This window comes from Lepidochelys kempii, chromosome 2, assembly GCF_965140285.1.
Source record: "Lepidochelys kempii isolate rLepKem1 chromosome 2, rLepKem1.hap1, whole genome shotgun sequence".
Classification (NCBI taxonomy): domain Eukaryota; kingdom Metazoa; phylum Chordata; order Testudines; family Cheloniidae; genus Lepidochelys; species Lepidochelys kempii.
In genome coordinates, this window is record NC_136381.1 from 63,940,284 (window position 1) to 64,084,462 (window position 144,179).

General features: G+C 42.7%; 3 protein-coding genes and 2 long non-coding RNA genes across 7 annotated transcripts in view; 3 read left to right on the forward strand and 2 right to left on the reverse strand.

Moving 5' to 3' along the window:
• Nucleotides 1–22,030: 22,030 nt before the first annotated feature.
• Nucleotides 22,031–43,197, reverse strand: LOC140906669 (uncharacterized). Its single transcript, XR_012157198.1, has 4 exons — nucleotides 42,674–43,197; nucleotides 40,923–41,124; nucleotides 27,851–27,995; nucleotides 22,031–22,549 (listed from the first exon to the last, which is right to left on the reverse strand). It is a non-coding gene; the product is annotated as an uncharacterized LOC140906669 (long non-coding RNA).
• Nucleotides 42,570–64,657, forward strand: TTPA (alpha tocopherol transfer protein). 2 transcript variants are annotated; one of them, XM_073331030.2, is made up of 5 exons: nucleotides 42,570–43,040; nucleotides 56,750–56,903; nucleotides 57,934–58,127; nucleotides 59,980–60,090; nucleotides 61,825–61,967. In XM_073331030.2, the coding sequence occupies exons 1-5, from the start codon at nucleotides 42,795–42,797 to the stop codon at nucleotides 61,843–61,845; spliced, it is 726 nt and encodes a 241-aa protein (XP_073187131.1). In that variant the 5' UTR covers nucleotides 42,570–42,794; the 3' UTR covers nucleotides 61,846–61,967. The 2 variants fall into 2 exon arrangements, with proteins under 2 accessions (XP_073187131.1, XP_073187130.1); XM_073331029.2 differs by lacking the exon at nucleotides 61,825–61,967 and adding an exon at nucleotides 62,843–64,657 and having other exon boundaries at nucleotides 42,580–43,040.
• A 9,026-nt stretch (nucleotides 64,658–73,683) lies between these two features.
• On the forward strand, nucleotides 73,684–92,313 carry LOC140906670 (uncharacterized). Of its 2 annotated transcripts, XR_012157199.2 has the most exons (7): nucleotides 73,684–74,049; nucleotides 79,279–79,363; nucleotides 83,446–83,697; nucleotides 84,567–84,673; nucleotides 84,766–84,856; nucleotides 86,405–86,531; nucleotides 91,303–92,313. It is a non-coding gene; the product is annotated as an uncharacterized LOC140906670 (long non-coding RNA). The 2 variants fall into 2 exon arrangements; XR_012157200.2 differs by lacking the exons at nucleotides 79,279–79,363; nucleotides 83,446–83,697.
• Nucleotides 92,314–114,225: 21,912 nt separating this feature from the next.
• On the forward strand, nucleotides 114,226–137,625 carry GGH (gamma-glutamyl hydrolase). The gene is given in 10 exon segments (XM_073331045.2): nucleotides 114,226–114,369; nucleotides 114,371–114,542; nucleotides 116,709–116,823; nucleotides 119,843–119,893; nucleotides 124,683–124,767; nucleotides 130,065–130,203; nucleotides 131,420–131,526; nucleotides 131,616–131,706; nucleotides 133,170–133,307; nucleotides 134,806–137,625. Coding segments are annotated over 10 exon segments (1,164 nt in total). The 3' UTR covers nucleotides 134,928–137,625.
• A 5,919-nt stretch (nucleotides 137,626–143,544) lies between these two features.
• The window catches only part of NKAIN3 (sodium/potassium transporting ATPase interacting 3), a 663,159-nt gene continuing 662,524 nt past the window's right edge, over nucleotides 143,545–144,179 (reverse strand). Inside the window, exon 6 of the mRNA XM_073331057.2 lies at nucleotides 143,545–143,839. Coding sequence (XP_073187158.1) covers nucleotides 143,790–143,839 — 50 coding nt within the window. The 3' untranslated portion in view covers nucleotides 143,545–143,789. The remainder of the gene's footprint in view (nucleotides 143,840–144,179) is intronic.

The window sequence follows — 144,179 nt, forward strand, 5'->3', positions numbered from 1 at the left end:
CTTGTGATTTTTATCATGAGTATTACAATATTTGGTGTTTTTCTTAACATGATTCCAGGAGCTGAGTCTTTTTATTACATGAAAATATCAACTTTTATTTTAAACCCCCCCCACATTATTAGCCCTCATGGTTGTGAACAAAGGCTCTAAAAGAAGGAAACTAAAGACTCAAGAACTAGATGGCGAACAAGAGAATCCAACACCTACTATTTTTTAAGATTTCGTTATCTTTAAGTCATTTAGTGATTTTGAGGGGGCTGACTGGTCATTTTTGCATACTGGTGGTTGCAAATATTGCTACTGTTTGTAGTTAGTCACTGGCTGCGTGTATGTGTTCTTTCTGTGTGCTGTGCCAGCTCTGTGCGGATAGCCAACACAGCAGACATTGATCAAACTACCCACAAAGAGCACAAGACTTGGTTTGTAGCGAAGACACCCGGCCAGGTTTATTGGAGACTAAGCAAAGTCCTCGCTCCCAGGATCACTGTCTACAGTTACACTAGTACATGTATGCCCACAACAATGGACCCGTGAATGGCGGGACTTTCCTTTCCCCCCTTGGCTAGACAGAGACCCCCTCTGTGACCCTTCTTGTATACCCTGATACAAATAAGTTAGGTATTGCCCCTCTGACGTGGTTAGTTAACACCCTTTACCTTGTACATGTTGGTTCAATCAAAATATCTCTATTCATCACCCTGTCATCCTAACCTTATCTTGGAGAGGGGTCACTCTGTCTTTGTATCAGCTTTGGGGAGAGTGTTTGTACAGTACTTGGTATTGGGTGTTCTGGTAAACTCTTTTGGAATGTGTTTGTGTGAGTGTCCTGGGCCTAGTACTTCTCAGGAATGTGTGTGTTTTTGCAATACCATCCCTGTTCTTGCCGGGTTCTGTGAACTTGCAAGCAGGCATATTTTATAACAGGCCTGACTTCTGCTCCCAGCCTGAATTTGCTAACTGTGCATTTTGCTTTGTAGCAACAGGGCCTGACTACTACTTTAGCTCAGGGCTGAGGCCTCATACCCAGCCTCATGTTTCAGGCTCCCTCTTTCAACTATACTGTTATCCAAATGAAGCACGGTTCAGTGGTACTTGTTCAATACAATGCAGCAGTAGGAAGATAAGAGAAAATGGTCGGCGCATTAGATTTTTTTTTTTTAACTTTCACAGAAGCCAAATTAATTGTGACTAACCACGTGCCCAAGGTTGTAATATTTTGATGGGTTAGAGGTTGTGCTGGGAAGGAACTCTGCGCCCCTTCTTCTTATCTATATCACTAAGAATGAGGTAGAGTGAAAATTATCCTTTAGAAGAATGCAAGTTCAGCAGGATCCCAATCTATACTACATGCCTCACAGATTCTTAGGCTCAAATGAACCCTTTTGATGGGAATATTATAAGACTCTGAGGACTCACCAGAATGCTCTATGGCAATTAGTCTGTAATATAATGGGTCAAGCATTAGGTAGCTCTAGAGATTTTTGCAGATATGTATTGTTCATTCTTTGAAGTGCATTAGGCCTATGTGTAAACTTATTTTTCTATACCATTATAATTTTTACAGCAAGAAAATTACTTTACATGGGATGTGAACCATTATATTTTGATTCCAACATCTACCAGTATTATACTATAGACCATAAGATTTGCATTATAGATGTCCATAACATACACACTCAGTGCAAATGTAGTCTTGGGGAATCCACTAGACCATCAAAAAGCTGAGGAAAAGAATAGTTCCCTTCATTTAGTCATGAAATCACTAGGTTGTATCAAAATCTTTCCTTTGGCCTCCAGAAACCTTTTGGATTCTTCTGGTCACTACTGTCAGCCAATTTAATGGCTGATTTAACTTACAGAGTAAAAAGGTGTCTAAGTTAGCCTCAGGAAACATTTTTCCCTTCACAGCTAATAGACAAAGCTACTATACGTACACATACAGTAAACAAACATTACTGTCAGTAGCCAGATGGTTTTAGATAATTTCTTCTTAAAAAGAAATACATTCATAAAAGCAATATATATATACTCAATACAAGGGACGCAACAGTACTTACTGAGTGCATAGAACAGAGTAATTATTAAGGAGATAATAAATAGTACTTTATAAACAACTAAGTTAAATTACATCAGAATATGCTCTAGTGTATCTTCCGCATTTAGATATTTGCCATGCTACATTTGTAACTGGATATCATCTTGCATTCCTATGTTTCTTCCCTCAGTAAACTTAGAAAAAGCAAACGGAAGCCTTTTACACTGTAAACCAGATAGGAAAATAATAAACTCATTAAAATAGGTCATATTTAATAATGTGTTACATCTTTCCATGGGTTTAGCTTTAATGGTCTGGACCTAAATTACACCCTCTAAATCCTTGCATAGAGGAGAAACTAGACATAGGAGTGATAGGATTCCCCTGCAACAGCTCTTTGTGTGGTTTTCAGGTGGGATGGAAGGGGACAGGGTCAAGGGGTGTGACACAGAGTGTAGTCCTCACTGCCAAACTGGTGCCTCCTCCTGGTCGCTCTGAGGATTAGCTTAAGGTAGACACCCCTGTCAGTGGTCTGCACACTGTCACTCCATTTCTGCTTCCACTATGGCCTCTCTCAGCTTCCGGAAGCTCAATGTCCTCTTTGCATCTCAGCCCTTCACATCGTCTGCCAGACGTGTTTCCCGCTTCCAGGGGTGCATATTACAGTCCTGTTGTCTAGCCACTTCCCCAGTTACCTCCATTGCTCCTTCTGAGGGCAGGGCATGGTTAATCCTTTCTGTGCCTGTGTGGGGTAGGCACACATACTGTCAGGTATGGATGCCTCTGGCCCTGCGTCTCCTGCAGCTGGGCTTCTAGGGGCTTGTCTACACTTGCCGGGAGATCGAGGAGCAGCGATCAATGCATCGGCGGTCCATTTAGCGGGTCTAGTGAAGATCCGCTAAATTAACCACAGATCGCTCTCCCGTCAGCACCTGTACTCGATGGGATCGAGAAGAGTAGGGAGAGTCAATGGGAGAGCATCTCCCATCGACCTCTCGTACAGTGGACCCTGCGGTAAGTAGATCTAAGCTACATTGATTTGAGTTACGCTATTGGTGTAATTCAAGTTGCATAGCTTAGATTGAATTTCCCCTATAGTGTGGATATCTTATTTTAGGCGAGTAGTGTACTACATTATTTGCCTACCTATTGTACCTCTTAGTCTCAAAAGCTTCTTTAGTACTGTTTGGCCTGTGACATTTGGTACTCCTGCACAGCAGCTCAGGCTTTCAATTCCTGTTTCAGTAACGTTTTGAGGAATTATAGGTAATTGTAGGCCGGTCTGGTCCCATTTGGGCACTAACTCCTTAGGCTCCTTTGAAAATCCCAGCCTTAGGTGGTAATGTGTTTTCCTGAGAAAAAGCTTAGAGGTGACAGTTCCAGCTCACAGAGAAGCATGACCTGAATTTATTATTTCCTTTGTTACTCATGAACAATGTCAGATGTCAAATTTCATGATCAGCTCAAAGAAAAGCTGTCTGAACTCTCTCTTTCCCTGACCTCTGAATGAAGGATATTCTCATAGTTATACCAATATTGTTACATCAAACTAGACAACAGTCCCATTTAGCTACTTAATCTATAAATTTACTGTGGTGCTTTATTTAAAAAAAAAGGGTTAAAAAATTATTGAGCAGATAAATCTTTCTACCCTTAATAGATGGGGAGTTCCTCATCATGCACAATCAGGCAGGCTAACAATAGCCATAAAACATTTCTTAAGTGTTGCCTTAAATGTAATAGCGTCTCTCTTTCTGCCTTCGTTTGGTTCATATTGACATCTGGACAAAAAAACACTCTTTTTTTTTTATATTTTGTGACAGTTGCCATGGCACAGAACTGACTTGTGGGACATTTTCCCCCCCAAAATAATAACTGATTATTTACAGTGTGCAAGAGACTACCATTTTTTTCCATTGGTACCTCCTTTGTCCATTCTTGCCCTTGAGTCTGACAAGGACAGTCCTTGGTAGAATAATGTTGTTGGCTCAGTTCCCAGCATCTATTTCACCTCATGTTGCATTAAGCTGATTTCTAAACTTGGGAAAGTTTGATCAGTTTTATAACCTTGTAAAACTCGTTAAAAAGCTCTGTCCCTGATGCCTTTCTTTGCTAGGTACTTTAGTTTGTTAGTGGTCAAATTCAGGGGTCATATGTTGTACTAGATGTGCTATATAGAATAACCTATCAGGTAACTGGAAGAACATCAGTTCTAAAGCAAGCTCCAAATTAGCTTATTGTGACTAATACTTGAAAAGTAAAAATAATTTCTCATCCCACACTTTATCCCTATTTATAGACACTTTTCTGTGCGGGTGCTCTGACTTCGGATGGGCATTCTATTAAAGTTCTGAATAAGTCAAACCTTTTTCGTAATTATAGGGCTAGTGTTTAAAACCTTGTTGTTAAAGCTGCATCCCAATTACCTCATAATTCCTTTTAGGGATTTATAACACCTTATTTATAGAAGTATGTAATATCAGTCAAACCTCTATAAAAATTCACTCCAGCCTGAACATCAGATAAATCGCAGGCCAGAAACAATATATATATATATATATATATATATATATATATATATATATATAGTTTTTTTTTTTTTGGTCGTGGTTACTTTTTTGAGAGGGAAAAGGAGATGTTACAAATACTGGTCATTTAAGTGACAAAATAAATAAAAATAGGTCAAGAAAAATGTTTCCTATTTGAGTGTGTCCGTGAAAATATTCATATTATCCACCATTCTCTAGGCCAGGGGTGGTCAACCTCAGCCTGAGAAGGAGCCAGAATTTACCAGTGTACATTGCCAAAGAGCCACAGTAATACGTCAGCAGCCCCCCATCAGCTCCCCGCTCCTCTCACCCACCGGCAGCCCTGCTGATCAGCACCTCCCCTGCCCTCCCCATACCTCCCGATCAGCTGTTTCGTGGAGTGCAGGAAGCTCTGGGGGAGGAAGGGGGGAGGAGCGAGGGCATGGAAGGCTCAGGGAAGGGGGCGGGAAGGAGTCAAGTGTGGGTAGGGCCTGTGGCAGAGCCAGGGGTTGAGCAGTAAGCAAACCCCCCTCCCCCCCCCGGCACATTGGAAAGTTGGCTCCTGTAGCTCCAGCCCCAGAGTCGGTGCCTATACCAGAAGCCACATATTAACTTCTGAAGAGCCGCATGTGGCTCTGGAGCCACAGGTTGACCACCCCTGCTCTAGGCATTTATACTCACTCCACTCATCAGGTACTTAAGCAGACACGTATGTGTGTGTGTGTGTGTGTAAAGATAAAATGTATGTGATGTAGTGTACAAACCCTTCTGGCTCAACAGGGAAACACTCGTAGACCCATTACCACCCACTTTCTCTGCAGTGCACTGTGGCAAATCTTGTATTGGAGAACATGCTGGAAAGTACACATCCTCCTGGCAGCTACTACTCCCAGGGAAGTTGAAGCTTTGCTAATAGATCCTGATCTGGATTCTAACCAGGGTTTCTGAGTCCTTGGGAGCACAATCCTTGCAGAGCAGATGGCAGGTGTTTGTCCCTCTGTAGTTTGACATGGACTGGGAGGTCTCATTGTACACAAGGCCTTTAAGGGACTGTTTCCCCTTTTTGACCCTAGTGGCTAGTCAAAGGTCAGTGCTCTGGTGATGTTCCTGTTAAATTTGTTAGTCTCTAAGGTGCCACAAGTACTCCTTTTCTTTTTGCTGTTAGGAGGAGAAATTGGTGATAGTCAGGTATTTCTTTGATGCAATCTTGTTTGTTTCCAAGGAATGTATGAAGTCCTGTGTCTCTAAAACGGAAGGAATCACATAGCAGGAGACATCTTCTTTTGCTTATAACACCAAGAACTCATTTCAGCCCGCACCTTGATCTAAAAACCTCTCCCCCGGTTTCTTCCAGGGTCAGAAATGATGCGTCCAGCTGCTCCTTCCGGCTATTTGTCTGTCTCTCCCAGTTTTTGTTCTGCCTCCCGCAGGCACACTTAGTCATAATAACCAGTGGAACCCTCCACTGACATCGTGCTAGTTTCTGGGCATATTCTATTACTTGTTATGTTAGGTATGGTCCCTTAAATGTTCTTACAACTCTCTTAAGTGAAGGGTGCATTCACTCATCAGTTTTAACAAGGGTTTCACCCAGCTCATAACAGTGCAATATCACATTAAACAGGCTAGTCTTCTTTCAGAAGAGGGCAGAGAGGAACGCCCTGGTGTCAGTGCACAAAATTAATGGAGTTGTGACCACTGACACAGGGGCTGAATTTGGCCTGCAAAGCACGGAAGATAGAGTAGGAGATTTATCATTTTAATATGGGCTAAATGTATCAAAACTGTCATTAAAATATGTCAACCCATGCACAAAATCTATCCACCCACCCTTTCATCATTATGATGATGGGTAAAAATTAATCACACTGGGTACATAGAATTTTGCAAGGCTGGTTTAGTTTCTCTACGAAACTGTTTCTCTGGACCTGTCCGTGTGGGAGATTGTAGCTTATGACTCAGGATTTTTGATATTTTTATTTGAGTCACTTGACTATAGCACCTAGGAAAGGGGCTTAGCTTTTTAGCCGTAAATCTTATGACCTTTACCTATTTGGTGATACAGATCCAGAGCTTCCCACAAGATGATCATTAAAATAACATTTTCAGCCACTAAATAGAGAGAGACTTTTTGGGTGGGATTTTGGCATTTACATACTTACAAGCGAATATTATGAGCAAATGGACATAAAAATATGATTTTTCCATTTTGATAAGGATAATAGGAGTACAACTTGAATTCTGTTTTAAAGTGATAATGTATTTTAATGCACACACCCAGACACAAATATCTCTTCTATTAAGAATCAAAATAAAGAAGGAAAGCTAGTGATTCAAATTTAGAAGTAACCATACACTTAACAGGCATATCATTTAGTCATTGCTGCTCAACCAAATAAAAATACCTACCTGTTTTGTGTTTGACAGACTATGATTTAGGATTACTACTATGTAATTAGCTACACCTTCCTGGATGCACAGGGTTTGGCTGGATGGGGGAGCAGTTCCCCATACAGTGACCCCTCTCCCCACAGCTGAGGAGCGATGGGGGGCAGGAAGCAAGGGGGTGGGGGTATGGAGCTTCCTTCAGTCAGGGAGGTTTCTGGAGGTGGGTCTGATCTGACTCTGGTCACTCCTTGCAGGGGAAGAGAAGTTGAGCCTGGTGCTAGGTAGGAGCCACCAGCGAGGGCGTCCCCATCCCTGCCCCCTCCCCCCACAATGATTTACCTCTCTGCCAGCTGCTCTGGGCACACAAAACAACATGCAAAACAACGTGCCCGCACTGCTTGGGAGGGGCACATGACCGCTCTTGTGGCTTGTCTTTCCTTCCCCATCAGAAAGTCATTTTTCTTCAGGGAAGCAAAGAAAACTGCAAGGGATATGACTCCTGAGCATGCACAGTGGCACAGAATTCCCCCAGGAGTATTATATGCTTTTCATTAATAAAATCCAGAGATCTCAGTATCTCTTGCTGTCTCTAGTTTTAAAAGAACTTTTTTTGCTAGCTTCCTGCATATAAATGTTTGCATTAATTGAACAATTTTAGATTAATTCAAAACAGCTCATTAAATTTCATATAATTTTTAATGTTTGGGACACTGAGTGGGAAGGGGAACATTTTATTTTGAGGTCCAGTATGAAATATTGCAAATATTTGGTGCATTGAACATCTAAAATAACATTGAACATTTGGTGCATTGAACATCATATTATTTGTCTTTTACTAGTAATTGCAAGGACTGGCTTGATGTGTTGTACAGGACCAATCACACTAGCTGAGGATAGCAAGAAATTAATTATAATACTATTTAGAGATAAGAAACTGGTCACTGTTATGACTGGCTTTGTAAACTGACAAGATTTTTTTATATCAATTCTTTATTTTCTCAAACAGATCCACTAGGTGGTGCTTGAACTAAGCTACTCTACTCTGTGCTTGTTTTGAATTACCAGGCCTAACTCAGAAACTTATAATTAACAGTAAATTGATTTTCGATGCTCAATAATAAATAATAATTAATAATAAAATTAAGCCTTTAAAGATCCATATGTCCTACTACTCCATTTCTGATTTTACTTCAAGGGTGAAATCCTGGTCCCATTAAAGACAATGGAAAAAAAACTCACATTGACTTCAATGGGGCCAGGATTTTACCCTAAGCCCACAAATACACACACAACTATGAAGATGACTCTTTAAATGCATTTCCCACTGCTGGGAAGACTCAAGGAAATGTGCCCCTCCGATCTACAATTTAGGTGTGGAGGAGGAAGAAAGAATATTTGTCCCCTAGCTTCATGCTCCCAGGTCAGAGGCATCAGATGCTATCCTTCTTGAATCAGCAGGGTAGTCTCACTGGCGTTCCCTCAGAAACAGAATGCTGTTCTTTTACAGCAGCAGTGGAAGCTTCAAAACCCCATTCACAAGGTGTGTGATGGTGTAGTCTTCTGCACTCTGTTTTGATGAAGCAAGCACCATTAGAACTTTCACCAGCACCATTTCCTCCCTGAATAGCAGAAATGGGTAGCAGCAGACTTCACACTGCCTTATGCAAAGAGGTTGGCAAAAGCATCTTCACACAAGCATACCCGTCCTGCTTCTCCTCCTCCTTTAGAACTAATGTTGGGGCAGGGTATGCAGGAAAAAATGTGTCCAAGCTGGCAGTGGGGCAGACCACAGACAGAGAGTTATAAAAGTCCGGAGAGCATGCAAATCTAAACTCAGGGTCGTAGACACATGTTCTGACGCCATATAAAATGTGTCATTTAGGATTAAGAGCTTGTGTTGGAGGTCTCTGAAGCACATAAGCTCTTTTCCACACATAAATCTGGAAGCAGAGAAAGGTATGTAAATTCTGAGTTAAGATTATGCATATATGAGAGGTTACTCTGAAGCTGCTAGAATGCCTGGAACATTCAGGTTCCCATTTTTATGTTTACAACATTGCCTTTGAAAAAATTGCCTGAGAATATTGATCTTGACTAAAAAAAAATGTTTATTTAGGGCTTTAGAAAGATAACCACCTATAGAGAAGAAATGAATCATTAACTCAGATGGCATTACTTGAAAAGGGGAGTTAGAGGCTAGAGAGAAAGAGTGGAAAGAGTGGACACATTTGATTATATCTGTAATACTTTTTGGAACAATATTGTATGCAGGATTAGACTATATAAAGGCTTCATCTCAGTCAATATTAAGTGATGGTTCAGTATCTTCCATCCACCTTCTCGCTTTCTCGATCATTTTGAGTCGGACCAAAATGTATACAACTGTTTTCTTTCCATGATATGTATGCAACTGTTTTCTTTCTTCATTTTATGTTGCTGTTGTGACAACATAATAAAAAATTGAACATTAAAGTGTGAGTTCCATGCATTTCACTTTGATAAAATTGAAGTCTGTGTGACCAAAAATCTCAACTGGGTTTGATGGGTTTATTAATTATTTCAAGATCTAGTTTGCTCTTTTCTAGTATCACTTCAGTTTCCTGGAGTACTGCTATAGTGACATCTGTAGCAAAAGCATCTGAGCAGCACCCAGGTAGAATCCTAACCTCTGCAATTTGTATGCCTCTACCTTGGCAGGGGGCATTTATATCCCTCTAACATTGGAAGAAGAGTTTATGGGGGACAGAGTATTTGGGGAGCTGAAGAAAGGAACCTCCAGTCTCAGATTTGTGAGCCATTACAAGGAGAAGGGAGCTGTTGGTTGTACTGGCCCACTAGACACCACTTCTCCAAATCTGCATGGGTAATTCAGAAGGGGCACCCCTGGACCAGGCTATTTCTCCTGCCTGTGCCTCCCAGAATCACACTTATTGTCATCAACTGCAATTTACTTGGACTAGTGAGAATTCTATATAATTCAAGTTTGTGTTAGCCAGGAGACAAAAAGGGGACTAGCAAAATTTATTTGCCTTACATTTAATTTCTGTGGCAGTCCTTTAAAAATTCAGAGATTGATTTCTATAGTTCCCACAGAATCCCAACTGAGTCACATGGAGAAGCTGCATGTATAGTTCACTCACAGAAGTGAACACAAGCATTCATTGGTGTAAGCCAACTTACACTCTTAGTTTGTTGCTAAAATAAAATAACTAATACAGCAGCGAGTAAGTTCCTAGACTATAGAAGGAAACCTTGCTGTCTTACTATTTTCTACTCCTGGGGGGATTCTGCACCAAAAAATGCAAAATTCTACAATATTCTGTGTACTTTATTTGTCAAAATTATGCAATATAATCACACCAGTTTCAAATGTTTTGGTAATTTATTTAAACTACAATACAAAAAAAGTCACAGTAACTATTTAGCATTTCCTAAACACATGAGAGTTAATTTACAAACACTTGATAACTATTACCCTGCATTCCAGTTACAATCCTGGATTTTCATTTAAATTACATTACAGAACACCAAACAGGAAAAAAAACGTAGAATGTCATTTTAAATTAATCAGACTTTCACACATGAAAGGCATACACTTTTGCTAATTATTGTCCTGAACCTGGCTGGGTACTTTGGGAAATGCTTGGTTCTGATTGTACTGACATTTTATTGACTGTTTGGAAAATATTTTATTTGCAAAGTCTTTCAAAGTCTTTTTTATTAAATGGGTAAGTAAAATAAATCCTGAGCTGTAATCTAACCCCACTGTGCCACTTTGGCACATGAAAAAAGTGAGAAAGCACATAGATCTTCCTAGCTGAGGATTCCCTTACTGTCATTTATAATAAGGCTCCTTTACCTCACTCTGGCAATGTAAGGGCCTTAAAACTTTCACAGGTTTTATGCTCCTGGGAGAATTGACTGAGAATGGGAACAGTTAACTAACTCTAGAAACACTAACAATGTTAGCAGGCTGCTACATTTTTGCCTCAGAGAATAAGGTCAATTAACTCAGGCAGGCTGCTACATTTTTGCCTCTAGCCTGCCTCATGCATAATAAAAAGCCCTATCTGTCCATGCCAGCAAGCTGCAGTCACAAGAGATACGCCCAGCACGTATGCCCAGCCCTGCACCCCCAAAGGTGCTGAACCACACAAGGCACGCACGCCCAGCCTTCCTCCCCCATCTCTGTAGCTGCTCCAGGCACCCTGGAACAGACGCGCTGCCTGGGCTGTCAGGGAACAGGCATGTGTCCCCTGGCAGATCTTTTTTTTTTTTGAGTTTTTCTGCCCAGGGACACAGAAAAATGTGACCATATGAATCCTGCACCCCGATAGGGGTGCATAATCCCCCCCAGGAGCAACTTTCTGCGTGTTGAAAAGAAACAAGATTTGGGAGAGGAGGAGAGAGACTAAGTATGTTTCTATTTTCTTCCCGGTTAGTCACAATAAGCAACAAGTTTTCCCATCCCTATGTACAGGAGTTGCTATTTGTTATTAAATGTGCCATATTCGTTCCTGATGCAACTCCACCATGTATCACAGATATTAGGCTACACTGAAACAACTTATTTGAATGGCATTGTAAAAAAGAAGTACAGATACTGAGTAATCTGATGCAGAGTCTAGATAAAGGATAGAACTGAATAAGTATAACTTGAGAGATGGCCAGACCAACACAGCTTCTGTAAGAGAAAAACTGTGCTTTTTTAGATGGCATTTGACAAAGTTAATGAAGTAGAAGATAAAGATGACCCCGTGGGCATAATTTATTCAGTTTTCTGACAAGCTTTGGAAAAGGTTATCAAAGAAAATAAATAACCGTTGGGTTTTTGCATGACGTAAACAGTGAATATGGGATGGAAAATAAAAAGCTGGATTGAATGGCTGCTTTTCCAACAGGAGAGAAGTTAATAATGGACCCACCAAGGGTCTGCATTAAGACCATATTTTTTCTTATTTTAGCAAAAATAATTATGTATGTATTCTAAAAATAAGTGTATATGGGATGGGAAGACATCTGTTAGAAGCCAAAACTATTTCAGGTCTAGTTCCCATTGGGAAACATGGTATTAGTTCACAACCAGATATATTCAATTGAGAAATGCTTAAAGACACTACAATATGAACATGTACAGTATTTTAATTATACTGGACTGTCAGCTAGTGCTAACCTTAGAGGAAGTACAAGAAATCCTTCTGGGTTGGGCCAATTTTATTAATTCAGCTTCTCCCTTCCCTTCCATGAGGCTCCTGCTAGTCTCATTTTGTTTTTTTATTTCCTTGCCATCACATCCAGTTCCAGTGCTCTGGTGGCAAAGAGGATGTGTCAGGGAACAGATTGACATGTGTGACCAGTGTGGGTCGCTCGTGAGCTTCACAATCTAAAAGGAAGTAAAATGTTTATAGAAGTCACAGAGGGAAACATTAGGCCATCTGTACATCTCCTTGAATATTACCATACTATAGGCTGCAAAGATGGGAAACAGAGCTCTGAGAATCAGAAAGTAAGTACTTAAGGCACCTTCATTAATTTTTTTAAGTTGAATTCAATTAAGGAATCTTTAAAAAAAATCAATAACCGACTGTAACAGCTGCGTAATTCACTTTTTATGAAATCAGATGAGTCAGCAGTTAAAAAACCCAACAAGTATAAATCTTGGTGACAAGTTTGTACAACATTCATGGACCCAAATACTATTTCATATTCTAGATCGTGGAACAAAGGTATAAGTAAACAAGGTGTCCCTAAAGGTTGCAAGTCAGGGTGATGCAATCAGGGTTATTTATTAGCTTTGGTTTTGCTGTGTTGAGAGATGAGCAAATATTGCATTAAGTCTCCTGCCAGTGGTATTAACCAGAAATGATTGCCAGGGTGATTGTTTGGCTTCCTCTTGCTTTTACTGAGAAAACATTAAAAAATAATCACTGCTGGAGACCGATGCAGTATAAGAGAGAGCATCAAATGATGCCAGCCAGTAAATGCTTGCTCTGCACTGAAATCACTCTCTGTTCTTTAACATAATGTTGCTATTTACTATAAATGAATTCAAAAGTAGACTAAAAGAAAATTTTAAGCCAAGATTTTCAAAAACAAACAAACAAACCTACAAATGGGTGCCTAGGCTCCTAAGCAAATGGCCTGATTTTCAAAAGTCAATGGCATGGCAGCTGGTGAATACAAGCACTTTTGAAAATCAGACCATTTATTTAGGCATCTAACTGTGGATCCGTTCAAGAGCCTAGCTTAAGGCACCCATTTTAAAAAACTTTGGCCTTAATTTAAAAAATTCCAGAACTATTTCGTCTTCTTGTTCTTAAAAACAACTTAACTGGCAATTTGGAAAGACTGGGTGAAATGCTGGGACCTCTGAAGTCAATGGTGAAATTCCCAGTATCTTCATTGGGGCCAATATTGCACTCTCTATATGCATTCTTCATCCCAGTGGATCAGCACATCATAACATAATCTCTTTGGAATGAAAAGTTAGACCCTCTGCATAAATCACAGTGTAAAAGCATTGCTGACAACACCACTGCCCTTTGTTATTTTAAAGTGCTTTGAAACGACAGGACCTGATTCAGGAATAGGAAAGGCCTTGTAGGTTATTCACTTACTCAGAGGTACTGAGATCCGAAATCCCTTAGGTGCTTTTGAAAAATTTTACACTCAAGTCCTTATGGCAATCTCCATCACTTATAATTTTAAATGCCCTGGGTGGGATTTTTAAAAATGCTTAAGGCTCAGATCCTTAAGGTGTTTAGGCACTAATTTGGGAGTTAGGTGCCTAAACACCTTTGGGGATCTGGGCCTAAGTGACTTAGGAACACAGGTCCCATTGAAAGTGACTTAGGGCTTTTGAAAATCCCACCATCAACCTTTGAGTCTTGGTCTCTCACATGATTTTTTTATTCTTCATATCTCCAATGGGGACTATACCACGTACAAAATTGCTTTCCAGATAGATGAGAAGAGAGAGTAAATGAGGTGCTTACCACATGTTCTGAAAAAAGAAATCATAATTCATCATATAATGCCTTCGCTTTCTGAGTATGCATCAGTACTATACTCATCACTTACGAACTTCGAACAGCTCAACAGGGAACGTTTATAAGCAGGGCTTCTGATGAATACATCTATTTTAAATCATGAGGGATGAGTTTCCTCATATTGCCTCCACATAATCATTTCTTCAGTATTAGCAAGTTCTGTAGCTGTTCTTTGGATCTCTCCTGTTTGCCAATCTGAATGGTGAAAATATTGCAGCAGCTGTACAGAAAGATTTACTTCAGCAACTACGATGTACAAAACTCTCCATGCTAAGTCTGTTCTATGACATGCCACCCAAGATGAGATGCATTGCAACCTGTTCTTAGTTTGCACTGGATAACATTTCTCTGCCTCCAAGATTAGTATATTCATCGTCTTGATCTGGGGTTATCAGTCATCAGCCAGCAGGGCATATATGGTATCAACAGGAAGCAATGGAATTCATATCCATGACCCTAGCTCTAACATAGTATCCCAGAAAGGCAGCTCAGTGTCTTGTGTCCAAGCTGTGTCATGAAGGCAGAAGGCAGTGATGATGTATGCATGTCAACACATTCATTATAAAGCCTATTAGATGCAGATGATCTTTCAGCTAGAAGCAGAGAATCAGGGGACTCAACAGGATTAAAACCAACTGCCAAGTGCTCATCTGAAAAAATTGGTGACTTCATATATAGAAAGTACCAAAAGGAGGCAGCACAGACCAGGTTTTTAATTTAGCATTTTCCATTCCAGAAGCAAAGGTGTGGTAGAGGAACAGCTTGATTAGCTATTAAGAGAATGATTATAGAGCACAGTGAACAGTGCTACACTTAATGACATTGAATGAGACTGTTTTTTCTTGACACCAGGCGCTACTGCCTGGTTCCTATGTACAATGCCCAGATCATTACAAGATAAATATTATGTGATGGAAACTAATTTTTATTTTGCTTTTTCAAAGGTCATGACACTATACGATATCTTTCTATCCCCACCACAGAAGTGTTCAGGTCAGTTATAGCAGTAAATCTGAGAGTGGGAAAACATGCTACATTGTCATTCTTTAAAGTGAAAATTCTTAGGAAAGTGAGCAATTAATGCCACTGGCTTGGTCCAAGCATAATGCAATAGGTGTTGTACAAAATTCCACACATAGCTTTACTGTGGTTGGTGGATCTTGATCATGGCATTTCTGCTGTCCCAATCAGGAACCTCTCTTGAGAGCAGAATGTCCATCAAACCAAACTGTGTTGAACAGAGCTGTAACTAAGCATTTTAAGTGCCTGGGTGAGCAAGTATATTTACACCCCCTAGGGTCATGTGCCCTTGTCCCAGTTTCTGCCTTCCATTCAACACAGAGGTTTCCAAACTGTGGGGTGCACCTCCCACCAACCATAGTAAAGCTATGTGTGGAATTTTGTACAACACTTTTTGCATTATGCTTGGACCAAGCCAGTGGCATTAACTGCTCACTTTCCTAAGAATTTTCACTTTAAAGAATGACAATGTAGCACTATCATTATGTCCTATCACAATGTGCTATCCCTCTCCTTTCTCATTGGTCCTGTGATAGCACATTGTGACAGGGCTTCAACCATCCATCACAACTTGCTAACACTAGCCCAGACAGTGACAAAGGTGAGAGGTAGCAAATTGTGACAGGTGGTTGATCCATACCCATGGTTCACCACACTCTGGCTAGGCTCCTCTGGGTGGAAAAGAGCTCCTGGCTGCATGCATCTCTGGCCTCCAAGTCGTCCTCTGCCTCTGGGTTCCCCACCCCCTCTTCGTCCAAGATTTCCCCCTTCTGGCTCGGTCCACTCTCAGCTGGCACGCAAGCCAACGAAGTATCCACAGGGGCCTTTGTAGTGGAGGTGGGGTTGCCACCGAGTATCGCGTCCAGCTCTTTGTAGAACCAGCAGCTCATGGGCGCAGCACCGGAGCCGTGGTTTGCCTCATGCGCCTTGTGGTAGGTGTTCCACAGCTCCTTCACTTTTACCCTACACTGCAATGTTTCCTGGTCATGGCCCCTTTCTATCATGCATCGTGAAATCTGTCTGTAGGCATCATCATTCCTATGGGTGGAGCACAGCTGGGACTGCACAGCCTCCTCTCTCCAAATGCTGATAAGGTCCAGCAGCTCAGCATTGCTGCCAGTGGGGGATCGCCTGGTGCGTGGAGCAGGCATGGCCACCTGGAAAGATGCGCTGAGACCACTGCACACATCACCGAGTAAACAGGAAGGCGACTTTCAAATTTACAAAGGAATTTATGGGGTGGGGATGACAGTTGGTCACCTGAGGGCAGGGCAGTAGAGTTGAAACTGATGACAGAAAGATGAGAACAGGAATTGTGGGACACCTCCCAGAGGCTAATTGTAGCACTCTAATTGCCATGGCGTCTACACTGGCACTGTGGCACTGTACCCCCAGTGGAGAAAGCTGTACGCCTGTCGTCGGGGTGGTTTTTTTAGAGCACTACAACTGCACAGTTTCTGTGCACTACGTGGCTTGGCAGTGTGCACACCTCAGGAGTTGCAGCGCAGAAAGCTACTTTACTGTGCAGAAACTTGCCAGTGTAGACAAGGCCTAAGTCTACACAAGTGCTCCTGGTGAGTGCACTCATCATCAACACAAGGAGCCAAGTCGGCACATGCCCAAGTGACATTTTAACTGCGGCGACTGTATGCTGACGTAACTTGAGTTAACGTAAGTTTGAGGTGTAGATATGGCCTTAGGTATATGAATTATTTGGGAGAGGTAACAGCAGAAGTATGAAGCTAGGCCAAGATTCACTCAGGGAGTTAAAACCTACTTTTGTGGACTGGGCCCTAAAGGCTCAGGAACAAAAAGGCACATAAAAGAACTCAAAATCATTTATTTCTTTTTTTAAATGTCATGTCTTGGGGGTGTATAACTCATTATTTTTGAATTCTTGTGGTTGTCTTGGGGTTGTAGATGTGTGTTCATTATGGTGTGAAGGCCAAAACTAAAACTGGGTTCAAAAAAGAATTAGATAAGTTCCTGGTCCATCAATAGATGCAACCCCATGCTCTGGGTGTCCGTTTCCCTGGCCTCTGACTGAGAGAAGTTGGGAGTGGACGAGAGGGGATGGATCACTCGATGACTGCCTGTTCTTTTCATTCCTTCTGAAGCACCTGGCACTGGCCACTGTCAGAAGACAAGATACTGGGCTAGATGGAGCATTGGTCTGACTCCATATGGCCGTTCTTATGTTCAGTAAAAATTAAAGCAGAGATTTGTCTTTGAGAAGTATTTAATAGGAGATAGTATACTGCCCTTAATGAATATTTGGCACCCAAGTTCTACACACAAGCAGTGATGTGTGAAAAAGCACTAAGGGCTGGATTGAGAGGCAAAATAACAGTTGAGAAAGGCAGTCCCCATGGGTGGATCAAATGAAAATGAAGCAGACCAGCAAATCAGCCAGCAGACCAGAAAATCAGTCAGACCGGAAAACACAGGATCCAACAGAATAAGCTTGTGCTATAAAAAAAAAGAAATTAAAAATTCCAAATTAAAAATCACAGTAAAAATATAGGAAGTGCTTTACTAGAAACAGATGTCATTGCTAAAACTACTAGCAACTATTTACTTATAAATATTTTTAATGATTATTTGCTATTAAAATATCAATTAAGTAGCACATTGACATCCATCTGGACAACGTTGACAAAGGCAAGTGATGAAGTGCTAAAAGTAATAGGAGTAAAATAACATTTTAAAAAGTAAACAATTTGAAGAGCAAAACTATATTTAAAATGGATTACAAGGAAGGGAGTGCAATTCAGAGAATCAGCAGCAGATAAGATACATTTGTGAACTGCTATGAGACTTTATACAGACATATAAACTGATAAGGGGCTCTAAAACACTAAAAAGGGTGAGACACAGTTTTTGGGGGGTGTATGTAAAATAGTTCACTGAATCAAGTCTCCTGTACCACCTCAGTATGTTATATAAAATAGAGAAGAGCTGCCATATCTAGGCCTTGGGATGCCCTGTGCCTTTGACAACACAGCCCAGGGAATCATGTGCTGTGACCTACACTCCTGTGAGAGGGGAAATAAAAGAGCCCCTCTGCCCCACACCCCATTTTTACAAACATGGCAGGTGACTCATCCCATCGGGTAACTGTTACCCCCTCTACCACTGTCAGGCAGTACCTCACCCCTGGGCAGGGGCATGCACAAGGGGGGGCAAGCAGGGGCACAGCCCCTGTGATAATCGGCAGGGGCACAGAACTCCTCCAGCCCCTTGAGTGAGATCCTCTGGGTTGCAGCTGGGGCACAGAACATGCCCCTCCGAAAGCTGTCAAATTTTTATTCCTGTACACGCCCCTGTTCCTGGGCTTAACTCCGACTCCTACCCCTGCCTGTCCCTAGTTTTGCTCCTCAGCGCCTTTCCTACCCCTACCCCCAGCTGTTTGACCCCCCTGCCAGTCAGTTGCCAACCCCAGGTCAGAAACTGCACATCCCCCGCTCTGATTTGCCCCCCTTTGTACCTCTGTGATTTAACCCTGAACAAGGGTTGCAGCTTCTCCCTGCGCCCCCTCTCTGCGCAGCGCACCCCAGGCACTCAGTGTAGCTGGTTTCCTACCTCCAGCTTAGGAAACAACTATGCAACTTTTCATCCTGTTTCTGCATTACTGCTAAGATGGCCCTCAGAGCCCTGCCCACCTGCCACCACGGTCCTAGTGCCCGTGTAGTTGGGAGAGGTGATGTCATTGTCCCTTATTTTATACTCTCCTCCAGGTGTTGGAAAGATCCTTGCTGTGTCATGGAGGTTGGCAGCCCCATGGTGTATGTGCTCCAGCAACTGTCTTTCATGTGAATTGTAAATCTCCTGTTTACAACTCGCCTGCTGGTGAATGGCCTATGGTGGTTGCTTAACACTTGCCTACTGAAGAGCTAGTCTGTGGGCATTTCCCTGACTCGCAACATTTCAGTAACAATCATATAGCAAAATCTCATAACTTCATAGACAATGGTGATACATACCTTTTGACAGAACAATGATGCTCAACAGATTATAACTTTCCTCACAAGGCATATCTTAATCATATAGCCACGGTGAATATGAGGATTTTGGGGTGCTATTTTGAGGTGCAGTGCATCACAGTGACACCGAAATGATTTGCACTCTAGCTATCTCAAAAGCTGCCTCCCTCTCTGCCTCCCCCTGCCTCCGTGACTATGCTAGAAAGTTTGACAGAGCCTGGTGAAGGGCATTCTCAGTGGCAGGCCTTTGTATCTGCAGTTCAATCCCATTAGGGTTGCCAGACATTCCGATAAAATCCGGACTGTCACTATATTTAGCTGTTTGTCCCACTTCCCAACTGATGTACAGTCAGGATGCCGTTTGTCCTGATTTTTGGTGCGGGGCTAGACCGATCACCCTAGCTGGCAGGCTCCCTACCTGGCTTTGCACTCACGGAAAGCAGCCGGCAGGACTCTGTGGCCCCTCGGTGGAGGGTCGGCCAGGGTGGTCTCTGCATTCTGCACCTGCCAGGAGCGCCAGCTCCGCAACTCCCATTGGCTGGGAACCACAGCCAATGGGAGCTGTGGGGGAGGGGCCTACGGGCACGAGCAGAGCCCCCTGGCCGCCTCAACCCTAAGAGCCAGAGGAACCTGCCGGCCCCAGGTAAGCACTGCTTGGACCTCCAGCAGGTCCCTCTGCCTGCTAGGGTCAGGGGCAGCCAGGGGGCTATGTGCGTTCCTCATGCCCGCAGGTCCCACCCCCACAGCTCCCATTGGCTGTGGTTCCAAGCCAATGGGAGCTGTGAAGCCGGCACTCATGGCGGGCGCAGCATGCGCAGATCCCACAGGCTGCCCCTGATCCTAGGCGCCAGAGGGACCCGACGGCTGCTTCCAGGGAGCTGCCTCAAGTAAGAGCCGCCTGGACCCCACCCCCACACCTCCTCTCCTTGCCCCAGCCCTCAAGTGAGGAGTCTCACAGTGGGCGGCGGGGCTGGCCCGGGGCAATTGGGCATATGTGGCATGGCCAGACGCACATTGGTTCACCTAACCCTGTGCTGTGAGCATGCCCCTTCGTGTTGGGGGTGGGCCCAGGCTGCGCCACATAGCTCACATGCCAACACCTCCCAGACCTGCTATGCCCAATGCCCCGCACAACCCCCCTGTGCCATTATCTGATTAAATATGACCATGTAGATTATTGTTGCTACCACTGTTATATAACTGCAACAAAACTTGTACAAATTATGTCAAGTAAGGTGTCTAAGGAAAGGTTATGATTTGCTGAATATGATTATGCTATTTGTATGGCATGTATCATTTTTGTATTTGAAGTTGTGAGTATTGGCTCTATACCTGTATTTCAAATATGTTTGTAGCAGTAATGCCCCCAAGATATTTAGCCTGCACATCTTGAAGGGACTATTCAAATTAAGTAGGTCATCAAGGAACACTTAACTCACAATGGACCATGGGAGACGCACATCTACACTTAATGGACTTTCCTACTGTGACTAAGCAAAATCATGCATGGACATGTGACTTGCCCATGTGACTCCAAACACCATCTTGCTACCTGTAATTTTTAACTAGCTATGCTGAGAGCTTTGTTTGAAACAATGGATTTCCCTCTGTGACAGCTTGGATCACAGAAATCCCCATGGGGTTGCCAACTGATGTGCCAAGACTACTTCTACTCCTGCTTTCCCTTGCGGTTTGGGACTCCAGCACCCTGTCTTTCTGAGCCAGATATGCCAGTCTGCTCCAACACAGACCCAGGGTCTGAACCACGTGCCCCAAAGCTGCAGACTTAACTGAAAGCAATTTAGGAAGTGTTCCGGTCTTTAACACTCAGATGCCCAACTCCTAGTGGGGTCCAAACCCCAAATAAATCTGTTTTACCCTGTATAAAGTTTATACAGGGTAAACTCATAAATTATGCACCCTCTATAACACTGATAGAGATATACACAGCAGTTTGCACCCTCCCCCCAGTATTAATACATACTCTGGGTTAATTAATAAGTAAAAAGGGATCTTATTAAATACAGAAAGTAGGATTTAAGTGGTTCCAAGTAGTAACAGACAGAATAAAGTGAATTACCAAGCAAAATAAAATAAAACACGCAAGTCTAAGTCTAGTATCGTAATAAAGCTGAACACAGATGAAATCTCACCAGTTCCAGTAAGCTTCCTTTTACAGACTAGTCTCCTTCTAGTCTGGGTCCAGCAATCACTCACACCCACTGTAGTTACTGTCCTTTGTTGCAGTTTCTTTCAGGTATCCTTGGGGATGGAGAGGCTCTCTCTTTGGCCAGCTCAAGACAAAATGGAAGGGTCTCCCACGGGCTTAAATAGATTTTCTCTTGTGGGTGGAGACCCCCTCCTCTCTCCTATGCAAAGTCCAGCTCCAAGATGGAGTTTTGGAGTCACATGGGCAAGTCACACATCCATGCATGACTCAGAACTTACAGGTGGCAGCCATGGTTCACGTGCTTCCTTGAACGTCCTCAGGTAGACTTCTTATGTGGACTGGAGCCTTACAAGAGTCATTGCCCTTTAAGTGTTTCTTGATTGGGTGCCTAATTTGCACATTCCTTTCTCAAGTAACTGACCAAATGCTCTACTAAAGTTACTTAGAAATCAAGCCAGTACACAACCAATATTCATAACTTTGAATACAAAAATGATACATGCATACAAATACGATTAATAGATTCAGATCATAACCTTTACATAGATATGTTACATGGCATATGTAGCATAAAACATATTCCAGTTATGTCATATATATATATTCATGAGCATATTTCCATAAAGCATGTGGGCACCCTCCACATGGCAGAAATTATAAAAGGTGCTGGGAACATCTCCATTTTGCCTCTTTCCTGCTCAAGTCTCTTGCCTGCTCAAACTTCTGGACTATGAACTTAGAATGCTCCCATTAGTGTAATCAAGGGACTGAGGACCTTCCGATGATTTGGAAGCAACCAGATGTTATGCTTATAAGAAGCACATGGGATCTTTTTTAGGGGAAAAGGCAATATGCCGCATTTATTGAAGATACAACAATTAGCATATGCATTCAATTAACCTCCCCCCAACACACACAGTCCACCAGTCGATGTTATAGTTACCAGTCCAGAGTTTGGATTAACCTAGTGGCCAGCTAGCTGATCACTGGTAGGGAGGAGCCGGGTTCCGTCAGTCACAACACGATGTTCTGGGGAAGTCTTGGCAGGATGAACCCAAAGATTCATGGCAAGGCACACTGTTTATATAGTGATTTTTCTTCATTGGGACCAATAAGTTTTGCACCATCATGCTGTAATAAATTGTTGTTTGACAAGTGCTTGTTTTTTTAAATTGTCCTTATTTTTTATTACAGCTATTTTGTCCTCATTGATAGGTGCCTGTCTCATTTTTAGAGTCGTTAATTTGCTCTCCTCTGACATTTCAATAGGGGCGTGTTGCAGCCTCCTGGCGCCCTTGCGTCTGTTTCTGGTTCCTCCCTCGTACGTCTGGCTCAGTGATGACCTTTACACTTATCTCTTAACACATACATTCCTCCTTCACACACAAAACAAAATTAATTTACACAGAACGTTTTGAACAGGAACATCAAATTGCAATGCAAAAGAAAAACAATCATTGCGTTCTTTTACTTATTATAAAATGCTAAATTGGTGACCCTTTAAGGTCTGTCACTGCCGTTGAAATTAGCACAGACACAGATTCTGGTTGATGCATTTTTACCAAATGGCCTATTAGGCCATTCCTTTTTGCCATTCAAAAAGGGTGGCTGGCAGAATATGATCAAATCATACAGCAATACATGCTACATTATTATCTCATTTATTCTTCATTTTAAATTATACAAAATACAAACATAAAATCCTACTACTACACAGAGACTTGACTTAAGCCAGCAGTTTATTCCATCACTGCTACAAGCCTGAACCAAAAACTTTGCAGTTACTGTATGTATTTGATTCCTTTAACCTATTTTAACTCTCACCTTTCTCTCTTTCTTTTTGTAAATAAACCTTTAGACTTTAGATACTAAAGGATTGGCAACAGCGTGGTTATTGGGTAAGATCTGAGTTGTATATTGACCTGGGTCTGTGGCTGATCCTTTGGGATCAGAAGAACCTTTTTTGTTTGATGAAATTGATTTTAAAGAACCACTCATCTTTAAATCTAGTGTTTTTGGGATGACACAAGCACTGGAATACCCAAGGAAACTGCTTTTATGACTTCTTGTTATCCAGTGTGGTGAGACAGAAGTTTACTTTTGTTGCTGGTTTGGTATATCTCATGGGAGAATAACCACAAGTTTTGGGGTGTGTCTGCCCTGTTTTTCAGCAGTTTGTCCTGAATTTGGTATTCTCCGTTGTAACCCACAGGGACACGGTTAAACCCCCTACCAAAAATGAACAGCGTCCTGCACACCACCACCCCTGCCCAGCACCTCCCCACCCACAGCCCCACCACAACTGCTCCCCACAGAACCCCCCACTCCCTAGTTTCCCAACACACACAGATTTTCCCCTCCCCCACTACCCATTGCTCTTCCCCACAGCCCCACCACAACTACACAGTGCCCCATACAGACCCCAACTGCCCAACGCCCTGACACACACAGATCTTCCCCACTGCCCAGTGACCCCCCACAGCCTAGCACCCCAAAATACACAAACCTCCCCCCCTGCCAGCACCCACCCCCGCCCAGACCTCCCAGACACTCACTCCCCCACGCCCTGATTCCTTCCCTGGCCGCAATCACTTGCACTGCTGGGAGGTAAGGTGACTGTCAGCTGGGCTGAGTGAGCAGCGCAGGCAGGAGTGGAACTGGGATCATGCCCCCCTGCCCTGTGGCTTCTGCCAGGGGCTGGAGCCAGGGTCTTGTGCCCCTGTCCCGTGGCTTCTGCCGTGGCCATGAGCCCCTGCCCCGTGGCTTGTGACAGGGGCTGCAGCAGGGGCCATATGCCCCCATCGCAGCTTCCTAGGGCTGGGCACCCCACTCCCCATGGCTCCGGTCAGGATTGTGCACCTGTGGCTGCTCCCCCCCAATGTGTGCTGATATTTTACTCTTGTGATCTTGCTCACCTAAATCCCATCAAATATACAATTTGAGCTCCTACCTGGCCCTAGCCAAGAAAATGTATGATGTCACTTTATGTAGGCTTTTCAGTAATAGAAGGCTCTGGATTCCCCTGAAATGTAATTATATGATGCATTTCAGAAGCAAAGTTCTGTCCTCTGGCTCTATATACTTTCCTCTTAATAATGCATCCCACTGCATCTTTTCTTTGAAATGAATTCCTAAGGGTCCACTCTGTCACTGAAAATCCCTGTTGAAAACTCTCACCCCAACATAGAGACTAAAATTTAGTGCTACTTGGGGACACCATAAATTCTAAAGCTGAACCTAGGGAAATAAAATGTAGAAAAAATAAACCTGTTCTGTGGGAAAGAAATATGGAGCCTCTTCTTGGTGTTGAACCTTGTCGTGTGTTTGCTTAGTACACTGGGAACTTTAATTATACAGTATAAACACTCAGGCATGTTTTACACCTCTCTTTTACTACAAATAAAACATTCATTCACTGAATCATTTAACACAAGTTTTATTTTTCAGGTTATTTCACAGGGTAAAATAACCCTTAAAAATACATTTGTTCAAAAAAAATTGCCTCAGCTCCAAGTGTTGTAAAAGGAATACTTGAAAAGTCACAAATGGTATAAAATAAAAACAAAGAGCTTTAGTGTGTGAACCAGATCTACATACGAGGACTAAGTACTGCATGAAACTCCTAGGAAGTCAATAGGACACCAGTGGGAATAATATGAGTTTGCAGGATCAGCCTCCAAGTATTACACCTATGTTATATTCATTAACAAACTATTGGCCCTATGCTCTTCTTGGCTACAGCTGAGGATCTGGACCACGGTGTTCTGTGTTCCTAGGATAAGGAGGCAAGGAAATGAGCAAGCAAGCTCATGTGTCTCACTGAGAACATCCCACATTGCACATCACTCTCCTTGTCATTAATTGGTATTTACTCTAAGACAGTCTTTAAAGTATCCCCTGACTGATGAAGAAGGATCAGGTTGTGTTTTTCAATAAATCGTTTACAATCTGACTCACTGAATTCTCCCCCACTAATACTGTCTCTACTTGGCTGCTGTGGACGTTCACCATGACTCATTTGAAGCATGAGAATACTACAAATAAAAAATTGAAGTAAACCAGACAAGCCCTTTTCTACAGCACATGTTGCTATACCAATTTTATGGATGTGCAGCTAGAAGAATAGAGGAACCATATTTTCTGATATGGAAACAAAATGCATATGCAGTTACCTTTGGGTGTGCAGTTTTAACATACAGACTTCAGTATCTATGTGACTTTCCCAAGGTCACATCAATGCAGAATCAGAGGTAGACAAATGGGAATTTCATGACTAGGCCTGTGGACCTCACTATCCCCCATACAGCATTGCTCTATGTTTAGAGCTCTCAAACCCCAGTGACTTCAGTGGGAGTTGAAGGTGCTCAGAACTTCACAGCATCAGGCCTCATGTGAACAAAGTTCACTTGATACTATACTCATATACAGTTCTCTGAAAATGTCTGATCTAATCTTCCCAACCCATCATTTGCCATGTAAATATTTTATCTGACATTTAAATTTTATTATTTTTACTGTGGATCATCTGGATCACAAGATGAATCGATCCTATTGCTTAAAATATCATTGATCCCATCACGCACTATGTTTGTTTTCCAAAGCATTGGCAATCAATAGTATTCATTGATCATTGGCTGAAAATACAAACATATGTAAAATTAATTTGAGCTGGGGATGGGGCACTTAAACATGAACCCTATAATCTTTTGCTGGAACCAGTCAGCTGACCAGCAGCAATGTTGATTTGATTGTATAAATAGTGATATCGTTAGGGCAGGTTCTCAAGTTTTTCCACTTCAGGAGCCCCCCGAATTCCCTTTCCTCGTAGCTCGGTTCTAGCTCAGGCCCCCTCCCATGTAACAATATGATAAGAACAAAGTGGCCATGACCCTCAGGTTGAGAAATAAAAACAAGCTGATGATAATGAAAGCACTGCTTTTCCAAACAATAGGCCTATTCCTATTCTCACTGATTTCAGTGGGAATAGGATTAGGTCCTATCATTGCAAAATTATGTCCGAGTGCAGTAATTCAGTGTTTATTTATTCTAATATTGTAATGGGGTAGTCTGTCCCTTAAGGGTAGTGGTGCCTAATGGTCAACCCATCCTGGCATGTGGGATGACTCTTCAAGAGGTTGAAAGGTCTGATTTTATATAGATAAGGACCTGGGAGAGAGGAAGTGGTTCCGGAATGGGTTTGGGAGGAAATTCTGTCATGGTTTCTTTCTGCCAGGAGCCTGGCAGAGAGGGCAGTGAAAGGGTCCCCTCGCATCCAACCAATTAGGGATGAACTGGAAAAAGGGGACTAGCATAAAGGCTGCCTCCTCTCTTAGAGCAGAGTAGACACCAGCAGGGAAAGGCTAACCTGCTAGGCAGCCTGAAGTCTGATAAAGGAAAAGCGGGCCAGCTGAAGGAGAAGTTGGCAAAGCTCTTACTGCTGGCTAAAACACAACTCAGCTCCAGAGAGGAGAGGTGATGGCTCCTTAAGGACAATCATAAAATCTGACAAACAGTATCAGAGAAGAGAGCTGAAGAGACTCCTGTTTAAGGAGACAGTGAGGGGACTAACTAACTACATCCCAATTCCAGACAGGACAGCTGGTGATTGCTGCCTAAGGAAGGACTGAAAGATATAACCCAGAGAAGGAACTGAGAAGGGTTCCAGAAATAGAGCCTCTTTATAGGCACAGGAAAGAAGAGTCTCTGGAAGGAAGGAGCTAGAGACTGCATGTTGGATGAAGCCAGAGTTGAAGAATGTCCCTGGGTGTCGCTGAGTAAACTCAAATTTATGTTTATGGCTCTTGTTAATAAATGAGACCCTTGGAAAAGGGGTGCTCTTTGATTAAAAGGATCTGCCTGGACTTGTTTATAAGTAGGGTGAAGGGAGGCTGGGCTCACCTGGGGTACTAGTTACTAAAAAGGGGGTGCACTGGGGTAACCTGCATGCCCTCACAGATACATATGAAACATACAATGCTTTTGAGGGACATAACTAGGTTGTCTGAAGTTTGCTCTTCCAAAAACACATCACAACATGCATACTTATAGTTGTGTTGGATTTAGACTAGCTGTACCAGTGGCCTATCGAGGTTCAACAGTGGTTGTTCAACACACTAAACGGAAGTTGTTTTTATCTTGCAGAACATAACATGAGGAAATATAATGCAATCTCCTCCATCAAACGTATGCAAATTGGGAGGTGGAGATGGGTACAACAGGGATCTTGCCTTTTATTCTCCTGTAGACTATTTTCCACATAGCAAACAGGAACAAATTAATATGTTGCATTAGTTTACAACCATGTGATCTACTTGTAAAGATGGATAAACAATTAGTGTTTGCTGAAAAGGACAGGAAACATTGCACATTGCAAACCTGGTTAATCCATACTTTGTTAGGGCCTGATTCTCCATTGCCTTCCACTTTCTGTCTTTATTTATAACTGAATGGGATGGGTGTAAAATGCTACCAAATCAGGGGCAAAGCAGTGAAAAACCATGCCTTGAGCCCCACAGAAATTACATGCTGTATCAGCTGTTGACTTTAAAATCAAACACTATTGGAATTTGCAACTGCAAGTCTTGCACCACAGCAGCAGAAGCAATAATACCAAAGGTAAGGGTTACATAATTAAACTCAAAGCAAATGAATGTCCATAAATACACAAATTCACCCACCTGATTCTGCTTGTTTATTTTGCTCTTGGTTTTTCAGTTGCTGTCAGCCCCAGAAAACCTGAGTTAGCATCTTTATTGTTTGCGGGCTTGCACAGTGAAAATCTTGACAAACTGCAAAAGCAGCAGAGAGTTCTGAGCATGGGTCCTGGGGTGTACATTAAAGAGAGCCATATTGAGCACACAGTCATAAACATGAGTTGTATATGCACAGATGCAAAGGATAATGAGAAACTTGCTGAGAGGTTCGTGCTTAGTCTTTCTTACTTTTCATCACTACCCATGTTTTCTGGAAAACATAGCTCTTGAATGAAAACCCTATCATATTAATTAGATAAAAACTAAACAAAGGAACTGACTGCAGGATAGCCACCAAAGGAATTTGTTTTGTCTGAAAGGTACAAATGAGGCGCCAGCTTCTTCCGGACCTCGGCGGCTCAAACCCCAGCCCTGCCCCAAGCCCCGCCCCTTCTCCCAAACCCCCAGCCCCACCCCACCTGTTTTCACACAGTTTCGCTCCCTCCCCTGAGCATGCCCCATCTAAGCGCCTCCTCCTCCCTCCTAGTGCCTGCTGCAAAACTGCTGATTGTGGCAGGCAGGAGGCCCTGTGTGGGGAGGAGGAGGAGTTGACCGGCAGGGCCACCAGGAGGCACGGGGGGTGGAGGGGAGGTGGCTGCACCCACTAATATTTTTCAGCCCTGGAGCACCCACGGAGTTGGCACCTATGGCTGGGCTCATATGAAATTGGAGCCTGATGTCTTTTACAGAACAGATAGCAGCTGTGCAAGTTTCCCCACATTGCCTCACCAGCTTATCTCAGCCCTCAACTGGAAGGACAGCCTCTAGAACTGAGAAATAAGACTAGATGTGGCTGGATTGCTGCACCTTCTTGCAATAAACGGTATGGTCAGGGCATTAGTTTCTCTTCTGATTCAGTCCTTCACTGAGACTGCCAAGTAATGGTTTCTGTAATAGGTTCACCCATCCACTAGGACCTGGACTGAAACCACCAATTCATTTTACATAAAGGCCACAACAACTGATCTAGACTAGATTTTAAATCAGAGACTTAGATTATTTCTTCACTGGGGGTGGGTGGGGAGGGAGGTGTGCTTTTTGCACAGCTGAGCAAATAACGTTTTTTTCCCCAGTTTTGATAGCTGAACCAAAAAAAAAAAAAGAAGTCATTCATTTCACACCAAAACCCAGCTTTTTGATTTTTCTGGCTTAAGCGGAAAAATAAATAAATAACCAACCAAGTTGATTCAAATGGATATTTTAAAAACCAGATTTTGAAACAAAATGGTTTGTTTTAACAATATCAAAATAAAACATTTCAACTTTTTTGAAAAAGTTTTCCGCATTTTTGATTGGGCTGAAACTCTCTGCTAAATTTGATCTGAATTTGCAAATAGTTATGATCCCCCCAGAACTGCATTTTTGGGTGACTTTACTCTTTGTCAAAAAAGACCTTGTCCAGCCTCTCACATAGAGATAATTAATGTGCATTAGCTATCTCACTATAAAATCCTGAGGGAAAAAGGTTCTGTCGTTTTTACCACAATGTAGCTAGATAAGGTCAACACTATGCCCTGCCTGCAGTTGACCTCACTTCACTATATCACATAGTGAAAGATTTTTAAGAGTCTTTTACCAATCTGTTGAGTCATTCATTTTCTCCTCCAGAAAGTATGTTAAGCTTCAAGGCCCAGTGCAATAGTAAAATTTGTTGAAGTTTTAAAGCCAATGGCCTGTGGGTGAAGGAACACAGCAAGGTTAGATGATATGGTCGCATAGGTGCTGGAACTAGGGGTGCTGCCGTATTCCCTGGCTGGAAGTAGTAATAATAACCCAAACATATGGTTTCCACCTTCAGTGCCCCCCTATAAAAATTGTTCCAGCACCACTGTATGGTTGTTAAAAAGTGCCAGTGACCAGTCTACCACTGGTGGAGTGACACAGGAAGTAGAACACTTGGAAATGTGAAGGCAGAGTGGAGAGAGCAGTGGCTGCTGGCCGGGTGCCCAGCTCTGAAGGCAGTGCCCCTTCCAGTAGCAGTGCTGGAGTAAGCCTGGGTGGGGGGCCCCAAGAGAAGCCCTTGGCCCATGTGCCCACCTACTGGGGCATGCCGTCCAGGGCAGGTGGAGAGTCCAGGGCTCCCCACAGCGGCCTAGATTCACCTGTTCCAGCCCGGGCTCCTGGGCCCCAGCTCCCACGGTCGCAGCTTCCCTAGCGTTCTGTCAGCCCCAGAGCTGGGTCCCACACTCAGGCAGCCATTACCAGCTGGGAACAGTCGAAGGGCAGTGTGGAGCTGAGGAGCAGACACAGCCTGAGGCAATAGCAGGAGATGGAGGAGCACTACAGCTGCCTGCATCATGGCACCAGTCACTGCCAGCATAGCAGCCACCCTGCACTGCCTGGCTCCAGCTTCTGGCATCTGACCTGGTCATGGGGCAGTGCCTTGTGGGAGGAGGAGAGGAGGAGGTAAAGCCAGTACTCACCTGAGGAGCAAGGCATGGGGCCACAGAGAGGAGCTGGGCTCTGTGGCAGGATTTTACGCCTAGCCCTCCTCACATCTTGGAAGAGGCTTGCACTGACCCCTGCCCTTTAATGACCAGAGATTACTTGAACTTGAGGTTTAGGTGTCAGCTGAAAGATGGCACCTCCAGCAGCACAACACCCAAACACCATACTGAAGCATTAGTATGGTGCTGATTCAGGGGAAGAATTACACCTATTTACATTTTCTTCCTGCAGCACTCAATATTTCTTGGCAATACCAGAACTAACTCTCAACTCAATCTTGCTTAGCTTATAGGATCTGATGATAGACAATGTATTTTTTTTTCATGAGTAAGGCTGTGATCCTGCAAAGAGCTCTGCATGGGAAGATACTGCACCCTATAGGAACCCCCATGATTTGACAGTAAGTTCTTCACTTCAGTAGAGGCTCTGTGTGGGTGCAGAAGTCTTCTTATACTGAGCTCATTGCTACACTGAAGCTTAACCGTGATAACTCTCTGGAGCAAACCCAGCTGCTTATTGACAAAGGGCTCCAGTAATAATGGAAAAACCTTCAGTGAGATGTACCATTTTACCAGCACTTAGCTTTATACCTTTCGTAGGTAAATTGGTAAAATGTTTTTCCAAGCAATTTATCCATCTTTGGGAACATGCTACATTTGAAGCAGGAGGTTTGAAAGTTCAGCACCTTTTTAGTGCTGTGATCAATAACAAAAACAAGCCAACAACATAAATGTCTTCTTGAAAGATGAACGCCCCCCTCAAAAGCAAGCCATACAAAAAGACTCTCTGCATCACCCCTCCCCTCATAATATTCCCCCTTGCTCTCCTATCTCAACAACTGCATTGATTTGAGTCAAATGTAAGCTGCTGGGCAAAACTCCAGGACCTATGAGTCAAACATTCTTTGCTGGCTCTAGCAGTGAGCCACTGTGGCAGGTTAGGTAAGGCAGTTAGTGTTGATTTTCAGAGACCCTGAACACCTGCCACTCCCACTGACTGCAGCTGAAGTTGTGGGTGCTCAGCACCTTTGAAAATTAAACTCTTAAGCCTGATCCTGTAGACATATGTGTGCTTAACATTCAGCATGTACATAAGTGTCTGAGGCTCAATTAACACCTGCTAACTCTATCTTGGGTTTTATACCATGCCCAGCAGCCAGTACTTCCCATGTAACATGGAGAAGTCCCCATTGGACTTCATGGAGTTTTCTGCTCTTCTCACTTTCTTGATTTAAAGGCTTTCCTTTGGATATACCTCTAATTTTCACCTCTTCTGCTTGCTAACCTGCCCTGTACCTCATTATTCTGGTTTCTATTTGTGATTTGTATTGAAGCAATGCTTAATAGTTCTGATTAGGATGCAACTGCACTAGGTACTGTGCAAACGCAAGAGACTGAAATCCCTTCAATTGACTTCAATAAGTCCAGGATCCCATGAGGCTAGGATCCTTATTTGTTGGTTTCTTATTCAAAGGCCAAAATAATAATAAAAATAATTAATTGGTGTACATTTAATTTTTAGAAATCTCAAACCAAACCCTAGATTGAGCTTTAAAACACTATATAGTCATGCTTTTAAGGATACACTTTTCTGAGATGCAAGCAAGACCCCAGTCTCACATGATGGAATTGTCTCTTAATTTGAAAAAGTAATATATTTGATGATGCGTAAATGACAAAAATACCTTTTGGATCACATCTAAAATGAAACATCTGTGCAACTATTGAACCATTCTGAAGACTCCAGAGAGCATGTCACACCCTGACCTGTAGATTCATTTCTGTGCAAAATGTGTCACACAACCCCAATGTGCCCCACCACTCTCCCCACATTTTGCAAGTGATCTTCAATAAGGAACTGTGGTTTCAACCCACATAAATGACAAGAAACTTTTCAGTCACCCCAAGCGACACATCCCTGCCAAATTTAGACTGTGGTGAAGAGACCTGGATATGCCACTCCCCGATCCAAAGCTTAGTTTCTTCCATCTCCTCCCCACTTATGTTTTGGGAATGGTTCATGAATAAGCAACTGTCATAAATATAAAGGGAAGGGTAAACCCCTTTGAAATCCCTCCTGGCCAGGGGAAAGCTCCTCTCACCTGTAAAGGGTTAAGAAGCTAAAGGTAACCTCGCTGGCACCTGACCAAAATGACCAATGAGGAGACAAGATACTTTCAAAAGCTGGGAGGAGGGAGAGAAACAAAGGGTCTGGGTCTGTCTGTAGTCGTCTTGGCCAGGGACAGAACAGGAATGGAGTCTTAGAACTTGTAGTAAGTAATCTAGCTAGGTATGTGTTAGATTATGATTTCTTTAAATGGCTGAGAAAAGAATTGTGCTGAATAGAATAACTATTTCTGTCTGTGTATCTTTTTTGTAACTTAAGGTTTTGCCTAGAGGGGTTCTCTATGTTTTTGAATCTAATTACCCTGTAAGATATCTACCATCCTGATTTTACAGGGGGGATTTCTTTATTTCTATTTACTTCTATTTTTTATTAAAAGTCTTCTTGTAAAACACTGAATGCTTTTTTCATTGTTCTCAGATCCAAGGGTTTGGGTCTGTGGTCACCTATGCAAATTGGTGAGGCTTTTTATCCAACATTTCCCAGGAAAGGGGGGGTGCAAGTGTTGGGAGGATTGTTCATTGTTCTTAAGATCCAAGGGTCTGGGTCTGTAGTCACCTAGGCAAATTGGTGAGGCTTTTTACCAAACCTTGTCCAGGAAGTGGGGTGCAAGGTTTTGGGAAGTATTTTGGGGGGAAGGACGCGTCCAAACAGCTCTTCCCCAGTAACCAGTATTAGTTTGGTGGTGGTAGCGGCCAGTCCAAGGATAACGGATGTAATATTTTGTACCTTGGGGAAGTTTTGACCTAAGCTGGTAAAGATAAGCTTAGGAGGGTTTTCATGCAGGTCCCCACATCTGTACCCTAGAGTTCAGAGTGGGGGAGGAACCGTGACATGGTGGCACAGTGGTGGGATTAACCTGAAATCATTTTGAGATCCAGTTGAGATTTTTTGAACTAGAAATACAGATTTTAAAAAGGAATTTTTAGGAAGTCCAGAAAGCAGCTTTGAAACTGAAAGCAGCTTGGTTTCTCTCTGCTTTGTGGCCAAGCAGAGACAAAAGGGGATTATCTTGTGAATTGCAGGTTTTCTTTGCCTGGAGGCAGGGTACTTAACTCCTGCAGGGAAATTCACAGTCTTCCAACCCAGAGGTTTTTTTTTTCTTTTCTTCCTAAAAGTAAATAGGGGGTGTGTGCTCTACCCATTTGCCTGGAGACAAAAGTGGCAGGGTTTCTTTTTTTGGATTTTGATTTTTTTTTTGTTTTACAAGGAGCACAGGTTTGAAAAGAAATTTTTTTTTCTTTGGGCTGGGTAAGCAGGTTTCCAAGTAGTTGGAGGTTTTTTGCTTTAATTTGGGCCCAGAGCAGAGACAAGGGAATTGTCTTTTTCTGTAGGCTGACAATCACTATCAGAGAATAGGTATTCTATTCCAGCACAGCAAAATTTTACAGCCAAGTTTTGTTTGTTTATTTCTAAACCTCGGGTGTAAAGTTAGTAAAAAACAGAGAGGTTAGATGGCCAAGTCCTCTGCTCGACTACAGCTGGAATTAGCCAAATTTCAGGCTGAGGAAAAACAAAGGGAACATGAAAGACAGATAGAACTCATGCGGCTGGAGAAGGAGGTACAGGAGGCTGCCCACAAGAGGGAAATGGAGGCAAGGAAGCATGTGGAGGAGATGGAGAGGATAAAGGCCCAGCAGAATATACCAACAAACCCTAGCAATCCTTCTCCAGGTACCACTTCCCATCCCAGAAAGTTCCCCACCTACAAGGCAGGTGATGATACTGAGGCCTTCTTAGAAAACTTCGAAAGGGCCTGCCTTGGGTACAACATCTCTACTGACCAATACATGGTAGAGCTGAGGCCGCAGCTCAGTGGACCCTTAGCTGAGGTGGCAGCTGAAATGCCTAAAGTTCATGAACAAGTATGAACTGTTTAAATCCAAGGCGAGAGTCAGAATGGGGATAACACCCGAGCAGTCTCGTCGGAGGTTCCGAGCCCTAAGGTGGAAACCAGACATGTCATTTACCCGACATGCCTACCACATTGTGAAACATTGGGATGCCTGGATATCAGGAGCAAGTGTTGAATCTCCAGAAAATTTGCCCTTCCTAATGCAAATGGAACAATTCTTAGAGGGTGTTCCTGAGGAAATAGAAAGATACATCCTAGATGGGAAACCCAAAACTGTAATCGAGGCAGGAGAGATTGGAGCCAGATGGGTGGAGGTGGCAGAGAAGAAGAAAACTGGTCGCAGTTGGAGCGGAGACCAGAAGGGACCACCCCAGACCACACCCTATTACCGGGGGCCGCCCAAAGCCCCACCTACCTCCCAAAGAACCCTCCAGACCCCTTATCGTCCCACCACCCCGTTCTCCAGCAACCCACCTCGCCCCGGTGACCCGTCAGCTGGACGATGTTTTAAATGTAACGAGCTGGGGCATGTAAAGGCCAACTGCCCCAAGAACCCCAACAGATTACAGTTCATTGCACTGGAATCACACCAGAGGTCCACAGGCCCAGATACCTCCCAGATACCCTTGGAGCGGAGGGAAACTGTGAGTGTGGGCGGGAAGAAGGTCACCGCGTGGAGGGACACCGGAGCACAAGTGTCAGCTATCCATGCTTCCTTAGTGGACCCCAATTTAATCAACCCAGAGATCCAAGTGACGATTCAACCCTTCAAGTCCAACTCTTTCAATTTGCCTACAGCCAAGTTGCCTGTCCAGTACAAGGGCTGGTCAGGAATGTGGACTTTTGCAGTCTATGATGATTATCCCATCCCCATGCTGTTGGGGGAAGACTTGGCCAATCATGTGAAGCAGGCCAAGAGGGTGGGAATGGTCACCCGCAGCCAGGCTAAACAAGCCATGAGGCCTAGCTCTGTTCCGGAAACTTCTATCAGGGCCCGGTCAGAGGTGATGGACCCGGACCCCAGGCCAATGTCTGCAACAGCAGTAGTGGATCCAGTCCCAGAGACCCAGACGGAACCAGTCCCAGAACCGGAACCAGCCGAACAACCAACACCAGACCCCGTGCCAGCACTGAATCCAGTACTTGCAACCTCAACACCAGAGGGCCCCACCGAACCTGAACTGGCAGCAGCCGATAACCCTACACAAGAGGCTCAGCCGGAGCCTGAATCCCAAAATAGTGCACCAGCGGAGAGCGGTTCACAGTCAACAGAAACAGCTCCATCCCCTATATCGCTTCCAGAGGGACCAAGCCTATGTCCCCAATCCAATGAGGAACTGATGTCTCCAGCATCAAGGGAACAGTTCCAGACCGAACAGGAAGCAGATGAAAGCCTCCAGAGAGCATGGACGGCGGCACGGAGCAACCCACCGCCTCTCAGCTCTTCTAATCGATCCAGGTTTGTGGTAGAAAGAGGACTTTTATACAAGGAAACTCTTTCTGGGGGACACCAGGAAGACTGGCATCCTCAGAGACAGTTGGTAGTTCCAACTAAATACCGGGCCAAGCTCTTGAGCTTAGCCCATGATCACCCTAGTGGCCATGCTGGGGTGAACAGGACCAAAGACCGTTTGGGGGGGTCATTCCACTGGGAGGGAATGGGCAAGGATGTGTCTACCTATGTCCAGTCTTGTGAGGTGTGCCAAAGAGTGGGAAAACCCCAAGACCAGGTCAAAGCTCCTCTCCAGCCACTCCCCATCATTGAAGTTCCATTTCAGCGAGTAGCTGTGGATATTCTGGGTCCTTTTCCGAAAAAGACACCCAGAGGAAAGCAGTACATACTGACTTTCATGGATTTTGCCACCCGATGGCCGGAAGCAGTAGCTCTAAGCAACACCAGGGCTAAAAGTGTGTGCCAGGCACTAGCAGACATTTTTGCCAGGGTAGGTTGGCCCTCCGACATCCTCACAGATGCAGGGACTAATTTCCTGGCAGGAACCATGAAAAACCTTTGGGAAGCTCATGGGGTAAATCACTTGGTTGCCACTCCTCCACCATGCCATTTGTTTGATGATGGTAAGAAGTTTAATGGAACTTTGGGGGCCATGATACGTAAATTCGTAAATGAGCACTCCAATGATTGGGACCTAGTATTGCAGCAGTTGCTCTTTGCCTACAGAGCTGTACCACATCCCAGTTTAGGGTTTTCCCCATTTGAACTTGTATATGGCCGTGAGGTTAAGGGGCCATTGCAGTTGGTGAAGCAGCAATGGGAGGGATTTACACCTTCTCCAGGAACTAACATTCTGGACTTTGTAACCAACCTACAAAACACCCTCCGAACCTCTTTAGCCCTTGCTAGAGAAAACTTACAGGATGCTCAAAAAGAGCAAAAAGCCTGGTATGATAAACATGCCAGAGAGCGTTCCTTCAAAGTAGGAGACCAGGTCATGGTCTTAAAGGCGCTCCAGGCCCATAAAATGGAAGCATCGTGGGAAGGGCCATTCGTGGTCCAGGAGCGCCTGGGAGCTGTTAATTATCTCATAGCATTCCCCACCTCCAACCGAAAGCCTAAGGTGTACCATATTAATTCTCTAAAGCCCTTTTATTCCAGAGAATTAAAGGTTTGTCAGTTTACAGCCCAGGGAGGAGACGACGCTGAGTGGCCTGAAGGTGTCTATTACGAAGGGAAATGTGCTGGTGGTGTGGAAGAGGTGAACCTCTCCATGACCCTTGGGCGTATGCAGCGACAGCAGATCCAGGAGCTGTGCACTAGCTACGCGCCAACGTTCTCAGCCACCCCAGGACTGACTGAACGGGCATACCACTCCATTGACACAGGTAATGCTCACCCAATTAGGGTCCACCCTTACCGGGTGTCTCCGCAAGCTAAAACTGCTATAGAACGGGAGATCCAGGATATGTTACAGATGGGTGTAATCCGCCCCTCTGAAAGTGCATGGGCATCTCCAGTGGTTCTAGTTCCCAAACCAGATGGGGAAATACGTTTTTGCGTGGACTACCGTAAGCTAAATGCTGTAACTCGCCCAGACAACTATCCAATGCCACGCACTGATGAACTATTAGAGAAACTGGGACGGGCCCAGTTCATCTCTACCTTGGACTTAACCAAGGGGTACTGGCAGGTACCGCTAGATGAATCTGCCAAGGAAAGGTCAGCCTTCATCACACATCTCGGGCTGTATGAATTTAATGTACTCCCTTTCGGGCTGCGAAATGCACCCGCCACTTTCCAAAGACTTGTAGATGGTCTCCTAGCAGGATTAGGAGAATATGCAGTCGCCTACCTTGATGATGTGGCCATATTTTCGGATTCCTGGGCAGACCACCTGGAACATCTACAAAAAGTCCTTGAGCGCATAAGGGAGGCAGGACTAACTGTTAAGGCTAAGAAGTGTCAAATAGGCCTAAACAGAGTGACTTACCTTGGACACCAGGTGGGTCAAGGAACTATCAGCCCCCTACAGGCCAAAGTGGATGCTATCCAAAAGTGGCCTGTCCCAAAGTCAAAGAAACAGGTTCAATCCTTCTTAGGCTTGGCCGGTTATTACAGATGATTTGTACCGCACTACAGCCAAATCGCTGCCCCACTGACAGACCTAACCAAAAAGAAACAGCCAAATGCTGTTCAGTGGACCGGAAAGTGTCAGAAGGCCTTTAACAAGCTTAAAGCGACACTCATGTCTGACCCTGTACTAAGGGCCCCAGACTTTGACAAACCGTTCCTAGTAACCACAGATGCATCCGAGCGTGGTGTGGGAGCAGTTTTAATGCAGAAAGGACCTGATCAAGAATTCCACCCTGTAGTGTTTCTCAGCAAAAAACTGTCTGAGAGGGAAAGCAACTGGTCAGTCACTGAAAAAGAATGTTATGCCATTGTCTACGCTCTGGAAAAGCTACGCCCATATGTTTGGGGACGGCGTTTCCACCTGCAAACCGACCATGCTGCACTAAAGTGGCTTCACACCGTCAAAGAAACTAACAAAAAACTCCTTCGGTGGAGTTTAGCTCTCCAAGATTTTGATTTCGACATCCAACACATCTCAGGAGCTTCTAACAAAGTGGCTGATGCACTCTCCCGTGAAAGTTTCCCAGAATCAACTGGTTAAAATCGTCCTTGAGATGTGGAAAATATTGTTAGTCTTTATGTACTTGGTAGTATATTTAGAGATGCATGTGTCTTATTAACTCTGTTTTCCTAGAGCTCCAGGAAGAAATCCCAGCCAGTGTTTCACCCTAGCTGAGATTTGGGGGGGCGTGTCATAAATATAAAGGGAAGGGTAAACCCCTTTGAAATCCCTCCTGGCCAGGGGAAAGCTCCTCTCACCTGTAAAGGGTTAAGAAGCTAAAGGTAACCTCGCTGGCACCTGACCAAAATGACCAATGAGGAGACAAGATACTTTCAAAAGCTGGGAGGAGGGAGAGAAACAAAGGGTCTGTGTCTGTCTGTAGTCGTCTTGGCCAGGGACAGAACAGGAATGGAGTCTTAGAACTTTTAGTAAGTAATCTAGCTAGGTATGTGTTAGATTATGATTTCTTTAAATGGCTGAGAAAAGAATTGTGCTGAATAGAATAACTATTTCTGTCTGTGTATCTTTTTTGTAACTTAAGGTTTTGCCTAGAGGGGTTCTCTATGTTTTTGAATCTAATTACCCTGTAAGATATCTACCATCCTGACTTTACAGGGGGGATTTCTTTATTTCTATTTACTTCTATTTTTTATTAAAAGTCTTCTTGTAAAACACTGAATGCTTTTTTCATTGTTCTCAGATCCAAGGGTTTGGGTCTGTGGTCACCTATGCAAATTGGTGAGGCTTTTTATCCAACATTTCCCAGGAAAGGGGGGGTGCAAGTGTTGGGAGGATTGTTCATTGTTCTTAAGATCCAAGGGTCTGGGTCTGTAGTCACCTAGGCAAATTGGTGAGGCTTTTTACCAAACCTTGTCCAGGAAGTGGGGTGCAAGGTTTTGGGAAGTATTTTGGGGGGAAGGACGCGTCCAAACAGCTCTTCCCCAGTAACCAGTATTAGTTTGGTGGTGGTAGCGGCCAGTCCAAGGATAACGGATGTAATATTTTGTACCTTGGGGAAGTTTTGACCTAAGCTGGTAAAGATAAGCTTAGGAGGTTTTTCATGCAGGTCCCCACATCTGTACCCTAGAGTTCAGAGTGGGGGAGGAACCGTGACAGCAACTAAGGCTGACCTGGTATAAATAACAAAATAAGTCATGTCACCCCATGTGACACATTTATGCAAGCATTAAACCGTTATGAAAAGTCTAGGATGTGCTACTGCCTGACCTAAAGATTTATTTCTGAACAATCATTCACATATGTTACAGCCTCCCACCCTTTCCTTTTTCAAATTGTTCTTAAATAAGCAACGGGGAGTTCAACATACATAAATGACAAAATACACCACTCCTACCTTTCTGGGCTTCCTGCCAAATATCAGACCTGTACTTCCACTTTGCCTGGTCTTTCTGAGTAAAAACACACAAACCCATAGAAAGCAACCAAATCCAACACTTCATTCATTTGTTGCAAATCCAGCTGCAATATTTTCTCAGACATTATTAGATAAATAATTATGAATAAAGAAGATCTACAGAAACTCTCTTCTTTAGACAATTTAAGAACAGGAAAGATGGCTAAGCACATCACATTTGCTCCGTTTTTTTTAACCAATGTGCAAATATTTGTTATGACGAGTTCAATCAACTATTTTCCTTCAGCTTGCTGTAATACCTGTTGTCACAACCTCCCCCTTACGGGGCAGCACACCTTATTCAACACCAGTGTCAGTGGCTACAATTGACAAGTGCAGCCTTTTTACGTCTCTAATTTTCTTCTCAGGACACCTGCCTGTAAATGTCAGGTGCTCTTGGCTGCTTTTCGTTACTGTATTTTGAAGGCCCTTCGGATCTCTTCAAAACCCACCGATTGACTATGCCTCTGACTCCTGGGTTTGACCAAACACTAAACTTTTATCTAACTGAGTAAACATAACACAAGCAAAACAGTAACATCTAGTGACCGTCCTACTTCTTACTCTAGCAGGGACAGCCTAAGATTATAAGAGCCCAGCAGAGTTTCTTCTCCTTCAAATTCAACCTCCCAAATTTCCAAGTGAGGAGTCTGAGTGGAGCTTCTGTCCAGAAGTCCAAGTCTCTGTGGGTATGTCTACATGATATCTGGTTAGCATGCTAAAAATAGGTGTGTAGACATTGCGACTCAGGCTAGAACTTGAGCTCTCAAGCTCGGGTGGGGATGGATTTGACAGCTTGAGCTCCGGCCTAAATTGCAGTGTCTACACAGCTTTTTTTTAGCATACTAACGCAAACCCCACCAGCATAAGACTGTGGACCTAGGCAGGGAAGCTAACTCCCAGATGCAGTGTAAACATACTCTGTGTCTCCATCCACCTAGTGGTATGTGTTCTTTTTGGTCTTCGTCCCATAACGTACCTCACTATATAATTTCACTTAACATTTATCCTATGACACCATCTCACATCCAGCAATTTCAAAATAATGTAGTTCATGCAACATACCCATACATCAGCAGCGTGACTGAGGCCATTTTTCTTTAGGTGATATTTGGAGAACATCTCTTCGGTGGCTGAAATATCTCCATTTGCTTTGCTTTAGAATTCAAAAATGCCATCATAGAAATGTCAGCTCTGAGCTTTCCCAAGCTTGTGGAAACATACGAAATGGTTTCCAATATTGTAGATTATTCCAACAACTTTACATCTGTAATGACAGAATTTTTGCTTTAATAAATACTTACTTTTCTGGCCAAGCTCTTTGACGTCCTCTACTGAACTAATCAATGTTTGAAATATTATTTTTAATATTAATGCTACATTCACATTACATGGAAAAGAGCTACAGAGGGGGCAGGTGAAGGCAAATGCTCCTAAAACCTTTTCTGCATAGGCAATGAATGGTATTTAAAATAATACAATTAATTTTTTTGATAGAACAGCCAAATGCACCTTGGTTTTCCAGCTTACTTGCTGTCATGCACAGAAATCTCTGGTGCAGGTGATAGCAGATAAAATATTCTGGTGCGCAAGGGCCAATAAAAGTGGTGATAAAAGTCTGGCATCTCTGGGGGAACAGTTAAGGTTACAGAGCATGGTCTGTATTGTTAGTTTTGACAGTGGTAGGGAGTGTGAGAGAAGGAATAGATTAGAAGACTTAACTTTTCATTTCCTTGTTTTTTGTAATTTTGCACCTGGCAGGGGTTCTCAAACTGTGGGTCGGGACCCCCAAGTGGGTCATAACCCCAATTTAATGGGGTCTCCAAGGCTGTCATTAGACTGGCTGGGGCCCAGGGCCAAAGCCCAAGCCCAAGCCCCACTGCCCAGGGCCCTTGGTGGTGGGGCTCAGGTTATAGGTCCCCAGCTCAGGGATGAGACCCTTGGGCTTTGGGCCCCCTGCCCAGGGTGGTGGAGCTCGGGCTTTTGATCCCGGGGTGGCAGGGCTCAGGTAGGCTTCGGTCCCTCCTCCTGGGGTCGTGTAGTAATTTTTGTTGTCAGAAGGGAGTCACAGTGCAATGAAGTTTGAGAACCCATAGCATCAGGTGTGTTAACTGTGTAGAAAACTTAACAGCTTGACAACAAAGGGTTGTTTTTTTTTTGGGTATCTTAATATAAATAATATGTATAATTGTAAAATGGAAAAGGTGTGTATAATATTTATACATTCTGATCCCTTCATCTGTCCTTTTTGTAGGCAGTCTACAAACCCAGTTGCTTATTATTCAAGTTGCAAAATGGAAGATGGGTGTAGGGAGACAGGACAGTGCTTTGCAAAGAAAAAAAAGTTTGGGGTCAGAGAGTGGCATGTTCAAGTCTTTCCAGAACAGTCCAACTTTTGCTGGATGTGACGCTTGACTTGAGAGGTCTCTTGTTATTTATGTGCGTTGAAACCACAGTTCCTTATTGAAGGATGATTTGCAAAGCTGGGGCTGGCGGTGGGTTGCAGGGGCGCATGAAGCCCGCACCTTGCACGGAAAGGAAATTTTGGATTGGGGGCATGTCCCGCTTCGCCCTGCCCGGCGCTCCTGCTCGGGGAGCGGGCTCAGGGCGCGGAAGCTCCCGCTCCTCTGCAGGAGCCCCGGAAAGGCGGGACGCGGGGGCGCCCGTGTGTCCGGGCTCCCCCAGTTGGCGGGGACCCCTGGGCATGGGCTCGTTGGCCCAGGGACTGATGCGCCACTGGCGTCCAGATACTAGCCCCCGGCCCCAAGACAACCCTCCTCCTGGCGTCAGCAGGCCCTGCAGGGGTTAAGCTTGACCTGGCGGGGGTGGGGTGAGCGCTCCCGCGTCCCTGACTCGCTCTGCCTCTTTCGCGATGGGAAGCGGCGTGTCCGCCCCGTGCGGCGCGGGGGGCATTTGGCCGCCGCTCGCCTCCGTTGCATGGCGCAGCAGCCGTCGCTGCGGGTCCCTGGCTCTACAGCCCGCATGTCTCAGGTGAAGCCGCCCGCCCCGCCGGGGAACCTTAACGAGCTGCCCGACCAGTCCCCGCTGGTGGGAGCCGCCGTGGCGGAGCTGCGGCGCCTGGCCGCGGCTGACCGCAGCCAGCGCTGGCCGCTCGCTCTCACCGACTCCTTCCTGCTCAGGTTCCTGCGAGCCCGGGACTTCGACCTGCCCCTGGCTTGGAAGGTAAGGAGGGGCTGGGCGCGGGGCCCGAGGCCAGCTGGTCTCCCTGGGGCTGCAGCCGGCCCTTTCCCTCGGACCCCGCAGGGCTGCAGGGGCTCAGCGCTGCGGGCTCGACCGCCGCCCTCGGACGATCCTGCAGGGAGCCGGAAGGTGCATGCCCCGGTTGCTGTGTGAGATCGCTCCCCGGTGTGGGGAGAGGAGTACCAGACGCCCGGGCAATGCCTGCTAGTCTGCAGCGTGAGCCCTTCTGGTCAGAACTGTTGGTCTGTCTGTCAAGTGCCTAATAGCTTGTGTAGGCTCCCTAGAAGTAATGACAATACAGACACTAATCCCTCGCGGGGAAAGGGAGAGACAGCTCATGAAACCACACGCCTGCATTTTATGGGAGAAATTGGGGCCGCTGCGTTCCAGGATAAATAAAGACAACACCCAAACTAAGGTTTAGGCCCTGCTCCTGCCAAGAGGTCTGTGTGGGCTGGATAGACTCACGTGGCCCCAGGGAACCCTGGTGAAGTCAATGGGACTACTCCTAGTGCAGGATCAGGGTCGCGTCTTGGTGGTGTAATAACTGAGTAAAGTAGGAGTAAAGGAAATGGCTGTAGCATTTAGTAGGGATTGGACTGGAGCAGCTGTTTTGGTAGCTATAGCACTTTCTAAGTTCACAAAGCAGGAACTGGATGCACATATCCAGCTTGATGCCAGAGAAGTGCACAGTATGACTATTAGCTTTCTGTAATCTTACTTATGCAGCATTGAGTACAGATTTAAATACCCTAATATCAGAAAGTGAAACACTTAAAGGGATGCCATAAACATCAAAAATCACATTCTTGTCTTATAGATAACACCTGGAGTTACTATAACACAAAGAGATTAGGAAAAACATATTTTCCTCTCTTTCTGACTTTGTTCATTTAGTGCATTTGAATTCATTCAGTATATAGTGAATTTCACCATTTTCCTGGTTGTTTTGTGGTAATTACTTAAAAGGTTTTTTTAAAACTGGTAACAAGTTCAAGTCATCAGTGGCCCTTTAAAGTTTCTCAGGGAAATATTAACTTACCAGCATTGAATATGTGTTGTATTTTAATTGAAATTGATGTGGATGAGTTAATGTTGCCTAGCAAACCGTATATTTATATTTCCCAGCTGTAATATTGCCTTAGGCTATGATTTTTCACTTATTAATATATCAGAGAATCAGTATGGCCAACTCTGCGTGTTCAAAAATCATGAGACAAGCCTGCTAAAATTTTTAATATTTTGCATTCTATTTGTCTTATGGGTTTTGAGCCTTTGAAGCAGTGTTGGGCAGCCCACGGGCTGCACGTGGTCCATCAGGGCAAACCGCTGGCCAGCCAACAGACCATTTGTATACATTTGCATGGCCACCTGCAGCTCCCAGTGGCTGCGGTTTGCTGCTCCTGGCCAATGGGAGCTGTGGGAACTGGTGGCCAGGCCTGCACCTGCCCCGGCCTCGCGCTGCTCCTGGAAGTGGCCAGCATGTCCAGCAGTGGCTCCTGTGGGAGCAGGTGGTTCTGCACGCTGCCCTCACCTATAGGCACCACCCCCACAGCTCCAATTGGCTGCGCTTTCCCATTCCTGACCAATGGGAACTGCGGGGGAGGTGCCTGCAGGTGATGGCAGCGTGTGGCGCTCCCCTGCCCTTCCCCCCACAGGAGCCTCTGCCGGACATGCCAGCTGCTTCCGGGAGTGGTGCGGGGCCAGAGCTGGCAGGGAGCCTGCCTGAGCCTCACTGGACTGCTAGTGGCTGATCTCCCAGTTTGGCTCCAGGAGGGTTGGCAACCCTATTGTGATTGAGTGGTTGATCATAGAGCCTCTGACACTGGATCTCAGTCTCAGAGACTGAGACTGGAGATCGCCTGTCTAATACAAAAATGATAGTCAACACAAAATGGGAGTCATAATTCAGTTCAGACATATCCCACCTTGTCACACTGGGCATGTCTGAAAATTTGGGCCTAACACATTATGGAAATATTACTAAAGGAAGGATGATCAGTTAGACATTGGCAAAATAGTGTATTTTTAAAATAACTGTTTATAATAACTCACTGGAAACTTGGAACAAACATTTTATACCAATTATTCTTCCATACTCAGTGCTCACTGGCTATTGTAGTGTTGCTCAGGAGTGTTAGGCTGCTGCTGTTTTTTAATTAGAGAAAACCCAGCCTTGAAGCATTTAATTTTTGGTGGAAAAACCCATATCAAGGATTAGAGATGTTAAAAATCCAGAGGTGCATCCCATTAAGCCTGACACCAACTATTTCATATGTGGTCCTGCAGAGTTATTACAAAACTTTCTTTTCTTTTTTTCTCAACTCCTTTTTCTATTTACATTGGGTCAGAGGTGCACATGATTCTTCTCCGCTCCTTGTGGACCGTAGGATGGGCTCATCACATGTCTTGTAGTTCCAGTTCTTTTTCTCTTCAGATTTCTCTTGATGGAGTCTTTCCATCATATCCTCAGTCTTCCACATCCTGTGTTGCTATCCTCTTCCTCCTGTGCTTTCCTTGCTGGTCACTCTTTTCCCATTCTTATCACATGTCCATTCCACCTCAAGTGTGTGCTGTCCGGCCTATCTATCACTGAGAGCCCCAAGTTTATTTTCCCCCTAATTTCTTCCATACACCGTGTGATACAGGGTGCTGGGGTACCCCTCACTGGAAATGCCAAGGTCAGGGCAGGCTGCATAAGGGAGAGCAGACACTCCCAAAACTAGTGGTTAACACTAAAGTTAAACTCTTCAACCAGTCACAAACTGTGCTCCTGATTCCCCACACTGGTTATCAAGAAGCAAAAAAAGAAATCACACAGCCGCCTTTATTGCATTCCAGTACTCTGGCTCCCATTCAGCACATAGGTGCAGTAAGGTGAGGTTATTTTAAAACTCTGCTCACATATACAAAATGTTCTTCTGACCCCAAAGGGCCAGCCATGTTACCGGGTCAATATGAGTTTCGATCTTACGCAAAATACGAGGCTGTCAGCCAATCCTTTAGCATCTAAAACTAAAGGTTTATTATGAATAGAGAGAACAAGAAGAAAGTTGTTAAATGGTCAAAGCAATCAGATACATACAAAGACTTCAAAGTCCATATATCAGGTTCTTACCAGTATTGGTGAGTTTGCTGGCTTGAAAGTCCCTCTGGAACACATCCACAGCTCAGATGATTCATTCAGTCATTTGTTCAGAGCTTCAGTATGTAGAAAACTTACTCCAGAGGTGAGAAGCAGGATTGAAGACAAAAGATGCAGCTGCCTTTTATAGTCTTGCCATGCAGCTTGTATTTCCTTTGTTCCAAACACAAGCTGCCCAGCACATGGCATGGAAGCTTTAGAGTTCTCTGTCCACAGGCATACTACATGCTTTGCTGCTGATTCATAAGGTATCCCTCCTGGTTGCTTTCAAGGGGTTCGTAGGTGCCGCGTGAACCGCTGGCTGGGGGAGGCTAGCCCCCAGCCCCATCCCTTCCACAAGAGGCCCTGCCCCTTCCGCGTACTCCAGAGCCCCCCACCACAGCCCCCGCCCCAGGCTGGCTAGTGCCTGCAGTTGCCCCCAGTCCCAGAGCTCTGGGAGGGAGAGCGTGCAGCAGTGCCGCTGCAGCCTCCCCAGTGCTGGGAGGGAGAGTGGTGTGGCCCCAGCCCCCTGGAGCCCAGCGCGGCACCGCTGAAGCGGGACCCTGGGTGTGGAGTGTGGGTGGGGCCATGCCTGGCTGTTAGGGGAGGCACTGCCTCCCCCAGCCTCCCTTACCCGCCACCCATGAATGGGTTCATTGTACAGTTGATGTCCCTTAATGGGCCATCAAACAGGCGAGGCAGTGCTGATACCCCCAGACAGATTGGCATCACCCAGAAACACGGCACAAGTTTGGAAATACAGATATACCCTACATATCTATAATTCATAATACAAAGGTGATACGAACATGTAAACAAGATTATCATACTTGGCGAATTGTAACATTTTCTCAGATGGCATATCTGGTCAGATTCCTGGAAATTTTATAATATCGGTTTCAACAGTATCATAAATTGTCCCACATATCCATACAGTGTGTCACACACTCTTTCTACGCTCTGCTTGCCTGCCATTCTTCACAGTATATTATTTTTTGCTACCTGTATCTTCCTTTCTTCCATCTCAGTAAGACACACCATTTCCAAACCATAGAGCAGGCAGGAACAAACACAGCATACACTTTTACATTTTTACTTTTACTATTACAAAACACTGAAACAAATTCAATTAAGCAACCCGTCTGACCCCAAAACCTTAATCTTGAAATGCTGGTGGGACTGTATGCCCTGACCATTTAAACACAGACTCCAAAAGTAGAAGAGAAAGTAACTGAATAGCTTTCGGTAAAGGATTACAAGGGTAAACATTCATGAGTAGGAAAGCGTTAACTCAGTCTAAATGGAATATTGGCAGAGATTTGTCTTCCTTGGGGTGAAGCGAGAAGTCCTTTGACACAGAAAAGATTAAGCACAGACAGTCATGGCACTGAATATGTGAAATGGCTTGAATACACAAACAAGGAATTTTCTTCTCCTGTGCAACTTCAGAAAGAAATGCTGGCAGGATGGTCACCTACTGCGGAATAACACTGGCAAGCAAGGGAGTTGTACTGTCATTGATTTTGCTGACACCTGTGCAGTAACTAATCTTCCTCCACCCTGAGGGAAATGCAGGCAGGGATCAGATGTTAATACTGCAATAATAACACCAATACTTAGCTCTTACAGTGGTTTTCATCAGTATGTCTCAGTCTGCTTTACGGAAGAGGTCAGTAGCACTGTCCACAATTTACAGATGGGGAAACTGAGGCACAGGTAGGCGCATTAACACTTACCTGGATATATTTTAGTGTTCAAAAGGTACACCTTGTCTGTGGGATCCACGGAGGGACTTGGGTGTTGCAACACTGAGCGTTACAGCACCAAATTTTTAGGTGCCTAGAAAAGTCACAGGATCAACACTGCGATCCACAAAGCCTGAATTAGGTGTCTAGGCTCCCTATACAGAGCCTGAGCAAAGATTAGGTGCCTTAGACTGCAATCCACAAAGCCCTCATGTTAAGCGTGGAGCTGCCTAAGCTAGCCAACGGGAGACACCAACCAGAGTGTGCTAAGTCCCGCCCCTCCCTCGTGATAGGTGCCTAAGTCTGGGCTGCAGGGAGGCATCTAGCTCTCCTTGTGGTCCACGAACCAGGAGAAGGCAGGCGTTCAGCCCCTGAAGTTGCATGTGGGACCCAAAAAACCCACCCAGGGTGGGGGGAGAAATTCCTTCAATCTTTAGCCTACTGGATAGGGAACTCCCGGTTCAAGACGGGGAGAGCAGATTTGAACTGGGATCTTCCACCTCTTAGGTGAGTGCCCTAACTAGTGGTCTAAAGAGTCATTCTAAGGCTCTCGCTGGCCCAATTAATAATAATATTCACTTGTTTAATTAAAATGGAACAACTTGGGACACCTATATCAGAATATTCTATGGTCTAGTGGTTAGAGCACTCACATGAGAGGTGGCAGATTGCTGTTCAAAACCCTTCTCTTTCTTAGGATGAGGGGGGACTTGCCTGGGGAGTCTCTCACATCCTGGGTGAATACCCTTTCCATAGCCGAAAGGTTATAAGGGGCAGGGTATCTTCCTTCTTCAAGTATTTGTGAGATCAGGACCTTAAAACATTGGCGGGCTTCTGGGCTCCCAGTGTTTTAGGATCCTGTTATTAAATCCTCTCCTTTTAAGTTTTTCTCACCACAGTGGTTACTGAGATCTATGAAGGGTGAGACAAAGTCTTAACAATGTTACAAACCGCAGCATCTGTTTTTATTTACTGGTGATGTGTGGATCCAAAACAATGGCATGCAGTCAGTTTTTTCCTAAATGCTTACTGGATCAATAACAAATCTATGAAAACTGTCATTCTCCACAGCTGGATTTTTGAGTGAAACAATATAATCGTTGCCATGTTGGACACTTTCCTAAGCTTGCTTGAGAAATAGCACATAGCAACCATGTTGTGTTCTGAGGTAATCCTGCACACAGTATGCAATAGGGCCCCAAATGAAACATTCCTAAACTTTTCAGCTTTCAGTTCATTATTTGTATTGCAGCACTACAATACAGAATATGATTACTACAGTTCAAAGTCAGCTGGCCATTTTAGGCATTTTTCCTTCACAGTCACCAAATTTCGTGGCATATAAAAGGAGCTAGGCATGCCGCAACTTAGTTCAAGATGTTATCTCAAGATGTTCTGCTTTCTATATGTTAACATACATTATGGAAAATAAGCTGCTTGTTTTGTTCTTTGCAAGAGTTAATTACAGCCGTATTGTTTCCCTTCGCTGACTTCCTCTTGCTATTCTCATTGATTTCAAAATTTTCCTCACTTTGAAGGCTCTGCATGAGCCAGCCCTTGCTATGGTTCTGCCCTTATCTTCCTGCCCTCCACCTTGTTCTTTCTGCCCTGCCCAAGCCTCTTGTCTAACTGCTTCCATTAGATCCATTCACACTAGGTAAATGACCCACTGCTGACAGTTGTCTCCTCCATCTCTAACTGGAGTTGAAAGTGGCCAACTGCTAGTGCGTAGTAGCTGGGGCACAATTTTTCTGTTGCCTTACAGAAGCATCTGTATAACACTTTCCATAAAGATGCTGAAAACAGTTATGGTAGGACTACACGAATAGCTAAACTGATCTCCATATCCGTTCAGGAAGGCTGACAATGGGTCCTTTTCCTACTGTAGTCAGGGCTAAAGTTTCCTTAATCCACTCCTCTTTTTACACCTTCTTCCAGGTGGTCTAAAACTCTGTCGTTCTCCAGATATGTCAACTGACCACCTTTTCCTCATTCTACTCCCTCCTTAAGACATACTCTTTGTAGCCTGGCACCAATCCACCCGTGAAATAAGTGTTACCTTTACAAAAGCAATTTTGAGAGACCACCAACTTCAGATTCACCAGTAGATTACCGTGGGTCTGTATTGTCTACTTTAGAATGTATGCTCCTTGGGGCAGGGACAGAGACTTCCTCTATTTTGTCCAGGACTGAGCATACTGTTGGTTTCAAGTAATAACTATGTGACAAAGAAATTAGCCCAGTATGTGTGATCTGATCTGAAGAAATTAAAGAAATACCATTTCCTTTTTATTTTCTCTTCTGGATCTTTCATTATTATTTTTAGATTGTAAATTCTTCTGGGGAGGTACTGTTTCTTCTTATGGCCTGTGTTTGCATAGTTTCTACCACAATGGAGGCCTAGTTCTGATTAGTGCCTCTGGCAATATGCTTTCATAATTATTGATCAGGAAAAGTTGAATTCAGTCATTTTTCATTTATAAATGCATTGTTTTCTTTAAATTAGTTCTAGGTCAGACACTGAATTCGCACTCTCTGAGGTTAATCAATAACTTCTTTGACATTCAGAAATCCTGGACTATATCCCTGGCATGAAGACACTCATGATGAAATGGTTGGTTCCACAGACATTGGATTATGTTTCTGATCAAATTTATTCCACTTACCAACTTAATTTATATCCATCATCAGTTGTCAAACAGACATACAGTTGCTTATTCAATTAATAAACTAATATAATTATGTATTGAATTGTTTTTCCACATACAATAACTGTTCCACAATCCTGAATGATTGGAACATTGCCATTACATCTATCATGATCATCCCATCTGTTTTTCCTACAAACCAGATGGGAACCCGGTATTTTCAGGTTACTTAGCCCTCTTATACCCACACTGACACCTACAGCTCTTTATAGCCAATATATAAACACAGTACACCTTCCCTTGACTCCCTTAGCAGAACAGATATATTCCCTTCAAAACTATCAGCAAGTAATCCTTGTACATGAGACCCTGAGCCAATTTATACCATGTTAAATTAGAGATTTATTTTAAAGATAACAGAGAGCTGTTCTTCAGAGCTTGTTCAACAAGAATAGTCCGATTTTGCAGGCCTTATTCACATGAGTAATCTTTAAACATGCAAGCAGTCCTATGCAACTTCAGTGGAACTACTCAGTAGAAAAAGGATTAATTTGCTTGAGCAAAGTTTGCAGGATTGAACCTTAAATGCCTGCTGGAGATAACCCAGAAAGTCCTTTAATGCTAAGCTCACACTTCAATTTTAGAACAGGAAATAAATATTTCAGACATTTAGGCTCAGTTTTGCACCCCTTTCACACAGTGAGTAGTTCATACTCCACAAGTAGTCTCATTAAAATCAATGGGACTACTTACAGAGTAAGATGATAGTGTGAGTAAAGGTAGTAGAACTGAGTGCTTGGTAACTTTTAGCTATTTGTTGTTACCTTTTGGTAGAAATAGATGAAAATAGCATCTGACACCATCTAATTGCAGGCTGTATCTCGAGATGGTATAATTAATCTCTTTTTTCACTATCTTAAGTGATTTATAGGCAAATGTTCACGCCAGGTGTCATTTGGCCTCCCTTATGTGCCATTAACATTGCAGGTACAAACACTGCTGATTTTAAATCACGGCTGCTGTGGCTAAAAGTATGAACTGGCGGAAAAAGTTCTGCGCTGGTAGGGAGATTGACTAGGTGATGGAGAGAATTGTTTTTGCACACATCTTGATTTCTACCAGCAGTAGGGTTGCCAGGCATCTGGTTTTCCACTGGAGCGCCCGATCGAAAAGGGACCCTGGCGGCTCCGGTTGGCACTGCCAACCAAGCCATTAAAAATCCGGTCAGTGGGTGCAGGGGGGCCTGGGGCTAAGGCAGGCTCCCTGCCTGCCTTAGCTCCATGCGGATTCCAGAAGTGGCTGCCAGGTCCCTGTAGCCCCTAAACGCATGGGAACCGTGACCAATGGGAGCTGCACAGGTGGCGCCTTCGGGCGCGAGGGCAGCACGTGGCTCCTCCCTGGCCGCCCATGTGTCTAGGGGCTGCAGGGACCTGGAGGCAACTTCCTGGGAGCCGCGAGACACTGAACTCTCTCCCGTATCCCAACCCCCTGCTCCAGCCCAGAGTCCCCTCCCACACCCAAACTCCCTCCCGGAGCCCGCACCTCCCCCAACACCCCAACTGCCTGCCTCAACCCCCTCCTGCACCCCAAACCCCTCATCCCTGGCCCCACCCCAGAGCCCTAAGCCGGAGGCTGCACCCCTTCTCCTGCACTCCAACCCACTGTTTCAGCCCGGAGCCCCTTCCTTCATCCCCCCAGCTGGAGTCCTCACCCATGCCCCAGCCCAGAGCCCTCTCCCACACCCTGAACCCCTCATTTCTGGCCCCACCTAGAGCCCGTACCCCCTGCCCAGAGACCTCACCCCCCTCCCGCATCCCAACCTCCTACCCCAGCCCAGTGAAAGTGAGTGAGGGTTGGGGAGAGCAAGTGATGGAGGAAGGGGGAATGGAGCGAGTGGGGACAGGGCCTCAGGGAAGGGGTGGGGCAGGTGTGTTCGGTTTTGTGTGATTAAAAATTCGGCAACCCTAATCAGCAGTACCCTGCTTTTCCAAGTTTGAGTCTCTCATGGAGCAGAACTCACTAGCTATGTACAGTGGTTTTCTTTTAATAGAATAATTAATTATTGAAAATGTGTGCACAACTCCTAATAGAGGAAAAGGGCAGAAACCAATATTACAGATTTTTGGGAAGTGTGGTGTTTTTTTTTTTTGGCAAGGTAAATATTTTTCTGCTGATTCAGCTTGTATGTATGAAGGACAACAGAAAAAATACATAGTGTTGCCAGTTCATGCTGTCTGGTTATGCAATTCTGAACACTTCATGCTAATCAGTGTTGTTTGTAAGGAGGTAAACATGAAGTAAAATAATATCAAGTTCTGGACTGCTGTTTACCAGCACAGTGAACTTCTAATCACATTATTCTGTCACAGGGGTAGGCAACCTATGGCGTGCATGCGAGCTGATTTTCAGTGGCACTCACGCTGCCCGGGTCCTGGCCACCAGTCCGGGGGGCCTCTGCATTTTAATTTAATTTTAAATGAAGCTTCTTAAACATTTTAAAAACCTTATTTACTTTAAATACAACAATAGTTTAGTTATATATTATAGAAAAAAGACCTTCTAAAAATGTTAAAATGTATTACTGGCATGCAAAACCTTAAATTAGAGTGAATACATGAAGACTCGGCACACCACTTCTGAAAGGTTGCCGACCCCTGCTCTATCAATTACCAATAGCTTATATTCTTGCATACCAAGAACTTTAAAAAAACACCCCTCAGAAAACTCTCTACATATTATTAGCCTAGACTAAGAACTAATTTATATACTTAATTAAAACGCTTAACGGGCAAAACTGGGTTGTTTGTGTATTGTTTGGTTAAGGAATGATTATTTACCATCTTCTATACAGTGTTCAAGATAGATGGGGCTCTAGCCTGGTTGAGGTCTTAAGCCACTACTAAATAAATCATTATAGGGTATATGAAGAGTGGAGATGTACATGACTGGTAATCAGTATATCTCTCCATCTCTTCCTATCTGTTGTACAAGTAGAGCTGATACACATTGGGTCTTTTCAACCAGTTTCCTTCTTGACAATTTATTTAAGACACCCTTCAAATAGCCTACAACTTTATGCAAGGAGAGCGGGGAAAAATATGCTGCAAAAATACACTTTTTTTTAAAAAAGACAAGAGGAACTTGAAAGTAGAGGAATGGGTAAGAGGTCAGTAGTCACAGTAAATATCCATCCTTAGCTTGCCACAGGATAACAGCAGAAGAGGATTAGATTTCAGTTTGACTCTTAGTCTGCAATTCAAGACCCTGGAAAAACTGGTTAGACCAGGAAGAGCCTTGCATAGAAGTGAGAAGTTGGAAAGCTGATACTTTGTTCTACTTTATTAGTTATTAGAACTAGTAACTATTTATTTCTAGCTATGTTACTTGGGCTCTTGAAAAAAGGGGTAACTAGAGAGATCTAGTCGCTTCAGGCATAATGTTACTTTGCTATGGAGAAAATGTTTGATGTTTTTGAAAATGTGTTGATGATTAGAGTTGTCTTGCTGGTCTGAGAGCACTAATAACAAAATAAAAAAAAGTAGTAATAGTTCTGTAAGGCCCTATCCTTGCTACTGTTAGGATTTAAAGCTGGCTATCCTCGTTTTTCTTCAGTTATTTGTGAAATTAGGCCCCGACTTCCATTGAAACTCTTAGGCTTCTAAACTGAGATTTTCAAAGGAGCCTAACTTCCAAGCTTTTATTTTTTTGAAAATCTTAACCAAAGGTTTAAGTTACTTGGTTAAGATCACCAATCAAATTAATGACACAGTCAGTGGAGAACTCTCAACTCCTGGAGTAACCAGAAGCACTTCCATTCCTGTTTACCTCTTCACAGTATCAGAAATAAAGTGAGGGAAGTGGTGGTACTCGGTGAAATCAATGGCTCCTTTGCACAGCAGAGCTTTTCTCTTAGTGGCAGGTAAAGTCCAGATTTTCAAGCAGGTGAATTTTATTATAGTGAATTATTTTATTCTAAGAGGATAATATCTGATCAGATTTGGAAATCAGAACTACTGCACCATCAACTTAATTCTCTAAAGGAAATCATGAAACTATGGATAATTCAATTTTCTCCAGCAGGATCTAACCTCAAAAGTCAGCACTTTTTAGCTAAGTCACTCTTCTTCAGAACTTCTTCATATCACTTCTGCGCATAGCTCTTTTGTATCATTCAACAGTTCCAGAGTATAATGCTGCCCAAATCTGTTTTGCCTCCATCTGAACAACAGTATTTATGTTCCTGACAACAGACATGATCTCTATTGTTTTGGCAATGACCGACCTCCATTATTTCCACTCTCAAAAAGCATGTCTCTTATGGGCAATCAGAAAGAGAGAGACATCCATTGCATCATTATTTGATGCTCTTTGTTGCCATGTAGGCATTGAGGTTCCAGCATTTCTCAGAGTTATGTCAAGGGCAACTAAAAGTTAGACATGGCTTTGAGCATATTGAACTTGTGTAGGACATGCCCTAAAAGGAATGGTAATGTATTTAGGGTGTCACCCATTTTTAGATCCTATATTTTCTTTTGTAGCTGCATAGGGTACTTTTAACTGCATATGTGCTAGCAAGTGTGACAAATAAGAAGATATGTGCTTATTAGATAAAATGGAATTGGTTCTGTTGCTTGAACAACAAGTAATGAAATTGTACCTGACACAACACGAAAGGAATGAATAAGCAGACATGTTATAAACAAACATAATTGGAGGAACTGAGTTAGGTACCAAACCTGAACCAGACTTCTGTAAATCTTCGCATAGAGAAACAGTGGAAAATTGCTTTCAGATGAGTATTGTATTGCATATAGAATGGAAATGTACAGGAGCCAGGAATCGTCTTGCAGGTGTACAGGAAATGTTAACGTCATATTTGTGGTTAATATGTGATTAGATAAGGTAAGTATGGAAACAACTGTGAAATGTAATAGGCAAATAAAATATTTGCAAAGAAGTGGGATATAAAACAGAGTTGTAATCAGTTTGGAACAGAAATTGTCCCTGGAAGGGTGAGTTCTATTAACCTTTGCCTTTCTCTATTTATGTTGATCTATCTTCACTTAATAAAAAACGATTGGGCTGAATTATCTGACATCTCATTGATCAATAATCTAATCAATATCTTACAAGGAGAAACCTTTATGTCTTTGAAAATGTGCTGTGGATGTGCCAGTGGTTACATGCTATGGCACAATGATCTTATGATGGCACAATGATCAGTCCAGTGGAATTATTAATAAAAGTTTGTGGCCAATAAGATGGCTTAATACCCTTTTGTTTGGGAATTCCTCTTATGAGATGTGTAAGTCTCTACTTAGTTCAACATGCCCCTGTATGAGCCTGACACAGTATCAAGTTAAATAACACAAGGAGGATTCAGTTTAGAATCCCATTTCTATTTATTTTGTGTAGTAAAATATCCTATTGCCAGTATTTTCTATCTACCACGCGGCACTGAATGGTGATTACATGCTATTAACAAATGGATTGGGTTCTAAATTCACTGTAATAACTCAGGGCAGAGAGCAACCTAGGTATGATTGTGGATCACTCAGTGGAAGCTTATGTTCAAGTTACATTGGCAAAGGTTCCTCTCTTCCCCCTTCCAAAAAAAAAGCTTATTGCCTGATATTTCATCTAACTAATGAAATAGTTAGGCAACTATTTTAGGCTTTGTTGCTTCTTCCTCTGAAACATCTGATACTGGCCTGCGATTGTCGGAAATAATTCTGGTCTACTGGTGTGATCCAGTCTGGCAGTCTCCTTGCTCCTAAAATTCATTTGTTGAAAGTAAAAATAAAATAAGGAAGCATTGGAATGATGGAAGTTCTAACACAGTGGTTCTCAAACTTTTGTACTGGTGATCCTTTTCACATAGCAAGCCTCTGAGTGTGACTTCCCCCTTAATAAATTAAAACCACTTTCATATATTTAACACCATTATAAACACTGGAGGCAAAACAGGGTTTGGGGTGGTGGCTGACAGCTTGCGACCCCCCACATGTAATGACCTTGTGACCCCCTGTGGGGTCCCGATCCCCAGTTTGAGAACTGCTGCTCTAACATGTTAATTCTGTGACTTGGACCCATCTGTCCAAGACACTTGAGACTGGATTTTGCTTCCCATTTCTATTGATATTCCTCTGACAAGAATGCTTCTCTTATCCCCAGTTATTGAAGAACTATCACAAGTGGAGAGCTGAATGCCCAGAATTAAGTGCAAATTTACAGCCTTGCTCTATTCTCAATCTCCTGCATGCTGGTTACCATGGAGTCCTGAGATCAAGGGACCCACGTGGCAGCAAAGTTCTTATTTATAGAATTGGTAAGTAACAATTCTATGGCCCAGACATTGCCTACACATTGTTTTGTGTACTGGTATAACTCTCTTGGTTATGGGTGTGATTTTTCTATCAACATAATTAAACAGTACAATCCCTTAAACTGGTATAGCTTATTTCCCTCCCTGTGGATATAGGTGTGCTAGTAAAGCACCACCTTCATACTATATAACTGTATATTGTAGAGAAGTACTCAGATGGGAGAACTCCTGAAGCACTTGATTAAGTGAAAACTCTAGTGATAGCCAGAAACCTCTTTAATTTTTCACTATTTACCTATGAATATCTATCTCATTTAACATACCTGGATAAAGTAGTGTTTGTTTGCTGTTGAGAGAGAGAGAGAGAGTGTGTGTAATAGCTATCTGCCGTGTTAATTATTATATTTAGCACCCCACCATAATTAGTTATTTCTATTACAGTGGTTCCTAGAAAACCCCGACAAGAATCAGGGCCAGACTGTGCTAGAGACAAGTAACACAAACCTTGTCTTCACTAGGAAAAAAGGTGCATTTTTAATGTGTTAGCTAAAATATGTTCAAATCTTAGTGTAGACAAGGCAGTTTCTCATTTTTAACACATATTGGTTGAGGTGAATCCTAGGAGTATCCCTCCTAGATATTGTACTGTGGAGCTTTGGCCAGTGACTTTACAATTTAATTACTACTGTCACTGCCAAACCTAGAGGATTCTTGAAGCAAACTTTGCAAGATTCTTTTCTGAAAACTTCCCGGCAGGTTCCTGCTGATAGTAGAAATGAATTGCAGAGAGTGGAGTGATTGTGCAGAGTAGAAGAGGAGCCAGAGGGGTGTAGAGTAAATAGTTTCTGTACTGACAAAATTACTTATTGCAGAACAGGAGAGGGCTTGAAGGAGGAAAAGAAAATGACTTCACACTCCATATTGCTGTTTACTCATTTTGTATTTGAGGAGTGCATTAGAAACAATAGCCAGTGGGAGTATATGTATACAGAATATCTGTGTGGTAATACAGTACAGTCTATTTGTTCTTCAGGACGATGGGATCCAAAGATGTTTACAGCATATGATGTGTTTCGTGTAAGCCTTATGACATCAGAGCTCATTGTAAAAGAGAGAGAGACACAACGGAATGGAGTCAAGGCTATCTTTGATCTTCAAGGGTGGCTATTTGCTCATGCATTTCAAATCAGCCCAACAGTGGCCAAGAGGATTGCTGCCGTGCTCACAGTAGGTTTGATGCTTAATTTTAGTTTCTTTATTGCAATAGTCAAAATGTTTCTACTGTAAATTATGGCACACTTTCCTTTTGTGTAGGACCTTGTCATGGTAACACCGCTTGAAAGAACAAAATAGTGCTATTTAGAGCTATTAGAAGTGAGACACACTTAAATGATTTAAATCTAAACTTTATTTGATTTGCCTTCAAATTGTTATAATCAAGTAGTGAATATCCTCCAGATTCTAGTTACATATTTAAAAAGTCAGTAAACTTCCATAAGAACTCAATAAAAATAATAAAGCCAATAGCTCATCTCTGTAACATTAGCCAACTAGATAGTGGCAGGCTTCAGACTAGCAAGGGTTTGGGTTTGAGGCTTAATCAGAGTTAGGTCATTGATCTTTTGGTGCAGCAATCTCAGCTTTTCTGATAATATTTCTACCTGAGAATTTCATGAAACCAAGCCTCACAGAGCATCTACCGTCTTAAATGTGGGAATTCTTACATGGTTGGTTACTCTTACGATGATTCTACCATCTTGGGAAAAATCTCACTAGAAAGGCTGTTCTTGTGAAATATTTCAGCTGTACCTGAACCAGTAAACAGGTCCCTGGTATCTTTAGAATTTGTTTTGGGGGTGGGGAAAGAGGGTGCCTGGTTAAATTTAGGGATTTGGATCTAGTACTCCCATGCCAGAAATTCTTTGGATGTGAGGTGTCTACTTTCGTATTTACCCTTTGTTTTTCAAACATTTAAAAGTACTACAAATAAGGCAGCAGAGAAAATAAATCAAAACTATAAATTGTGAGTAGTGCTTCTTAAAATTTATAAATTTATTTATTGCAATTCTCTATCTATTCCTCTCATCATTTTCTAAGTTGGGTTGACATTTTTCACACACAGGTTTCTTCTGCTTTTGCTTGGCAGTTCAGGCAATTCAGGTCCCTTTCTGTCACTGTGACATTTTAAAGTAACACGTTATGGGCCAAGATTTAAAAAAGTTAATTTCCTAAATCCAAATTTAGGAACATTTAGATTTAGGATCCTAACTTTCAGCTCCTGTTTTTTTTTAAACTTTACTGTAATAGCTCTTGTAAAAATATGATCTTGCACTGCATGAACAAATATGAAGACATAGAGAGAGAGAGAGGTTAATTGCAATGTAGAAAGGGAAAAATAGCATCAAAATAATAGTATTGCCTCTTTTTGACCCAAGTAGTTAGTCCAATTTCAGGGTGCTGGGAATGTTCCAGTTGGAAGCAAAAATTGATAAAAGTCTGGTATTCTCTTTGTTGCCATCTTGTTTATTTACAAGAAATGTACAAAGTCCTGCTTCTCTGGACACAGAAAGAACTAAGAAGACAAGCGGTTTCTTAGCTTCCAGTCCCAAGCCTCATTAGCTAGCAAGAGCATTTAATTGTTATGGACTATAGCCTAATCTGAACTGTGCAGTGCCCATAGCTGTGGATCTTGAAAAAATCTGTTACCACAGATATGGGTAAAAGCAGATTTTGGTGAGATTACATAGCAGTGCTCATTGCATACATTTTACAAGATTAGAATCTGATGCTTAAGTTTTTATCCCACTGTTTCAAAAAGTTCCTAAAAACCGTTACATTTAGCAAGCTATTTTTTAATTCAGATAAGAGCCCATCAATCTGGCCCTATCCAACATGATAAGAAAAGAGAGGCTAGTGTGATATTCATGGAAAAAACATTTATGATCAGTATCTCCAGTTCACCTCTGGAAGAAGTAGAAAAATTGTAGTCAGCAGAGCTGTAGCAATGAAATGGGGCATGAATGGAGGCCTCTTCTCCCTCTTCTTAAACTCTGTGGTGATTTTGTTGATATGTTTGCAGGATTCCTTTCCACTAAAAGTTCGTGGCATCCACTTGATTAATGAACCGTTATTCTTCCACCCGGTCTTCGCTCTAATTAAGCCCTTTCTCACTGACAAAATAAAGGAACGGGTGAGTGAACATAAATACATATTTCTTTTTTTCTACAATAACAACTTCCATTTGGATCTGGGTTCTGCAGTGCCTGAGCACTGAGTAGGATAAATCAGTTTTATACTTTCCACTTCTGTAGAACTTTCACTAGGGGAATCTTTAAGCACTGTACAAATATTAAATATTTCAGAATTACAACACACTGGTGAGGTTGGTCTTGCCGCCATTTTTACAGATAAGGAACACTGGAGTGCCAAGAGGTTAAATCAGTTGCCCAGTGTCATACACCAAGTGTGCAGTAGAGCTGAGCATAAAACCCAGATCTCCTGAATTTTGCTTCAAGCGATAATTATTACTCAGTGGGCACTGACACTGCTCCTCTCCAAACATAACGGAATACACTGGTCTTGCTCCAAAGAGCCTATACTGTAACCTGAACACAGACTCGTGGGTCAGGCTAAAGGTTCAAATTTCAACTGACGCAAAGTTGTTTTTTAAAATAGCTTTTGCGTGACATTAAATGAATTCATAGTTGATGTTTACTTAACCTAAAATCCCTGTTGTATTTGGGTGTAGTGGCACATCAAGCATTCCAGCAAGATTGCTCTTGCATGGCAAGCTGTGTGGCAATTATTCCAGGCAAAGTAGGTAGGAGTGACTCTGGTTAACGGCAGCACTAAGCTGAGGAAGAGGAGAAAAGAGTGAATGAGAGAATAGAGAAAACTTCAAAGCTGATGAAGTGGAACAAAAGCAGCCTGAGGTCAATAGTTAGGGCTAGACCAGGCCAGGGGGTCTGGGAAGCGACTAGCTCAGGTGTGGGAAAACTACGGCCCACAGGCCGTTAAGCTGGCTCCTGAGCCACATCATGCTGCTCAGCCCTGCTCCAGCTGGGGCGCTGGGATGGAGCTGCACAATGTGGCTTGGCCCTACTTCGACTGGGGTGCTGGGTCGAAGGCCACACCATGCAGCTCAGCCCTGCTCCGGTGCACCATGCGGCACGGCCCCGCTCTGGCTGGGGTGCTGGGTCAGGGGCTGCACCATGTAGCTCCCAGAAGCCATGGCAAGGCACTGCTCTGACTCCTATGTCCTCCAATGGGAGCTGCAGGGGCGGTGCCTATGGATGGGGCAGCAAGCAGAGCCGCCTGGCCACGCCTTTGCATAGGAGCTGGAGAAGGGACATGCCACTGCTTCCGGGAGCCACTTGAGGTAAATGCTGCTTGGAGCCTGCACCCCCTGAACCTCTCCCCAAACCCTGCCCCAGCCCTGATCCCCCTCCTGCTCTCCAAACCCCTTGATCCCAGTCCAGAGCACCCTCCTGCACCCCAAACCTCTCATCCCCAGCCCCACCCAAGAGCCTGCACCCCCAGCCGGAACCTGCACCCCTCCCCGCACCCCTGCCCCAGCCCTGATCCCCCTCCTGCCCTCCGAACCCCTTGGTCCCAGTCCAGAGCACCCTCCTACACCCCAAACTCCTCAGCCCCACCCCAGAACCCATACCCCCTTCCACACCCCAACCCCAATTTTGTGAGCATTCATAGCCTGCCATACAATCTCTATTCCCCGATGTGGCCCTCGGACCAAAAAGTTTGCCCACCCCTGGACTGGCTTCCTGTTAGCTTCAGGAGGAGGCGTTGCTTTCTCACTCTGTCTCTCAGATCTTGCTCAGGAAGCCCTGAGCACAAACGCACTTAATTGAATGTTCATTTTATTGTGCTTTGATACAATAAGTCTTTGTGTCATACACATTTGCAGAAAAGCCTGTTTAAATGTTAAGAACTAGAGACTGGAAATGAAACAAGCATTTGGCGGGAAGTAGTGCATGAGACTTCAAAACAGCACTGAAGAAACAACAACAAAGCGGTTCTACTGATATTCTTCAAAGTACAGGCTCTGCATCTGATGTTTCTAACCCCAGAAAAAGCCTTTGAGGTGGTTGAAATAATTACCCCCATTTAGAAATGTTTTATCTTAAGTGTTGTAAACTAGAAATAAATGTTAATATCATAGAATTATAGAAATGCAGGGGTGGAGGGGACCTCAAGAAGTCATCAAGTCCAGTCCCCTGTCAAGTCCTTACACAGAAGTAAGTAAACCTAGACAATCTCTGACAGGTATTTGCCCAACCTGTTATTAAAAACCTCAAATAATGGGGATTCCTCAATCTCCCTTAGAAGCCTATTCCAGAGTGCAGCTACCCTTATAGCTAAAGTTTTCCCTAACATCTAACCTAAATTTCCCTTGCTGTGGATTAAGCCCATTACTTTTTCTCCTACCTTCAGTGGACAAGAAGAACAATTGATCACAGTCCTTTTTATAACAGACCTTGACATACTGAATGGGAAGTGAGAGGGGACAGTACCTTGCATGATCACACCCTTAGGGCTGGTCTAAGCACAGCATAGATGGGGTATGCATTGTATACCCCTACCTGAAATAGTTAAATCGTGTAAACTAGGCCTTGGTTTCTACATTTGCAGCAGCATGAAACACAAGTTGCATTTCATCCTGAACTAAGCAGCGAATAGCTGTGAGTTTGGGAGCTTTAGGAGAGTATAGTGAAGTTTATTTGCACAGTGTGGCAGTGAACGTACATTAAAAGAAGTGAGGATACAGTGGATTAGTGAAATCTAGCTTGTGCTTCAGTTCCCACACCTGAGGTTCTTGCCTTTCCAATGTCTTCACTAACCGCTGTGGGATTCAGATGGAAGTAAATGTATGTGTGTATTATGAAAACTGGAAAGCCATTTTTAAACAGCTTTTCTTGTTTCAGGTGTATATGCATGGGAGTAATTACATACAGAGTCTGACGCAACATTTCCCAGCTAGCATTCTCCCACAGGAGTATGGTGGGGAGGATGTCTCCATTGAAGACCTTTCCCAAGAGTGGACTGACTTCATAATGGAATCTGCAGATTACCTTCAGAGTATTTCTCTGGTTTTTCCAGTGAAGCAACCATATTAAAAAGTAACCTCTTGGTACTGAGGCAATTCATTAAAACAGAGAGCTGCAGTTAATTCCTAGTATTATGATTGCAAGCCAGAATGAACTTCAATCAGAAATTTTTTATTTAGATTTGTCATTACTTTAAAGGGACCTGTGTAAAACTTCTGGTAGATCATTGTTGAGGGAAGAAATGCCCCATTTGCTGCATTTTTATATTTGTACTTGATATCCTCTCCAAGCAATTACATCTCAGTTAGAGTTGCATCTCAGAACTAAAGGAGAGATACATGAGTTTGATATTTAGAAGGATAATATGCAATACTGTTTGTAACAGATTATATATGTGCCCAAAGGCTGGATAGTGCTGCATGTAGGATACTGCAGAGAACAATATTCCTCTAGATATGTTCTCATGGAACTCCAGTCTGTGAGGATTCAGTACAAACCATATGCTCAGCTCTTGCACTGTAGCTGCTCAAGTTGATGCACTGACATAAAGAGCCAAATGATTTCAAGAGCTGCAGGGCAAGTCTGCTTTGGAGTTACAGTCGTTTGGCTTGGAAGCACATTTGTACAAAGTAGTGATTTTTCTTAGGCCTAATGTTAGCAGGGAATGGGGCTGGTCTTTGGATTGATTCTCAGGGAAGTGGATTTCCAGTCAATTCGCATAGCTGAGCTTGCACTTTGGATGAAAACTGATCAGCAGTGGTGGAACATTGCTGTGCCAGCGGCTGCTGTGAGCAGCACATAGCCATGCAGGCATTTAAGTTAGTAAGCATCTAACATTGTAAAGGGATAATCAACTTGGAAACTATTAAAAGATCACGTGAATCACAAAGAGGAGGGGGGCAAATGGATTAACTTAACTTTGAAAAATAATTTTTCTTCCCCGGCAACAAATGTTCTGTTTAGATAAGTTACAAGGCAGCTCCTGTGAAGTGCCAGACACCCTTAACTCCTACTGTGAAGTCCTGTAGAAGTAAAGGGTGCTTAGCAACGCCCAGGACTGGGCTGTTTGAGGGGAAGAAAGTAGGTCTCGCTTCATGGATTTGACCATAGAAATAAACGTGTCATGTGGTTTCAGTATTCTCACTGAATACTGTTGCTGTTAGATGCCAAGCACCTTCCTTTTTATTCCAAGAGATGCTAAGGGTATTCAACATCTCCTGTGCCTGGGCATTTTGCTTAGCACTGGCAGAAGTTTTTTACTTAAATGTATTTGATACTGACCCCGATGCCTCTTCAGCTATTACAGGCAATTGAAAACTTTCCCACTGTCTTTACTAAAAGCGGTTCTTAAAGGGACGCAACCAGATCCAAATTACATCTTTTAACAAAATGAGATATTTTCTTACCTGTGTTACACAGCAATAACATAGATTATTTAAACTGAAAGGATTTAAACAATGAACGTACTTTGATTTTGTTTGTTTTTTAGCAAACTAACTTCCTAGCTCTTATTTCTTATGGATTTTTGACAAGGCAGAAATTGTTTGACAGATGTATTAAACAGCTCTTAATGATTCCTTATGGACCCTAATGTTAAAAGCATTTATAAGGACAATGTCTTTTGTAAAGTTGACTCAAATGTTTATTTTGCTTCTCTTGGAATCATCAGTAGATTTGATATTTGTACAAACTTGCTATTTAAAATTAAGAGGAAGGAGAAACTAAGAGTGCCATATTAACATATCAGTAAAGTCTTCTGTAAGATGATCAATGGTACTGCTCAGGCTGTTTCATCAGCAGCAAGAGTGCTCTTAAATGGTAGCTATGGTGTGGTCAATGCCAATGAACAGACGCATTTTAAAATTACAAAGCCAACATGGACATAAGAAACTTTGTTGCCTCACCCCCACGTGCACAATTTTTTCTTGTTGTCCTGGACACCTTTGGTCTGTAGTCTGTTTTAAAATATTTTAACCTTCAAATTGTAGTTCAAAGAATTTTTCATTATACTTTCTTGTCAGAGATTCAGCTTAGAGCATGATACAATAATATCCTCAGGTGCAGGAGGGGTCAGGGGGGCGGCGCTTACCTTGGGTGCTGCGGCTCCCAAAGTGACCGGCACACTCCTTTGGCAGTGGTTCCTAGGCCAGGGGGCGGGGGGGAGCGGAGGTCTCTGCGCGCCGCTGCCTGCAGGCACTGCCCCCACAGCTCCCATTGGCTGCAGTTCCCAGCCAATAGGAGCTGTGGAGCTGGTGCTCAGGGCTGGGGTAACGTGCAGAGGCACTCCACCCCCAGGGGCCGCAGGGACATGCCAGCCACTTCCAGGAGCAGTGCGGCGTGGCGGGAGGGAGACCGTGCGGGCAGGGAGCCGCCTTAGCCCTGCTGCCCTGTTGCTGGCACATCTCTGCACGCCCCTTGGGAGGAGGAGGAGGGCACGGGGTCTCTGTGCGCTGCCTGGGGCGGGGGCAGCATGCGGAGCCGCCTCCCCCCACCAGGGGCATGCAGAGACATGCCAGCAGCCAGCCGCTTCCGGGAGTGGCATGGGGCCACCGGCCACCATGGAATGCAGGCAGCCTGCCCGCCTGAGCTCTGCTGCGCCACCAGCCGGGACTCAGGAGCAGGTTGTCAGATGAGATTTGTCCTGCATTTTGTGGGGCCCCTGTCACTGGGGGCCCCGTGCCACAGCACGGTCTGTTTCATGGTAAATCCTCCCCTGGTGGGATGACCTCTTCAAGGAGATCCCTGTAGTGATTTCATCCCCGCGCCCCTGAATTTGCTGGAGCCCAGACACCACGGGCCCATACAACTCCCCACCCCGAGCACAGAGCAGCCATATTAACATATCAGTAAAGTCTTCTGTAAGATTAGATGATCAATAGTACTGCTCAGGCCGTTTCATCAACATCAAGAGCGCTCTTAAAAGGTAGTTGAGTTGTCGTCCATGCCAATGAACAGAATCATTTTAAAATTACAAAGCCAACATGGAAATAAGAAACTTTGTTTCCTCACCCCCACATGTACAATTTTTCTTGTTGTCCTGGACACCTTTGGTCTGTTGTCTCAGTTTTAAAATATTTTAACCTTCAAATTGTGGTCAAAAGAATTTTTCATTATACTTTCTTGTCAGAGATTCAGCTTAGAGCATGATACAATAATATCCTCAGAGAAAGGAACTTTTGGAAGATATTTCTTCTTGTTTAAAGGGAAATAGAATAATTACCATAGTTGGCACCTTGTACAATGCACAGCTACACTGAGCTACACAACTCAGATTCTAAACTACTGGGGAAAAATGTTTTTCTAGTGAGAATTGGAAGCTGATGCTCTTCCGTATACTGCTTTAATTTTAGTTCCTTGGAAAGAAACTCCATCAAGAAATTGTTTGAATTAATTGAAAGTTCAGTGCTTTCCTATGAACATAAAAGTTTATATTGTAGATATTTTACCTGGCAGAGACCAAACCTATTCTCAATTATAAATATGCAGCCCTCTTTACTTCATTTGGGTCGCATGCTTGTAAACTAAGAGGTGTGGGGCTTTGGTTTTGTGCTGAACTAAAATTGTAACCATTCAGTTAAAAAAAACCCACACCAAACCCATGTTAAATGGTGTTGCGAACGCATTACAGATATTGGCACCTCTGCTGCGGTGTGGCTGTGATTTACTTTCTTCACGGGACTCTTATTTGGCTTTTAATGGTTACGCCTATTGTATCACAACAGAGTGAACTGTCGTTTGATTTGGGTCTTACCTCAACAGTGAGTTTTGTCAGGTGGGTGGAAGGGCTATTATTTTACACCCACAGAAGGAAGAGGAGGCACTTTGAATTGCAAAGGACACATATCTTATTGCACAGTGATTGAAGCAGGAGAACCTCTTTAAAGTACTAACTTTCTATAAAATGCTGATGCAAATATAGTTTGCTACTGACTGTCAGCACACTGTAATGTAAATTGTTTTTGTAATTTTGTACACGTTAGAATACCTTTATATTAAAAAAGAAGTAAACTTAATATAACATTCTAGGTGGATCATGCAGTCTTGTTGGTCTGTCTCTCTCAACTTTTTATTAAGAAAAATTTACAATTAAAGATTAACGTACTATGTCAAACATTGCTTATTATTTAATCAGGATCAGGTTAATAATCAAAGTACCTGGCTAAAGATTCTGGCTTGCTGGCTGGAGAGTCATCCTGCTCCTCTGAGTATGCCAAAGTGGGTGACCAAAATTCGGAATCCTCTTTTTGACGCTTCTCTTATGTACATACTTTGTGTGAAAGCTTTTGCATTACAAAGGCAGTCCGTATTTTGCAATACCACATTTCCAGAGAAGTCACACTTTTCCCAGTAATGTTCAATACAAAGTCTTGCTGCTAACAGTAAAAAAAGGAAATTAATTTGTTGCTCTCTTTGAAATGTAGAGCCTCTCCTGGAGCATTAAGGAAGCAAGTCAGCTCTGGGAAGCTGGCGCTTTGCGATAAGATGAATCTCTTTAATAATTTCCTCCCAAACCCATCTACCTGAACACAACTACTACATGTGCAAGTATGTTCACGTTTTCCCACAACCCCTCCACTTATTTGTCTGTTTTTAAATGCTTAGGAATTATGGAATAGTGTAAGCATTCCTTTCCCAAGTAGCTTCTCTTTCTAGCTACTGCTTGCAATGTTAACCACAAAAGTAGGTTGTCAATACAGCTTCTAGCAAAATGCATATAGAAAACTGAAAAGTCCCCTCCAAGTACTGTAATAGATTAACTGAGGAATAAAGCTGTCTTTTCAGTTATGGTCCATTCAACTGCCCCTTCAAATGGCATCAAGAAAACAGAGATAACTTCTGCACCCCAAGTAAAGTCATTCAGGTCCCTTAGAAATAAGGTTTGTCTTTCATTGTTTTGTATTTAAAACAAGGTGCTCTGACAGACAGCCACTCAAAGTCCCTTCTTCACTCATGACAACCTGTGGCAGGCCAGGCCCTGTTGACTCCATCTGCAAACTGTTTAATGTTGTTTCTGGACTCCTCACCTGACTGTTGCTCAGACCAGGAGTCTGCCTTCATTAGAGCTCTAGGATGGGATTTTCAAAAGTGCCCTAGATATTGCTCTACAAGGGACTTCTCTCTACCTGGCCACTCCACGGACACATGCACATCAGCTCCCTAACTCCAGTTAGTGGCAAGGTACACTAATTTCTGCAGGCATATAGACTATCCCCTTCCCTCAAGGGAAGATTGTCTAATATAATTTTAGGGCCTTCAGTCCTGTTCATCTCTCCACTTCCCATGTGGGAAATTCCAGCTGTTCAGCTGTACTCTTTCAGATCACTTCATTCCTAAAGCAACTTATCCATTGGGTTGGACAGTCTCACCTAAACCCACAGCTAGCAAGCATAGAAGAGCTACTGTAGTCTGACTCTGCAGCCCTGTTCGAAAACCTCCCAGATTCTCAGCTACCAATGCCAAGCTGTCCACAGGGTGTGCAGAATAGGTTATTCAGGTTGGTTTTGGCACAACAAGAGGAGGCACCTACAGTTCTGCCTTTAACCTCCTGCTTGTCTCTCTACTGAAGCTTCATGCAAAGAAGCTCATAGCAGCAAGTGTAGTGGGGATCCATATCTTGGATTAACTCCATACTCCAAATTTAGAGGAGCTTGTGTACAATTCCTTATGAACAGGCTAGTAATCCACCACCAAAAGATTGACTTCAAACATGAAAAAGAGATGGAATTGTAATGTTGCACCCCATAATGCTTTATAGAAATGCTTATGAATGTAAATGACATAACTGGAATATGTTTTATGCTACATGTGCCATGTAACATATCTCTGCAAAGGTTATGATCTACTGAATATATTCATCCTATTTGTATGCATGTATCATTTTTGTATTTGAAGTTATGAATATTGGCTGTATACTTGTTTAATTTTAAGTAGCCTCAGTGAAGCATTTGGTCAGTTTCTTGAGAAAAGATTATTCTCAGTAAGCGCCCAATCAAGAAACACTTAATCTGACAATAGACTTTGATAGACGCCAGTCCACATCTGAGCTTTCCTGGGAACATACCTGTAGAGAACTAAGTCATGCATGGACACGTGACTTGCCCAGTTGACTCTGAAACTCCATCTTGTAGAGGGGACTGTGCACAGGGGGAGGGAGGGGTTTCCACCCACAAGAGAAAAACTATATAAAGTCCTGGGAGACCCCTCCATTTTGTCTTCAGCTGGCTCAAGGTAGCCTCTCCACCCCCAAAAGGATACCTGAAAGCAACTGGAACAAAGGATAGTAACCACAGGAGTGTGAGTGATTGCCGGACCCGGACTAGAAGGCGGATAGTCTGTAAAAGAAGCTTATTGGAACATCTCTGAGAGTGAGATTTCATCTGTAATCACTTTCTTACTGTATTAGGCTTAGACTTGCGTGTTTTATTTTATTTTGCTTGGTAATTCACTTTGTTCTGTCTGTTATTACTTGGAACCACTTAAATCCTACTTTTTGTATTTAATAAAATCACTTTTTACTTATTAATTAACCCAGAGTATGTATTAACAGCTGGGGGGGGGGGGGCAAACAACTGTGCATATCACTCTATCAGTGTTATAGAGGGCAAACAATTAATGAGTTTACCCTGTATAAGCTTTATACAGGGTAAAACAGATTTATTTGGGGTTTGGACCCCATTGGGAGCTGGGTACCTAAGTGGTGGAGACAGGAGCACTTCTTAAGCTGTTTTCAGTTAAGCCTGCAGCTTGTGGGGGACGTGGCTCAGAGCTGGGTCTGTGTTTGTAGCAAGCTAGTGTGTCTGGCACAACCAAGCAGGGTTCTGAAGTCCCAAGCTGCCATGGAAAATGGGCTTAGAGGTAGTCTCAGCACATCAGTTGGCAATTCCCAAGGGGGTTTCTGTGATCCAAGCCATCCCAGGAATATTAATGTTCACTGCCTAGGGAAAGGTCACTGACATTGTTATAGATGAAAATCATTAAAAGAAGTCAAGCAAGAAACACAGACTTAGTCTTTTATCTGGAAAATGCTGAGAAATGTTCATCCTAATGCAAGGGTGGGCAAACTTTTTGACCTGAGGGCCACATCTGGGTATGGAAATTGTATGGAAGGTCATGAATGCTCACAAAATTGGGGTTTGGGAGAGGATGAGGGCTCCAGCTGGGGGTGCAAGCTCTAGGGTGGGGCCAGAAATGAGAAGTTCAGGGTATGGGAGGAGCTGGGGGTGCAGGAGGGTGCTCTGGGCTGGGACTGAGGGATTCGGAGGGCAGGAGGGGGATCTGGGTTGGGGCAGGGGATTAGGGTTCAGGAGGTGGTCAGGGGTGCAGGCTCTGGGCAGCGCTTATCTCAAGCAGCTCCCAGAAGCAGTGGCAAGTCCCACCTCTGGCTCCAATGCAGAGGTGCGGCCAGGTGGCTCTGCATGCTGCCCTGTCTGCAGGTGCCGCCCCTACAGTTCCCATTGGTTGTGGTTCTCGGCCAATGGGAGCTGCAGGGGCGGTGCTTGGGGCGCGGGCAGCATGCGGAGCCGCAGGGGGACATGCCACTGCTTCTGGGAGATGCACAAAGCGGGGCAAGTCCCCAACCCTGCTCCCTGGCTGAAACGGGGCAAGCCCTGGACCCCACTACCCGGCAGGAGCTCAAGGGTGGGATTAAAAAAAGGGCCAGATGCCACCCCCCCCCGGCTGTAGTTTGCCCCGCCCTGTCCTAATGGCACAGCTGGTTCATTGTTTTATTACTGGTATTATGGTTCTATTTGGATTATTGATTAATGAAACATCAGATAACGCTACTCAACTGGTGTTTATAAGATAGATCAGCACTGCATAGAATGGGCTAATACTTTACCTAGTTCGGAGGACAGATTTTCAGCTTACATTCTGTTTCAAGTTGATTGCAATTCTGTGGGGTTTTATATCCTGCTTTTTTACTTTTTTTGCAGTCATGATTACCCAGACCACACGTCTTAACCAAGTAATTCATTATACCCTTTGCAGCTGGGTCATGGGATACAGATGCTATGATTATGGCTATAACTTTAGCTTGGAGGTCATGGTGTTCATGGTATAATGAATTGGAATCAAGTCCATGACAAACCCACCCCACACTCACCTCACAGCAGTGGCTCCTGTCCTGGGGGGATGGGCCCAACTCTCCACTCTGGACGTTACAACCTGGTGCATGTGGTTACAGCATCACTCAAGGTTGACACGTGCTTCCCGCTGTAGATGGAAACTGAGGAGTGGGGAGCCAAATTTGATTGGCACACTTAGCACATGGAGTCACAGTGCCATTCAGGTGTTGTGTGTCTGTCCCTCTGTCTCTATCTACAGAAGACTGAGAGAAGACAAGATTTCAAGGAGGAGTGTATAATCAAGGGTACCAAAAGCAACTGAGAGGTCATGGAGGAAGAGGATGGAGCAGAGACATGGTAGTGGTGGAAGGCAAGCTGAAATGTGCATTTTCTACACTTAGGAAAGAGTGAAATTTTGCTTGCATGTAGCAGTCAAGGCAGAGGATGTAAAGCAGCAACACTCAATTAGAGCTACCTGTGGGCCGATTTGAGAATTTTATGACAAGAGGCGGGCCATTTGTGGGGGGGAGGGATAGCTCAGTGGTTTGAGCATTGGCCTGCTAAACCCAGGATTGTGAGTTCAGTCCTTAAGGGGGCCATTTAGGGATCTGGGGCAAAAATTGGGGATTGGTCCTGCTTTGAGCATGGGGTTGGACTAGATGACCTCCTTAGGTCCCTTCCAACCCTGATATTCTATGCAGAAGGCTGACAAAATAAACAAACTTCAGTTGGCACTTAATAAAGACCTTGATTGCCACATAAATATTAGAGTTTCTATCTTTTAACAAAGTATAAAAATCAACATTATTACCTGTGTTTGTGATAATCTCGAATGGGAAAGGTGACAGTGACGATCCCTGGCAAGCTTTATGAAGAGTGTTTTGGAGGAGCTCAGGGCAAGGCACATGCACCGGTGAAAATGCTCATCTATCAGACAATTGTGGTGTTGGTTTTTTATAACGCCAATGGTAGAAAACCCAGATCCACAGAGGTATGTTGATCCAAACATCTTTAAAAGATAGAAGGGTAGATTCTGGCTATTCTGAAATTGGCCAGCATTTTAAGTCCAGTAATCACAAAGTTCCACTTCTCTGAATTTTGCTTCCAAGACATCTGAGCTCTGGAGCCTTAATTGTTTAGGAATTCTTGCATCGTTTACATCGAAGTTTCACCTCTACCAACAACATGTAATGTGGAGAAGTGCAATATCTTTCCTGTTAAGACTGTCTGAAAGGCATCATTTTTTCTAAACAGATCCCCGACACTGCTTGCACGGCCTTGGAGCTGCAAGTTGAGGGAATTCAAGTGACCAGTAATATCACACAGAAAAGCTACCTGTGATACAGAGAGGACATCATTCATAAATTCCAGGACCTTGCAAGCTTTGTTCATCTTGTAGTTTGAAAGAAATTCTATTATTTCTTTTTGAAGCGCAAAAAACCTCTTTAACATACGCTCCCTACTTAACCAGCAAACGTCACTGTGCTGCAATAGGTCACTGTATTTGGCTGAAATGTCTTGTTAAAAGAGCTTTAAAAAGATGGTGTTGCAAGCTATAATTTGAGCATGTGTAGTTCATTAATTTCCTCACAATACCCATTGTTTTTTCAAGTCCCCAGACAACTTACCGCATAGGACAGTCTAGTGAATGGTGCAGTGAAGTATATTTGATGAAGGGTGTATCACTGCCAAACATGAAGCAAAGCCCTTTTCTTTTCCTGTCATGGAGGGACCCCCATCTGTAACAAGCAGATTTGTTTTCTGCAGATCTAAGCCATTTTTTTTCAAAAAAGCCTTTTACTTTTTCAAAAATGACCTCTCCGGTGGTGTAGATTTCTAATGGTATTAAGCACAAAAATTCTGCCTTGAAAATGTCACCATCATAAAATCTAACAAACAGTGATAGCTGGGCAGTGTCGCTTAAATCATTTGATTTGTCCATTGCAAGAAGCATATATTTGGCATTTTTTAAGTCAGAAAACAGTGCTGACAAACAATCCCTATAAATTACCTCCAATCTTCTTATTGGGTGGAATCAGACAGGGGAACTTGCTTCACATGGTTCACAATGTCATCTTTGTTTTTATCTCTGGCAAAAAGCTCTTCCAGCAGTTCCAACATGCACTCCTTCACAAGCTTGGCATTCAAGAAAGGCTTTTTCTTTTTAGCTAGTACCAGCTGCAACGCTGTATCAAATATGGGTTTGTAGAGAAGTTACTGTGAGATGCAGGATTGAAGACAAAATGGAGGTGATACAGCTGCCTTTTTATATTCTCTGCAATATGGCTTATATTTCCTTTGTCCCAAACACAAATTCACAGCAGATAGGCATGGAAAAGAATTTGGAGACCCCGGTCCATAGGCATATTCTTGTATGTCCTGCTGACTCAAAGGCGTAGCCCCTGGCTTCTCTCAACAGGTTCATTGTACAGCTGATTGCCCTTGAATGGGCCTCATGCAGTCTGGATAGTGCTGTTGTAATCGGTCTAGAGGTGTCACCCAGAAACACAGCACAAGCTTGAGATATCAATGTACCACACATTTATAACTCACAATACAAAGATGACATACATATAAAAAAGCTTATCATATTTAGTAAATCATAACTTTTCCACTAGTACCTTACATAGCATATCTTGCATAAGATTCATTCCAATTTTGGTTTTGGGAGGAAATTATTAAAGAGATTCATCTTATCGCAAAGTGCCAGCTTCCCAGAGCTGACTTGCTTTCTTAATGCTCCAGGAGAGGCTCTACATTTCAAAGAGAGCAACAAATTAATTTCCTTTTTTACTGTTAGCAGCAAGACTTTGTATTGAACATTACTGGGAAAAGTGTGACTTCTCTGGAAATGTGGTATTGCAAAATACGGACTGCCTTTGTAATGCAAAAGCTTTCACACAAAGTATGTACATAAGAGAAGCGTCAAAAAGAGGATTCCGAATTTTGGTCACCCATTTTGGCATACTCAGAGGAGCAGGATGACTCTCCAGCCAGCAAGCCAGAATCTTTAGCCAGGTACTTTGAATATTAACCTGATCCTGATTAAATAATAAGCAATGTTTGACATAGTACGTTAATCTTTAATTGTAATTTTTTCTTAATAAAAAGTTGAGAGAGACAGACCAACAAGACTGCATGATCCACCTAGAATGTTATATTAAGTTTACTTCTTTTTTAATATAAAGGTATTCTAACGTGTACAAAATTACAAAAACAATTTACATTACAGTGTGCTGACAGTCAGTAGCAAACTATATTTGCATCAGCATTTTATAGAAAGTTAGTACTTTAAAGAGGTTCTCCTGCTTCAATCACTGTGCAATAAGATATGTGTCCTTTGCAATTCAAAGTGCCTCCTCTTCCTTCTGTGGGTGTAAAATAATAGCCCTTCCACCCACCTGACAAAACTCACTGTTGAGGTAAGACCCAAATCAAACGACAGTTCACTCTGTTGTGATACAATAGGCGTAACCATTAAAAGCCAAATAAGAGTCCCGTGAAGAAAGTAAATCACAGCCACACCGCAGCAGAGGTGCCAATATCTGTAATGCGTTCGCAACACCATTTAACATGGGTTTGGTGTGGGTTTTTTTTAACTGAATGGTTACAATTTTAGTTCAGCACAAAACCAAAGCCCCACACCTCTTCGTTTACAAGCATGCGACCCAAATGAAGTAAAGAGGGCTGCATATTTATAATTGAGAATAGGTTTGGTCTCTGCCAGGTAAAATATCTACAATATAAACTTTTATGTTCATAGGAAAGCACTGAACTTTCAATTAATTCAAACAATTTCTTGATGGAGTTTCTTTCCAAGGAACTAAAATTAAAGCAGTATACGGAAGAGCATCAGCTTCCAATTCTCACTAGAAAAACATTTTTCCCCAGTAGTTTAGAATCTGAGTTGTGTAGCTCAGTGTAGCTGTGCATTGTACAAGGTGCCAACTATGGTAATTATTCTATTTCCCTTTAAACAAGAAGAAATATCTTCCAAAAGTTCCTTTCTCTGAGGATATTATTGTATCATGCTCTAAGCTGAATCTCTGACAAGAAAGTATAATGAAAAATTCTTTTGACCACAATTTGAAGGTTAAAATATTTTAAAACTGAGACAACAGACCAAAGGTGTCCAGGACAACAAGAAAAATTGCACATGTGGGGGTGAGGAAACAAAGTTTCTTATTTCCATGTTGGCTTTGTAATTTTAAAATGATTCTGTTCATTGGCATGGACGACAACTCAACTACCTTTTAAGAGCGCTCTTGATGTTGATGAAACGGCCTGAGCAGTACTATTGATCATCTAATCTTACAGAAGACTTTACTGATATGTTAATATGGCTGCTCTGTGCTCGGGGTGGGGAGTTGTATGGGCCCGTGGTGTCTGGGCTCCAGCAAATTCAGGGGCGCGGGGATGAAATCACTACAGGGATCTCCTTGAAGAGGTCATCCCACCAGGGGAGGATTTACCATGAAACAGACCGTGCTGTGGCACGGGGCCCCCAGTGACAGGGGCCCCACAAAATGCAGGACAAATCTCATCTGACAACCTGCTCCTGAGTCCCGGCTGGTGGCGCAGCAGAGCTCAGGCGGGCAGGCTGCCTGCATTCCATGGTGGCCGGTGGCCCCATGCCACTCCCGGAAGCGGCTGGCTGCTGGCATGTCTCTGCATGCCCCTGGTGGGGGGAGGCGGCTCCGCATGCTGCCCCCGCCCCAGGCAGCGCACAGAGACCCCGTGCCCTCCTCCTCCTCCCAAGGGGCGTGCAGAGATGTGCCAGCAACAGGGCAGCAGGGCTAAGGCGGCTCCCTGCCCGCACGGTCTCCCTCCCGCCACGCCGCACTGCTCCTGGAAGTGGCTGGCATGTCCCTGCGGCCCCTGGGGGTGGAGTGCCTCTGCACGTTACCCCAGCCCTGAGCACCAGCTCCACAGCTCCTATTGGCTGGGAACTGCAGCCAATGGGAGCTGTGGGGGCAGTGCCTGCAGGCAGCGGCGCGCAGAGACCTCCGCTCCCCTCCCCCAGCCTAGGAACCACTGCCAAAGGAGTGTGCCGGTCACTTTGGGAGCCGCAGCACCCAAGGTAAGCGCCGCCCCCCTGACCCCTCCTGCACCCCAACCTCCTGTCGTAGCCCAGAGCCTGCACCCCGCACCCAAACTTCTTCCCAGAGCCCTCATCCCATCCCAGACCCCAACCCTCTACCCCAGCCCAGAGCCCAAGGGGGGGCCCCCAAAAATGAAGCTGCACACAGGGCCCACTAACTCTAAATCTGCCACTGCGTCCCACACTCTTGTTGTAGGTCCCTCCCTCAAAGCTGATGAATCCCTAGGGATCTGGAAGATCCTAGGGGATCCATGGGAGGGCAGAGTCATCCACATGAGAGCCCTATGCCTTTGCATCATCTCTGGCACCATGACTCCAATGGAGACACACTACCAGGGATCAGAGTAGCAGCCGTGTTAGTCTGTATCCGCAAAAAGAAAAGGAGTACTTGTGGCACCTTAGAGACCAAAAAATTTATTTGAGCATTGTTCCCAAAGCCTCATGGGTTGGAGGGAGGGGCCAGGGAGACTATGTTGTCTTTTCTGACTAAGTTCTTTGAGGCTTATTGGTGTGGAGACAGGATCAAGAAGCTGATGCAGCCCCCACTTCTGTGTGAAAAGGGTGAGCTCTGTATGCAGACCGTCCTGTCCATGTGTGGCTCCAGGGGGCATGAACTGGCCCAGTGAGACTCCCTAAAGAGTAAGGTACCATTCATGGAATCATAGAAATTTAAGGCTGGAAGGGACCTCAGGAGGTCATCTAGTTCAGCCCTGTGTGCTGAGGCAGGATTAAGTAAACCTAGATCATTACTGAGAAGGTGTTTATCCAACCTGTTCTTAAAAACCTCCAATTACAGGGATTCCACAAGTTCCCCATGGAAGCCTATTCCAGAATTTAACTATCTTTACAGTTAGAAAGCTTATCCTAATATCTAACTTAAATCTCACTTACTTCAGATTGAGCCTAATACTTCTTGTCCTACCTTTAGCAGCCATGCAGAGCAATTGATCACCATCCTCCTTATAACAGACTTTAGCATATTTGAAGACTGTTGGTAGATCTTTCTTTAGACTTATTTTCTCAAGACTAGACATCCCCAGATTTTTTTAATCTGTCCTGATTGTTCAGCTTTTTCTAAACCTTTTATTGTTTTGGTTGCTCTCTTTTGGACTCTCTCTAATTTTTCCATATCTCTCCTAAAGTGTGGTGCCCCGAACTACACATAGTAATTCTGCTGAGGCCTCACCCCAGTGCCAAGTAGACTGGGACAATTATCTCCTGTGTCTTACATATGACATTCCACTTAATATACCCAAGAACGTATAGGGCTTTTTTGCAACTGCATCCCATTGTTGACTCATATTCATTTTGTGGTCCATTATAACCCTCCAGTCCTTTTTAGCAGTCCCACTGTCTAGCCAGTATTTCACATTTTGTAGTTGTTCACTCATCATAGACTATCTGAAAAGTAAGGTACCATTCATAGCAGTGAGGGTGGCAGATTTTGCCTTTAATGACCTAGAATTACTCTTTTCTTTACTTTTCATACATACATCTTATACACTTTCCATGCTCATTTCAGATGGTTTGTATTAAGTATCTTTGGTATTTTAATGGTAAAATGTGGTGAAGTTTCAGATCGATCCTGTAACTATCTCTGTTGGGATTTCAGACTAACTCTTTCAGAAGAAGAGTATGATGAAATTTCCCAGTCTATTAATGGGTAAGTTTTGTGCATCAGTCTCCTATGGAAATGTTCATTAACACATATTTTAGAAAGGCTTCATGTTATCAGAGCCACTGTTGTTTTACTGTTAAGTGCTTGGTTTTACCCGGGGTGATTCCAGACTCCGATACTTCATTTCCCTAAGCAGGGAATGCGAGTCTAATCTTCCTCTTTCTTGCAGGTATGTGCTAAGTACTGCACATGCATACACCCCTGCTAAAAGAGGAAATCATTTGTGTTCGTTCCTTAGAAATGTGTATCTGTCAGATAGCAGCACAGCTGCAAGTATTTCATTTGACACCCCTTTCTGCCTGTGTGCAGGGTGATAGGAGCTGCATTTGAATGGAAGCCAGCAGCCCATCATGTTGTCCGTACCTCCTTTCAGTGATGGCCTTCATTTTGCCAAAGCTATTTCACGGCCCTTGCAGTTTGCTTACTCACTGTTCCCCTCCTTACTCCTTCTCTTCTCCTCTTCCAACCCTCTCCATGCTTCTTCTACTGTCTCACCCTCTTCCTCCCACACTTCCTCCTTGAAACTTCTTCTGCCTTGTTCCTTGCTCCACCCAACTCAACCCTTATGATATTGTGTCAACAGAGGGCCTGATTCTGCCACCCTTACTCATGCCACCTTACTCCATGAATAGTTTCATTGGGATTACTCATGAAGTAAGCTGTGACTCAATGTAAGTAAAGGTGGCAGTGCTAGGTTCTTAGATTGCAGACTGTTTTTGACAAGGACCATGTCTTTATGTTCTGTAGAAGGCCAAACACACCTTGAGTGAGAGGTGGCACATAGCTGTCCAGCACCAGGATGACCTGTAACTCAGAGTGACAAGTCCTTCCTTGCTCCCATGGGGAGGGAGTAACTTATTTCACTCCTTTTTGTGAAGACTCTGTTGTCAACTTGGCCAACATATCTGGCTGGCTATTGGAGAGGACAGAGCCAAGTCTATTCCCGCTCTTTCCCCCTCAACATCCACCTACTTGCAAAAGGGAGCAGTGGTCAAGTAGCTGCAGCTTACTTTTCATCCCCACTCATCTGTGATCAGAGTTGCAATCTGAGGAGGGCTGCACAAGTGAGTAAGGGTGGGCCATACCCAATCTTGCTGCCCTGCTATGTTAAGTAAGGGCTGTGAGACTCTGACTCTGTAAAAGAAAGTATCTGCATCCATTGAATTGTATATGGAAGCTTTGGATCAGAATGCTATATATGGCCTTTTATCTTATAAGGCTTGTATGTTTTAGCTTCAGGTTCTTTTCACTCTGAAAATATTATCTTTAATTATTATCAGCAGGCCCCACCTCTTTTTTGAAGTGTTGGAATTTACTGTAGCACATAGGCATTGTGATCATATGGTTTGGTGTTTGCCTCCAATGAGTTTAGGTCTCAGGGTTCTTATCAGTCTTGTCCATGTTTACCCATTATATTATGCCTGGACCTGTAGTTATTTACATGTAATAATACTTTATTGTTTTTCAGGGTACTTTTCCCAGGAGGTGGTGTTAGTCTTAAGACTTCAGAATATTCTAGGGTTGCTAGGATATTTTACAAGAAGGCACTAAAGGTAACCACTTAAAGCAAAAACTGTTCTGGTTATTGTCGGTGTTCAGGGACCAAAATCATGGGAGGCTTATATTTGGACAGTCTCCAACTGGAGTGCAGTATATTCCTGTTAGCCTGTTAATAAGGAGCTGACTGTTAGTATGTGTGTGTAACAAATCATCTAATAGCTTTAGATGCAGGTCTGAACTGAACACCTCCAAACTTCAGAAAATTAGAATCTGAACTTTAAGGTTTGAGGCCCATCGCTAAATAATTTAAGTGAAGTCAATTGTTAATTTCTTTATTTGTACAACATTACTTGTAAAATTTAGCTTAGTCACCCTTATTGCCAACACTTACACAAACTTTCTTGGTATCCAGTGTATTTTTTATGCAGTAGAAGTGCTCAGATGTTCTGCTCAATACTAAATCAGGCCAAGATTTTCAGGGGTTTGGGTGAGTGCTCAGCACTTTCTGAAAATCAGGCCCTTTAAGTGTTTCAGGTTGAGCACCCAAAAAGTCAGGACCTCAAAATAATGGGTCACTTCTGAAAATCTTGGCTACACTCTTTGCTAACTGTAGTTAACATACTTTCCCCAACATATTTAACTGTACAAATCTATCCTAACAATACAGATATTTTGCCTCTCTTCTGTTATGCATAATGAAGGCAGATATGAGCTATGATGAAGGAAATAGCCTAATAAGTATGCTGCAATGAGAAGAAGTGGCTAAGACATGCAAGTTGATGCTGCAAGAAAGGGACTGGAAAAAACAGAATAGATCAGTTAGCAAGAAGTCAGCTGTGCATTTCAAACTATAGCCCGTAGGAAAAGGAGAGGTGCCTGGAGTAGAAGTTTAGGTGCATGATACATAGCAATGCAGATGGCAAGCTGGGCCTGCTGTTTACTCTACCTGTGTGAATTTTACTGTTTCATCCTTTTTCCTATCTGTTTCCTCCACCTCTTAGATTTCATCATTGTCGTAGACTCTGATCTCTGGGAGTTGGGACAGTCTTGTTTACATGTGTATACAGAGCCTAGCACAATGAAGCCTGTATTCTTGACTGGGGCCTCTAGGCACTGGTGCAATAAAAATAGTAAATAATAATGATACCATCCAAAAACAGGGAATATTTAAATGTTAAATGCATTAATTCTGTACATATACAGTTTACTCAAGTCATATCATTATATAGCATTAAAGGGAGTCTAAAGAGACCCTAAAGTGATGTTATTTACAACTTCTTTGGCACCCACCCGTTCAAATTCCCTTATTCTTACACATGGGCAAATAGATTTCAGTAGATCTAAGTGTGTCTTAGTGTGTGTGTGTGGGAGGGAAAAGCGTAAGTTAATGTGAATCACACATTTTACAAATTTCCTCTGAATTTGACCCCCAGTAACTGCAAATCAGTACACAATACCTTAGAAGTGAGCTTGATTCATCGCACAGTAAGGCAGCCAGGTAGAAAAAAATTCTTTGCAGAGAATTATCTAGATTTATATGGATAACATAATTTATAGTGAGGCTGTTTCTCTTGGAATATGCCAGTGATGCTCTGATTCATCACTGAAGATAAATAATTAATTCTCATTTTCTAAGAGTCAGTTTTTTCAAAGGTTAGTTGTGTCCCATTTGGCCTATCTTGAAGTAGAAGTCTGATCTTCCAAGGTCCTGGCAGCAGTGAATCTCTCCATTTTACTAATCTTTTACCTCAAGAGAGGCCAGTCTCTCTCTCTTTTGGTGGGAACCTTTATAGTGGAGCTGGTCAAAAAAGCGATTGTTATGCATTTTTTTCATCCAAATTAAAAATTTCAATGAAAACCACTGTAGCAAAGTCTAATTTCAAAAAAAATGTGACCAGCCCTAAAGCATAATATGTACAATGCATAAACTGATGCAGCATCAGGAAACATTAGCTTGCAATCAGCATTCCTACATACCCTGCTGTGCAGAATATAGCATACAGCAGCCAAGGAAAACACAGTGATATTTTCTCACTGGTATTGGTTTATAGAGATTATTTCAAAATGGTAGGTGCTTCACCCTGGATAGTGTTGTGTATGATTGTCTGTGCTCTGGGTCTCTCACTGCACAGGTGGCCACTGTGAAATAACTGGGGGTCAGTACAATGTGTGTTTGGTCTGATGTATACATGTATCTGAGGGTACAAGTCACTTTTCTGTGCAGTTTGTGTCCTCCCCGCCATCTTTTTTCTTGGGCATTGCCATCTGGTTATCATAGACCCTGATATTGCAAAGACTTGCTTACCTTCTGTAGTGTGAGTAGTTCCATTTACCTCAATGAAACTATGCACAATGTGTTAAGTTAAACATGTGAGTAAGCATGCAAGGGCCATAGAGTCTGATGGAGGGACCATACAGTAAACAGTAGTGATCATGAAATATGAACATTTGACAGCAACTCAATAAATTGCTTGTGTCGTTCTTTAGATACAGAGTTTGAGAGAAGATCTTTGTAGACATGGTCTATGCCAGGGATTGGCAACCTTTGGCATGTGGCCTGTCAGGGTAAGCCCCTGGAGGGCCAAGACGGTCAAGAGCATGTTTGCATGTATAAAGATGTCTGGAATTTCTACTGTTCTTTTAAATTCATGTCCATGTCTCTTCCCACTTTTCCTTGTCAAATTCAAAATAAGAGATTACTTGGTGTGACTGTGTTTTTAAATTACATGTACACGCAAGGGGTGAAATCCTAGTCCATTTGAAGCCAATGGGAGTTTTGCCTTACACTCTTCTCAGCTACATTAGAAAAAAAATTCAGTCTTTAGTGATGTTAAATATGTGGTTAGCATCTAGGCTCATTTTTAGGGACAGTGACTATAAGGGGAGTACATGTTAAGGGCTTGATTATGGTTTCACTTAAACTCTTTTGACATCATTCATTCCTCACATGCACCACAGTAAGTGAAAGGAACAGCAAGCTTTACACATCTAGTATTTACATGGCAGATGACTATAAATAAGCTTGCCATAATTTGTTTTAAGTTTTTAAATATTTTTACAGATAATATTGATGTTTATTTTAAAGCATTTTTTTAGATTTTTATCAATTTAAATTTCCACAGTTGCAGGAAATTATGGGGAGAGTGAGAAAACAGTGTGGGTCAGATAATTATTTAATGACAGTAGATGCTGAAATTCAACATGTTTAAAGCTTTATACCATTTAAATATAAATTGTCATGACCACATGTCCAAATATACAAAAGTAAATACCCTTAATGAAACTCTCATAAGTTCTGAAGTAGCATTTTCCTTACTTTGCTTATTTGTACATTTCAGTTATCATTGATGGAACTATTTTTTCATGAGTTTGTGTATGTATGGTGAAATTGACTTTTACAAATATGTATCTAATATCTAATCCTTCCAAGCCTAGCTCTAAATATACCGTGATACCGTTGGAGCTTCTTTGCATAGATAGTCAATATTTCAACATTTTACTGTAGGAGCAAGGATCTATGTGAGCTTTTAGGGTCACAGTGTCAGTGATATAGTTAAGATGGAGGTAGCACCTTAATGTTCGGGAGACAACAGGGCTTTTAAAACCTGTGTGCGGTCAGAAAAACTACCACCTTCTCACTGTCCAGATCTCTCTGAGAATATTCAGAGCCATATGTGCTTCTTTAAGTTACAAAAATTAGTTTCATTCTGCTTTTTATTAGCTATTCTTTCTTTCTTCCCTTACCCTAGTTTTGCCCTTAGCTCAGATTTCATATCAGTTTCATTGTTTTTAAAGTAACAGTGCCACTTTCTATTTTATGTTGTTTAAAGTCAGAATTTTTCCTCCAGGAACCTAGAGCACAAAATTGCTGGCTATGCAAGCGTCAAGCACATAAAAGGGCTAGATGTTGCAGAACTCCCTGTCCCCCATAGAAATAAAAGGATGTACTATTTGTTAATGCATAGCGTTGTGCTTGCCTCATAGTAGAAATGTCCTCATTTCATGGTTCTCATGTCCAGGCCACTCACAAGATTATCTGCCAATACCCTACAAAGGTCCAGTGCATATTAACATGTACCTAAATTACTCTATGTGTTGACATATTTCTTGACTTTTTTTGCTTCTTATTTTAAAGACTAATGATAAAGGAGACTATTTTCCTGTCTGGGGAACATGTCTGGGACACCAAGAGCTTACATATCTCACCAGTGGGAAGAACTTACTGGTTAAACTGAAAACTGAGAATATTTCACTCCCATTGAACTTTACCACAGATGAACACTACAAATATCATTTGGTTTCACAGGAATCATGTTAGAGCTTCTCTCTCCCCTTTTAATGTTCTTCTTGTAATGAACCAACATTTAAGGTTGAAGATTTAGAACAGGTGAGACTAATGTTTTTATTATGTTGATATTGTTCTAGCAATAGAATTCTATGAATATAAAATAAGAGGTCTGAAAGCAAACTATTTGCAGGCCACAGGTATATACAGAGAGGCCAAAATCAAAATTGTGGCTCTGAACAGCCATGAACTTTGGGGAAGTTTCGTCCGAGATCCATAATTTAGGTCTAGTCCCCCAGCTCTGTAATGAGCTGAATAAAATGTTTGGATCCAAACACCTCCAAGCGTTGGAGACATTTGGATTAGAACTTAGCAGGTTGGCTCACTTCTAATCATAAATGGCAGCACTGTTCTTCTTGGTGGTATAACACATAGCGTTGAAAGCAGTTGGTCTGCCTCCAGAATGAGATGCAAGTCAGCATATGGGTAGCAGAATCTGACTCTGAATGATGCTTTCTGTGGCTTTTTATCTCACAGCAATGAGCAGGATTTCTCCAATTGATTGCCAATAATTAATGGACTAAATGCTGTTGCCTTGCCTTATTTAGACAATTCTGCCTTTCTTAATTACATAGAGTAATACCTTATCTTGTGGGTAGTCCCACTGAAATTAATGGTAGAATAGGGTTCTAATCAGTGTGAACAAAGGTGGCAGAATCAGGACCTCAATAGATCAGGGCTTCAGCATATGGCCTGGTGAGAATTGCAAGGGTGAAGTCTGCTGGAGCTGTGTTACACACATGTGAGTATATTTCAGGGGTTTTCTTGATTAATAAAGTCTAACGAAAGAACAGAATCAAAAGGATTTGAAATGAATTCAGTCAGTACTTTATCACATGTATCCCCATCCTATTAATGATGTTCCATTGATCATACAATAGTCAGAATATTCCTTTCTTTTTTTGTACAAGCTGCAAAAGACAGCAGGATGTTCCAGAATTTTCCAGATGACTTGTTGCAAAAACTTGCCACTGAGCCTTTGACGGCACACTTTCACAAGAGGAGTGTCTCCATTAAGGTATTTGACTATTTGATTTAGTGAATTCAAATGAGTTTATTCTTCTAAATCTATAAATATAACAGTTTTTTTCTGTCATTTGTTTGCTGCAGAATTTCAGAAAGAATGAGAAACTAACCAACTTCTATAAGGTTCTGACAACTAACACAGATGGAAAGATAGAGTTTGCATCCACAATGGAGGGTAGCTATCAGTTTCCAATGTAAACTGTGATTGTAATTATTATTATTGTGGAAGATCTCAGTGAGCGTGGTAGTGGTGTTACGAGTTCATAATACAAATTTAATGTTAGGATAATCAGAGGACTGTCAGCACTGCCTGCCTTTCAATTGATTGGAATGTGTTCAGTCTGGACTCTAGAGATAACCTACATCTTCGCGCTTGGCTTTTGATGTGCATGTCTCTGAGTACACGTGTTCCCTCTCTCACCCAACTGCTCCACACCAGATATGTCAGCACACTTTATCAACAGAATATTTTCAGTGCTGAGGGACAAGACATGGAAGCACCACTTCCATTTTTGTAGTTTAAACCCCTCCTTAGTGCAATGTGTCTACTCTGGACTTCTGCTGTTGGCTGTCTACTGATACTGATGCTGCCTCTCCATGCTGCTCTGTTTATCTGTGCCTCCAGCACAGGGAAAGCTGGTAATTGCTCTCTTCCAAGAGACTCCTGCATTACTAGTGCCTTCATCTGAATGTTTAACTCCAGAAGCATATGTCTCATAGAATCATAGAATCATAGAATATCAGGGTTGGAAGGGACCCCAGAAGGTCATCTAGTCCAACCCCCTGCTCAAAGCAGGACCAATTCCCAGTTAAATCATCCCAGCCAGGGCTTTGTCAAGCCTGACCTTAAAAACCTCTAAGGAAGGAGATTCTACCACCTCCCTAGGCAACGCATTCCAGTGTTTCACCACCCTCCTAGTGAAAAAGTTTTTCCTAAAATATCCAACCTAAACCTCCCCCACTGCAACTTGATTCACTAGAGAATGCCAGAGAGAGGATTTAGTCATTGTTCTACTAGAAGCTATGCAGTAGGCTAAATGTATGGTGTATGTACATTCTAGACTAGTACTGGAGCTCGATAGTAACTTCTGTGCTGTTAACAAAACTCCTAGCACTTGCTCATTTTTTTAAATGAAACAATTAGAATCATAGAATATCAGGGTTGGAAGGGACCTCAGGAGGTCATCTAGTCCAACCCCCTGCTCGAAGCAGGACCAATCCCCAATTTTTGCCCTAAATCCCTAAACGGCCCCCTCAAGGATTGAGCTCATAACCCTGGGTTTAGCAGGCTAATGCTCAAACCACTGAGCTATCCCTCCCCCCGATAGCTTTCTTTTTTCAGTTTTTTAATACTGCAACTAAAACAATCAGATTACGAAGGGGGAACAAAAACCTGCAGAAACTTGTTTATATAGAATGAAACCCTTTTTCTTTTAACAATATGCTTAATTTTAATTGTAACTTTAAGTTCTCATACTATATAACTGACCAAATTATTTTTTTAAACTTAAATAAATATTGTTCTTGGCCTGAAACTTTTTGGATAGGAATAAATTTTCACAACAGAGATCCAACTTGCTGCTTAAGGCTTTGTGTTCCTGTTAGAGAACCCACTAATTATTAGTGAGAACTGTAGTAATGTATTCATTGTAATAAAATTGTGCATGCAATGACTTGAGTGAAGACCTAATATGTGCACTGATGGAAAATTTGTTTATGGCAGCATATAAATCCCCTATTTATGGTGTCCAGTGGCATCCAGAAAAAAGTCCTTTTGAATGGAAGAATGTCTCAGGCATACCACATTCCCCATCCGCTGTGAAAGTAACATATTATATTAATTAATGAAGGTAAGGTTTTTTTTCCATTTATATATATAAAATTCAGTTTCAAAGAGATAAAGTAGTAGAATGTTCTCTGGGGTGGGGAAAGGTCCCCTTTTCAAATGTCAAAATACTATACCTTTGTTTGATCTGTGAGCACATACTATGCAAGCGTAAAGGCTTATTAAAAGGAGGGACACTTAATAGAATGGTTAAGTAAAAATAACAACAAAAGCCAAGCATTCTGATGGAAGCAAACAAATTCCTTTCAGTAGAGAATAATTTGCCAGAAGGAGAGTGTTGATTTTTAATTTGAGATAAATTCTTGAGCAGACACCAACAACCAATGAAACTTTAGACTTGTTAAGGCTGCAGTCTAGGAGAACTGAAAGCTCTTATTCACATCCCAGTCTCACTCTACCTTGGGCAAAGTAGGTAGAATGAGATAAAATCTCCTATTCATTATTTCCAGAAATTTCCTCAGTTTTGTTTTATTTGGGGTAATTACAGCAGATCCAGAAGAGGGATGGACAAAAATAAGTAGGAAACTGTCTCCAGGCTCAGAGAAAGACCAATGCATTTTCCTCTTGAAGTGCAACAAAGCAGTCCAGCCTAGCCACATTACAAACTCTTCTGTGTTAGTCTCTTAAGGTACAGAACTTAATCCTCACAGCCTCTCTCTACAGCCCTTACTCCATTTGGCTGAAAAAGCTTCCACAGCCTGGGAAGGGGTCTTCAGACAAGGTTGACTACAATGCTATAGGCCAACACTGTCTCCTGAACACTCTTTACATAGTTTGCAAAGATCAGAATCCCACCTGCCTATTTCTTCCCTACCATAAAAATAAAATGTAGAGTGAGAAACACAAAATATTTGTTTAATAGGGAGCAGGTTTAATACAAACAAGAGAAAGTACGTTTCTCATAACACAGAACTACCCTGTGGAACTCATTGCCATGGGATGCTGTGATAGCTAAAAGTAATCTGGGTTCAAAAAAGCACTACATGTGTTCAGGGAGGATAGGTCCATGAATGACTATTATCCAAGATGATCAGGGATGCAACCTCATGCTCAAGGTAACCCTAAACTTCTGACTACCAGAAAACCAAGTGGAGAAGACAGGGATGGATCATTCCAACTGCTCTTTTCTGTACGCCTCCCATCCTAAATCTCTGGTACTGGTCCGTATGGAGAGAGCACATTAGGCTAGATGAACAATTGGTCTGACCCAGTATAGCTTCCTATGATTGATGGAGACACAGAATCTATGAGCATTTAACAGCCAATCCATTCTGCTGAAACATAATTGACTTTTGATCAATGGTATTTCTTACAACATTGTTAATTTTAACCTGAGCATGCTCCCAGAAGTGAAAAACTGAACTGGTAGGATTTTTGTTTTCAGTGTTGTTTCAGCCATATTGGCCCCAGGATATTAGAGAGAGACAAGGTGGGTGAGGTAATGTCTTTTATTGGATTTAGGTCTGTTGGGGAGACAAGCTTTTGAGCTATACAAAGCTCTTTTTCTGGCCTGGGAAAGATACTCAGAGGGTCACAGGTGGATATTTAGACATCTGAAGAAGCGTTCTGTGTAGTTTGAAAGTTTGCCGCTTTCACCAACAGAAGTAGGTCCAATAAAAGATATTATCTCACCCACCTTATCTCTCTCAGAAGGATTTTGTTTTCCTTGCAAATACAATCTTTCCCAACTTTGCAATGTCTTTTTTAAAAAAACCTATATTTTTATTGTTTTTATATAAAATATAAACATATAACATATATACAGGTTTCAGAGTAGCAGCCATGTTAATCTGTATTCGCAAAAAGAAAAGGAGTACTAGTGGCACCTTAGAGACTAACCAATTTATTTGAGCATAAGCTTTCGTGAGCTACAGCTCACTTCATTGATTAAATAAATTGGTTAGTCTCTAAGGTGCCACTAGTACTCCTTTTCTTATAACATATAAAAACACGCACAAGATGGAAATACCATATATCAACAAAAATTGTAAAACCTGGGGGAAAATGAACCCAAAATAAACAAACCAACCCCCCAGACTTAAAACGTGCCCCAGTGTGGGCACGTTCAGACCTCTGATGGCTTCAGTTCCATCCTCTCTTCCCCTCCCTATATTATCTAATAATAGTCTAAACATTTCTAAATACAAATATATTTTAAATCAAATATAATTTTGTATATACTATTGGGCATTCTAGAATATGTATAATATATTCCTACCTACAGATTTTATGTATACTTATAGAATCATAAACTCATAGAAGATTAGGGCTGGAAGAGACCTCAGGAGGTCATCTAGTCCAGCCCCTTGCTCAAAGCAGGACCAACACCAACTAAATCATCCCAGCTAGGGCTTTGTCAAGCCAGGGCTTAAAAACTTCTAAGGATGGAAATTCCACCACCTCTCTAGGTAACCCATTTCAGTGTTTCACCACCCTCCTAGTGAAACAGTGTTTCCTAATATCCAACCTAGACCTCCCCCACTGCAACTTCAGACCATTGCTCCTTGTTCCGTCATCTGCCACTACTGAGAACAGCCTAGCTCCATCCTCTCTGGAACCCCACTTCACTCAGTTGAAGGCTGCTATCAAATCCCACTCCACAACTCTTCTCTTCTGCAGACTAAACAACCCCAGTTCCCTCAGCCTCTCTACTATGTACAGTAGAACCTCAGCGTTATGAACACCAGAGTTACGAACTGAGCAGTCAACCACACACCCCATTTGGAAATGGAAGTGCACAATCCGACAGCCGCAGAGACCTAAACAAAACAAAAAAACAAATATAGTACAGTACTGTGTTAAACGTAAACTACTAAAAATATAAAGGAAAAGCAGCATTTTTCTTCTGCATAATAAAGTTTAAAAGCTGTATGAAATCAATGATCAGCTGTAAACTTTTGAAAGAATAACCATAGCATTTTGTTCAGAGTTACGAACATTTCAGAGTTATAAACAACCTCCATTCCCAACGTATTCATAATTCTGAGGCTCCACTGTATGCATATACATATAAACAAACTCATCACATCTACATTTACAACTGATCTGGTAAATCAAATATAAATTAGTATGAAATCTAAAAATGAAAAATGCAAGATAAAATTATATTCACAGTATGTCCAATGCTCTGCACAAATTGAATAACTAGTGCTATTTAAGATTATAGTGTACTTTACATGTCAGGAGTGTTGCCTTATTCCAAAGGACTTGTGGTCACCGTAACACAATTCATGAGAGGCAGAGCTAGTGAAGAGATTCTGTCTAGCGGTTCAAGTTGCGATGGTTAGTGCAGATAATACTTCAGTCAGCAGATGTTGCTATAAACCTCAGCTTAGTGTTAAACAGTTAGTCTATGCACTGCAGCATTATTCGGTTGTCCTTAAGTGGATGGCTATTTGATGCTGTATCTGAGGTTGGTCCCCCTCAGGATTTGCTTTATGCTATTGAATTATAGGTGCTGAGTCTGTGGGTGCTCCGGAGGTGGAGCACCCAGGGGAAAAAAAGGTGGGTGCTCAGCATCCACTAGCCACCCGCCGATCAGCTGTTCGGTGGCGGGGGGAGGTGCTGGCGGGAGTGGGGGCAGGGCCTCGGGGTGGAACACCCACCCAGGAAAATGAAAGTAGCCCCTGTGCACTGAATGCAACCCTTTTTTTTGCTAAGCTCAGCTGAGAAGGCAGGAAAAAGAGAAAAATTATGGCCTTTGTACATAAAGGTTTTAGGTTTTCTGGCAGCTTTCATTAACGTTACTTTATCATCTTCAAGCTATTCAGTAGCTTGAAGACGATGAGTCTGGGCTTGCCAGAATCTTGGCTAGTAGTATCAGGCATTTGATGAGCCCTTTCAATATCTAATGGGAGCAGCTGGGGATCCAATTTAAGTATGTCAGAGAGCTGCTTCTGAAGAAAGCTGATAGTATTCTTCCCCTCTAAACCTTCAGCAATGCCCAAGAGGCAAAAGTTGTTTATTTGAGATCTGTTTTCTAAGTCATCCTATTGTCTTCCACTTTGTCTAGTGTAAGTTTAAGGAGGCTGTTTCTTCTTTAATTTCCCTTTGTAGCTCATTTTCCAAGTCAGCCATTTGGGATTTTATATCACATACATGCTTAGGGAGACCACAAATGTCTTTTGACATTAAATCCAGTTGTGAGGAATTCCTTTGGTGCCATGATATCTTGAGTTAGGTTTTGCTGAGGCCCTGCGGTCTCCACTTTCAGCTGCTTAGGTGATGCAGGGTCAGATCTTTTGTTGCCTTTTCATTGGAATCCATAGTCAAGTGTTCAAAGTTTATTCAGGGGATCAATTTCAACTTTGATGACAGAAACTTACTGCCAATTTGCCAAGAAAGTAATTATTAGAGATGAATTGATATGTAGGGAGTGAAGAGGTCCGAGACTAGGTAGCCACCTTCGTCATGGGTACCACGTGACCCCCAACTTTGCGATTTCTGATAGGATAGAATTGCAATGTATTAGTTCTGGTTTTGCAGATGTCTCCAGTGCTGCAAGAATCAAATTTTTAGTAGCAGTCATTGCTTTTAAAAATGAACATAGCCTTCTATGAAAATAAAGTATCTTTATTACCAGTATCCTTTGGAAAAGGTAGCTCCACGATTTCCACCACCAATTTAAATTATGATGTTATTATGGTTGTTATTTATTATTAAATTTTTATACCACTGTTTGCTATAATTGCATATAGAATAACTGACTTCACCAAGCAAGATACTATCATAGACGATGACAGTGAAGTAATTTGTACTTTTAAAATGTCTTACAGCCTGGAAGAGCCTGCACCGTTTTCCCAGTAAGAATGAAGAGACCGAAGCATTGATTTATAATTATGCCCCTGTTTTTAGTAGTGCATTTTCTATATTTCAGCAAATCTATTTTTTTGATTGAACATCCATTCCATGGGGCAGGGTAGCTATCTGTAAATAGAGTTATTTGTTGCAAGTTTCATAATTAAACTCATGTTGTGCATTGCAAGTGGCAGAACACCAGAATGCTTAGCTTACCTTACAGTGATTTATCCTATGTTACCTCTGTAGAATTGGTCCATTAATCTGACAAATTTTCATTCAGTGACATAATAATTGCCCTAGATCACATTTTAATATCGCTTACAGGGAAATACATTTTACCTCCAGGGATGGAATCTTGATTGTGCTTATAAATTAGAAAAGAATCAGGTTTATTAATCAGTGCCAAAAAAATGAACAATGCTCTTGTCATATATTTGAAAGAAATAAGTTTAATTCTTCAGAACACTATGGGCTCTGTGATAGCATGTGTGTTGTTTAATCAGATCTTTTAGCGTAATTCTGTTCTTTTGGAAAATGTCCAGAATTGATAACTGAACTGAACCAGAGCCCCACAATGCTTTATGGCTTGACCAAAGGTGAAGCAGAAAACTATTGTCTGAGAAGCTATAGTGCCATGTTACAGTGGTAGTTTCGCCAAATAAAGAATGGATTTGTATTAAGGACTCTGAAATCAATTCTCACAGACATATTAACCCAAATATATATACTGCTTTATTACTGTAATTACATGGGTAATTGGATAAGGTGTGTTGTGTAACTAAAATAAGGAAGTTATTAACAAGCAACAAGGAAGGCCTATCATATATTTTTAGAATGCTTTATACTTGTGCTAAGTTTAGAACTGTGAACTATACTCATGTTCAGCTTATTGTGGCAATGTACTAGCAATGTATTGTGGCAATGTACTAGCAATGTATTGTGGCAATGTACTAGCAATGTATTGTGGCAATGTACTAGCAATGTATTGTGGCAACGTACTAGCAATGTATTGTGGCAATGTACTAGCAATGTATTGTGGCAACGTACTAGCAATGTATTGTGGCAATGTACTAGCAATGTATTGTGGCAATGTACTAGCAATGTATTGTGGCAATGTACTAGCAGTTAAACTCTTGCAGTCCCTGTTTTTGTACATGTAGTTCTGTTCTTTGTCTGGGTAGAGTCTGTCAGAAAATGAGATGTAGGTTCTGTTGAGGCTTGTGAAATAAGCACCATCTTCCAGGTACAGATAGTCATATGAACTGGATCTGTTTGGTACAGATGTCTTTATGTCTTGCAAAATGGGTATAGGACTAGATGAGAAAAGAGATATAAGGCTTTGTTAATACAGTGGATTTGAGGATTTTCTATCTGTTGTAAACAAGTGGGGCATAAATATAAGTCAAAGGGAGCTCATACTTTGGGACAAACTGAATGTTACAAGACTGCTCTCCAGACCGGTGATGTATTAACTTTCTGTATTGTGCTGGTTTATCTATTTTTGATTAATAAACTGATTGAGCCTAAGTAATATTTTATCAATAAAAGAATTGAACTCATTGGTATCAACAGAATGAAACACTGTTTTGATCTTGAGCTTGACAGAGGTGTGGCTTGTGGCTGAGAAAATGATTTGTCCTTTAGAAACACGACAACAAAAAATAGGGAAACATTATTGCAAACTGGCATACAAAAGTGCATGCAGTGCCATTTGTGAAATGGTATCTGCTATACATTAGGCATCTGTGTCTGGGGAGCCTAAACCTTCTAGAATTTATATAATAGTGAAGGTGCAGTATAATTTGGGGACTACAGACATCAGTTAATGTAAATCCATTTGGAGCGGAGAGTTTAAACATTGATTCACCTACTGCTCTCTCCCTCAAGTTCAGACTCACATCTTTCTTAAGCACCTGATCCAAAGCTCACTGAAGTCAGTGGACAGATTTTGGCTCAGGCTCTGAATTTAAAAAGAATATGACTGCCTAGTGTTCTCAATAATGATATTATGTATAATTAGGCTTTTTCTGTAACTGTTGGGTGAAATCCTGATCCTTCTGAAATTAAGGGGAGTTTTGCCATTGACTTCACCAGGATTTCACCCCTTGTTTTTAAACATTTTGATGTGATGCCTTTCAGAAAAGTTACTAGCTGGGATCCATACTGCAGAGATGAATGACAAAGACCAATCTTTTAATGCTGATATGATGTAATGCTTGTAATTGTTAGGCAGCTGCATTTACTGTACTGTTTCCTTTTGCTTTGCCTTACAACACATTACTTGAATTGAAATGAGTCTTCTTGATTCTTGAAAAGTTTGTTCAGTAGTTTTGTGATGTGTCAAAATGGGACAAAGTTGGGGCAATCAATTTCCTTTTCCTTTTCCCTCTACAGGCCCAAACCTCCCATTGAAGTAATTTTGTTATGCTTTTGAAACTTTATTGATTTTATATATAATCTAAATACATAATGAAACAAAATATGTATAAATATGTGGACAAGGTGGAAATACCATATAAATAACAAAATTCAGTGTTTAATATCTGCAAAACCTGGAGAAAACAAACCAAAAGCAAACACACACAAAACCTAGATCCATAGACTGGTCATGCAGGGCATCAATCATTAAGTGACTAAACAGCTAAATAAGTGAGAACATAACCTATGGGCATCAGAGACAAATATATAGGAGGCAGTTTCTTTTTTAATTTTCCTGGTTTCAGTGGCAGTTTTTTGTAGCTCATTTTCCAAGTGAGCCACCTGGGATTTATAGCTGGGATTTTATATCACATACATCCTGAGAGAGGCCACAAATCCTTTTTGAGATTGAGTCCGCTAGGACTTCTTTCAGTGCCGCCCTGTCCTGAGCTAGGTTCTGCTGTGGCTTCAGCTGCTTAGGCGATTCTGGCTTAGGTCTTTTGTTGCCTCTCATTTTTTCATTGGGGAGGATAGTCAACAATTTGAAGTTTATCCAGGGGGTTAATTTAAACTCTTTAGGAAAGTAAATATTAGAGTAGGGCCGGGACTAGGCAGCCAACTTCCTCATGGGTACAATGTTCCACTGAAGTCATTTTGTGTCAGTGAGGAGTTCAGGTTTTGAACCTAAGTCCTCCAGAATTGAAAGTTAGTAACACACAGTACTTCCGGGCAACACGTCTGTAGCACACGTGCTGCATTTCTCAGGTCATTCAAGAGGGTGGAAAACTCCTTACTCACTACTCATAACCTCACAGCCACATTGGCTTGCTACAATTTAACCCTTAACAAAAAATGACTGGAGATGCATTCATTAATATTCCATAAAGCAAAAATTGCATCTCTAACTACTGTCAAGAATCCAGCCCAGTGCTCTCAGAAGCATGGGTGTGGATTGGCTGGTGAAGTCAAATTCAGTGTTTGCATTTCACTATTTCTGGGTACTATTACTCTTAAACTCAGGAAAGCTTAGTTGATGAGGGACATTGTAGGTTACTTCTGCAAGTGCTTGACTACTTCAGTTTAGCACAATGCAATTCTGTGCTGTATTATATATCAACTAGTAGCCGAAAATCTATGCTATCACACGGGTGTGATTCATAGAATCATAGAATCATAGAATATCAGGGTTGGAAGGGACCTCAGGAGGTCATCTAGTCCAACCCCCTGCTCAAAGCAGGACCAATTCCCAGTTAAATCATCCCAGCCAGGGCTTTGTCAAGCCTGACCTTAAAAACCTCTAAGGAAGGAGATTCTACCACCTCCCTAGGTAACGCATTCCAGTGTTTCACCACCCTCTTAGTGAAAAAGTTTTTCCTAATATCCAATCTAAACCTCCCTCACTGCAACTTGAGACCATTACTCCTCGTTCTGTCATCTGCTACCATTGAGAACAGTCTAGAGCCATCCTCTTTGGAACCCCCTTTCAGGTAGTTGAAAGCAGCTATCAAATCCCCCCTCATTCTTCTCTTCTGCAGGCTAAACAATCCCAGCTCCCTCAGCCTCTCCTCATAAGTCATGTGTTCCAGACCCCTAATCGTTTTTGTTGCCCTTCGCTGGACTCTCTCCAATTTATCCACATCCTTCTTGTAGTGTGGGGCCCAAAACTGGACACAGTACTCCAGATGAGGCCTCACCAATGTCGAATAGAGGGGAACGATCACATCCCTCGATCTGCTCGCTATGCCCCTACTTATACATCCCAAAATGCCATTGGCCTTCTTGGCAACAAGGGCACACTGCTGACTCATATCCAGCTTCTCGTCCACTGTCACCCCTAGGTCCTTTTCCGCAGAACTGCTGCCTAGCCATTCGGTCCCTAGTCTGTAGCGGTGCATTGGATTCTTCCATCCTAAGTGCAGGACCCTGCACTTATCCTTATTGAACCTCATCAGATTTCTTTTGGCCCAATCCTCCAATTTGTCTAGGTCCTTCTGTATCCTATCCCTCCCCTCCAGCGTATCTACCACTCCTCCCAGTTTAGTATCATCCGCAAATTTGCTGAGAGTGCAATCCACACCATCCTCCAGATCTTTTATGAAGATATTGAACAAAACTGGCCCCAGGACCAACCCTTGGGGCACTCCACTTGATTCGCGATGTGACAGAGAGACTGCCGAGACTCATCAAGCCCTCGGATCGCTACCCCTTCCTGCTTCTCCACGTGGGCACCAATGATACTGCCAAGAATGACCTTGAGCGGATCACTGCGGACTACGTGGCTCTGGGAAGAAGGATAAAGGAGTTGGAGGCGCAAGTGGTGTTCTCGTCCATCCTCCCCGTGGAAGGAAAAGGCCTGGGTAGGGACCGTTGAATCGTGGAAGTCAACGAATGGCTACGCAGGTGGTGTCGGAGAGAAGGCTTTGGATTCTTTGACCATGGGATGGTGTTCCATGAAGGAGGAGTGCTGGGCAGAGATGGGCTCCATCTTACGAAGAGAGGGAAGAGCATCTTTGCGAGCAGGCTGGCTAACCTAGTGAAGAGGGCTTTAAACTAGGTTCACCGGGGGAAGGAGACCAAAGCCCCGAGGTAAGTGGGAAAGCGGGATACCGGGAGGAAGCACAGGCAGGAATGTCTGTGAGGGGAGGGCTCCTGCCTCATACTGGGAATGAGGGGCGATCAACAGGTTATCTCAAGTGCTTATATACAAATGCACAAAGCCTTGGAAACAAGCAGGGAGAACTGGAGGTCCTGGTGATGTCAAGGAACTATGACGTGATTGGAATAACAGAGACTTGGTGGGATAACTCACATGACTGGAGTACTGTCATGGATGGTTATAAACTGTTCAGGAAGGACAGGCAGGGCAGAAAAGGTGGGGGAGTAGCACTGTATGTAAGGGAGCAGTATGACTGCTCAGAGCTCCGGTACAAAACTGTAGAAAAACCTGAGTGTCTCTGGATTAAGTTTAGAAGTGTGTGCAACAAGAGTGATGTAGTGGTGGGAGTCTGCTATAGACCACCGGACCAGGGGGATGAGGTAGATGAGGCTTTCTTCCGGCAGCTCACGGAAGCTACCAGATCGCATGCCCTGATTCTCATGGGTGACTTTAATTTTCCTGATATCTGCTGGGAGAGCAATACAGCGGTGCATAGACAATCCAGGAAGTTTTTGGAAAGCGTAGGGGACAATTTCCTGGCGCAAGTGCTAGAGGAGCCAACTAGGGGGGGCGCTTTTCTTGACCTGCTGCTCACAAACCAGGTAGAATTAGTGGGGGAAGCAAAAGTGGATGGGAATCTGGGAGGCAGTGACCATGAGTTGGTTGAGTTCAGGATCCTGACGCAGGGAAGAAAGGTAAGCAGCAGGATACGGACCCTGGACTTCAGGAAAGCAGACTTCAACTCCCTCAGGGAACGGATGGCCAGGATCCTCTGGGGGACTAACTTGAAGGGAAAGGAGTCCAGGAGAGCTGGCTGTATTTCAAGGAATCCCTGTTGAGGTTACAGGGACAAACCATCCCGATGAGTCGAAAGAATAGTAAATATGGCAGGCGACCAGCTTGGCTTAATGGTGAAATCCTAGCGGATCTTAAACATAAAAAAGAAGCTTACAAGAAGTGGAAGGTTAGACATATGACCAGGGAAGAGTATAAAAATATTGCTCGGGCATGTAGGAATGATATCAGGAGGGCCAAATCGCACCTGGAGCTGCAGCTAGCAAGAGATGTCAAGAGTAACAAGAAGGGTTTCTTCAGGTATGTTGGCAACAAGAAGAAAGCCAAGGAAAGTGTGGGCCCCTTACTGAATGAGGGAGGCAACCTAGTGACAGAGGATGTGGAAAAAGCTAATGTACTCAATGCTTTTTTTGCCTCTGATTTCACTAACAAGGTCAGCTCCCAGACTGCTGCGCTGGGCATCACAAAATGGGGAAGAGATGGCCAGCCCTCTGTGGAGATAGAGGTGGTTAGGGACTATTTAGAAAAGCTGGACGTGCACAAGTCCATGGGGCCAGACGAGTTGCATCCGAGAGTGCTGAAGGAATTGGCGGCTGTGATTGCAGAGCCATTGGCCATTATCTTTGAAAACTCGTGGCGAACCGGGGAAGTCCCGGATGACTGGAAAAAGGCTAATGTAGTGCCAATCTTTAAAAAAGGGAAGAAGGAGGATCCTGGGAACTACAGGCCAGTCAGCCTCACCTCAGTCCCTGGAAAAATCATGGAGCAGGTCCTCAAAGAATCAATCCTGAAGCACTTGCATGAGAGGAAAGTGATCAGGAACAGCCAGCATGGATTCACCAAGGGAAGGTCATGGCTGACTAATCTAATCGCCTTTTATGATGAGATTACTGGTTCTGTGGATGAAGGGAAAGCAGTGGATGTATTGTTTCTTGACTTTAGCAAAGCTTTTGACACAGTCTCCCACAGTATTCTTGTCAGCAAGTTAAGGAAGTATGGGCTGGATTCATTGAACTTCATTGAACTGATTCACAAAATCATGTGGCTGAGAACTTAAAAATTGGATGGTAACAGACCATGAATCCCAGTGATGATTCAGCCTGGTGATATTCTCAACAAAAAGAGCTCTCAACCATGCTTGTAGCTGTTTCCATTGCTTCACATCGACTCACCAGACACTTTAAACTTCAGAGTGATGCACAGAGTGACAATTCTGGACTCTTATATAGAATACTGTGAGCCTGATTCTCTTCTTACCCCAGTTTTACATTACTGTAGTATAATCCTGATTTCAATAAAATTACTCCTGAGTCCTGAGAATCAGGCCCTATATTTTCATACAGGCAGCATAGCTAAACTACTTACATACTAAGGACAAAATCCTACAGTTCTTACTCAGGTAAAACTTCTAGCAATGTCTCTTAGGGCTTGTCTAAATGGCAGTGCAGTCCAGACTAAGGGGGCGTGAGCTGTAGAGCATGCTAATGTGTTGCATTCTAACTGTCCCTTGTAGATCCTACTGGTGCAAATTAAAAGATATCTAGTTCACATTAACATAGTCCTGTTTGAAACAGGACTACATCAAAGCAAACTAGGTACCTTTTTGGTTCATGCTAGCAGGGTCTATACAGGGCAGGTAGAGTGCAACACATTACTGTGCTCTACAATTTACTTGTACCATAGTCCAGACTCTGCTGCTACGTAGACAAGCCCTAAAAGTTTGCTCATATAAGGAATGCAGGTTTTGGTCTAAAATAGCAGGGACCCATCCTGCAAGTGGAATTCCTATTAACTTTAATCATAATAATCCAGCCCAAAGTACGTGTGTGTGTGTATTTATTCATGAGCAAGGAAATAAATCTTGCTGTTTTGTTCTGCTTTATAAAGCAATACTTCATTGAACTGATTGTATTAATGATGTCCTTTAATACTTGAAATAAAATCTACACAATCAGTTTTGTATCTTCCTTGCAATGTGTACACAGACTTGGAAAAAAAGGGTTAAAGCTGCTTGATTCTCTGATCTGTCCCGATGCAATCACAGAGCAGAGCAGTCTGGAGGCTGCTCTGAACTGCACCACCTGGCGATGATCCCCGGAGACCATCTGTGGATTGCCAGAATGCGTTGCTCTCCGGCCACTCCTTTTGTTCAATGACTCTGCTGATTTCCCTCCTGCAGTGGATGGTCCCACACCTGTGATAATTCCAGTGTGGGGGTTGCCATCAGTCTCTGCTCCCTTTGCACACCTCTAGCATTGTAATGGAGCAGAGCAGGGCAGAGAATGTCTCTTCTTTCTAATAACTAATCTCAACTCTGAAAAATTAATGTTGTTATGCTGGAGGCTGAGTGGCTCCCAGGGACTGTGCCTTTAATCTACAGGCGGTCCCAAACCTCATTCAAGCTGATGGGTATGATAGCTGCTTGTTGTTCCAGCTAAATGAAGGAGCAGGTAAATGCATTTTTGTTTGGTGATAGCTGAAGCCACTACCCGAATCACAGATCAGTATGGCAAGGCTGGAATAGGAAGTGATCCTTGAGGACTGAGGAGTTTGGACTGCTGATTGATTACAAGCACAGGGGCTGGGTATTGTTTAGTGGAGCTGAGTGTGTGTGTGAGTCAGAAGGAACCAGAGGCAGCAAAGAGAAGCACTGGTAAAATGGCCCTGAGAGAAAGCCAAGAGAGAGCTTTTTATTGGACAGAGTGCTAGCTGGAAAGAGGCTAGAACTGAGAGCAAAGAAACGGTCTCCTCTTACTTAATTCCTAGTGTTCAGGGAAACAAGACTTTGTGCACAATCTTTGTAAATAAATAGGATTTTATCAAAGAAATGCCAGACTCTATCATCAATTTCTTCTCCTAATGGAAACAATCTGTAGGACGTCGAAATGGCTTATAGTATCAGGGGGTAGCCGTGTTAGTCTGTATCCACAAAAACAACAAGGAGTCCAGTGGCACCTTAAAGACTAACAGATTTATTTGGGCATAAGCTTTCGTGGGTAAAATTTTAAATATATAAATCTTCCAATCTATAAGGCTAGTTCTTAATTACTTAGCACATGTATATAACAGCTCAGTTTTAAAGACCTCACCATTTGCATTATTGAAGTACAATTAAAACGTGTTTCAGAATTGGTGCAGGGGGTGGACAGATACTGATCTCATTCAGACAGCTGTAACTGAGATCAGAAAGTAGCCTACTATTTTGAAAATTTATCTTCTTTCCATCAACTCCTTAATTCTGTCTATTACATATATTTCAACACCTTTGTAAGCAAGACTTTAAAAATGGTTTTAACTTTGTGCTACTACAATGTTAACACTAGGTGGCCTAAGAGGACCAGTTTATTTAGCTTGCAATTTCTTAAGCAGATGTATAGTTTGTATCATCAGATCATTTTGAAGTTTGAATATAGCTTTCTGGTTAACACCAAAAATGTCAAGTGTTTGAATAGGATAGTTATAATACTGTGGTATGTTACTTAAATAGAAGGGGGGACTGAATGAAATAGGAAGTAATAATTAGATATATATTAGACTTTTGGCATTTCTAGTTGAGACGTAAATTGTATTTATTAACTATACAGAGTGACATACTCCCATCCCCGGCACAAAACAAGTGAAAGGAGAAGTGGGAGGAAAGGGTTTGGACATACCCTAGGAGGAGTAGTGTTCCCCCAACATTTTCCACCCCTGTCCTCAGGGACTACTGAAGCCACACTGTGTGAAAACCCCTTGGTCACAACTCTAGGGTACTGAATATAACTTGTCCTTATGTGGGAAATACTGATGCAGCAGGGCGCACAGTGTGCAAGTGGAGGCCATTTCTGAGTGCTAGTAAAGTTCAGCTTGACACAATGTCCTCTGCACTGAGGGGATGGCTCCAGCTCCAAGTATACCTTCTCCCTGGTTCTCAAGCATACAGAGTGAAAACAGGGTGGGGTGAAGGTAGACAGTGGGTGTGTCTCAGTAGACATAGTCTTAAATACAATCCTCATCCTGCTTCTAAAGTGTTTAGCTATATGTTCTCCTTGTTTTCCTCCTTGTTAGTAGTTAGGAGTAACTTGGTGTGGGATTCATAAGGGAAATTTTGAAAATTCCAGCCAAAATGATCTCTGATTTGAATGTTTCTTAAATAGAATATAAATGCTGAAACATTATGATGAGGGCGTGCTACAGCAAACCCTAACCTAGATCCTTTACATCTGTGCTTCACAAATTGCACTGGGTTCCAATTCAGTTCCAGGTACAATTCTAGCTGTTCATTTTGATTAATAAAGATCTTTATGTTTTTGGTCTCAGATCTGGTTTACTGCTCCAGCAGTTATCTGCTTGCTAAGTGGTGGATAGAGCACCTTACACACAGCTCCTTCCTCAGGGGTAGATTTTGCTTTGGTTTTCTGTATTCTATCACCCAACTCAGTTCTGTTCCACAACACAAAATACATGTCTGGAGCTAGTTTTCTTTGGAAGTCCTTATGCAGCTAAAAACTGCAAAAACACTTTCATCCAAGAAGTTTCAAACTGCATAAAACTTCCATCAAAATTTAACAATGCTCCTTAAACCAAGAATTTAAGCTCCAACTTAAGAGTTTTTAAAAAAATTCCCTTTTCCTTTTCAGTCTTTGGAAAAGCAATACAAAAAACAGAAAAAAAAACCCCCAAAAACCCAACCAACCACCTTTTCGTTCCCACCGAAAGGTGAAAAACTAAAGCAAATATATGTACACAGAAATTTCTAAATAGCGGTAATTATAGCATCCCATAATTTAAAACGATTGGATTGAGTAAAATTAGCATGCGAATATGTACCTCTGGGAACAAAAGAAGCTTCCCTTCTTTAATTCTACATAGTAGATGAAGTCTCACTGTATTTCATTGTGTTTTATGCAGCTTGGTATGATATCAGAGAACTGGATGTCATAGATTATATATGATGATTCATTTCTTATCATTTTTCTAAAGCTAAAAGGAATTGTACACATCCCAAAAAAGTATACCTTGTGTGTTTGAAAAAAGAAAAAACACAAGAAGTGAGCTATAATGGGGGAAGGATGGACCTGAGAGGAAGGCACAGGGATGGAACTCAGATCTCCTGAGTCGAACTCCCAGCTCTGCTACAAAATTCCTGTGCCACCTTGGGCAAGTCACTTCGGGCTTGTTTACATGAACAATTGGACAATGTCAAGTTGGTGTGAATCTGCTCCACACTAGCTTGCTATGGTCTAACTGTCCATGTACACCATGCTGATATATATTAACAATTTGTTCAAACGCCATGATGTAGTCCTCTCTCAAAGGGGACTAGATGAAAGCACATTAACAAAATGTTAACATGCATCAGCAGGTTGCACACGGATAGTTGGCATGGAATAGATTCATGCCCCAGCTTGCTGCAGTCTAATTGTTCATGTAGGTGTCAAAGTCAGATTCAGGACTCACATAATTTGTCAGACCACTCTGTTTATTAGAAAAGCGCTTTGCTAATGCACCCAGATGCGAGCCCCTCTCTGAGGCTCAAGATAACTTATTTATACAGCTAAGCCAAAGCCAATTTAACATAAGAGACAAAAGAAAGCAGAAACTGACAAATATACATACATGTCTTATTTGCATACTAACATTTACCAATCTCCTAGCTCAGTAGGAGCTCTAAGTTAATTAGTTTGAGGACCCATTGTCCACGCTCCTTAATGTTTCTCTTCCTGACAACTATATTTCAACAAACCTTTCAAGTAGCATTTCTTTAATGAATTATAATTTCAATATAATTCATTCTACTTTCACATAGGGAAGCCTTCAATCTCTCTCCATCTCAGTTCCTTATCTGTAAAAAGGAAGTGTTATCCCCTTCGTCCCCTTTTGTTTCTCTTGTGTGTTTAGATCGTAAGCTCTCTGGGGCAGGAGATTTCTCTTACTAAGTGTTCATGCAGGACACTGCACAGTGCTTCCCCACCACCTCACTTGGGGCCTGTAAGTGCATCGCCATAATTTCCCCTCTGGGTTTGGTGCCATGCCTTAGTTTCTCTTTTTTTCTCAGCCCAGCTTCAGGAAGCTGGAAACACAATGTTGCATTTCGCAACAAAGTTTCCCCTCCACTGTTATGAAACAGAAGTATACTCAACTCCTTGTGCTTGGCTCCAGATTCCTCAAGTCCCTTTTGTCCTGCTCAAGGCTCAATAGCTCTTTCTAGCCCTTCTCCAGGGGATCACGGTCACCCTTGTATCAGGTTTTCCCCTATCTTGTTACCGACCTCCTGCATTCCTGCCCCAGCTCACTACAGGCCATTTAGCTCTCTCCAAGCTCACCCCAGACCCTTAGCCAGGGCTCTTTCCCAAGACGGCTGTCTTCCTGCCAGTCTCCATGGAAACCAAAATGCCAAGGTCATTCCAGACTCTATCTTGTCTTAGGGTAGCCTAGAGCGTGGCTTTATACAGTCCCCACAGGCAGTCACATGTTCTACAGTCACATGCTCCCTCCTGGGTGTCTGCACTGATTGCATGCATCTGTGGCCCTTCCTAGGCCAAAAGGATGAACTTGGGTCTACCTTCCCGTCACAGGGCCCCACTACAAAGAATAGTGTAAAGGCAAACTCACAGGGCTGAATATGGCCTACTTATCCATAAAAAGAGCTGCCTTACCAAAAGTTTAATCATTTAAAATAGTCAAGCTAAGCAAAACATAATTTTGAATGGAGATTTATTTCTGTTGATCTGGGCCTATTTTTCATTTCTCCCAGTGTCCTTCACAGAGGTCCACCAGTGGAATAAATTCCAGCAGCAGAGCGGTACTGGAGTCATGTTATCAGAGAGCCAGTTAGAGCATCAAGGAAGCCATTTGCTGGCATGATGACCTGGCCTGCAATGAAGCGCCAGAGATCTACAATGTTGAGGTCAGGCTGCTGAGCTGCTCCCAAACAGAGAAAACCATGATTTATGATGGCATAATCTGGAGTCTAGTCTACATGAGGTGCAGTGTCAACTGCTCCTCCTCAAGTGCTTGCTGACATCTGACGTTTATGTACAGAAGAGTGACCTCCATGAGTCAAGGAGTACTTGTGGCACCTTAGAGACTAACCAGTTTATTTGAGCATAAGCTTTTGTGAGCTACAGCTCCGATGAAGTTAGCTGTAGCTCACGAAAGCTTATGCTCAAATAAATTGGTTAGTCTCTAAGGTGCCACAAGTCCTCCTTTTCTTTTTGCGAATACAGATTAACACGGCTGCTACTCTGAAACTTCCTGAGTCAGTGGAGCAACAGTGGACATTCTGTATGGGACCTTATTTAGTGCTCTAGGGAGCCCTGAGTGGGTATTCTGGGCTCCCTGGAGGACAGGGGAAGCTGCCTGTTCCCTCTTTATCTCCAGTACTTTTTCCTGAGGTAAGATTCTGCCCTGCAGCTCTCTAGCAGAAAGAAACTCTAGCAGAAATTTGATTTACTGCCCTACTTTTTTTTTCATATTCCTATCAACAATCATATCTTTTTGGTGTGGGTGCGGAGATATCCCCCAAGGAAGAACTTGGAGACTTCAGCAAGAGTAGTGTCCAGTTCTGGTTCCCACACTTTAGGAGAGATATGGGTAAATTGGAGAGGGCCCAGATGAGAGCAATAAAAATGATAAAAGACCTATAAGGAGAAGTTAAAGAAAACTGGATGTGTTTAACCTTGAGGAAAGAAGACTGAGGGGAGACCTCATAACAGTCTCCTAATATATAAAGGCTATTATAAAGAGGACTGTGAAAAATTGTTCTCTATATCCACTGAAGGTAGGATAAGAAGTAATAGGCAATTTAGGATAAACATTGGGAAAAACTTTCAACTATAAGGATAGCTAAGTCCTGGAATAGGCTTTCCAAGGGAGGTTGTGGATTCCCCACCACTGGAGATTTTTATGAGCAGCTTGGACAAACACCTGACAGGAATGACCTAAGTTTTCTGGGGCCTGCCTCAGCGCAGGTGGTTGGACTTGCTGACCTCTCAAGGTTGCTTCCAGCTCCACATTTCTATGATTCTATGAAAATCGCAGTCATCTCCTTTATCTCCATGATCAACTCAATTTGATTTTTGCACCAAGAGAGCTGAGTCAAACGAATAGTGAAGCTGGACTCATTTTTAACAGTGGCTTGGCTGAAGGAGAAGTGGGATTGTTACACTACAGCTGTAGCATGAAAACTGTTGTTTTTAGATCCTCTTTAGTGCAGTAAAGGGTGAAAAAATCTATTGTATTTGAAAAAAATAATATAATTTATTTAAAATTCATTTAAACATTGATTGAATCATCTCATATAAATTCAGGTAACAAGAGTCCAATCACTATTCCTGAGCAAACAATTTTTTTTTCTGGAAGTCTCCAGCTTTACACAGCTCTCACTTGAACAGTTTGAGAAGGGGCTGGAGACCAGTTTATGAGCTTCTTCTGCCAATCTAATCAATCCCCTCCACTTTTCCATTCTTTCCCTCAGTGCTTTATTAGTGTGTTTAAACCATCACAACAGTCTTCTCCCTTAGTCTACACAAATGAGGTAAGTCAATCTAAGTTACACGAGTTAAGTTACGTAAGATATGTAACTTAATTCGACATAGCTTAGATCGACTTACGTGTCTACACCACGCTATGTCAACAGGAGACACTCTCCTATCAACATAGCTTCCGCCTCTTGGGGAGCTGAGTACCAAAGTCGATGGGAAAGTGTTCTCCAATTAACTTATCCTGTCTTCACCAGACCCGCTCAATCAGTGCCTGCTGCATCTATCTCAGCAGTGCCAATTTAGCCCTTAGTGAAGACAAGCCCTTAGCCTGCTCTGCTCAACAGGAACCAAAGGAAGACAACACCACCCACCCTTGAAAAAATAGAACAACAAAAACAGAATTACACACAACAAAATGTGTATTGATCCTGCAAAACCAAGGAACTATGCTGGGCATTCTTGACCACCATCTACTGGGACCATATTTATCAACTATTTAAATATGTACAAATATAGAGAACTGTTATAACCCAGTGTACACAAGTGATCAATCTAATTTTAAGCACTTTAGCAATGCGGCCTCCACCACTTCCTTTGTGACACTGTTTCACAATTTACCAACCCACAGAATTAGGAAATGTTGCCAGCTCTCCAGCCTAATTTTTTTTAGCTCAATGTAATTCGTTGGGATTGGATGAACTCACTGATGTAAGACACAGAAAAAAAAAGTTTTCTCAGTTGGCCATTTTATTTTTCATTTAATGCACTAAAAATATCCAACCAGTTTATAACCAAAAAATAGCTTCCAAGAAAGATGTAGTGAATGACATCTGAGACTTGGAGAAAGTACATAGATAAAATGTCAAATAGATGAAATATTAGCATTAAAACTCTTTCAGACAACTGTTTGAAGTTTTGAATTTGTTTTGAGTTTACAAAAAAATATTAACTGATTCCCGAAGCCTGGGAATCCCCCCGCAGCTCGCCTCCTTAAACCTCCCAATCCCCCATCCCCTAACCCCCCGATTGCCCCCACCCAACTCCCCTTCCATAATCCCCCCAACCTGCCGCCCAACTCCCCTCCTCAACCCCCCTTCCCAAACCTGCCTGCCATACACAGAGAGACTCCCAACTTCCCCCACCCCCCAACTCACTGATCCTGGATGCTTGCACCTTCTCTTTCCCATGTGGTTTATTCATCCCATCCCTGGGATGAATAGGGGAGGGTATGTCAAGCTGTGGTTTTAATTTAAAATTACACGTTGCAGCCAAGAATAATGTATTATTCTCCCACTGCTTGAGGGTTTGTCAAGGTTTGAAACTTCAGCACGCCCCTCCTTCACAGATATCAACCCCCATCTTCATTTCACTATCTTCAGCCCCCACCAACCTGTAAAGAAGTTGAACTATCAGATTTCTGTAGCGTGACCTCTTAACTGTGTTTTTCTGTTTGGACGTTGCCACCACTGCTGTCCATAAAAGCATGGCAGGAGCAAGGACAAGTCTTCCATGCACTTCATTGGAACTGAATATTCAGCCGAGAGGCTTCTTTGTTGACAAGTCTGGAGCATACATTCTGAAGTCACAAATATCAGCCTACTTAGTAGTGCTGTGCCTGGCACTAGGCTGAGCCTTACTGGGATTACTCATCATCAGGTTGAAGAGTGCCTCCTCAATTCCTTCCGGCCTGGGGCTTACACTGAGAAATAGCTATTTGGGAGAAACTACTTTAAAATGGGAGTTGATGGCTTTGTTCAGCACAGAGGAACTCAGCAATATGGACAGGTGCCCAGTGGGCAGTAACTGAAGGGGTAATTCTGCATTTTTCAATTAAGCTTACATAGACTGCACTGCAGACTTCAAATCACTAGCAAACATTACTAGCTACACCTTTACTGTTGTATGACAGCTTATACGCTTAGCTTGCCATGAATTCAAGGCATATTTTTTACGCATGGCTGTAATATAAGGTACATTGAGGATTACGATCCAGACAGATGGATGATTAATTTTATGAAAAGAAATTAAAAATAAATACCATCTCATAGTTTAACTACCACCAGTGTTTTTGATAGTTTCTTCATTGTGTACTTATGGGTGAACTTTTTGATAAACTATAATCTAGATACAGAGGCTTCGAAAGTAGACAAGAAAAAAACGAAAGTGCTTCATTTAGGCAATTTTAAATTAAATGTAGGCAATTAAAATTTGGGATGTCTCTTCTGCCTGATTAACCACCCAACAAGATGTATGTGTGACACTCCTCTCCAACCTTCATTTATTTGTTTAATATTTAAAAACTCCTCAGATGTATATAAGCCATCTGCTGTTCTCACAGACTCACTGAGCCCTGCTGTATTATGTATGTGCGAAGCATTTTACTTGATTCCATCCAGAATGGAAATATGCTCATTAAAAATATTGGCAATAAAATCTGGGTCTGTTTTAGAAATTTCTGATTAAGGGACAAATCTTTTTATTTTTATTTTTAGCCAATGTCATTATAATGTCACCACTGTATCTAAGCCTTAGGCCATGATTCAGCTTTTGAGTCATAGACAGCATAGGCACAGTCACAATAACAGTCTCCAGGCCAGCTTCTCTCCAATTTGTCGTGCTTCTTTGCACTGAGCTTACTACTGCACTCGGGCAGTCCCTAGCTAATGATGGGGCCCTTGGTCAGCAGGCTGACTTCAGAGGAGCCTGGGAACTGAAGAAATGTGTGATGTCTGCAGCTGAGCTCACATTGCCAAGATCAAGGTGGGTATGGCAGGAGAGAGAATGTGCTGAATTTAACTGGGGAGGCAGCATCATTGATTGGACTTGGAGTCAGGAGACCCGGGGTTTATTTCTGGCTGTTCCACTGACCTGCTTCATGACTTTGGGCATCGTTACTTCCCCTTTCTGTAGCTCCCTTGCTTCTCCCACCTTTTGTCTATCTTATCTATTTAGATGGTAAACTCTGTTTTGTGTTTTGAATTTAATAACAATAACAACAATGCAAGATGTCAGGTAATTGGCTCAACTGGAATTATTTAATCAGAGGTTATTAGTCAAAGATTAACACAGCACAGTACAGAAAGGAAATGTATACATACCAAACCAGTCTGGGGAGAGGTTTCACTGCACTGCACTGTTCTAACTAGCTAACAGAATTACATCTTACATACTGGTGTAGAACATGGAAAATCCTTTAAAATCGTTCTCTCTCATGCTTTGATCTTATTTTGAAAAATCTAAATTTACCTAATCAAATAAGCCAATGACATCTGTAGCTATTTTATTACTACTGGGACCATCTGTAATCACAATAAACTCTTAATTCTTAGACATTAATCAATACATGATTTGCTGTTATATCGATTATAGAACACATCTGCTATACCAAATGTTTCCTGTCCATTTTGTTAATTACTAATATTTTATCAGTTACAGTGAATTTATGACAGCAAGCATCTGTGACAGTCATTTCTGATAAACTAAAAGCATCTCTCGATAGATCATTATCTTATTAATCACAGAAAACACCTGCATTCATTAATTACAAACGGCTCCTTTCTGGCCACCTGGACACATTTTCCTAAGGGTTGAGAGTCAGAGTAGAAGAACACACAATCCATTATTTTATAACAACTAAGCTAAAATTCAGCTTATTGATAACTCATTAGGGTCAGCTAAAGTTCAGAGTAAAAACATCATTAATAATTGTGCACCAGCCTATTATGATTACAAACATTCATTAGTCCAAAAGAAAACACTCTTTAACATTGGGGTTTAACAATACTTTTGGCTAACACAAAAAAAGATTCTGGGATTTTTTTTGGCCAAGAAATCATGAGAGGTTAATATAGAAAAGAATCATAATGATTAATATTTACTAATAGCTCTCAATATATTAGTACAGTAAGAAGTATGTTAGGTCAACTGCTGTAATACAAAGAGCATATAGTAATAACAAGAAATACATAACTGCGATAAGAGAAGCTAATACCTCTCGAGAGAATGCAAGTTTAAATGTGAGTGTCCAACCACAAAATGATTTCCCCCCCTTAGTTACTTAATGCAGTGAGTGACTTCAGGCATTTGGCTGGCTCTTATTTTGGTTGATTTGACCAAACACACAGTAGTTTCAGTCATTTGACCATATACTACGTGCAATGTCTAAAAGGTAGAGAAAGAATGAATTTTAAGTCCCAATTACTGATTTCTTTAAACCTTTACGAATCAGGACAGGAATAAAATTCCAATATTAAATAGGAACATAGCATTTATCAATGATAAAGTATTGGATGGAACCAAGAGGCCCTCATGTCCAGTAACCCACTTCCACCAGTGACCTATAAACGAAGCTGCTGAAAAAAGTAAAACACAAAACAAAATACACTTTACTGTAATGCTGCACCATGGTAATCGTGCATTACCGACCCTGGGAAATTCGTTCTCATCGTCTGGGGAGATCAGCTGACACTCTGAAGCATGGGGCTTTGTTACCTCTGTTTTACTGTAGCAAATATTATAATTTCCTATTCATTTATTTATTTGGGGAAGATTGTGGCTCTCCATATGCACCTGAGTAAAGATGCATAAGACACCACTACATGCCTATGTAGGTTACTTGCATCATGAGCCACTGCTACTCCCCCTTCCATGCAGGTTGGGAGAAAGACTATACCTCGTCCCCAATCTCTCAGCCAGCACTGCTGAGCTGGCATGAAGGGGGACACAATACATGTCAGGTAAAGTGCTTCCACAGATTACATCTCTCCCTGGAGCAAAGTGGGAATGAAGGATTGAATCATGACTCCCTGAGACTCAGTTCAGTCTCTGATTTGCTCCTGGGGCACCTTAGGTAAGTGCTGTTTTTTACTTAAAGCTTGGAGTGACTCCACAATCAATCCCTTACATTACAGTAGCACCCAAAATGTGCTGTACAGACACAGAGGGGAGGCAGTCCCTGTCCCCAAAATCTTACAACCTAAAGAGATTTAAAATGACAGATGAAAGGTGGGGAAAGGAGATACAACATACTGAGCAGCTGGGGTGACGATGGCCATGCCTTTTTGGCTCCATAGGTACTTGAGTGTATTTATATTTATTTCTCTCTTCTCCCTTTTTCCATCTGTCTCTGGTACAACCCTTCCTTCTGCTTCTTCCTTCCATATCATGGACCTTGGGCTGGTGTAATAGCATTAACAAGCAACAAATGCTGTTATAAGGCACACAATTATCAACTCCCTTCGGAATTCCAGCTACAGTATTTGACTTTGTGTACTGATTACATATGGCTGCAGGCCAAATCCTGATCCCATTAAAGTCAATGAGAATTGTGCCATAGGCTTCAATAGGATAAAGATTTGGATGAGTGTGAAGAATTATTTCATTTTATTTTAACTACTTGCCATTAGTGACCCCTTAATCTCCTAGCAGCAGAGTAAAACAGGAAAAAGACGAGTTTAATTCACGGTGGTCCTCTGGATATTATACGCAGGGGTACTGGAAAGTGACATATAGAATTTTTGGCTGAGATGTGGAGAGAGGGACATTTGAGACTTTCATGAACTATGTTTCTGGTCTTGACACAGGCCCAATTCAGCAAAGTATTTTTAACATATTCATAAGTCCTATTTAAAGTCAATAGGCATAGACTGCTGAACTGAGGCCATTATACCTGTAGTAGGAAGAGGGCCTGAAACATAAGCCCATGTATCAGAGGCCTTGTATCAGGCCTGAGGCCTGTGCTGATATAAAGCAAAGTTATATAAAGCAAGAGGCAGGCTCTGCTCACAGAATCTGGCAAGAACAGGGCTAATACTGCAGAAACACATTCCTAAGTACAGTAGCTCCTCACTTACCATTGTAGTTATGTTCCTGAAAAATACAACTTTATGCGAAACGATGTTAATTTCAATGTTAATTAAACAAATTTCCCCATAAGAATTTATGTAAATAGGAGGAGTTAGGTGCCAGGAAATTTTTTTTTTCCAGATAGAAGTCATTATATACATATACAGTATAAGTTTTAAACAATGTTAAACAAACAGTTTAATATTGTAGACAGCAATGAATGATTGTGAATCTTGGTTGAGATGGTGGAGTAAAAGGGTGAAATATTTCCCAGGGAATGCCTTGCTGCTAAATGATGAACTAGCACTCGGCCAAGCCCTCAAGGATTAATACGCTGTTGTTAAAGTAGCCTCATACTCTACAAGGCAGCATGGACTGAGGCAGGAGGGAGCAAACACAATAGATGCAGGGCAGTAGCTGCAAACACTTCCCTGCAAAAACTGAACATGATGATGAGCCCACCCTATCCAGCTGGCGCACACCACTCTCTCCTCCTGACAGCACATGTACGGCGGCACAGGGGCTGACTTTCCAAAGTGCTGGGGTGTGCATGCATGAGTGAGAGAGACATGCATTGCCTATTCAAGTACATCGCCCTTTTAAGCAGATCAGCCAGTTCAGACAGGAAGCAACAGCTTCCAGCAAGCTCCTTCCTTTCTGTCCCTGAGCCCTGTCCCCCTCCTCCACTTTGTAGAGAGGGGATATGGAGTGGGAGGGGGCAGGAGCAGGGGGACATCCTGATATCAGCATCCCTCTCCCCCACAGCAAGCAGGAAGCTCCTGGGGGCAGCTCCAAGGCAGAGGGCAGGGCAGGAGCAGCACGGCCGCAGGGGAAGGGCCACCTGAACTGCTGCTGGGCAGCTGCTGAACCACATACCTTACAGGGAATTTAGGGGAGCTGATGGGGGGGGGGCTGCCAGCCCCCCTGGTTCTAATCCCCCCAAGGAGGGGCTGCTCTTCCAGAGAATCCTGCAAGCAGTGGACAAAGCAGGCAGCTGAAAAACGACGTTATAAGGGAGCATTGCACAACTTTAAATGAGCTTGTTCCCTAATAAACGAAACAATGTTAACCGGGACAATGTTAAGTGAGGCGTTACTGTAGTGCTAGGCATATGAATATATACGCAAACACATTCCAGAAAGGTGGTACTAGAACACCTTGATACCAGCACTTTCCCCCCAAATAACAGGAACATGCTGACCCATCCTAAAGATAAGATCAGGATGACAGCATGATGGATAGAGATGTTTTGATCGAACCAACATGTACAAGGTAATGGGTGGCACTCAAATACATCAGAGGGTGGCACCTAGATATGTCAGGAGTAATACGTAACTTCTTTGTATCTGTGCATAAAGAGGTATCTCAGAGGGAGTGTCTTTGGCCAGCCGAGGGGGAAATGGAAACTCCCGCCATTCACTGAGCTGCTTCCATTGTCACAGGCATACATGTGCTAATGTACCTGTAGACATTGGTCCGGGGAGCTAGGACTGCGCTTTGTTGACAATAAACTGGACCAAGCACCTTCGCACCTTAACAGATTTTGTGGTCATTGAGCAGTTTGCTTGAGGTCTGCCGTGCCAGCTGTCTGCTCAGAGCTGGGACAGCACAGAGGGAAAATACACACACACAGCTGAATATCTGACAACAGTACCTATTGAATTCACATGGGCATTGCTGACTTTGCTGGGCATTGTATCAACCCTTCAGTGTGGTATCATTACTGATCCCTACTACCACAGGTGATTTTTGACATTTACTTCAAAGGGCACAGGATCAGTCCAATTGCCTTAGTACTGTGTGTTTATTTATTTTTTCTCTTTCTCTGTGTGAGCGTGTTGTTTTAGATCTGTATTGGCAAAATCTTTTTTTTAAAACACAAAAGGAAGGGGAAAAAAAAGTAAACAAACGTAGCCCAGAGCTTGAAGTCAATGCAGCAGTAGCAGCTAGTATATCATCCATTGTCACTCAGTGTGGTGCACTTTTAATCAGTTTTTCAGAGAGGACCTGGCGAAGTGACAGTGGAGGCCAGTGAACATCATGTCAGCTTTCACAACTGTGTTCTTAGGCTGCATTCGGGGTCGGTTGACAACAAAGACAACAACCGCACTTTCAACTACGACCGAAGAGCAGTATGTTCGCGTTTGGGCCAGTCTTCAGCCACTTCATGGAGTTTATCTGAATGCACCCGCTTTGAGGGGAGGAAAGCGACACAGAGAAACCACAATCCTTTAAATAAGAGCCTGCTATTTTTAGTTCTTGAACTGGAGCTAAGTTTAAAGAGCTCACCAGTTGAGAAAGAGGCACAGAGACGCCTGAGTGCTGTATTCCCGGACAGAATTCCTGACAGTGCAAACCACTCCCACACCGATCTACAACTCTACACGAAGAAAGGGCCAGAGAAACAATACAGTACAAATGTGGTCCAAAGAGCTGTGTATGCAGGAAGTGAGGGAGCCTTTGACAAAATGAGCATTGCCCGCGTTTCCTCCCAGAGTAACAGAGCGAGCCAGCGATGCCCCAGGACAGTCCGTCGGTCACAGCACACCTGGGAGGAGCGAGCCAGCCAGCAGGAACGGGGGTGGGGTAGCTCAGGCATTGATACAGCTCAGGCTCTCTGCTCTCGGGTTTACACCTGCTCCTCCCCTGCCTCCACCCGCTGGGGCTGCCCCGGGGCTCTGATTGCCTGGCCCCGTGGTTTCGGGCACTTGGGGGAGGCCATGTGGCCCCTTCCCGCAGAGCCCCTTCCTGCGGCGGAGCCCCGCAGCGGAACTACGTTTCCCAGGGTGCAGCCCGCCGCCCGGGGAAGGCGGTGCCGGCGCCGGCCCCTCAGGAAGGGCGGCGGGCCCGGCGCACTTGCAGCCCCGCAGAGCCAGTGCGGAGCCGGGCGGCGGCGCGGGAGCAATGCTGCGCTATCCCGGGCCAGGCTGCCCGCCGGGCGTCCGTCTCCTCCTGCTGCTCCTCCTCTGCGCCAGTGCTCTGGCCTCCGTGGTGTCGGGGAGCCGCCGGGGGGGCAGCAACGAGAGACCCATCATTGGTAAGAAGCTCAGGGGCAGGGAGCCGGGGCGCGGCGGGCACCGTGACAGCCCCTGCGTGCGAGAGGTGTGCCCCGTGTTCGCAGGGGGGGAGAGCCCCACGCCCCCTTGTAGAGAGGAGGGAGCAGAGGGTGGTTAGGGCAGATGTTAACACGAGAGGGTCAATTGGGGGAAAAGTATTAAAATGAGGCCAAAATACCTTCTCCTTCCTCCAAAACTCCCCTCCTCCCCCCCCCCCCCAGGTCTGACACCTCTGTGGGGAGGGTGGTGTTGACATCCTGAGTACAAAGCTTCATTGTGTCAACAAGGAGCCATCTTCTCACTGCCTACCCGTCTCACCTGTTAGGATAGTGTCAGCCTCAGCAATAACAACGTAGCCTGCACTGACTCATCAGGCGAAAGACTATGTGACTGTATCTATCCAGTGCGCCCATATACTCCCACTGCGATAGGATCTGAGCACGTCCTAATCTTTTAGAGCAGTGTTTCTCAACCTTTTTGATACTAGGGCCTGGTTTGCTGCCTTCCTAAACTATCAGGGAGATGTCAGGGACCAGTGCCGGACCTGTCATCGAGAAACTGTTTTAGGGTAGGTCTGCACTATCACTTAAGTCAATATAACGTACCTCACTCAGGGATGTGACAAAGCCACGCCCCTGAGCGATGTAAGTTACAGCGACCTCAGCGCTGTCCACACAAGCGGTATGTCAGCAGGAGAGGCTCGCCTGACCACCTTCTGCCTCACATGGAGGTGGAGTAATTATGCTGAGGAGAGAGAGCTCTCCCGTCAGCATAGAGCATCTTCATCAGATGTGCAGCCGCACTGATGTAGCGCTTCTAGTGTAGACTAGCCCTATTAGAGTATTCGTCTTCAGAACACCTGAGAGCTAAGGAAGTACAGTTATCTCCATCTTACAGATGGGGGACCGAGGTACATAGACACTCAGGAGTCCCCTCCACCCACCCACCCTCTCAACTTTTTCAGAAAAGCCCCTCTGCTCCCTTTTGAAGTCAGAACAAGTGTTGATTTTGTTTAAAAAAAAAAAAAAGTTTCCTTTTCCAGAGCTGGTTTGTTTGTTACCAGGTCTTTGCTTTCCATATGTAAAGTAAAAATAGTAAGCAATTAGTCAGCAAACTATTTTTTTTTTCATTTTTGCTGTTTCCAGAAGCTGTGATACAGTGAGTCATGTGGCACAGTTGCACAACAGTCTAGAAAACATTCTAATGTAGTGTTCTGGTCTGGTTATGTGCTGCAGAATGGACATTTAGAAAATGTCCAAGTATCTTTGTGTAAATCCTCGAAAAAGGTATGTCTGAGGCCCCAATCCTGCAGACCTACATGTGCTTCAGTTGAAGTACATACATTGTGATTTTAATGGGACTACTCACATGCTTAAAGTTAAGTGCAAGAGTAAGTGTTTGAAGGATTAGGGCCTAAAATGGTATTAGTTTTAGAATTACAAATGGACCTTATTGTAGGTTTTTGTATGGCTAATGTTTAAGATATGGTTTTTAGTATTTCTGATGTTTTTGAAAATATAAATCCATAAAAAGGTGAAAATGGAAAATTCTAACACTGCCTGTCACCACAAAAAAAGCCTGCAACATTGGACGTAAAGTAAATAACCTGTGTTGCCTGTCATCTCAACTCTGATACATATAACTATGGTCCCAATATTGCAGTCCAATCTGTGTGGATGACACTGAACTCTTATGGAATCCTCTCGATTCACTGTGTGGGGCCAGTGGTCCAACTATAGAGATTAGGCTGCAGCGTCAGGGATTTGATTTTAAACTCTTTGGAGCTGGGACCTTGTCTTTAAAGTGCTTTGATAAATAAAGATATTTTAGTTATGCTCTAAACAAATTAAATATAGAAAATATGTTTATAAGAAGTTGTGGAACTAATCAAATAAGGCAGGGAATTTAAAGTCAAACTGTTAAAATGGTTTCATTTGATACCCCATTACTAAGCAAGCTTATTTGCTTATTATTCCAATTTTCTCATATTTCATGGTAAATCATTAAGTATAATACTGCTCAATGTAGTATATGAATCAAATCAGTTAGTGAAAGGAATGAGAGTTTTGATTTAATTTGCCTTCTTCTGGACTATAACTACTGTCATTACGCGCTATCTCAGAGTCTCTGTTTTCTGGACACTGTAGGGATATTGGCACAGGAGTGTGACTTTACAAGTTTCAGTAGGTTTGGAAGTTCCTACATTGCTGCTTCATATGTGAAGTTCCTAGAATCTGCTGGTGCACGAGTTGTGCCAATAAGGTAGGCTCTCATATAGTTACAGGTGGTAATTCCAGGCCTTTTGTACTGCATAAATGCCTAATCTTGAAAGGTGCTTAATGCGTAAGTGCTGACTCACTTTATAATTTTAATCCCTCACAGACTAAAGAAAGTGCGCAGCACTTTGCAAGATCTCTAGGAATGGAGGCTAGACTCACAGCAAGCTGGTGCTGCCAATGCAGTGTATTAAAAGTTTCTTCATTTTCAGACTTAATATATGTACCAGCTGCTAGCTGTGATCTGTGAAGTTTCCAAATACATGCTATTGCCTTCAGGGCCATATATTGCCACGTGTACATAAGTAAAGCTAGGACTCAGGGTATGGAGGGAGACTGCCACTAGTGCTTGAAGTGTTCAGATCTGATTCCTCTCATACTCCGGCTCACTAACTACTACCACAAAGAGCTCTATGTTTTGCAAATATTCCAAGTTCTGGATCAGAGTAACATTCTGGCTTATGCAGGCAATAGGCTGCCAGAAAGAGCACTTCGTGGCCAACAGTAAAATGTAAAACTATAACCGCAAATACGATATTAGTAGGAATTAAAGTAGTAGTTGGATACTGCTACAAAACAAGAACACAACCAAGTGTCAAAACAGCATGAAATCATTCTTCATAGCCAATGTTTTGATGATCCCATTGGTCTTCCCCAGCTTTCTGAATCTCCCCGGGACTTTGATCTGAGAACCTGTGGCAAAACACGCTCCTTGTTCACAGAGACTGGCTCTTAGCTAAAAAGGCGGATGGGGCAAATTGAGAAAGCTAGGACTGAGTGTGGCAGGTGATAGTCAGAGTGTGTGTTTAACAAGTGGGGCAATTCTGACCTTGCTGACATAGGTGTAAATCAGGAGTAACTACTCTGAAGTCAGTGAACCATAAAATCAGTGTGAGAATGGAATAAGATCTCATGTTTATAAATCACTGTTAATCATATACTCACATGGCTGCCTATACCTCTGCACCAGCTCTGACACCATGCTCCAAAGGAGAGACACCAGCAGGGGTTGTTCCCAAAGCCCCATTAATTGATGTGAGGGGCCATGCAGACTGTATTGCCTTTTCTAAATTCTTTGAGGCTGACAGGTGTGGAGATAGGATAAAGAAGTTGGTGGAGTCCCCACTTCTATGTGAAAGGGGTGAGATCTGCATGCAGTCTGTCACATCCATGCATGGCTCTAGGGCAGGGGTGGGGAACCTTTTTTCTATCAGGGGCCACTGACTCACAGAAAAAAACCAGTCACAGGCCATACAGCCTTGCGGGGGAGGGAGGGTGGAGGCTCCAGGGTGTGGCCAGAAATGAGGGCTTCAGAGTGTGGGAGCAGGCTCTGGGCTGGGGCAGGGGTGCAGGCTCTGGGGTGGGGCTGGGGATGAGAGGTTTGAGGTGCAGGAGAGGGCTCTGGGCCAGGGCCAAGGGGTTTGGAGTGTGGGAGTGGGCTCAGGGCTGGGGCAAGGGGTTGGGGTGGGAGGGAAGGCTCTGGGAGGGAGTTAGGGTGCAGGAGGGTGTTCTGACCTGGGGCAGAGGGTTTGGGTTGCGGACTCCGCTGGGCAGCACTTACCTTAGGCGGCTCCTGGTTGGCGGTGTAGTGGGACTAAGGTAGGCTCTGCGCTGCTCCCAGAAGCAGCCACCATGTCCGGCCCCTAGGCGGAGGGGCCAGGGGGCTGTGCGTGCTGCCTGCGCTTGCAGGCCCCACCCTCATAGCTCCCCTTAGCCTCGGTTCCCAGCCAATGGGACCTGCAGAACTGTTGCTGGGAGCAGGGGCAGCGCGCAAAGTTTCCCCAATCGCCCGTGCTCCTAGTGGCCGCAGGGACATGTCAGTTGCTTCTGGGAGCTGCATGGAGGCAACCAGAGATTTAATGGTCTGTCAGCCCTCCTCCCGCAAGGGAGCAAGCTGGCACTTACGGCTCCAGCCCTGCGGGGGGCTGCCGAGGCTCAGGGCTTCTGGCCCGTGGCATGGGGACTTGCTGTGGGCCGGATAAAGGCTGGAGGTTCCCCACCCCTGCTCTAGGAGGCCTGAAGAGTCTGACTCCCTGAAGAGTAAGTTTCCATTTATGAAATTTAAGGCTGGAAGAGTCCTCAAGAGGTCATATAGTCTCCCCCCCCCCCCCGCTCCCTTATGGAGGCAGGACTAGGTAAACCTAGACCATCCCTGACAGGTGTGTATTCAACCTGTTTTTAAAAACCTGCAATTATGGGGATTTCACAACCTCCGTTGGAAGCCTATTTCAGCACTTAACTATCCTTATAGTTAGAAAGTTTTCCCTAATATCTAACCTAAATCTTGCTTGCTGTAGATTAAGGCCAGTCCTTTCTTGTTCTACCTTCAGTGGCCATGGAGAACAATTGATCATTGTCCTCTATAACAGCCGTTAGCATATTTGAAAACTGTTATTAGGTCCCCCCACTCAGTCTTCTTTTCTCAGTAGTAGACATACACAGTTTTTCTAACCTCATAGGTCAGGTTTTCTAAACCTTCTATCATTTTTGTTGCTCTCCTTTGGACTCTTACCAATTTGTTCATATGTCTCCTAAAGTGTGGCACCCAGAACTGGAGCCAGTACTCCAGCTGAGGTCTCACCAGCATTGAGTAGGCAGGAAAATTACCTCCTGTGACTTACAGATGACACTCCTATTAATACACGTCAGAATATTAGTTTTTTGTAGCTGCATCACATTGTTGACTCATATTCAATTTCTGGTCCACTGTAACCCTCAGCTCCTTTTTACACTGCTGCCACCTAGCCAGTTATTCCACGTTTTGTAGTTGTACGCTCTTCATAGACTACTGGAAGAGTAAGGTACCATTTATAACAGTGGGGGGGGGGGGGCAGATTTTGGCCTTTAGTGACCTAGAATTACTCCCTTCCTTAGTTTTCATACATGGTTTTTATAAACTTTCCATGTCCATTGCAGATGGCTTGTATTAAGTATCTTTGGTATTTTAATAGTAAAATGTGATGAAGTTTTAGACATACCTATAACTATCTTTGTTGGGATTTCAGACTGAATCGTTCAGAAGAAGAGTATGATAAGATTTTCCAGTCTATTAATGGGTAAGCTTTGAGCATCAGTTTCCTGTTGAAATGTCCATTAACATAAAGTCTTTCCAAAACAGATGTTATCAAAGCCACTGTTGTTTTACTGTTAAGTGCTTGGTTTTGCCTTTAGTGATTCCAGACTCCGATACTTCATTTTTCTAAGTAGGGAATGCAAGTGTAATCTTCTTTCTTGCAGGTGTGTGCATTAATCGTGATTAAAAAATTAATTGTGATTAATCACAGTTTTAATTGTACTGTTAAACAATAGAGTACCAATTGAAATTTGTTATATATTTTGGATGTTTTTCTACATTTTCAGATCTATTGATTTCAATGACAACACAGAATACAAAATGTACAGTGCTCACTTTATATTTTTATTACAAATATTTGCACTGTAAAAATGATAAAAGAAATAGTATTTTTCAGTTAATCTCAGACAAGTGCTGTAGTGCAATCTCTTTATCATGAGAGTGCAACTTACAAATGTAGATTTTCTTTGTTCCATAACTGCACTCAAAACAATGTAAAACTTCAGAGCCTACAAGTCCACTCAATCCTACTTCTTCAGCCAATCGCTAAGAGAAACATGTTTGTTTACATTTACAGGAGATAATGCTGCCCACTTCTTAATTACAATGTCACCTGAAAGAACATGCATTCGCATGGCACTATTGTAGTTGGTGTCGCAAGATATTTATGTGCCAGATGCGCTAAAGATTTGTATGCCCCTTCATTCTTCGGCAACCAATCTAGAGGACATGCTTCCATGCTGATGACGCTTGTTAAAAAAATAAGGAGTTAATTAAATTTGTGACTGGACTCCTTGGGGGAGAATTGGATGTCTCCTGCTCTGTGTTTTACACACATTCTGCCATATATTTCATGTTATAGCAGTCTCGGATGAAGTTGTTTGTTTTAAGAACACTTTCACTGCAAATTTGACAAAATGCAAAGAAGGTACCAATGTGAACTTTCTAAAGATAGCTACAGCACTCAGCCCAAGGTTCAAGAATCTCAAGTGCCTTCCAAAACCTGAGAGGTGTGGAGGTGTGGAGCATGCTTTCAGAAGTCTTAACAGAGTAACACTCTGATGAGGGAAACTACAGAACCCAAACCACCAAAAAGGAAAATCAACCTTCTGCTGGTGGCATCTGACTGAGATGATGAAAATGAACATGCATTAGTCCGCATTGCTTTGGATCGTTATCAAGCAGAACCTGTCATCAGCATGGACATATGTCCTCTAGAATGGTGGTTAAAGATGAAGGGACATATTACTCCTGGGAAAACCTGCAGCACTGCGCATGCATAGAATTCATGTTCCCCGCAGATTTCTTTGCTTCCCTATCAGAAAGTCATTTTTCTGGGGGGAAGCAAAGGGAATCTGCAAGAGTAGTCACGTACCAGTCCCTAGCTGCGCAGATTCATTGTTTCAGGCAGCCGTCAGAGAGGTAAATCACCGCAGGGCTGGGGACATCCAAGCCAGTGGCTCCTATCCTGAGCCAGAATCAGCTGTTAATCCTGGCTGGGCTGGAGGCAGGAGAGGACACGACTTCCCTTTCCCCTGCAAGGAGTGGCTGGGGCTGTGTCCGACCCTCCCCCAGTTGCAGCATCCTCCCATGCTCATCATCCTCCTCTGTTTCCTGCCCCCATCACACCACAGCTGTGGAGGGAGGGGTCACTGTATGGGGAGATGCTCCCCCATCCACCCAACCCCCGTGCATCTGGACTTCCCATACCCAGACACTCACACCAAGCCTCACCCCATACACCCAGAAGCCCCTAGCACACCATACCTGAACCCCACCCCACTGAACCTCAGCCCCTGCATCTGGAGCCTCCCTGAACCCAGACCACGCCCCCACTGAGCTCCCTGCACTTAAACCCCCACCCTGATGAGCCCCACCCCCCTGCACTCCCTGGAGCCCCCCACATCCAGATCCCCATGCCACTGACTCCCAACTAGCTGCACCCAGACCCCCACCCCACCAACCCCCACTTCCCCAGCACCCAGACACCCCTGCTGAGACCCCTACACCGAGACCTCTGCTGAGCCCCAGCCACTGTCACTTTGAAGCCCCTGTAGAGTCCCATTGCCCACGCACCTAGAATACCCACTGAGCTGCCTGCACCTAGATAGTCTCACACAGAATCCTCTCACCCCACACCTGGGTCCCCTCACACTGAGCCCCTCCACAACTAGATCCTGCCTGGTTGAGCCTGCCTGCTCAAAACCTGGTGCAGGGCCCAAGAGTGTTTCTGGGGCAGGCCCAGGCCTTATGCTGTGTCAGGGTTGGGTGCAGCCTCACCACTGAGTCCATGTCGGGAGGATGAGGGGTGGGGAAGCTGAAGGGTGGTCCCCACCTTCACACAGCCAGTAGTCTGTGCTCCCCACTGCCATGCTGGAGCCTCTGCATTTATTTATTGACAAATAAAACTTGAATTTTAAATTTTTTGGCACAGAATGCCCTTAGGAGTAACATATGAAGCTTTAAAAACAACAAGGGGTCTGGTGACACCTTAAAGACTAACAGATTTATTTGGGCATAAGCTTTCAGGGGTGAAAAACCACTTCTTCAGATGCAATTGAAGAAGTGGTTTTTTACCCACGAAAGCTTATGCCCAAATAAATCTGTTAGTCTTTAAGGTGTCACCAGACCCCTTGTTGTTTTTGTGGATACAAAGTAACACAGCTACCCCTTGATATATGAAGCTTTAGCACATCTGGCATGTAAATATCTTGCAACGCTGGCTACAACAGTGCCATGCGATTGCCTGTTCTCTCTTTCAGGTGACATTGTAAACAAGAAGCGGGCAGCATTATCATCTGCAAATTTAAACAAACTTGTTTGTCTGAGTGAGTGGCTGAACAAGAAGTAGGACTGATTGGACTTGTAGGCTCTAAAGTTTTACATTGCTTTATTTTTTAATGCAGTTTCTTGGTACATAATTTTACATTTGTAAGTTCAACTGTCATGATAAAAAGATTACACTACAGTACTTGTATGAGGTGAATTGAAAAATATATATATTTTTACAGTGAAAATATTTGTAATAAAAATAAATATAAAGTGAGCACTGTACACTTTGTATTCTGTTATAATTGAAATCTATATATTTGACAATGTAGAAAACATCCAAAAATATTTAAATAAATGGTATTCTATTATTGTTTAGCAGTGTGAGCAATCACGTGATTAATCTGATTTTTTTAATCGCTTGACAGCCCTACTTATTTTGGCACCCCTTTCTGCCTGTGAGCAGGCTGATAGGAGCAGCATTTGAATGGAAGCCAGCAGCCCACTTTCACTTTTCTCATGTTGTCTATATCCCCTTTCAGTGATGGCCTTCATTTTGCCAAAGCTATTTCACAGCCCTTGCTGCTTGCCTGCTTGCTGTTTCCCTCCTTACTCTTTCTCTGTCTCCTCTTCCAATCCTCTCCATGGTTCCTCTACCCTTTTTCCTGTCTTCCCCTCTTTCTCCTGCACTTCCTCCTTGAAACTTTTTCTCCCAGGTTCCTTGCTCCACTCAACTCACCCCTTATGGTATTGTGTCAGCTGAGGGCCTGATTCTGCCACCCTTACTTGGGTTGAATGATATTTTACTCCATGAATAGTTTCCATGGGATTTCTTGTGGAGTAAGATGTGACTCAATGTGAGTAAAGGTGGCAGTGCTAGGTCCTTAGATTGCAGACTCTTTGTGACAAGGACAATGTCTTTATGTTCTGTAGAAGGCCAAACACACTTGCATTTTGGGCTAGATGGCGCAGTAGAACCTTAGAGTTACAACGCCTCGGATTGGAGATTGTTCGTGACTCTGAAATGTTAGTAACTCTGAACAAAATGCTATGGTTGTTCTTTCAAAAGTTTACAACTGAACATTGACTTAATACAGCTTTGAAGCTTCAATATGTAGAAGAAAAATGCTGCTTTTAACCATCTTAATTTAAATGAAACAAACACAAACAGTTTCTTTACATTGTTAAACCTCTTTTTTTAAACTTTCCCTTTATATTTTTAGTAGTTTACATTTAACACAGTACTGTACTATATTTGCTTTTTTTGTTGTTGTTGTTGTCTCTGCGGCTAACTGATTATGTACTTATGGTTCCAAATGAGGTGTGTGACTGACCGATCAGTTCGTAACTGGTGTTTGTAACTCTGAGGTTCTACTGTAACTTCATCTTCTGCCCTGAGCAAATGGGCATATCTGGCTGGCTATTGGAGAGGGCAGACTCAAGTCTTTTCCCACTCTTTATCCTCTTGCCACCCAAATACTTGCAAATGGGAGTAGTGGTCAAGTAGCTGCTGTTTACCTTTCATCCCAACTCATCTGTGATGAGAGTCACAATCTGAGGAGGGCTGCACAAGTGAGTAAGGGTGGGCCACACCCTGTCTCGCTGCTCTGTTCTGTAAAGTAAGGACTGTGAGAAGCTGACTTTATAAAAATAATAAATAAAATCAGTAAAAGAAATTAACGGCATCCATTGAATCGTAATATGGAAGCTTTGGATCAGAATGCTAATTATGGCCTTTTATCTTGTAAGGCTTGTATGTTTTAGCTTCAGGTTCTTCTCACTCTGAAAATATTATCTTTAGTTATTCTCAGCAGCTCGCACACCCCTCCTTTTTTAAGTGTTGGAATTTACTGTAGCACATAGACATTGTGATCATATGGTTTGGTGTTTGCCTCCAGTGAGTTTAGGTCTCAGGGTTCTTGTCAGCCCTGTCCATGTTTACATATTGTATTATGCCTAGACCTATAGTTATTTACATGTAATAATATTTTGTTGTTTTTCAGGGTGCTTTTCCCAGGAGGTGGTGTTGATCTTAAGACTTCAGAATATTCCAGGATTGCTAGGATATTTTACAACAAGGCACTAAAGGTAACTACTTAAAGGAAAAACTGTTCTGGTTATTGTCAGTGTTCAAGGACCAAAATCATGGGAGGCTGATATTTGGACATCTGCAACTGGAGTGCAGTATATTCCTGTTAATAAGCAACTGACTACTGGTATGTGTGTTTAACAAATCATCTAATAGCATTAGATGCAGGTCTCAAATGAACACCTCCAGAAAATTAGAATCTGAACTTTAAGGTTTGAGGCCCATCGCTAAATAATTTAAGTGAAGTCAGTTGTTAATTTCTTTATTTGTACAACATTACTTGTAAAATTTAGCTTAGTCACCCTTTATTGCCAACACTTACACTAGATACTAAGAAAGACTGTGTATTTTTTATGAAGCAGAAATGGTGCTCATATGTTGTGCTCAGTACTAACTGAGGCCAAGATTTTCAGGGGTTTGGGTGAGTGCTCTGCACTTTCTGAAAACCAGGCCCCTTTAAAGCGTTTCAACTTGACCACCCATCTTTGTTCATGGGCATTGTCATCTGGGTATCATAGCCCCTGATATTGCAAAGACATGCTTACCTTTATGCAGTATAAGTAGTCCCATTTACCTCAATGAAACTACGCACAATGCATTAAGTTAAGCATGTAAGTAAGTGTGGAGGATTGGGGCCACAATGTCTGGTGGGGGCACCGTTACAGTAAACAGTATGATGAAATTGCACGAAAGTTTCATAGCAACTCAGTAAATTGCTTGTCATCACTTCATATACAGAGCTTGAGGAAAAATCTTATTTGACTTGCTGTATGTAATCAAGATAATTGAAAACTTAGAAAGTAATTTCCAGTTCTTTATAGATGTCCTTTCCTGGCATGCTTTTCTCTGTTTTACTCCTGAAATTGTGTGCTCTGAACTGCATCCTTTGAGACTTAATTAGCACTATAAAATACTGATACATTTGTAAGTGCAATGTGAGTTATAGAAGTCAAGGTGATGTTTGCATGTATGAAGATGATTGGAATTTCTACTATTCTTTTAAATTCACATCAGTGTCTCTTCCCACTTTCCCTCATCAAATTCAAAATAAAGAGGTTACTTGATGTGACTGTTTTTAAATTACGTGTACACACAAGGGGTGAAATCCTAGACCCATTGAAGTCAATGGGAGTTTTGTCATTGACTTAAATGAGGCAAGGATTTCATCAAAGATTTTTTCCTCAGCTTATAAATTATAAATTACAGACTTTAATGCTGTTAAATAAGTGGTTAATCTCTAGGCTGCATTTTTAGGCACAGCAAAAGTAAGGGGAGTATATGTTAACGGCTTGATTATAATTTCACTTAAACTGATGTAACTCCTTTGACATTAGTTACTCCTCATTTGCATCAGAGTAAGTGAGAGGAGTAGCAAGCCTAACATATCTAGCACTTACATGGCAAATAGCTAGAAAGATACTGTAATGCTTTTGGAGCTTCTTTGCAAAGATATTTTATATATCAGTAGTTTACTATAGGAGTAAATATCCTATGTGAGTTTTTACAGTCACAGTATCAGGGATATAGTAAAGATGGAGATGGCACTTTCTTTCTAAGCCCTGAGTTTCAGTTGCTTAGATCTTTCCAGAAAAATAGCTTTTGAGTAATAACTTCTCAAGTTGGGTCACAACTCAGAAATTTGTTCTAGAAAGAAATTAAGAAAATGCACTGAGCCATCACAAATAAATAATGTTCTGGGGCAACAGAGCTTTTAAACCATGCGTATGGTGTAGAAATGCCACCTGCTTGCTGTCCGGATCTTCTCTCTTTAGAGCTTTATGTGCTTCTTTAAGTTGAAGGTTTCATTCTGCTTTTGCTTAGCTCTTCTTTCCTTCTCCTAGTTTTGCCCTTAGCTCAAGTTTCACATTGGTTTAATTGTTTTTAAGGTAACACTGACACTTTCTGTTTTATGTTGTTTAACATTAAAAAGGTTGCAGAGCAGTTTTTAAACTAAGAAATGGGGGAAAGCTGATTGCTGCAGAGGCGCACGTGGATTGGACAGAGACTTCTCTTAGAGGAGAATCTATTGATAGAGATTCTCTAGGTTTTAGTCAGGAGGAGAGGATGGAAGAGGATAAAGTATGGGCCAGTTCAGATGAGAAATATTCACATAAAGAATCTGACACATCAGAAAAGGGCAGACAAATAAACAGTGACAGGTTTTTAAAGTGCTTGTACACAAATGCTAGAAGTCTAAATAATAAGATGGGTGAACTAGAGTGCCTCGTGTTAAAGGAGGATATTGATATAACAGGCATCACAGAAATCTGGTGGAGTGAGGACAATCAGTGGGACACAATCATTCCAGGGTACAAAATATGTCAGAAGGACAGAACAGGTCATGCCGGGGAGGGGCGGGGGGCACTATATGTGAAAGAAAATGTAGAATCAAATGAAATAAAAATCCACATGTTCCATAGAATCTCTCTGGATAGTAATTCCATGCTCTAATAAGCATATAACAGTAGGGATCTATTATTGACCACCTGACCAGGACAGCGATAGTGACGATGAAATGCTCAGGGAGATTAGAGAGGCTATCAAAATAAAAAACTCAGTAATAGTGGGGGATTTCAATATGTCCCCTCAGGATGAAATGCAGAGACAAAATTTCTCGATACTTTAAATGGCTGCTTCTTGGAGCAGCCGGTACAGGAACCCACCAGGGGAGAGGCAACTCCTCGGTCTAGTCCTGAGGGGAGCGCAGGATCTGGTCCAAGAGGTAACTGTAACAGGACCACTTGGAAATAGTGACCATAATATAATAACATTTAACATTCCTGTGGTAGGAAGAACACCTCGACAGCCCAACACTCTGGCATTTGATTTCAGAAAGGGGAGCTATGCAGAAATGAGGAGGTTAGTTAAACAGAAATTAAAAGGCACAGTGACTAGAGTGAAATCCCCGCAAGCTGCATGGACTCGTTTCAAAGACACCATAATAGAAACTCAACTTAAATGTATACCCCAAATTAAAAAACACAGTAAAAGAACTAAAAAAGAGCCACCGTGGCTTAACAACCATGTAAAAGAAGCAGTGAGAGATAAAAAGGCATTTTTTAAAAAGTGGAAGTCAAATCCTAGTGAGGTAAATAGAAAGGCGCATAAGCACTGCCAAATTAAATGTAAAAATGTAATAAGAAAAGCCAAAAAGGAGTTTGAAGAACAGCTAGCCAAAAACTCAAAAGGTAATAACAAAATGTTTTTTAAGTACATCAGAAGCAGGAAGCCGGCTAAACAACCAGTGGGACCCCTGGACGATGGAGATACAAAAGGAGCACTTAAAAACGATAGTCATCGTAGAGAAACTAAATTAATTCTTTGCTTCAGTCTTTACGGCTGAGGATGTGAGGGAGATTCCCAAACCTGAGCCATCTTTTGTAGGTGACATATCTGAGGAATTGTCACAGATTGAAGTGCAACTAGAGGAGATTTTGGAATTAATTGAGAAACTTAACAGAAACAAGTCAGCGGGAGCAGATGGCATTCACCCAAGAGTTCTGAAAGAACTCAAATGTGAAATTGCGGAACTATTAACTATGGTTTATAACCTGTCCTTTAAATCAGCTACTGTACCCAATGACTGGAAGATAGCTAATGTAACACCAATATTTAAGAAGGGCTCTAGAGGTGATCCTGGCAATTATAGACCGGTAAGTCTAACGTCAGTACTGGGCAAATTAGTTGAAACAATAGTACAGAATAAAATTTGTCAGATGCATAGAAGAATATAAATTGTTGCGCAAAAGTCAACATGGTTTCCGTAAAGGGAAATCATGTCTTACTAATCTATTAGAGTTCTTTGAGGGGGTCAACAAACATGTGGACATAGTGTACTTAGATTTCCACAAAGCCTTTGACAAGGTCCCTCACCAAAGGCTCTTGCATAAATTAAGTTGTCATGGGATAAGAGGGAATATCCTTTCATGGATTGAGAACTGGTTAAAATACAGGGAACAAAGGGTAGGAATAAATGGTAAATTTTGAGAATGGAGAGGGGTAACTAGTGGTGTTCCCCAGGGGTCAGTCCAAGGACCAATCCTATTCAACTTATTCATAAATGATCTAGAGAAAGGGATAAACAGTGAGGTGGCAAAGTTTGCAGATGTTACTAAACTTCTCAAGATAGTCAAGATCAAAGCAGACTATGAAGAACTTCAAAAAGATCTCACAAAACTAAGTGATTGGGCAACAAAATGGCAAATGAAATTTAATGTGGATAAATGTAAAGTAATGCACATTGGAAAAAATAACCCCAACTATACATACAATATGATGGGGGCTAGTTTAGCTACAACTAATCAGGAGAAAGATCTTGGAGTCATTGTGGATAGTTCTCTGAAGAAGTCCACGCAGTGTGCAGCAGCAGTCAAAAAAGCAAACGGGATGTTAGGAATCATTAAAAAAGGGATAGAGAATAAGACAGAGAATATCTTATTGCCCTTATATAAATCTGTGGTACACCCACATCTTGAATACTGCATACAGATGTGGTCTTCTCATCTCAAAAAAGATATACTGGCATTAAAAAGGTTCAGAAAAGGGCAACTAAAATGATTAGGGGTTTGGAATGGGTCCCGTATGAGGAGGTATTAAAGAGGCTAGGACTTTTCAGCTTGGAAAAGAGGAGACTAAGGGGGGGATATGGTAGAGGTATATAAAATCACGAGTGGTGTGGAGAAAGTGAATAAGGAGAAGTTATTTACTTGTTCCCATAATATAAGAACTAGGGGCCACCAAATGAAATTAATGGGCAGCAGGCTTAAAACAAATAAAAGGAAGTTCTTCACTCAGCACACAGTCAACCTGTGGAACTCCTTGCCTGGGGAGGTTGTGAAGGCTAAGACTATAGCAGGGTTTAAAAGAAAACTGGGTAAATTCATGGAGGTTAAGTCCATTAATGGCTATTAGCCAGGATGGGTAAGGAATAGTGTCCCTAGCCTCTGTTTGTCAGAGGGTGGAGATGGATGGCAGGAGAGAGATCACTAGATCATTACTTGTTAGGTTCACTCCCTCTGGGGCACCTGGCATTGGCCACTGTCGGTGGACAGGATACTGGGCTGGATGGATCTTGGTCTGACCCAGTATGGCCTTTCTTATATTCTTATGTCCAAATTTCTCCTCCAGGAATCCAGGGCATAAAATTGCTGGCTATGCAAACGTCAAGCACATAAAAGGGCTAGATGTTGCAGAAAAAGTCCTATAGAAGTAAAAGGGATTTACAGTTTGTTAACTTGTACGTAAATTACTGTATGTGTTGACCCATTTCTTCATTTTTTTGTTTCTTATTTTAAAGGCTAATGATAAAGGAGACTATTTTCCTGTATGGGGAACATGTCTGGGATATGAAGAGCTTACATACCTCACCAGCGGGGAGATTTTACTGACTTGGACTAATACTGAGGATTTTGCTCTCCCACTGAACTTTACTACAGGTGAACAATCCTGTTACACTGCTAATGTCATTTGGATTCACAGGATTTTTTTTTTCTTGTAATAAACCAATATTTATGGTTGAAGGTTTGAAATAGGTGACTAATGTTTTTATAATATTAATATTGTTACTTCTGTAAGAAAGCCAATAAAATTCTGTGACTGAAAAATTAAAGGGCAAACTATTTGCAGCTCATGGGTAATTAGAGAAAGGCCTGACCAAAATTATGGATCTGAAAAGCTATGAACTTTGGGAAAGTTTGGTCCTAGATCCATAATTTTGATCCAGCCCCCTAACTCTGTAATGAGCTCTGAATCCTTATATACTATAATATATAGCAGGGATTGGCAACCTTTGGCCTGCGGCCCACCAGGGTAAGCCCGGCGGGCCAGGCTTGTTTGATTACTTGCCACGTCTGCAAGTTCAGCCATTCGCGGCTCTCGCTGGCCACGGTTCGCCGCTCCAGGCCAGCGGGGGCTGCGGGAAGTGGTGCGGGCCGAGGGATGTGCTGGTCACCCTTCCTGCAGCCCCCATTGGCCTGGGATGGCGAACGGCAGCCAGTGGGAGCCGCGATCAGCTGAACCTGCAGACGTGCAGGTAAACAAACCGGCCCGGCCTGCCAGGGGGCTTACCCTGGTGGGCCGCATGCCAAAGATTGCCGATCCCTGATATATAGTATTGAAATCAGTGGGACTACTTGCAAAATGAGATGCAACTCAGCATAAGAGTGGCAGAAGATGGCTCTGAATGATGCTTTTTTGTTTGTTTTTTTTCTCTAGGAGCAATAAGCAGGATTTCTTCCATTGATTGCAGTAATTAATCAATGGACTAAATCCTGTTGCCTTGCCTTATTTTGAAAAATTCTGCCATTCCTAACTACACAGAGTAGTACCTCAACCACACCATTGAAATTAATGGTAGAACGTGGTTCTAATGAGTGTGAGCAAAGGAGGCAGAATGGGGCCCTTAGTGGGTCAGGGCTGCAGCATATGGCCTAGTGAGAATTGTTAGACTGCACTCTGCCATAGCTGTATTATAGATTTCTTACTGGGGTATGTTTGTATTGTATTATTGATTAATAAAATTCAGTGAAAACAGAATCAAAAGGAATTAAAATTAATTCAGCCAGTACTTCATCACATTTATCTCCATCCTAATAGTGATGTTCCTATGGCTGCCTGGTAGTGAGAATATTCCTTTGTCTTTTTTTATACAAGCTGCACAAGACAGCAGGATGTTCAAGAATTTTCCAGACTTCTTGTTGAAAAAACTTGCCACTGAGTCTTTGACAGCACACTTTCATCACTGGAGCCTCTCCATGCAGGTATTTGATCATTTGATTTAGTGAACCAAAACGAGGTTACTCTGTTAAATCTAGAAATAAAACATTTTTTCTGTCACTTTTTAATGCAGAATTTCACACAGAATGAGAAGCTACGCAATTTCTATAAGGTTCTAACAACTAACACCCATGCAGACGTGCAGTTTATATCGACAATGGAAGGTAGTTATCAGTGTAACATGTAAACTGTGATAGGGTTTTGTGGGGCTGTTTTTTGGGAGGGAGAAGGGGGAGGGTTTGTTTGTTTTTTGTGTGGAAGATCTCAGTGAGTGTGGTGGTGGTGTTACTAATTTTAATGTTAGGATAAGGAGTTAAGTGTCCGCACTGCCTGCCTTCTGGTTGATTAGAATATGTTTTGTCGAAGATAACTTATACCTCTGCACTTTACTTTAGATGTGCATGTTTCAGAGTCTGATTGTTCTCTCTCTCACTCCACTGCTCCACACCTAGATATGTTAGCACACTTTACCAAATGAAATATTTTCAGATCTATGGGATAAGACATGGAAACACCACTCCAGTTTCTGTAGCTTAAACCCCTCCTCAATGAAACATGTATAGTCTTCACTTTCACTGCTGGCTGTCTACAGATACTGCCTCTCCATGTTGCTCTCTTTAGCCGTGCCAGTAGTACAGGGAGAGCCATTTATGCTAGTGACATGCCAACAGTATCCCCCATTCCTTTGATTACAGTTCTGGTAATTGCTGTCTTCCAAAAGACTCCTGCATAACCTGTGCCTTTACCTGGCATATTTAACTCCAGAAACATCTGTTTTGATTCATTAGAGCAGTAGTGGGCAACCTGCAGCCCGCGGGCTGCACGCGGCCCATCAGGGTAATCCCCTGGCGGGCCGTGAGACAGTTTGTTTACATTGACCGTCCGCAGACACGGCTGCCTGCAGCTCCCTGTGGCCATGGTTCACTGTTCCTGGTCAATGGGAACCGCAGGAAGCGGCAGCCCAGGAATGGTGAACCATGGCTACTGGGAGCTGCGGGCGGCCATGCCCACGGACAGTCAATGTTAAAAAAACTGTCTTGTGGGCCGCCAGCAGATTACCCTGACGGGCCGCCCGTGGGCTGCAGGTTGCCCACCACTGCAGTAGAGTATGCTATAGAGAGGATTTTGTCATTTTTCTGCTAGAAGCTATACAGTAAGTGTATGGTACTGAAGTTAGATCGTAACTGCAATTAATAACACTTTTAGTACTCTTATTTTTTATAATGAAACCATTTATTTTTCCTTTTTTTTTTAAAATATTGCAACTAAAGCAATCAGATTACAATGGTGGAACAGCGACCTGCAGAAATTTGTTTGCATAGAATCAAGCCCTTTTTCATTTAGCATCTCACTATAACTTTTAATTTCTTACAATGTAAAATTGACCAAACTATTTTTTAAACGTCACTATTATTGTTCTTGGGCTGAAATCTTGTATGTGAAGTTTTAGGTGGGAATACATTTTACAAGCTGCTTAAGGCTTTTTGGTCCCATTATAGATGTTATGAATTATATGTGAGATATAGTGAGATCTCTAATAATGTGTTCATTGTAATAAAATTGTGCGTGCCACAATTTAAGTGAAGACCTAAATGTTACATGCATTGATGAAAATTTGTTTACACAGCACATAAATACCCAATTTATGGTGTCCAATGGCATCCAGAGAAAAATCCTTTTGAATGGAAGAACTCATCAGGCATACCACATTCTGCATCAGCTATGAAAGTTGCATATTACGTAGCTGACTTCTTAGTGAATGAAGGTAAATAGTTCTTTTTTCATTTATATTCATAAAATTTAGTTTCAGAGAGATAAAACAGTAGAATATTCTTTGAGAGGGGAAAAAGGCCCCCTTTCAAAGTGTCAAAATACTATACCTATGATCACATACTATGCAAGCTTTAAAGGCTTATTAAAAGGAGGGACTTTGTAAATAGAATGGTTAAGCAAAAGTAACAACAAAAGCCAAGCATTTTGATGGAAGCATACAAACTCCTTTTAGCAGAGAATAATTTGCCAGGAGGAGAGTGTCGATTTTTAATTTGATATAAACATTTGAGCAGACACCAAAAACTGATGAAACTTTAGAATTGTTGAGGCTGCACTCTAGGTGAACTCAAAGCTCTTATTCACATCCCAGTCTCGCTCTGCCTTGGGCAAAGTAGGTAGAATGAGATAATGAATGGAAGATTTTATTTCCAGAAGCTTTCTGAGTTTTGTTTTAATTGGGGTAATTACAGTAGAGGGATTGACAAAAGTAAGTAGGAAACTGTCTCCAGGCTCAGAGAAAGACCAATACACTTTCCTCTTGCAGTGTCTAGCTGTGTCACTCTGTCTCTTGTGCTAATCCACAAACTCTTCTGTGTTAGTCCCTTAAGGTACAGTAGTTAATCCTCTCAGTATATCTCTACAGCCATTACTCCAGCTGGCTAAAAAAATTTCTGCAGCCCAGGAAGGGTCCTCCGACGAGATTGACAACAATGGTGTGTAGGCCAACACTGCCTCCTGAACATTTTTTACATATATCAGAATCCGTCAAGCCTATTTTCTCCTAACCATAAAAATAAAATGTGGGGAAAGAAACGCAAAATATTTGCTGACCAGTGGAGACTTACTCAGCCTCTATGAGTATTTAACAACCAGTCCAGTCTGCTGAAACAGAATTTACTTTTCATCAATGATATTTCTTATTACTTCATGTTAATTTTAACGTATGCCTAGTTCCAGATGGAAAAAACTGAATTAGTAGGATTTTGTTTTCCTTGCAAATACAATTTTTCTCAACATTTTAATATCTAATAGTCTAGTATTGCAATGTATTAGTTCTGGTGTTGCATGGGTCTCCAGTGCTGCAAGAATCAAGTTTTCGGAAGCAGCAATTGCTCTTAAAAATTAACATATTCTTCCATGATAATAAAGCAGATAAAGTCTGCTGCAGTTTCCACGGTATGCATCCGATGAAGTGAGCTGTAGCTCACGAAAGCTCATGCTCAAATAAATTGGTTAGTCTCTAAGGTGCCACAAGTACTTCTTTTCTTTTTGCGAATACAGACTAACACGGCTGTTACTCTGAAACATGATAATATAGTATCCCTATTACCAATATCTTTGGAAAAGCTAGCCCCATAATATTCCCCACAAATTTAAATTATTACAGTACTGCTTACTATAATCCTATATAGAATCAGTGATTTCACCAAGAAAGATACTATCATGGATGATGACAGTGAAGTAATCTGTTCTTTTAAAATGTTTTACAGCCCGGAAGAGCCTGCACCATTTTCCTAATAAGGGTGAAGAGACCAAAACATTGATTTACAATTATACCCCTGTTTTTACTGGTACATTTTCTCCATTTGAGCAAGTCTATTTTTTTGATTGAACATCTATCCCATAGTACAGGATAGCTATCTGTAAATAAAGTTATTTGTTGCAAGTTTCATAATTAAACTCATGTTGTGCATTGCAAGTGGCAGAAAGCCAAAATGCTTAGCTTACTTTACAGTGATTTATCCTATGTTACCTCTGTAGAATTGGCCCATGAATCTGACAGATTTCAATTCAATTACATTATAGTGATCCTGGATCTCATTTTAATACCTGCTACAGAGAAATACATTTTACCTCCAGAGACCACAACTAGATTGCACTTATAAATTTGAAACAAATCTAGTTTATTTAAAAAAACTGAGCAATACTTTTGGCCATATATTTGAAAGAAATGAGTTTACTTCTACAAAACGTTGTGGGCTCTGTGATAACAGCTGAGTAGATAAAAGATTTGATTTATCATAATTTTCTTCTCTTGGTCAGAGTACAATACAATTAAAAGATGAAATAATCTTTTGATCTTGAGCTTGACAGATGTGTGCTTGTGTAACCAAACTCTTGGCAGAGAAAATTGTTTGTCCTTTAGAAAGACGACAAAATAACAGGGAAACATTATTGCAAACGGACATAAAGAAGTGTATGCAGTACCATCTGTACCTTGTAGGATTTACATAATGAAGGTGCAGTATTATTTAGGCATTGCATCAGTTAAAGTAAGTCTGTTTGGAGGGCACGGTTAAAACATTGATTCACCTCCTGCTCCCTTATTCAGTTTCACTTATTCCTTAAGAATCTGTTCCAAAGCACACTGAAGTCAGTGGAAAGATTTTGGATAGGCCCTGAATTAGTTTGCTTTTTGAAAGAATATGACTGCCTAGAGTTTTTAATGATGATATAATGTATAATTTGACTTTTGGTGAAATCCTGACCCTGTTGAAATTAAGGGGTGTTTTGCCATTGACTTTAGTTGGGACAGGATTTCATCCCTTTTTAAAAAACATTTTGATGTAATGCTAATGTGACTAACAGGGATACAGGCAGCGAAGACTTTTACTGTTGACACAATGTAATGATTGTAATTATTAGGCAGCTGCATTTACTGTGTTTTTTCCTTTTGCGTTGCCTTGCAACACATTTACTTGAAGTAGCTCTTCTCAGTTACTGAAAAGTTTGTTCAGTAGTTTTGTGATGTCAAAATAGGACGAAGATGAGGCAATCCATTTCATTTCCCTTTTCTTCCACAGGCCCAAACCTAATAGCGTTTTAACCTCAGGTCTCCAGAATTGAAAGTTAGTAACACACAGCAGTTCCAGCACCACATCTGCATTACAGGTGCAGAATTTATCAGGGCATTCGAGAGGGTGGAAGACTTCTTACTCGCTATTCATGACCAGATAAGGGCTAAGCTGTAGCAGGCCTAATAGAAAGAACTGGAAATGCATTCATTAATATTCTATTAAGCAAAAATTTTTATCTGTAACTACTGTCAAGAATCCAGCCCAGTGCACTCATAAGCATGGTGTATTTTGGTTATAAAATTCAGCATTTGTATTTCATTATTTCTAGGTACTATTACAGTCAAACTGTGCAAAGCTTAATTAGTCTAGGACATTTTAGATCACTTCTCAGGTTTCACTTCTGTAAGTGCTTGACTACCCCAATTCAGCACAATACAATTTTGTGTTGTATTATGTCTCTACTAGTAGCTGAAAGCTCATGCTGTCATAATTTATAAAGGTGTAATTTATAAAGACGTGGCTGAGAACTTAAAAATTGGATGGTAATGGAGTACTAATTCCAGTGATGATTCAACCTGTTGTTATTCTAAACAAAAAGTGCTTTCAGCCCTGCTTGTAGCTGTTTCCATCACTTCACATTGACTCGACAGACATTCTAGGCTTCAGAGTGACATACAGACTGAGTGACAATCCTGGACTCATATAGAATACTATGAGCCTGATTCTTCTCTTTATCCCAGTTTTGCACTAGTATAGTCTTGATTTCAATAGCATGACTCCTGAGTCCTGGCTTACCAGTATGAGAAATGACATTAGCATAGCTGTGTTTTTAACAGAGTTACTCCTGATTCTTGACTTACACCAGTCTGAGAAGACAGTCAGGCTCTCGATCTACATACAGGCATAGCGGCTAAACTGCTTACACACTAATGACCAAATCCTGCAATTCTTACTTAAGCATCCCCAGGAGTTTTGCCAAGTAGGGCTTTTCTACACCTAAAACTTACATTGACATAGCTTCATTGCTCAAGGCTGTGAAAAATTTCATGTGCCATGTGATCTATTTAAGTTGACCTTACCTGCACTGTAGAATTCTTCCGTGGACCTAGCTACCACCTCTTGAGGGGGTTGATTTACTACAGTGACAGAAAAGCCCCTTCTGTTGCTGTAGTAAGTGTCTAGCCTACAGCGCTGTAGCTGTGCCACTGTAGCGTTTGTAGTGTAGACATACCCTGAGAGTTTGTCTATGTAAGAAATGCATGATTTAGCCCTAATATAGTGGAGAACAATCCTGCAAGTGGAATTTCTGTTAACTTTACTGGTTGTGACCAGGGCCAAAGTGTGCAAATGCAAAGGGTGGGGGGGTGTAATATGAGTGAGATCGGCGTATTTATTCATAAGTTTGGAAGTTTATTTCTTTGCTGTTTTGTTCTGCTTTATAAAAGAGCACTTCATTGAACTGATTGTATTAAATGATTTCTTTTAATACTTGAAATAAAGTTTACACAAGCAGTTTTGTATCTTCCTTGAGAGGTGTACACAGACTATTAAAAAAAAATTATAAAAGAGTCCTGGCTGCTTCACTCCCTGCCCAATCTTGATGCAATCACTAAACAGAGCAGTCCAGAGGCTGGTCTAACCCGCACCAGTTGGCTGTGGTCTCCAGGGACCATCTGACAGCTGAGGATTGCCAGAATGCATCGCTTTCTAGCCACTCCCTTTTGCTTACCCTTGACGGGGCAGAAGAGGGTGGTACAGACTATTCTGGCTGCCCTTCCGATGGGGACTGTCCCACACCTGTGGTAATTCGAGTTGGGGTCTTCCATCAGTCTCTGCTCTCTTTTCAGCTCTCTGGCAGAGCAGGGCAGAGAATTTGTTTCTAATAATTAATCACAGCCCTGAAAAATTAATACAGTTACGGTGGACTTTGTGTGGTTCCCAGAGAGTGTGTCTTTATGGGCAGTCACAAACCTCGTTGAAGCTGGTGAGCATGATAGCTGCCTGTCATTCAGGCTAAATGAAAGAGGAATTAAATGCCCCTTTGTTTAGTGATAGTTGAAACAATAAAAGCGACTACCCAAATCACAGATCAGTATGGCAAGGATGGAGTAGGAGCTGATTCTTGAGGTCTGAGGGCTTTTGACTGGGGATTGCGGGCTTAGGGGCTGTGTATATTTTGGTGGAGCCGTGGGTGTCTGTGAGGCAGAATCAGCCAGAGGCAGCAGAAAACCAGGAGACAAGAAGAGAAGCACTGGTAAGATAGCCCTGAGAGAAAGCCAAGAGAGTGCTAACTGGAAAGAGGCTAGAACTGTGAGCAAAGAAACTGTCTCCTGTTGTTTGATTCCTTGTGTTCACAGAAATAAGACTTTATGCACATTCTTTGTAAATAAACAGGATTTCATCTAAGAAATCCCAGATTCTGTCATCAATTTCTCTTCCTAATGGAAACAATCTGCAAGACCTTGAAATGGCTAACTGCTCAGGAAAAGAGGTAATTTTTTAAAATATATATATCTTCCAATCTATAGGGTTCCTTCTTAATTACTTAGTTAATGTATATAATAGCTCAGTTTTAAATACCTTATTATTTGCATTATTGAAGTACAGTTATAGTGTGTTTCAGAATTGATGGAGGTGCATGGGCAGATTGATACTGCTCTGGAGAGAACAAAAGAAGCACTGGTAATGTGGCTGTGAGAGAATGCCAGAGAGCGCTTTTTTGGACAGAGAGCTAGCTGGAAAGAGGCTAGGAACTGTTAGCAAAGAAATTGCCTCCTCATATTTGATGCCTATTGTTTTCAGGGAAAGACCACTTTGTGCACATTTGTAAATAAACAGGTTTCCATCAATTTCTCCTTCTAACGGAAACAACCCGCAAGACTTCAAAAGTAGCTAGCACCCCTCCCTGCCCCCACACAAATATGTTTTTTAATATAAAACTTCTAATCTGTAATGTAGGTTCTTAATTATTTAGTGCATGTTTTAATAGATCAATTTTAAAGACCTCACTATTTGCATTATTGAAATATGGTTAAAACATTTCAGAATATCTGTGGGGGGTGGAGAGAGGGCAGAGACATAGGGCCCGATACAGCTGTCTGGAGGAGATGACTAATGGAGAACAGAATCTGGCCCACTATTTTGAAAATTGACCTTACCATCACCACTGCAATTCTGTCTATTACACATTATATTTCAATGCCTTTGAAAGCAAGATTTTATAAATGGTTTTAACATGTGTAGTGTGTTTGTATTGGACCATTTTGAAATTTGAGAACTTTCTGGTTCACACCAAAGATTAGTGTTTGAATAGGATAGTTATAGTACTATGGTATGTTATTTAAGTACAAGAGGGACTGAATAAGATTGTGGATTCAGTGTATATTAGGCATTTGGCATGTCTAGCTGAGAATTTAACACATTACTTAACATATAGGGTGACATGTTCCCATCTTCGCACAGAGCAACAGGAAGGTGATTGGGAAGGAAAAGGGCACACAGATATATTCCGGGAAGGAGCTGTGTTTCCAGCATATTCTCCCACCCTGGCCTCAGGGACTATAGCAGCTATACTGTGAGAGACCCACATGGTCACGACTGCATGGGACAGAAAGTAATAGGGCAGGTAGGTTGACTGTTCTCCGTAGTGAAATTTTCCCTCATGCAGGAATGTTGAGGCAGCAGGTTGCACAAAGCTGTTGTGCTTCCTCCTAAGTGTGAGTGGAGGCCATTCCTGAGAGCTAGTAAGGTTCAGCATGACACATGTTCTTCTGCTCTGAGAGAATGTCTCCAATCCTATGTCTATCTTCTCTCTCAAGTGTGCAGAGGGGAAAAAAGAGGTGCAGCAAGGGTAGACAGTGGGGATGTCTCAGTAGCCATAGTCTTAAATACAGTCCTCATCCTGCTTCTACAGGCTTCTATGTTTTTTGGTCTCAGATCTTAAGGATTGTTTGTTTTCTATTCCAGCAGTTATTGGTTTGCTTGTTCAGTGGTGGATAGTAGCTTGCACAGGGGTCCTTAATAGAGGGTGGATTTTGCTCTGGCTTTCCACTTTCCCTCACCCAATTCAGTTCTGTTCCACAACACAAAATACATTTCTGCAACCAGTTTTCCTTGCGTATCCCTATGCAGCTAAAACTGTAAAACGCTTTCATCCAAAAAGTTTCAAACTGCATGAAAATATCCATCAACATTTGAAAGTGGTGCATAAAGCAGGAGTTTGTGCCAAACTTAATTTTAAAAAGTCAATTTCCTTTTCCTTTGTAGTTGTTGGAAGAACAATAAAACCATTTTTTATTCACACCCAAAGCCTTCTCTGTGTGAAAAAAGAAAGTAAGTACAAAAGGATGTAACACAGTAATTTCTAAGCAAGAGTAATCATAGCATTAATCATTAAATGCAATTGGATGAGTAAAATTAGCATGAGAATATGCACTTCTGGGGAACAATAGAAGCTTCCCATTTTTAAGGTTCTATGGAGTATATGACATTTCACTGTGTTTTATGTAGCAGAAACTGGATTTCATATATTATACAATTTTATACCATATTTGTAAAGCAAAAATAAATTGTAAAAAGTCTGTGTGTGCAGCAAAAAGTTGGAAAAAACACACAAATTGAGCTAGAAAGAGAGAGAGGACGGGGTTAGAGGTAAGGCACTGGTCTGGAACTCAGATCTCCTGAGTGCAACTCCCAGCTCTGCCACAAAATTCTTGTGTGCCCTAGGGAAAGTCCCTTAATCTCTGTCTGTTTCTCAGCTTTATTAAGAAAGTGTTATCCCCATTCTCCCCCTCTGTCTCTCTTATGAGTTTAGACTGCAAGATATTTGGGATAGCAGCTTTCTCTTACTACAGGCTTGTCTCTACTACTGGGGTAAGTCGACCGAAGTTATGCTCCTGAATAACGTAGTTGGAGTTGACATAGCTTAGGCTGACTTACCGCGGTGTCTTCACTGCACTGCGTCGACAGGAGATGCACTCCAGTCGACTTACCTTACTCTTCTCGGTGAGCTGGAGTGCCGGAGTTTTCTGGAGAGTGCTCTTCCGTCGATTTAGTGGGTCTTCACTAGACCTGCTGAATCAATACACGCTGCATCAATTTTAGCAGCATCAATCTCCCTGGTAGTGAAAGCAAGCCCTATGTGTAGGACATACTATAATACTCCTCCACCTCAGCTGGGCTCTCTAAATGCCATACCTTCCCTTCTGCATTCAGTGCCATGCCTCAGTTTCCCTTTTTTCAGGGACCAACTCCATGAAGCTGAAAACACAATGCTGAATTTCTCAATGTTTCCTTTCCACTGTTATGGAACAAAAGTATACTCAACCCCTCATTCTTGTAACCAGTTTCCTCAAGTCCTTTTTAGCCTTGCTCCTGTTCACTAGCTTTTTCCAGTCCTTTCCCAGAGGTTCACAGTCATTCTTGCATCAGGCTTTCCACCGTCTCACTTGCCAGGTCGCTCACTAGTCTTACTCCTGCATTCTTGTCCCAGCCCATTAAGCTCAACCCAGGCCCTTGGCCACGGCTCTATTCTGAGACAGCTGTCCTCCTGCCAGTCTCCATGGAAACCAAAATGCCAAGGTCTTTCTAGACCCTAATCTCTCTCAGGGTAGCCTAGAGCGTGGCTTTATACAGTCCTCACAGGCAGTCACATGCTCTACAGTCACATGCTCCCTCCTGAGTGTCTGCACTGATTGCACCCATCTGTGGCCCTTCCTAGGCCAAAAGGATGAACTCTTCCTGCTAGCCTAGGGATGGGGTCTACCTCCCCATCACAGGGCCCCACTACAAATAATAGTTTAAAGGCAAACTCACAGGACTGAATATGGCCTAGTTATCCATAAAAAGAGCTGCCTTACCAAAGGTTTAATTGTTTAAAATAGTTAAGCTAAGCAAAACATAATTTGGGATGGAGAATTATTTCTGTTGATTTGGGCCTATTTTTCACTTCTCCCAATGGGAGAATATGGTATCAGCTCTCCTCATAAAACTATCCACATTACACGAGACCCCTTGGAGCAGCCTCTATGGATTTGGGCTCTGTGCATAGGGCTGAGGAGAGTCTTTGGGAATGGGGAGGGGCACTCATCAGATCCTAGCAAAAACTACACTATAAAGGTGATACAGCCTAGAGCAGGGGGTCTTAATCTTTTTCTTTTTCTGAGCACCCCTTCCCACAACATGCCATAAATAGTCCATGGTCCACGAGTGCCACACCAGCTGTTTTTCTGCATATCCAGTAGATTAAAAGCCAGGGCCGGCGTTAGAGGGTAGCCAGAAAGGCAATTGCCCAGGGCCCACACCACAGGGGGCCCTGCGAAGATAAGTTGCTTGGGGGCTTTCAGCTGTGGGCCCCAGTGAGTCTAACGCTAGTCCTGCTCTCTGGTTTATTTTGGCAGATTCCCTGAAACTGGAATTGCACTTTCCAGGATGCCCCAGACCTCTGGTTGAGAACTGCTGGCTGAGACTGCATTACGTCTCTGCCAGCCCACTCTACACCCCCCCTCTCCCCAGCACACTACATGTCCTTTACAGAGGTCCACTAATTCAATAAATCTCAGCAACACAGCTGTAGTGGAGCCATGCTGTCCAGGAATCAGGTAGAGTAGCAAGGAAGCCATGAGCTGGCATGATGACCTGGCCATCAGTGAATCTCCACAGATCTACAGGGTTGAGATCTGGCTGCTGGTCTTCTCCCTGGGGGAGCAAATCCTGACTGTTGCTGGACTAATCTGGAGTCTGGACTGTTTGAGCCTTCAGAAAGGTGCTGTGTCAATTTCTCCTCCTCAAGTGCCTGCTGCCAACAGAAGTTTATGCACAGAGGAGCCATATCTCTAAACCACCAGATACCACATCCCTGAGGTAGCGAAGCACAAGTGGAGAACTAGCGAGCACTGGGTGCTCATTTTGGGCAGAGAACAATGGGGGGCAGGAGAGGCTGCCTGTGTCCTCTTCATCTCCAGTGCACCTGCCTTGGGTAAGATTTTGCCCTGTACCTGGGGACAAAACTCTAGTATAAACTTGATTTAGTGCTCTTCTTTGTGTCTCATATTCTTTAACTATCAACAATTGTATCTTTTTGAGGGCCGGGGGGGGGGGGGGGGGATCCCCTAAGGAATAAGTGAGAGGCTGAGATTTTTGAATAGGCCATCTCCCTCCTCTGCATGATCAGCTCAATTTGATTTTTACACCAAGAGAGCTGAGTCAAGTAAGCAGTGAAGCTGGACTCATTTTGAACAGTGGCTTGGTTGAAAGAGAAGTGAGATTGTTACACTACAGCTGTAGCATGAGAACTATTGTTTTTAAACCCACTTTAAGGGGAAAACATTCTAGTGTATTTGAAAAATATAGTATATTTTAATTGCAATTTCACTTAAAATGGATTAAATCTTATATAAATTCAGATAACACCAGTCCAGACAATAACTACTCCTGACTGAGCCTCTAGCTTTACACAGTTCTCACTTGAACAGTTTGAGAAGGGTCTGGAGACCAGTTCATAGAATCATAGAATACCAGCGGTGGAAGGGACCTCAGGAGGTCATCTAGTCCAACCCCCTGCTCAAAGCGGGACCAACCCCCAACTAAATTAATGTTAATGAGCCTTCATGGCTTTGGCCAGTCTAATCAGTCCCCTCCACCTTTCCATTCTTTCCTTCAGTGCTTTATTGGTGTTTCTAAACCACCACAACCGTCTGCTCCCTTAGCCTGCTCTGGTCACCAGGAGCTGAAAGGAGACAATAACAACAATAAACAGAATTACACACATACAAAGTTTTATTGATTCTGCAAAACCAAGGAACTATGCTATGCATTCTTGAGCACCATCTACTGGCACCATATTTATCAACTATTTACATACGCAGGGCACTCTCATAACAATATACACAAATGCTCTGTCTAGTTTTAAATTTCTTGAGCAATGTGGCTTCCATCACGTCCTTCGTGAGACTGTTTCACAATTTATAATCCACAGACTTAGGAAATGTTGCCAGCTGTTCAGCCTTAATTATTCTTTACTTGACTTCCTCCTTTGTGGTTGAACAAACGGGTAGATGTAAGAGAAA

What these genes read in the sequence shown, in the direction of transcription:
- TTPA (XM_073331029.2), top strand. Translation starts at nt 42,795, where the DNA reads ATGGCGCAGCAGCCGTCGCTGCGGGTCCCTGGCTCTACAGCCCGCATG. An exon ending in GGATTGCTGCCGTGCTCACA is followed by an intron (nt 58,128 to 59,979) that starts GTAGGTTTGATG and finishes ATATGTTTGCAG; the next exon opens with GATTCCTTTCCACTAAAAGT. An exon ending in CTGACAAAATAAAGGAACGG is followed by an intron (nt 60,091 to 62,842) that starts GTGAGTGAACAT and finishes TTCTTGTTTCAG; the next exon opens with GTGTATATGCATGGGAGTAA.